Source organism: Toxotes jaculatrix, chromosome 7, assembly GCF_017976425.1.
Source record: "Toxotes jaculatrix isolate fToxJac2 chromosome 7, fToxJac2.pri, whole genome shotgun sequence".
Classification (NCBI taxonomy): domain Eukaryota; kingdom Metazoa; phylum Chordata; class Actinopteri; family Toxotidae; genus Toxotes; species Toxotes jaculatrix.
The window spans coordinates 7,911,793-8,017,337 of record NC_054400.1 but is presented as its reverse complement, the minus strand read 5'-3'; the positions used below and the strand labels follow the sequence as shown (position 1 = coordinate 8,017,337).

The following is a 105,545-nucleotide window of genomic DNA, read 5'->3' as shown; positions in this document are numbered from 1 at the left end:
GAGTAGAGATGACAGGAAGTGAGGGGAGAGGGAGAGATGGGGGGTGACAAGCAACGAAGATCCCTGGCTGGATTTGAGCAATTCAGTTACATGGTCATTGTCTTAAAACCACCGCCAGGCTGCCAGGATGCCCCAAATCACAGACTTTCATTCAAAAATATAATTAAAAAAACAGAACGTCATGGGATCTGCCTGGTTAGCTCAGTTGGTAGCGCATGAGACTCAATCTCTCAGGGTTGGGGGTTTGAACCCCACTCTGGGCGACACCACCTCCCATGGGGTCACCCCCCGTGGGACTTTGGTGCATTGTGGACTGGGCAGCAGTTGCCCCTGCGACCTGGGCCTGGACCCAGATAAACGGCAGATGATGACATGACATGATATAATATCATGGAGACCCATTATCTTTGTTCTATTACCATATAAACTAAGGGGGTTTATACTGTTATACATTAATGAGTTTGAGCTTTCACTCCTTACATGTTAAAACTTCATCTAGCTCATTCAGAAATGTGTATATGCGGCTTTATTTATTTTCTTTATTTGATCAACACTTGACCAATTATGGGAAGTTAAGACTGTTAAGTTAAGACTTGTGCAAGCCAAATCCTTTGGAACAGTAGCTTTTTGATTATGAATGATGTCTGTGTTGGCCACATCCTGTGTGTAATCCTGACTCACATCAGTAGTGTCAAAGCCTTTGTTAATTAAAAGGAAGTATTTTTCAGACTAACTCCAAACTGACAGATTATGATTTAAATGTTTTTTTTTAATAGACCAGACACTGAATTGCATATGTTTTCCATTTTTATTTCCATAAGCAACAAATATGCCCGCAGAGTTTGGCTCATCATATATACATTTAAGATTATATGTGGCCAGAAAGTTTTTCCTGGTAACATATTGAGTGCAATGCATGACTGAAATAATGTTTGTTTTAAATTTAACTAAATTGTAAAGAGCATTTTTTTTTTCAGTTGTACACAACCTGCTGCTCACCAGGCACAATGAAAACTATGATGGTGGGGATACAGATGAGAATATCAGGCCATATGTGAGATCCTGTTTAAGCCAAAAGGATGCAGCTCCTGAGGAAAAGACTTTGAACCGTCAGCAGTCCTCTCTGGTACAGACCTATGCGTCATCTATACAACAACACACTTTTTTTTTTTTTTGAAAGATGTGTGTGTGTGTGATTCTGTAGAAATCATGCAAAGGTGGGGCGCTTGTCACGAGCCCTGATTTCGAAGTTGGTGGAAAGGAAGGGGGAAGGGGCTGCGGCGGAGGGGTACAAACATCACATCCGACCTCTTTGACAGGTCTGAGGAGGAGAAAAAAAAAAATCCAAGACACGGACTGCTTTTGCGAAGTCATCACTTACAATTACTCAGCACGGATTTTTAGGACAGCCCCGTATCCTTACAAGGCTCGAGGAGGAACCGCATATGAGCACGGGGATCGGTAGTAGTTGAAGTGGACTAGTTTTCTTAGCGGAGGTGCGGAGTTTTTTGATTCAGGACTGGTGTAGGGGGGCTACTGAATGGGAGCAGTCACTGGATTCGTGTGATATCAACGCAAGCCACCCAGACTACCTACTACTGCCCATCATATTTGACTTTTGGGGACGTTTAGGGCACATACAGAACAAGACCACCTCTATTCCTCCTACTGTCCCCTTCCCCTTTCCTTTCTCACGGATTCTTCAGGCAGACAAATCCTCCAGAAATGGCTCAGATACTGCCGATACGATTTCAGGAACATCTGCAGGTAAGCAGACTCGGAAAAGCCCTAAAATTAATTTGAGCACATTTCTTTTTGCGCAGCTCCTCGCCCATGAAAGGTCCGCAAACACACGGCACATGTCGCATTTAAATGGAATCTGAAATAGGGCTGCAGGGTGGTGCTCAATATAGCCACAGGCCTAGTTTTCTCCTGCCGAGCAGATGATGACTTGTAAAAATTGAGATCAGTACACAGCTCCAATGCGGACCGGTGTGTGTGTGTGTGTGTGTGAGAGAGAGAGATACGCCGCAGTTTTCCCCCCCCTTCAAGTGGAAAAACGCCGCTGTCATTTTCAATCCGCGCCGATGCAAACTGCGGTGTTTTGACACTTTTTGTTGCAGACAACTGAGCTCAGCTGTTCCGTGGGTACATGTAACTGAGACCTGAATGGCACTTGCTCTCAAAGCTTTGTGGCTACCATGTTGTTGTCATGTCCTGCAGCAACACATTCTCACTTTGTAACCTTCAACAACAACAACAGCAGCAACAGCAACACCGATCAGTGTGTCTGTGTCCGGTTTCTGCGCTGAACGGGGCGTAACTGGCTGAAAATCATATACTGATAATGCGATGATAACGTTTTTAGACAGTATCCTTCTTAGGGTCGGCGTGTGTGAAGAAGCAGAAGCGTTTATTTTGCGCCCTCTCAATTACAACAGTTAAATAAGTTCAGAAAACTGCATCACTCAACTGTAATGCATCCTGTGAGACCAGAGGGAAAAAAAAACACATTATTTGAGCAAAAGCTAGATACTGCAATAAGCAGAACTTCACATGAAATCTAGTTTCATCTTACAGTATCAATATTATATTGATTTCATGTGTCTCCTAGCTCTGCTTGTTGGTATTTCCATGCCAGGGGAGCATCTGTGCAGGATCAACGTGAAAGAGTAGCATAGGCCCTGTAGTGGTTGGCAGTCTCTTGGTGGGAAAAATACAATACAAAATGCCCTTTTACAGTTTGGGACCAAAAAAAAAAAAAAAAAAAAGAAAACAAGCAGCCACTTATTTGGTTGTCTGTGAAGGAACTATTTCCACTATGCCCCCCTCCCCCCCCCTTTTTTTTCCTTTGGTTTGGACTTTGATAATCGTTGTCCCATAGCAGCCCCAGTGCTTGGTGTCTTGCAGCCAAAAGAGAAACTTTGTGACGCACCCCTCCGCCTCCCCTGGTCTGTAGCCTGTTGTTATGGTAACAGCAGGCAGTGAAATGGCCTTTCACTAGAAAAAAAAAAAAAGCACAGATCCCCCACCCCCCTCTCTCTCTCTCTGCTCCCTTCCTCTGGCCAGTAGCCCCACTTTCCTCAGCCAAAGATCCTTTATCCACCAAAAAAAAAAAAACGTGCTGGGCAGGAGAGCTTGCAGGCCACCAGGCTCCTCTCCTCAGTGCCAGGACTGGTACACTGTTTCTCACTGATGGAGGGCAGTACAGTACCTGGTAATGTCTGGGTTATTAGTTGGGATAGCTCTCAGCAGTGCATGCCTTTTCCCTTATACATCTCCTAAGAAAATCTTGCCTTGAGACAGTGATAAGCAGCAGACTACTTTACGTTCCACCTCTACCGTGAAATCCCAGCTCTGCCCCAGTCGTATCCCCCTGTGAATCTAGGTGGCTCCAGCAGAGTAAAAAATGCTTGGAATTTGCAAACCCAGGACTTTGGGCCTCAAGTTGTTTAGCTTTTTTTTTTTTTTACCTTGGCCTGGTATTTACAGCTCAGTGTCTGCAGTCTGGTCCTGGGTTCAGGAGTGTTACATGGGCCTAGCTTCACAATGAGGTACCAGCCTGTTGAACCAGCTGGTGCATGAGATAAAGAGCAAACCAAATGCTCCAAGTATCTTGGTTAATCAACACGAAACAGTCCTTTAACGCTACTCTGGTGTTTACTGTGGACGTGGAGGTTGAAGCCTGGATCTCAGAGCCAATAATTTAGCTGTGACAGATTCGATAGTATTCATTTTCTCACTCCACACCAGTAGCTATGGATTGCTTGTCATTAACTGTGTGGTAAGGTCTCTCTATATCATTATTCTTTGTCGTCCTTTCTTGTTTGCTGTAGTGTGATTTATGATTCAAGGTCCAGGCTTTTGTGTCATAGCATGTCATTAATTGGCCGAATGGATCATTGCCCCAGTAGGATTTGTGGAGCCGAGTGTTGGCTACATCACTGCGGCCTCCAAACTGTGGTTAAGTTCAGTGGATTGTGTTGGTGGGAAGATGAAGGAAGACAAGCACAGAGAATGGTTTGTTGAATTATGAACGTGCTAAAGTGAGAGTCATTTTCAGCTTATGTGGCTGTGCTGCTGGCTGTCAGTGTGGCGGCCTACGCACTGTAGCAGCTTGTGCAAGTGCAAAAATGTCCTGCAGCTCCGAAGCGCCTGACCATTGTCCTGTCGAGTTGAGTTAAGAGAGTCCGACCTGCTGCTCTGCGGCTGTTTACAGCATCCTGTAATGATGAAATGGTGCCACCACGTCAAACCAACAGATGTGATAGACGGATGAGGTAGGCAGGCCCCATTTAAGTCCAGCAAATCACATCAGGATAGGAAGCAGGATGACAGAACAGTCTAACACAAGTCTCACAGAACACATCTGTGACCTGCAGCAGTGGCTGGTTTGGACGAGCATGAGCGTCTGTGTCCAGTCACAAACACTCAATAATGAATGCATTGACAGAGCAGTCATTCACACATACAGTACGCACATTGTGTCTTTCTGAAACTTTAAATGAGTCACCAACTGTTAAACCTGCTGTAAACAAAGATTATTGTTTGCCAGTAAAAAATGTCAGAAAATAGTGACAAATGTCCGTCAAAATTTCCCAGAGCTCCTGGTGACACCTTGAGTTATTCGTTTTATCTGACCAACGGTCCAAAGGTATTCAGTTTACTGTCATATATGGCAAACAAAGGCATTTTAATGTTTTCATGATCACGCATAAGATATACCTCCTAACGTATAGGCTGTGTATCTGTGTCGTCATTTTTAATTGTGATTGTGCAATTTCATTAAAAAACCCAAAACCCTCAGCCGCTAATGCAACGTGTCAGTGCCACAGCAATGCGTCCACCCAGTCTATGACTCACCAAATACCGTCAACGCTGTATCATCACTGAAGTTCAACTGCCTTTGCCATTGTGATATTAATTCTGTTTTAGTGATCTCAGCCGGTGAAGTCTTTGTGTGTGAAGATACATTACTAGAGGCAGTTTATGGGTCACCAGGGACAGAAGGTTGTAGTTGAAGTGTGATTTTAGTCTGGAATGTTCTACTAAGAAGGAGTGCTGGGGATGGGGGGGGGGGGGGGGGGGTTGTCTTCTGGTGAGTCAGTCACCCCACCCTGAACTGTAAACTGCCAAAGGCCTGTGTTACTGGAACTGCACTCTATAGGCCTCGCTCTCATCCTTCACTCTTCCTTCCTTCCTTATCACTCTGGCTTCTCTGCTTCGCTAACACACCACCATCTCTTCGTTTTTACCAAGATGCTGGACAGTGTCTTGAGCTCCTCCTTTCACTCCCACCCTTATCTTCTCCCTCGCTATCTTTATTGTATTTTCCCTCCCCTCACCTCCCAGAGATACTTTTGGCAGTCTTGAGGAGATGCAACATATGGCTCCAATCCTCCCTCAGGTCTTCTCTGTGTCCTTTTCAAGAGGCCTTTATCTTGTACGTCTCCATAGCTTAACAGAAACCAACGGTACATTGAGTAGTGGCTGAGAGATACGATTGAAATCATGATCACAGTACAGATAAGGATGTTTTCTAATATTCACATCTATCTTGGTATGGATAATTTATGCAAAATCCCATATTAGAGAACTAAAATGGAACTTATTATTTTCATTATTAATTATTCTGCCAGTTATTTTCTTGCTTAATCATTTGGTTTATAAAAAGTCAGAAAGAAGTGAAGAAGGCCCATCACAGTTTCCCAGAGCACGAGGTAAAGTCTTCCACTCATTTATTTTGTTAGATCAATAGTTCAAAACCCAAACGTATTCAGTTTCAGTTATAGTAAAACTGAGAGAAAAGCAGTTCTTCACATTTGAGAAGCTGGAAGCAGAGTGTTTTTGCGATTAGTTAATTATCAAAATAATGGCTGATTAGTTTTCTGTCAAGCGATCAATCATTTCAGTTTTAAACTGATGTTCAAAGAAATTAATTATGTTCCACTGTTATTCAGTACATGAAAATAAAGTCAGTATGTGTTTAACAAACTAATAAAGAACAGATATTTTTTTCATTTAAGCTTGTTTTGATTTAATGTGGGCTGCGGAAGTTGGAGAATAAACTAAAATCACGCCGTTGCGGTATGCTTCAGTTTCAAGTTGAGGGACAAAGATATAAAAGTTTCATCAATTGCTGCTGAAAATAGGTTAACGAGAGTCCATCCATTTCTACCGCTTAATCTGTCAGGGTTGGGGGGAGCTGGAGCCTATCCCAGCTGACTATGGGCCAGAGGCGGGGTACACCCTGGACTGGTCGCAGGGCTGACACACAAGGACAGACAACCACACACACACACACACTCACACCTACGGGCAATTTAGAGTAGCCAATTAAGCTAACCCGTGCATGTTTTTGTGACTGTGGGAGGAAGCCGGAGTACCCAGAGAGAACCCACGCAGGCACAGGGAGAACATGCAAACTCTGCACAGAAGAGGCCAGACCGGGGTTCGAACCTGGAACCTTCTTGCTGTGAGGCGATAGTGCTTAGGTTAACGAGAGTCATAAAAGCAAAATCATGAGCCTAAGCAGGCTGAAAAGCATCTGCAGAGCTTGGAGGAACTGCAGAGGTGGGTGAGTCCTCTGTGGGTTTGTCAGTGACAGTGACTCCTCTCGCTTACTCAGTGATTTGATTTGAAATGCCAAACGTTTGACATTTCCATCCTCTCCAAATGTAAGAATCTGATGCTTTTCTTCAACATATATGATCAGAAACTGAATATTTATGGATTTTGGACTGTCAGCCGAACAAGCAATTTGAATACATTACCTCTGGCTATGGGAAATTATTGCTGGCATTTTCCACCATTTTATAGACACAATGATTAATCGTTAAATCAAGAAAGTAATCAGTCCACTGCCGACTGCTGACTCTTACATCCTTCCTGTTTTGCAGATGACATGATTTAAATGGCTCAGCAGTCGTGATTTGTTGTCCTGCTCTACCAGCCAACTTCGAGATAGTACAGTCCTTGTGATGAGCGTAAGGATTCCTTTCCCCTTGCCTCAGACTGCATAATGCAGTCAGGTCAGTCATCAGAGGGAGACTGCATCAGAGGCAGACTGCGTGTTCGGTCTGCCCTCTTAGTTCACAGTTAGTTTGACAGTGCGCACAGTAATTCCTCTGTTCGGCAGCCGATAACCTGGGTGAAGAGTTTCGTGTTTGTTAGTTCTGCTAAGATTTGACGCAGCAGAAACTGACACCAGCTTGATCTTTGTGTTTTGTTACATCTCGGGACTTCTTCCCATTAGCAAAGTAAATATACCGAATAATGAATAGGATTCGCTGATGGTGCTTCATTAAAAGAATTATAATTTATGTTTGGTTTCTATTGGGGATTTTCTTTAGCGTTTTCTTGGACTGGTTTAGGTTGAAGAATCTCGTGTTAAACTTTTTTTACAGTTGGCTGCTCACACAGATGATTCAATGCAGTGTCAGGGTTTAATCACAAGCTTTGCTGAAGTAAAGTATAATTGAGATGTGATGATGGTTACTAATGGCATTGCAAGTATAACATAGTTCTGAAAATGCTTGAGTGTAAAATAAAGCTCTGTTTTGTTAACATCCTGTTGTCTGCTGTGTGCCCATGCTTGTTCCCTGGCTCCATGTCCCACCAGACCTCCTGTCTGGACGACAACCTTTAAGAACATGCCTGGAAAATTGGAGCAGACCTGCTGCTATTTTAATCGAAATACTCTTTTGGTCAAGTGCTTGCTGCTTTTTTCCCCCTGCAAGGCAAATGCCAGCTGCTTGAATATATGTTTTCCCACTGCATTTTTTTTTGTTGTGATAGAGACATAACTCCTTTAAAAGTATTAAAACTCTGGAAAGTTGGAGTATTCCACTTATAGCTGAGTTTCACTTTAGGTCCAAATGTAGGAAACTGTCGGCACACTGCAATGGAGAAGTCTTCTATGTTTTTATTCCTTTAACATGTTTTGGGTTGAACACCATTAAAACTATGACATAGCTCATCCATTCCAGGAGTTATTAAGCACTCTGCTTATAACATATTTAGAAACAGTTTTAAACCTGACTCTGAATGATGATAATGTGTGTAATCATTTGTCATTTGTCCTTTTTATAGAAGCCTACAGTCATGAGCTGGTTAGCTAACACAAAGACTGGAATCGGGGTAAACAGCTACCCTGGGGGAACATGTAATGCCTGTAGATTATTATTCATTTTCTGTACAAATTAAACTAATTAGATATAATGTATTGCATGGTGAGCTTTAGAAGTGCTGTTGGGTGGATTTTGTTACCTGACAGAACCAGGTTTCCTCCTGCCCCCAGTCTTTTTGTTAAGCTAAGCTAATCACCTGCTGACTGCAGCTTCACATTTACCGTGCACACAGGAGAGTGATATTCATCTTCTCACTTAACTGTAAAAACTGCTTGTTGTCAAAAATGTTTGAATATGATTACAGCTGTCTTAGACTGTGTTGTCAATCATTTATGCATCAGTTACTATGATATTGTTGTAACCACTGACAAATACATTAGTAAACACTGAGAAACTGCACTTATCTGCTTACAGCTAGATTATAGTCTAGATTGTAGTCTAGATTATAGTTATAAACAAGTCATTAAACATTACACTACTTCAAAATGCTAAACAGGGTTAAAGTTACCTGTTTAGGGTAAAGATTCTCATTGTTACTGATTAAAAAAAATTTACTAATATTTCCAGTTGCAGAACATGGGCGTGAACCCAGCCAACATTGGGTTCAGCTATCTGACCATGGAGTCGGACAAGTTCATCTGCATCAGAGAGAAGGTGGGTGAGCAGAACCAGGTGGTGATCGTGGACATGTCCGACCCCACCAATCCAATCAGGAGACCAATCTCCGCTGACAGTGCCATCATGAACCCTGCCAGCAAGGTCATCGCCCTGAAAGGTAAGAATATGTATGGCGAGACATACAGCAACTCATTCAGGCAGCCACACCACTGGCTATTAGAAGAAGAATATTGTGTTGTGATTAAAAAAAAACAAAAAACGTTCTCTGCTATTATTATTGGCTTTATGCCAAGTGCTGAGGTTATTATTGTTGTTTCAATTCCCAGAATAAAGTCTGCATAGCATTCACTCTGTTTATTTGTCTCTAGTTTTAACAGATTTTGCTATATACAAGTATTTCCATGGGAATGCCACGGTCATGCAACATCTAATACCCTGTCAGTGCTTTAAATATGTAGAGAGCACTCAGTTCTATTGCCTGAACGTACTAAATTGGTTGTGCAAATTGATTTTCTTCCACTGAATCTATCCCTTGGAGCGCAAACACAAATGCTGATCAGGATGATTTGCCTATAATGCTTCTCTCTCTCCCTCCTCCCCACCCCTGTGAGGATAATATGCCCCTGTTTGCCCTTTCCCTGTGGTCCATCTTTGTCTTCTCATTCTTACCTGATTGACACTTTGCTTTTTCTCCCTTGCTTTCTGTCATTTCTCAGACGGTGAGTTGCTTTCTGTCTGTCTACCCGTCTGGCACTCTGTTGTGATGATACAGTAGCTATGTCTCTCTCATAAAAGCTTCCCACATACCCCTCTCAAGTATGTGAAGTAATTTTGACCGCTAATCAATCAAAGGACAGACAACTGTTTAGAAATGACTGCTGTTGCTAGTAAATTACATCAGCATCACACCCCTACTCTAACCTAACCTCCAGGTACACACAGTATCCTCTTTTTATGAGAACTATACATGTGTTAGCATGACTTGTTGTATGCTGGTAGAGTGTATGTGTGGTATGCATTATCAGATATTATACAACGAAAAGAGCTTGGGCACTGTGTGTGTCTTTGCACGCCTGTGTGAGCGTGTGCCAGCAGCCACATCAACGTTCCGATCTTTCCCTGCTGCATTTAAGGGATCCCATTAATGTTCCATTATAGCTGTGTGTGCTGGTTTGAACACAGCACACACAGCTCCAGTATTCACCTGAATCATGCATTTCCTCACCTGTTTGTTTCTGTGTAACTTGTTGTAGCTATGTTCAGATTTAGTCAGTAGGTCATTATAACCTTCTTAAAACTGCCATCTGCTTTCTGTAGCCAGAGGTCAGTTGCAACCAGGACGTTTCTCTGTACACGTTTCTGCTGTGTACAGAGTATTGCTTCCTTACCCATATTGAGGTGGTGGGAGAAGTTTCAGGCACACATAACACAAAATAACTATATGGCTTGATGCCACAAGATATAGGAGAGTTTATACAATTTGGGTAAACTGAATGGGCTGGGTGATGAAAATTCACAGGTTTAACGGTGGCCATTGGGAGTGTAGTTTGGCACAGGGGGCACTACAAGAAAAACCATTAGGGCTGTGGATATGTATATTTTTTAAAATGCAAACAACAAACAAAACAGTCTCTCATCTCAAATATCGACAAGTTCATTTACATGTCTGTTGAGATGAAAAAATAGAGAGGTATTCATAAACCAGCGTTAAACAAGATATCATTAGTTTACTATCATTGAGACAAATGTGTGAAATTATCATTATTTTAATTTGAGGTTGTATCACTCACCTCAGCTCTCTCTTCCTTGCATTAACCTCTGGGCTCAGTTATCCACTGTCTGTCTCACTTCTCTCCTGGTGTTTCTTTACCTCCCCTCAGCTGCCAAGACGCTGCAGATCTTCAACATTGAGATGAAGAGTAAGATGAAGGCTCACACCATGACAGAGGAGGTCATGTTCTGGAAGTGGATATCGGTAAACACTGTTGCCTTGGTGACGGATACCGCAGTCTATCACTGGAGCATGGAGGGGGATTCCCAACCAGCCAAAGTATTCGATCGGCACGCCAGTCTGGCAGGATGTCAGATCATTAACTATAGAACTGACGAGCAACAGAAGTGGCTACTGCTGATAGGGATCTCGGCACAGGTATGAACACACACATGAACATGTTTACTTACTAATTTTTACAGAAAATTATCTTTAAGAGGAATTATCATGATTTATCACCCTGTGTATGATCCCTTATCTGCATGCTCATGAGACAAAAAGTCCTTGCACAGTCTCTTTCCATTTTCCCCCTCTCTTCACACTAACCCTGCATTTTCACACCCAAAAATAGAGCACTTTCCAGAGTGGATAAATGCGGAATTGCTAGCCTCACATTATAATGTGTATGTGGAAAACAAAACATTTTGGAAAATGACAAATTAAGGCTGTTCAGAGGCTGTGTGGCAGAAGCCAACTTTCTGTCACATCTAACTTTTTCTGTGAACACACACTGTATATGTCAGTGTAGCCTGTCACACAGGGAAGGTGTATGTATCTTAATTTTGTCCATTTTATTTTGGGCCCATAAAATAGTGATTTCAGCAGCATCTCAGTGCAGCAGGGCAGGACTTACTGTTCACCTGATTAAAGAGTAGCATTTAAGGCAATGATCTAATCAGTTGTATGTCTGTTGAGTTGTTTGAGAGCAGATACAGAAAGAAATATGTGTAATAAAATACCTTGAGTGTTAGTTAGCCTAAATTAAAGCATAGCGTGAGTGATGAAGGTAAGGGAAAGAATAGACTATCAGAGTGGAGCTATATTCATGAACTTATTTGAACCTAGAATCCTCTTTGATCTTTAACCTTTTGATTGATATGGTGGTGTTACTGACCTAATAGATCAATCATTTCTTTTACTCTTGTTTTCTCTCTTTGTCCTGCAGCAAAATCGCGTGGTTGGGGCGATGCAGCTGTATTCTGTTGACAGGAAAGTGTCCCAGCCCATCGAGGGCCATGCTGCTGCCTTTGGGGAGTTCAAAGTGGAGGGAAATGCCAAACCCTCCACCCTTTTCTGCTTTGCTGTGCGCTCACAGGCTGGAGGAAAGGTGAGGGCCCCTGGATTGTACACAAGGATTTCACTCATGATGCTATCACAATGTATTTTGTCTAGTCTCTGAACTAAGACCTTTGAATTGCACAAAAGACAGTGTTTTAGTTAAGATCACAGGAAAAGCAACCTTTATACTCCATTTTTTTGGTCACCACAACAGCCCTTACATGGTGACATCAAGAAAGTCAGAGTTTATTAATGTATATGCACTCATCTCTGCTGCCATTCATGCTCATATTTGATTTATTGTTTTTGTTTGCCTGCTGTGGTCATTTCTTTATGTGGCCTCTTCATCTCCAGCTGCACATCATTGAAGTTGGACAGCCAGCTGCAGGAAACCAGCCATTTGCTAAGAAAGCAGTGGATGTGTTCTTCCCTCCAGAGGCCCAGACAGACTTTCCTGTAGCTATGCAGGTAAGGAAAGACCCCTGCGACTCATGAGCTTTAGATCACCTAAGGGTGCCTGTTGAGCACTTAAATTCTCTCTCTGACATTTCTCCTCAGATTGGTAATAAGCATGGTGTAATATATTTGATCACCAAATACGGTTACATTCACCTGTACGACCTGGAGTCTGGAGTGTGTATCTACATGAACCGAATCAGTGCAGAGACCATCTTTGTCACTGCCCCCCATGAAGCCACCTCGGGAATTATTGGGGTCAACAAGAAGGGACAGGTGAGAAACTGGCTGTAAAGGGGCAATAACTAATTACTTTATTTACAGGCATTTTATTACAACATTAATTACAGGTCTGCATTTGGTGTTAAATGTAAATGTTTAAATGTTATTCTGGCCTCACAGAACATGTTTTGGTGATAATGTATATCGTAATGTACGTGTTTCATTTCATGGCTGCTTTACCTATGCAGTATCTATATGATTATATATTCTTTTCTTTCTAGGTCTTGTCAGTGTGTGTTGAAGAGGAAAACATCGTCAACTATGCCACTAACGTCCTGCAGAACCCTGATCTAGCCTTGAGGATGGCTGTGAGGTCAAACCTTGCTGGGGCTGAGGAGCTTTTTGCCAGGAAGTTCAACACTTTGTTTGCCCAGGGAAGTTATTCAGAGGCTGCAAAGGTTGCTGCATCAGCACCCAAGGTAAGCCTGTATCTGGTGCTACATTGTAGTTTTTGCATATCCTGATACGAACCAGGTGCATTGGCAAAAAGTCAAAAAATAATTCTAGGGAAAGGCACCTGCACACATTTTTACATTTGTATTTACTGTCAGTGATTAATTGTAGAATATTTTTCTGCTGATGATTTAAAAACTATACCAGTTACACCCACTGCACTTCAGTGGTGTAACAAATTAAACACAAAAAGTACAAACGGATGTAGTATATAATCATTGTGTATCATCATGCTGACACACTGCAACTGATATGAAATTTTACTTCAAATGGAATTTGAATGGAATTTAATGGAATTACTCTTTCATTTTTTCTGCTCCTTTGTTTTTATCCTTTACCCATAATTCCTCCATTCTTCACCATCTTTCCTCCCCTCAGGGTATCCTGCGGACGGCAGAGACCATCCGCAAGTTTCAGAGTGTCCCTGCTCAGCCGGGTCAGGCCTCTCCGCTGTTGCAGTACTTTGGTATTCTACTGGACCAGGGCCAACTAAACAAGTTTGAGTCTCTGGAGCTGTGCAGGCCCGTCCTGCAGCAGGGCCGCAAGCAACTACTGGAGAAATGGCTGAAGGAGGACAAGGTAGGGCTGGAGGATTAGAAAAACAAGGCAGCTTTCATAAGCCATATAAAAAAAAGTCATATGCACAATTATTATAACTCACAGTTGGTAATTGTGATTATGTATGTGCTCCAGCTGGAGTGCTCAGAGGAGCTGGGAGACCTGGTGAAGGCCTCTGACCCCACACTCGCTCTTAGTGTGTACCTCAGAGCTAACGTCCCCAACAAGGTCATCCAGTGCTTCGCTGAGACTGGCCAGTTCCAGAAGATAGTGCTGTACGCTAAAAAGGTAATCAGGGAACTTGCCTCCCTTTACCATTCCCTTATTTAATTATGCATGGAAAACTGATACATATTTATTCATTTCATGTATTATGATAATACAATACAGTACTATTTGGTCAGAGGAAGAATATCTTAAAAGTAGTACACACATCAGGAGTCTATGAATTTCTTTGTATAAATTCACTATTACTGAATTGAGAAATTTCTATCCAACTGTACTTTTATAGGTGGGCTACACCCCAGATTGGGTGTTTTTACTGAGAAATGTGATGCGGGTCAATCCAGACCAGGGGCTGCAGTTTGCTCAGATGCTGGTCCAGGATGAGGAGCCTCTGGCCAACATCAACCAGGTAATGCACACACCAACATTACCACCTCTTTCACTAGAGACATGCAATATTGCTTTTACTCATGCCCTCCACACCTTTATCCTCACACATGCACGCAAACACACAAAGAGCCCAGTGTGGGAGCCTCCATCTGTGTTATTCCAGATGTGCCAGCAATGCCAGGAATTCATTGAGTCAGTGAACCCCCCCCCTCCTCCTCGTAAAGCCACATCATCGCTCTGCTCAGGCCAAGTCTCAGATAGAGAATTTGATGACTTGATGCTTCTCTAAGTTAAGACCCTTGCCTCTTTTCAGTTGTGGCCTCCACAGATGTTGTTAAATATGAAAAGCAGAAACATCTGGCTACCGGGCCTGTGATGGTTGATAGTGTGTGACTCTAATCTTACTTTGCATGCTAACTCAAATTATGGCTCACAGATGGTAGGAAATAAAAAAATCAATTTTCCTAACTGCATTCTTTCTTTCTATTTTTCTTTTTTTCTTCTTGCCCTACGGTAGATTGTAGATGTTTTCATGGAGGGCAGCCTGATCCAGCAGTGCACCTCCTTCTTATTGGATGCTTTAAAGAACAACCGCCCAGCCGAAGGACACTTGCAGACACGTCTGCTTGAGATGAACCTCATCCATGCCCCCCAGGTGAAAATCAGACTTACTCTCTGGATTACAAAAAACTTCCCCTTGGATAATATCAAACAAGACCTGTGTGCTCATGTGTGTATGAACTTTTTTAGGTAGCAGATGCAATCCTGGGGAACCAGATGTTCACACACTATGACCGTGCCCACGTTGCTCAGCTGTGTGAGAAGGCAGGTCTGCTGCAGAGAGCTCTTGAACACTACACCGACCTGTATGATATCAAACGAGCCGTGGTGCACACACATCTGCTCAACCCTGAGGTACTGTATGCTTGTAAAAGTGCGGTCAAGCTTGTGAATACCACTCTTTTGGGAGCAGCCACTTTTCAGTCTTTTTTTTTTTTGATGATGTGTGAAAATGCCTGAACCCATTTCTTTTTTTCCTGCTCCTTGCTCAGCTTGTTGTCTCACGTTCTACCCCATCTTTTTTTCTCTTATTCTGACTCTGCTTTTAGTGGCTGGTGAACTTCTTTGGCTCTTTATCGGTAGAAGACTCCTTGGAGTGTTTAAGGGCCATGCTATCGGCTAACATCAGACAGAACCTGCAACTGTGTGTCCAGGTAGCATCTAAGTATCATGAGCAGCTGGGAACTCAGGCATTGGTGGAGCTCTTTGAATCCTTCAAGAGCTATGAGGGTAGGTGTCAAACATGGGCAGGGGTGATATGCAGACCTGGGTCATGTTGGATTAAAGCATTTTCATTCATTTTGTGCAGCTTTTAAGTGGTACTAAATGTAGCTGACTGTTGTTGCTGTGCTGTTTCTCCCTCTGCCTTCTCCATTCAAGGGTTGTTTTACTTCCTTGGGTCGATTGTGAATTTCAGCCAGGAGCCTGATGTCCACTTCAAGTACATCCAGGCTGCCTGTAAGACAGGCCAGATCAAAGAAGTGGAGAGAATCTGTAGAGAGAGCAACTGTTACGACCCAGAGAGGGTTAAAAACTTCCTCAAGGTAAAATGACCTTATGGCAACAATTTTCTAATATACTGTATTATCCATTTCATACAATTTAATCACAAATGAACCTCATGTTTCTTCTCTTTGCAGGAGGCCAAGCTAACAGACCAGCTTCCTCTTATCATTGTGTGTGATCGCTTTGACTTCGTCCATGATCTGGTGCTTTACCTCTACCGCAACAATCTGCAGAAATACATTGAAATCTACGTACAGAAGGTAAGAGCGAGCATACTGCTGAGACTTTAGACATAACCGGCCATTGCCTAATCCAAGCCTCTCTAAGTTACATGTTGCCATTTTTATTAGGAATTTGTTGCACTTGCTTTCAGGTGAACCCCAGTCGTTTACCAGTGGTGATAGGCGGGCTGTTGGATGTAGACTGTGCTGAGGATGTCATTAAGAACCTGATCATGGTGGTCAGAGGGCAGTTTTCCACTGATGAGCTGGTGGAGGAGGTAGAGAAAAGAAACAGGTAAGGCCAGACATCTTGCATCGTTGTTTGTGTGTCTCACTGCACCCAACAGCTGATTAATACTTATCTGGCAAAGTAACTTGCTACATGTTGCAAATCATTTGTGCCTCTTTAGGTACCTGACAGGTGTTTAATTGTACCTCTTGTTTTTGAGATTTTTTGTTGGCCTTTATTAAATAGCTGTCAATGAAGAGGCAGACAGGAAATGAAGGGAGAGAAAGGAGGGTATGATATGCAACAAACATTCCAGGCCAGATTTGACATATGGATAGTGCGGTTATGTGGCATGCCTTGTAGCCATTCGGCTCCGCATCGAACCTTTCTAAAAAATTAACTAGACATACCAGTTATATAGGCTACACTTACACTGCAAGACATGTTTGTGGTCTGCTTGAACCACATCCATAAATCAGAAGCAAACGTGACTGAAATATGCATATAAAAAAATATGAAGAAAAATACAGGCTCCTATGTTTGTTTCTTGCTCTGTGTACGATTGGCAGTTTATGCTTTTTTATGCTTTTGAGACTCTAAAGTAAATATTTTCATTTTAGCATGCAAGGTGCTTCCAATGTTGATTCTCTCTGGGCTTGGCAGGAACACAGTTTTCCCTCTGTACTTTTTGTGGATGCGTCAGTAATCCTAGACAGATTAGCTGTTTCTCAACTAATAAAGTTATTTCTAGGACAAATCCTCTTTGTTTCCATTCTTTATCAAAATATGTGAATGTTATAAAGTGTAAACAAAAGTTTGGATACAGCATGGATGAATAACACATGCACAACAGTGCCATCTAGTGTTTTGAAACGTCAACCTTGAACTACAATTCAGGCTTAAAACCAGATGGTTCATGGCACTGTAATGCATGTAACTTAAAATCCTCTTCTAAATGTTATTTAATGAAGCTGATACTTCAAAACACTGTGTTTTCCAACATCTGTGCAGGTTAAAGCTTCTATTGCCGTGGCTGGAGTCCCGTATCCATGAAGGTTGTGAGGAGCCAGCCACTCACAATGCCCTAGCTAAAATCTACATTGACAGCAACAACACACCTGAGCGCTTCCTGAAGGAGAATCCGTTCTACGACAGTGCTGTGGTCGGAAGATACTGTGAGAAGAGAGACCCTCACCTGGCCTGTGTGGCTTATGAGAGAGGACAGTGTGACCTGGAGCTCATCAAAGTGTGTAGATCCCATTATATAGCATGTAGATGATCATCGGTAAATGGTCTGGTAAATCTTTCTTCTTTAATCACTGTATATCATTTCTTCTCAGGTGTGCAATGAGAACTCATTATTCAAGAGTGAGGCTCGGTATCTGGTGAGACGGAAAGACCCAGAGCTTTGGGCCAACGTGTTAGAAGAAAACAACCCCTTCAGAAGGCAACTCATCGACCAGGTTAGGTTTTCTCGAACTCACCGTCTGAAATGATGCAGGCTGTGAATGAGTGTTATTTTTCTAAGTTTATATTTGTTTTTCTCCTTGTTTCATCTAATTTCAGGTGGTGCAGACAGCACTGTCAGAGACCCAGGACCCGGAGGAGGTGTCCGTCACAGTCAAGGCCTTCATGACTGCAGACTTGCCCAACGAGCTGATTGAACTGCTGGAGAAGATTGTACTTGATAACTCTGTCTTCAGTGAACACAGGTACAGCAGACTTATGGCTTGTTAGGCGTCATAATAATTTAACCACAATAGCTGTCACCTGTTTAATAATCCCTATGTATTTTCCCAGAAACCTCCAGAACCTTCTGATTTTGACAGCCATCAAGGCAGACCGCACTCGTGTGATGGAGTACATCAACAGGCTAGACAACTATGATGCTCCAGACATTGCTAATATCGCCATTAGCAATGAGCTCTTTGAAGAAGCGTTTGCAATTTTTAAGAAGTTTGATGTCAACACCTCGGCCATACAGGTGAAATAAACTGCTTGAGTATATATCTAGTATTACATGAATGTAAAGGGTTATGTTAATAAGTGTATTAGTTATATTTATGTTTTTTTCCAGTCCAGCATGTTTCATTTTGTTTTATTCTTTTTAGCACCTTTGCTAGTGCTGTGTATGAGTATTGAAAATCTGTGCTGGAAATTGCTGCTGCATGTTGTATCAGTGAATCTCTTAATTAGTGTTTAGTGAAATGATTAAACTCCCTTTTAGTAACTTTTATTCCTGATGAGTACCTATATGTCAGATCATATAATGAAACTCTCTCCTCTCCTCATTTCTGTAGGTGTTGATAGAGCACATAGGGAACTTAGATCGTGCCTATGAGTTTGCTGAGCGTTGTAATGAGCCTGCAGTGTGGAGCCAGTTAGCCAGAGCTCAACTGCAGAGAGACCTGGTCAAGGAGGCTATTGACTCATATATTAAAGCCGTTGACCCGTCAGCCTACATGGAGGTGGTCAATGCAGCCAGCAAGAACAGTAAGCCTTTGCTTTGCTCCATAACTCTTCTACACACCAGCAGTGATTGATCTGAGCTGGTCTCTAAGGTGTGGTTTGTATTTTGCAGATAACTGGGAAGACTTGGTTAAATTCCTTCAGATGGCTCGAAAGAAAGCGAGAGAGTCGTACGTGGAGACAGAGCTGATCTTTGCTTTAGCTAAGACGAATCGTCTGGCTGAGTTGGAAGAGTTTGTCAGTGGGCCCAACAATGCTCACATACAGCAGGTAAGGAAAACATCACATCTATATTGTTCTTTGCCTGGATTTTCAGCTGCCCATGCATCTGCTAATTTTCCTTTTCTCTTTCTCCAGGTGGGCGATAGATGTTATGAGGAGGGTATGTACGAAGCAGCCAAGCTCTTGTACAACAATGTGTCCAACTTTGCTCGCCTCGCATCGACACTAGTGCATCTTGGAGAGTACCAGGCAGCTGTGGACAGCGCCAGGAAAGCCAACAGCACACGGACATGGAAAGAGGTAAGAGGGACACAAACAGCCAGCTTTTACCAGACAATGGACAGTTTTATCATCTTTTATCACACTGACTAAAAAGCTGAAATGTGATACTTCATATTGAAATATAAATTAGTGCCAGATAATGTATTATGCAAACACATTTGAGCTAATCAGCATTTAAAAAAGACATTAGCATTCAAAAACAGCATACCACTTGAGTTTTATTATAGGTGCAGGGCATTTGCGGTTTCCTGTTATCACTGGTTTGTCATTTGTAAATGTTATTGATGTCAACATCCAAGTTGTAATTATGACTGGGAAATCCAAAATGGCCTCTCAATTATACCAAAAATGCCTGGAAAAGTAAACAAACATTTACCTAATGTCAGCTAAGATCTGTTGTTTAAGGTAATTAAATACAAATTTTAATCGGTATAGTGTTATATCAACCATGCATTGTCTTTTTAACCCTCACATGGACAAATCTGAGATCATAGAGCGGAGTCTAGGCACTGAAGCGCTGTTAGAGCCTCATGGGAATGACTGGTGAATAGGGACCTTTAAGTGGACCTTTTTTTATTGTTTTCCTTTGCTCTTGGTAACTTTCTTATCTTTCCCTCTGATCATCAGGTGTGTTTTGCATGTGTGGATGGCGAGGAATTTCGGCTGGCACAAATCTGTGGCCTTCACATAGTGATCCATGCGGACGAGCTGGAGGACCTGATCAGCTACTATCAGGATCGCGGGTACTTTGAGGAACTCATTGCTCTGCTGGAGGCTGCTTTGGGCTTGGAGCGGGCTCATATGGGCATGTTCACTGAGCTTGCCATCCTCTACTCTAAGTTCAAACCTCAGAAGATGAGGGAGCACCTGGAGCTGTTCTGGTCCAGAGTCAACATCCCAAAGGTAGAGTATGTCTGTGTGTGAGTGTGTTTCAAAACAATTCTGTCTATTGTAATAATTTAAAGAGTTCATCACAAACAAAGAGGCTGCTTATGCGCCATGAGCTCCTTTGATTTATTACTCAGCAAAGACTTCTGCTTCTCATCAGCACCTTAGAAGGAAAGTAATACTGTGCACAGAAAGTTCCTTGAGCTGTTTTTCTCTTTGGTGGCTGACACTGTGCTGAAATATTACTGTCTTGTGAGAATCACAGCTTCAAATTCTGCTGATTTCCATGTTAAGCTGGTAGTCTGCTATAGTCTGTTCTCCTCCTCAGCTCAAACATATCTCGTCTTGAGAGTTCCTAAAATCCTTGAAAGCTTTGCAGAGAAGTCCTCAAAAATATCTGTTACCCTGAAAATACTTGTTCTTTGCCAGTATTACCTTGCCTTAACACTCCATTCAGGAGTGTTAAAAAATTAATCATACTAACATCATTTATTGACCTAGCAAAGTCATGAGTTAAGAAAAAGAAGGTTTGGCAGCCTCTGATGTCTCCCCAGTCTTTTCTCCTTTTTTTTTTTTTTTTTAATTTTGTTGTTTTTACCCATTGATTAGTTTGAGCTAGGTGGGTCTTTTCCTGTCTCAGGGAAACAAAAGTTTTCTTTTTGTGATTAGGCCACATAACTAAATGACCTTGATAAAGAGGCCTGATGTTACAAGTCATGGTAAAGAGTCCTGTATTTTGTTCACCAGGTTCTTCGTGCAGCAGAGCAGTCTCACTTATGGGCAGAGCTGGTTTTTCTTTACGATAAGTACGAGGAGTACGACAACGCAGTCATCACAATGATGTCTCATCCAACAGATGCATGGAAAGAAGGGCTCTTCAAAGACATCATTGCTAAGGTAAATAGAGGTATTTGTGACCAAGCTGTTTATTTCCTTTTCAAACCTTTTTTTTCTTAACATTTGTTCTTCTTTTATCCTCAGGTTGCCAATGTGGAGTTGTACTATAAATCTCTTTCCTTTTACCTGGAATACAAACCCCTCCTACTGAACGACCTGCTGACTATTCTGTCTCCACGGTTGGACCACAGCCGGGCTGTCACCTTTTTCAGCAAGGTAACCAGCAGTGAGGTCAACTTTTACAAATGATGCCCTCTCTATCTACTTCACAGATTGTACATAGTGCCAAACAGTCATGTGTTAGTGTTTTTTTCTTGGCCAGGTGAACCAGCTGAAGTTGGTGAAGCCTTACCTGAGATCTGTCCAGAATCACAACAACAAGTCTGTCAACGAAGCTCTCAACAACCTGCTGACGGAGGAGGAGGATTACCAGGTCTCTCAGCCGTTCTGTTACTAGTGTTGATCAAAAGTAGAAAAAAAGAATGTAAACACTTGATATAATAGGACTTGAATTTCGCCAGTTCCTTATTGATGGTATAATTAAGTGATTCAGGAATTCCTTTTCTTGCTTCTTGGTCTATGATGTAAGATTTTCTATTGTGTGTGTTATCCACAGGGCCTGAGAGCATCTATCGATGCCTATGACAACTTTGATACCATTGGCCTGGCTCAGAGGTTAGAGAAACATGAACTGATTGAGTTTAGACGTATTGCTGCCTACCTGTACAAGGGCAACAACCGCTGGAGACAGAGTGTAGAGCTCTGCAAGAAGGACAAACTCTACAAGGTAAGAAAATCAACATAATCAAAAAAATTAAAGTATGTGTTCTTTACATTTGCCACTACCTCCAGGCCCCCATAGATGGCACTGTTTGTTTATACTTTAGATACAGTAGCTATATTTGGAGATAGGTACTTGAGCCACCAAGCATCAAGTGAAGATCAATAAAGTCATGTCAGTTGGCCATTTCTTCATAAAAGTGGTCTACTCAAACTTTTCTGTTTCCCATTTAAATATGCTGTACTTCTTTCGTTCTCAGGATGCCATGCTGTATGCTGCAGAGTCTAAGGATGCTGAGCTGGCAGAGACTCTGCTCCAGTGGTTCCTGGAGGAGGGCAGGAAGGAGTGCTTCGCTGCCTGCCTGTTCGCTTCCTATGACCTGCTGCACCCTGACGTGGTGCTGGAGTTGGCCTGGAGGCACAACATCATGGATTTTGCCATGCCGTACTTCATCCAAGTCATGAGAGAGTACCTCACAAAGGTCTGTACTTCACTGAAGAGCAATAAAGAGTTAATGTTTCTGCTGTAAGTCAAAAGTAGGTTTTATTAGGTTTTATTATTTTATATCTTTGAAATTCAAGAGTTTTTATTTGTACTAAAATTGGTTTATTTTTCTTAGATTGTTTAATTTTCTGTAGAAACCTGTCCTGACAAGTGAGGGGTGGACAATAGTCCATAGAGGTATTGAAAAACAGGTCATACTGACAGTTTTAGTAAACACAGATATGATGAGACGAGAAGGCAGAGAGAAAGATTTTCTAAAGACATGGTAGTTATGTATATTTACCTGTGAACTCCCTCTGGTCATCATGATTTCCTAAAATTTTGACCTGCGGACATTTGAGGTCACTTGAGGTCATGTCTTTGGGTTCTTTTCCAGGTTGATGAGTTTGCAGCGAAGGTGACGGTCTCTGGCCCTCTTTTTATTTCTCTTCTGTGTTCTGTCTGTTTGTTTTTGTTGTAACTTATCTCTTAGGTTTCTGATGTAGGAACCTAGCATGGACTTTAGACTGAGTACGGCCTAACTAGCTCTGGTCCTGGAGAACTGTGGTAGTGTGTGCAAGCTTTTGTTCCACTTCAGCACCAACACAACAACACATTTCTAATAAATCTTGAGTTTATCTTCAGGAAGCAGTTTCTAAGTGATTCCCCTTCTTGCCTCATTGCTGTGGGTAATGAATTTCCCTTTTCAAATAAAGGCTTTTGGCAGTCGAGCAGAAAGTATGACAAAAGGAAATGGACAGACAAGCACTGTTGTTTATTGATTTTCAGTGCAAACATAAAAATCAACACGCTAAATGTGGACATAGTGCATGGCACAGTGTAATCTGAGATAACATCTCTTTCAGGTGGCAGTGGAAATTTAAACTTAAAGCCTTGTGGCCTTGTGTTCTTTAAATCTCTGTAAAATTCATGTGCCACTGTAACGGTTTAAGAACCACTATGTTAACTGGAAAATGATGGAACTACAGGTAGCTGCTACTTTTGAGTTAACATGCAGCTGTTAAGAAAAATGTATACTGCTGATGTGAGATTAAAATCATTTAACTTGTACACTCGGTAGGTCATGATGTGTTTTCCATAGAGCCCTAACTTTTTGGCATTTCACAGTGAATGGTAGAACACGTTTTCATTGTTACTGCTTCCAGGAGATATAATGTGGTCTAAAGAAGAAGTCTTGGACCAGTGTAGAGCCCCTAACTGTAAAAGCTGTGTTGGTGGCTGGAGCAAAAGCCTGTACACTATCTTGTTCCTCAGGACCAGGATAAGCCTGTCCTGGCCTAACAGATACCTCTCACCTTCTAACTCCTCTCTCTTGGGGCTGCATCTGGTGTTAAGTGGCATTTTTTAAACTCTTGACAGTTTCAGTTGTTGCTGAGATTGATGTTATATTACAACATAGTACAAGCTTAGTGCTGCACGATTAATCTAATCGCGATGTCACGCTGTGCGATTACGTCCGCACAGCGTTCCTAACATTAGCTGCTCCGGTCCTCTATCTGTATCAGCGGCGACCATAAATCGGCAATTATGTCATAAGCCAGCGGCAATATATACTAATACATGCTAATTAGCGCAAACATACAGGTAAAATAGTAAGAAATTTACTTACCGAAAAAACTACAACACAGACTCCTTCGACGGTCGGTTAGTAAAGTCTACACTACAACGAGCCATATTGTCACAAAAACCTATCTGAACATTGGCAAACAAACACGGACACTGCAGCCCCTGTCAACCGCTGGAGGCCTCTGGATGTAGCCACCTAGCCCAGCGGATGCTTTAGCAAAGAGCTAACTGCCAGTGCCTGTCTATGGGACTGTCACTCAACGTAACCACGCCCTAATTTATGTAAGAATTTTAAGCCTAAATAACACTAAAACAGTTGTGGTACAAAAAAAATTACCCAGGCTGTCACTACCATGCTGTAAATATGTTTTTTAGACTGTAAAGTTGGCTATTTTAACATGGGGATCAATGGAGAATTGCTCACTTCTGGAGCCAGCCCCCAGCGGCAGCCGAGGAACTGCAGCTTTTTGAACGCGAAAGTGATCCTCACTGCTGAAACCTACAACTCCCGCTTGTGTAAAACCTGCAAAGCTAAAGTTGTTACATCCCGAGGTAATACGACCAATCTCTATCAACATTTGAGACAACACAGAGAAAAATTCGACGAGTGCATGCAAATAAAAGCCCAACCAAGTAACGTGAAAGATAAAACTGAAAACTGTCTGAGAGAATCACAACGTACAATCACGGAGTGTCACGCCACACGAAAGGACCTCAAAAAGACAGGGAAATTACAGACTCCATAACAAACTATTGTTTTGATTTATACAGTTAATATGGAGGGGTTTCAAAATATGATCCGCACGCTGGACAGGATATATTTCTAATAAAGCAATCGCAAATCGCAATATTGTCCACAATAATCGCAATCGCACATTTTCATCAAGTCGTGCAGCACTAGTACAAACAGTAATCTAAACAATAATATTTTCACCCGATTTATGCTTTCCAAAGACCATAAATGAATGTGGGTAGAGCAGAGCAAGCCACTCTAGACATGTTAGATGCATCCCCATGTTTCTAACTCCAGGTTAACAAGTTTTAGTTTAAAAATTTGGGGTGTTAGATCAATGCAGGGCTACAAACACTAACTTCAAAAGTGTTGGAGTCTCCTTTCCTTTGTCTCTGGGGAAATTATTTATTTCAGGTAGTTATTTTATTTTATAGATGCCAAATGCTTTGTTCTCTAAATCACTGGTCAAACTGGTAGGGATGGAATTTAGCAGCCTTTCAGGAAGTGGAATATCAACTCCTTTTTACTTCAGGGCAGTCGAACACATACCAAGAGACAGCAATAAGATCATACTGATATTGTTTTATGTACTAAAATCACACATATTTCTGTTATATGCATCTAGTATTTTACATATGCATTTCAGGAAACAATAATTCATTCATGCTCTATATAATATGTTGTAGTCATAGACAGGTGCTGTTTAACCTTTTCACTCTTTTGCCCAAATGTTTTTCCTCATTTCTTTACATTTTTGTTCAACAGAAATCCTAAAGTTTTTTAAACTACATTAACTGAGCTCAACCATTGTTTTAACTGATCTCCACTTACATCAGAAACCTTTTGCATTCAGCTGTCTCAATAATTGCAGCACAATGCCTGATTATTTCTTTGCACTTAGTGTCTAGCAAACACTCCAATCAGCTCACTGCACAAATACTGTATGCTTGGCAAGGATGAGCTTAACGTCTGAGCTTCTAATTTGTAGTTTGATTTTAGTCCAGCAGAATGAAATACACATGAAAATCTGCCAGGAGGGCCCGCTTACAGCCATGAATGGGATGCATGTGGAAGCTGTGATTGTCATTTATTGATATGAGACTGTTAACTTTGAATGGCTGGAATCGTAGCAACAGCATATAGGCATGTATAGCTTTTCCTTTACTTAATACACAGTGCAGTAGTTTTTTTTAACCTTGGATCTTACTATAATTCTACTTTTAAAGAGTCAGTTCACACAAATTGCAAAAAAGAAAACAATTTCCCACAGTGCTATCTAGCCATGATGTAGTTTTGTTGTTGTTAAGTTTTTGACATGTCTGCCACTGCCCTGCCCCATCACTGTCTATCAACTTTTATTTCTGGCACTGAGAACATTCAAAAATGACATTTTAGAAGCTCAGAAGCAGTGCCTTTCCAAACATAATGTCTTTGTTATCTTTTTATTTAAACATCAGACCTTGTTGTCAACCATTTTTCAACAAATGGAAACCGTTTTCTATTAAATGTAAAAAATGGTGACAACTATGGACAGAGAGATCTGTGAATTATTTGATGATGAACAAGGACATTGTATCTGGGACGAGACATTGCTTTTAAGATTTTTAACCTAATTTTTCAGTGCTTTGAGCAGCATCGAAGAAATGTCATGGTTAGATACTACTAATTTTGTTTTTGTGATTTGGGTGAACAAACCCTTTAACTGTTGACGTAACATTTGTACTGGAAGCTGTATTAGAAATTCTCACCAAACCTGCATGGCATCTTCTCTCAGACAACCTTAGCTGCACTGTGAACTACTGTGTGTAGTTTTCTCTTTCAGAAATGGTTATAATAAATCAGCTGAGTTAACTAGTCATTTGTATCAGCATTTATTTGTTTGATATGTAATTTAAAAAAATAGTGTCGTCTCAAAACTTAAAAGTTTTATATTGAGCATAAAATAAGAAACCATAGAAATAAAATTGGCTCATCACTGTTATCATTACATTGTAGGTATCCAGAGAAAATCTTTTATTTAGAGTGTTTTCTTTTTAATTGGCAACTGACAGTTTTATATCCAAATTACCAGGACACATTTGAAAAATCTTTGCCTGGATTTTAAGTTTAAACAGCCTGCAAGTCTGAGTACATGGAGTTACAAGGTTTCTGTAGGATACCTACAATGTATGAAATCATGCTTTCTGTTTCTGTACAGTGCGCGAGTGATCCACGTCTGATCTGTCCTCTTTTCTTTGTTGCCCTCAGGTGGACAAGCTGGAGGAGGCAGAAAGCCAAAGGAAAACTGAGGAGGAGGTGACAGAACCTCAGCCGATGGTGTTTGGTAGGTTTACAGGCAGCATGTGACCCTGCAGGACAGACAGTTGTGGCTCCTGAATAGGAGAAAATTGTCTCCTGCTGTTTGTATCTGCAGTATTTATTTGTCTGTGCCTAACAGTCCATTCTCTGAAACTATTTGTGTGCTAAACCTGGGTGAACAAATAGCTGTTGCTGTTGAAATCCACCATTAGCCAGATGTATACTTACTGGGTGAAGGTAATGTTATAGTTTACTGAAAATGTAACTACACATCTGCAAACAAACACATCTGTTTCCTTGTTCTAGTAATTCACATCACATTTTTAGCATATTGAATTAGTTATTGGGAAAATGCGCTCATATTGGTTTCATCAAATTTTATGATTTATCTTTCACACAAGTTTGAACAAAGTTCTTGTACAACATAAAGTCTTATTCACAGGTTTTTGGGATCAAAAACTGTAAAGAGTGTAAAGGTGCAAGGACATCAAGGTTTTAGTGAAATACAGAAGTGCTGTGCAACAGAAACAACATAGCCATCAGAGCTTAGTTGTAAAAAGTTCATTTTTATATAGCATGTAACCATGTGTTTGTTTGTTTGTATGATCAGGCCAGCAGCTGATGTTGACTGCATCTCCTGCTCCAGTGGCTCCCCAGCCAGCGTACCCAGGCTACGGCTACCCTGCCACCGCAGCGGGCTACCCTGCTCAGGCTGCCGCGGCCGCAGCTGGCTACCCTGCTCAGGCCACCGCCGCAGCTGGCTACCCAGCTGCTCCCGCATATGGCTTCAACATGTAGAGACCTTAACCCGCTTCTTCCACCCCGCTCCCCTCTCTGCCCTACACACACTCACACACCTTACACCTGAAACTCTCTGAACCGTGCTGCTCTGGGTCTGAGCTGGCCAACTGACGGCGCGGAGACCCCCAAAACTTAACTGGGCCTTCATTTCCCAATGAGACTCCACCCGAGTTCACTGAAACTGCAATAGAAACCCTTCATCTCTACTTTCTCCACACACACACTTCAGAAGGACTGCATCAAGGCTGTTGGACCCTCCCCTGCCCCTTCTCTTTTCCACTAGGACCTTACAACTGCATCACTGATCTACACAGCATGAAGTCACCTCTCAGCTCCTAGAGGAAGTAACATACCGAAGATAACATTAGTGACACCAAACCACTCTGTCCTGTTGCTGTTCCATGTAGACTTTACTAACCATAGAGCAGCTTTTTCCTTTGTTTTATTTTATTGTCCTATAGATTCAGCACTGATGAGGAAGAGACTTTATTACTGAGGAGTGGAGGGGGCATGTGTGTGTCTCCCCCTCCCTCCTAAAGCACTGCTACAGCCTTATATACTTAAAGGAGGTGGCAAAAAAAAACAGGCTCATTTGTTCATGTTTGATTTCACAACTGCCTCATGCTCTGATTAGAAGGACAGTTACTGTGCAATAGTTTTGTTCGTCTTTTCACAACAGGTACAAAGTGTTTGCTGTATATGGACTAAGAACACTTGTTTATGAGGTTACGGTACTGTCTGTGTATGTGTGTGTGTATGTGTGTGAGCATGTGGTGTAGCCTCTAAAGCCTTTGAGGGACACATCACCAAACCAAGAGACACTCAGTGAAATTTCCACTCCCTTGCAGCAGCAAACCTTTTGCTGGGTCAGAGCGGGTTGATCTCATCAGTTGACTTTTCAGACTCTGATACCAGACATCTGGCGTTTCAGGATGATTGTGACAAAAAGACAAACGAAAGAAAGTACAGAGGTGAAATAATAATAATAATAATAAAAAAGAAATGCTATATGCTGTAGTCTGTGCATGTGCTGCCAAACTATAATGCTGCAACCAGGAGCACAATTTTCATGTTACACTCAAGTATATCCAGTATTACTAATGTTGTGTCAAAAACTAAGTGATGTTCAATGAAACTCTCTCACCCGGCTAACAGAAAATGGTGATGAAGCTCCAACAGACTTAAGATGAAAACACAGGGGAACATTAGCTCACATCCTGGTGCCAGTTGTTTAAAAAAAATCATTATTGTACTGAAAACAGTGTATAATTTAAGATATATTGAAATACCTAACTAATCAAAGAAGTCAAATATTATGGAATACCGTATGTATTGTCTATAGTGTGTTGTTGTAGTCTTAAAAAGCATAATGATTTTTGTAAGAAAAGGACAAAATGCAAAAACAGCAGGTTAATAAATGGCAAAGTCTTGAGGTAAGGCTGCTAAAACAAACAAACAAAAAAGTGACAGTTTGGTTGATTGTGTACTTCCTGTGCTGTCCGACAGTCCCTGTATGATACACCGAGCTCTGTTCCACCGCGGTGTCGACTTTGGATTTGTCAAAGCGGAAAGCAAAAAACCTGAGCTGCACACGAAGCACTCCCTTTATCTGCACAAGTCATGCATTCAGAAAGAGGAATAAAGTTTACACACGGTGTTGTTTGTGCATTTTTATTCACAAAAGTAGGACGGTTTAAAAGCTCACTGGGTGTGTTCAGCCTCTGTTCACTGTGTCATTTGAGGAGTTTCACAGGTGTGAACATGGTTTATGTTCGAGAATTTCTCCTGCACCTTTATTTCCATCCTTTGCAGGACCCACGCTGACATTTTGGTAACCGAGCTGCCAAGACCTGATTGATGGTTTCGGCCCCTGTGAGGGCTGCAGGCTCTTTGTTTGGAAAGGGTGTGGTTTGGACCTTTTATTGCCTGCTGCTCGGGAAATGCTTAAGGCTCTTGTAGCAATAGATATAATGACGGGGCAATCGGTTTTTATTCCGTCCTCGCTGGGAAGCATTTACATGTTAATACAGACAGCGAGAGGGAGCGAGAGAGAGAGAGATTGCGCCCCGCCCTTCTTCTGTTGTGGAACAAAGTGGCCAGCCCTCCGCTCATATAAGCACCCAGTGTGACAGCCACTGACCGCTGCCACGCATCCGGCTCGGCGGTTGTTGTCTAAGTTCACTCGCTTTACGGAGAAACTGCCACAAAGTTCCACGCGGCAGCAGGATACGGACACAACTCTTCGTCCGCCCCTCCGTGCTTCCGGTTTGCTTTGCTCTCTTACGTACTACTGTCGCGATACGGCGTTACCATAGTTACAGAAAACAGCTATCGGATCATATAGAAAATCCCAGTTTCCCTGACAGTCCCAGTATCCGCCCACTGTCAACAGAGAGAGAGAGAGAGATCGGCCAGAGTCTCCGGACGCGTCAGCGATCACCTGCATCCAGGAAAGCGCATCAGACAGCAGCCGTCCATGTGTTGCGCGCTCCAGTCTGCTTGACAACAAAAAAAACAACCCCAAAACATTGCAGGCCACCTACCAGAAGATAAACCTCATTAGACTAGAGGGTTTTAATTTGTAGATTTCACTGTGAATTTTTAGGCAATTATGCAGGATAAAGGCACATTTATCAGCCCTTTTCCCAGACCGCGGTGTCTGGCGGCAGCGGCGCCGGCGGGGAAAGCGAAATTAACTCACCCTGGGAAGGCGATTCTGGCAGGTAAGTTCACCAATTTACCTTACGGAAAAGTCAGAGTTGAACAAAATGTCACAGGTTATATAGTGAGTTAAAGTGAAGCCAAAGTTTGATAAATAGTGTTTACAGATACTTTGTGTGAGCTTGTTTTTGGTGAGCAGCTGAGCGAAGTAGGCGTAGGGAATAGCTGAAATGGCTTGTTGGGAAGATTGTAGCTGTAAAGACAAAACAGAAAACCATTAAGTCAGCGTGGAGTTAAGAGAAAGTAAAATAAAAATATGGGAATGTAACAGATATTTATATATAGACACAGATATCTCAGGGCTGTGTTGTAGTTTGCAGTCCATATCGTTGAAACAAAGAAATAAGGTCTACTACAAACAGGATTATCACGCCATGCGATGATATTCATTAATATATTTTATTTCTATTAATTTATTTATTGCACAACAAAGAATCAGACGTTTCACTTTATGCTTTGCGAGCTGAAAGCTTGAATTTAGTGAAGCTGCACGGAGACAGTGAGCTGGTAAAACGAAGTATTTTAACAGAGTTACTACATTCTCCACCAACTTCTACCACTTGAACTCAAACCGTATTGACCCTATGACCCTTGTAGCTGCTGTCAGATCTTACTTGCCGCATTGATCTGATTTTATCCCCCCAATCTAAAGATGCACTTTAAATAATGCCATTAGGGCAGAGTGATGCATCCAGCCCTGTAGGGGACTCTCACTCCTGAGACAATAACCGGACCTAGAACTGCTTTCTGCATGTTGAGCTTTTATGGAGCTGTTTATCATATCACAATCTTAAACCAAACTCTCCACAAAATTATTATTATTATTACTATATATTTATATGATAGAACAGAATAAAAACATCTTTGCACTGAAGCTGTAACCATCAAGGGTTTGGTATTTTTACTTTAAAAAAATCAGATTAATTGATTGGCTGATGAGTTCAGCACTGCTTCAGTCATGCTTGCTGTTGCCATTTCTGTGATTCATCGGTTTATCCCTGCTGTGGTTCAGAAGCCCTGTCCATCTTTCCTGCTGTTGCTCCCACCCCACAAACCCCTCGACCCCCTCATGTGATGATGATCAGGATGCAGCAGCTCCTGTTGATGAAGAGGCTCCTCTCCTGCCTCACGTCAGCCTATTAGCTACCAAGAAATGGAAATGTGGCCGTGGTGAGACCTTTCCCTTCCCCCATCAGTCCCGTGCAGCCTGATTGACTGGATATGGCCCAGTATTGCTTCCTGTTCCCCTCGCTGTGGCGTTCAGCTTGTCTCAAGCCTGTCTGTCCTGTTTTGCAACGGCAGCATGATTACACTCTCTCTGTCTCAGCTCTGCGCACCCTCTGACACCTCTTGGCCTCACTGTCAAGAAACCATTGATTTATCACTGTCTTTTAAAGGTTTGGAAATGAAATGTGCCAGAGCATCACTTGGATGACTCAGTGATAGATAAGCTGCCTCTTTGAGTCTGACCTGAGATATTGTCCATTAAAAAACCACACCTGATCGTTTACATCGCCTGGATACAAACTCTTCTCACTCAGCCGTGGCAGTTCATAAACACAGTTGACACATCTGGTGTTCTGACACGCTAATGCTACTTCAGATTTATCTGTTATGGTTAGCAGGATGTCTGCGTGGAGCGAGCAAGGCACTTCTACATGCCTGAAGGCAGTGAGTAGACAAAGCAAGAAGTAGAAGGTCAGAGCTTAATGGATCAGAGACCCCATGTAGACAGTGGTTGGGAAGGAGGGGTGCACACTACACATTTCCAAAGCTGTAAGAAGCCTGTGAGCTCCTTCTGCTGCCATTGGTTAGTTCAAGTCTTTTCTCAACAGCCACTGGCGATGACTGAGGTTGAGACACAGAAGGAGGGAGAGTTTTATCTGTGTGAGGCCCGAGGGTGGGCGAGTGGTCTAAATGGATCTGTGGTCTTGATTTGCTGGTTGTTGTGCATTCATACAGTGCTGAGCTTTCATTTGTAAGCAGCAGAGGGCTGGAAAGTAAGACATTTCTTTTTTCTTTTAATCTTGATTTCATGATGGATTTTCCACTGAGACATCATAGTTTTTTTGTCACTTTTCCTGCTCTCTTTTCCTTTTTTTTCTCCTGTCTCTCCGGCCTCGGGGCAGCCAGTTAGGTTTTGTGAGTAGCTGTCTCCTCTCTGGCTCAGAGGGCTCGTCAAACTATGGCTTGCTTCCCGTTCCCACACGTCACAGGCGACGCGCTCAGTCCACTCCCATACACTGTCTCTGCTGCTTGAAAACCCAGAGTACCAGGAGACGAGATAATAAATCACAGTGTGCTTCTCTGTTCTAACCCACAGCCACCTCCGCTGTAAAAGCTTTTCAGCTAGTTGTTGGTATAATGCAGCCATGCACACAGAAACAAACAGCTATGTAGAAATTAGTGTAGCAATTTAAAATACAGGCCTATATGATAACAATACATAATAATACATTTTTGGTCGGTTGATTTTTAGGTTGATTTTTTTTGCCTGTCAACTACTGAGTTTAATTCATTTCACTGTGTGGAAAATGACTTGCAAAGGCTTGTTTGAGAAAATCAATCAGTGAACAGTTCGTTAGTTGTTATCAATCTTTGCCCAGTTATCTAATAACAGCAGGCAAATTAATTTCAAGTAATTACTTTATCTTAGACTTTAAAGATGGTTACCCAACATCAATCTATTAAAGACCTTGAAAACATTTTTCTCAAGCAGCTTCTTCCTGTGAGCGATGAGGCTGTGTTGTCCTGAGGGAAATACCCAGTTCTTTAGCTGCTAAATGTTCCATTACAGCTAGTAGGTACTTTCGACTGACTGCTGTCTGGTCCTGAGGAGGTAGTATGTAGAGGGTTTTTAGAGCTTTGTCACTGAAAAAAGCTGTTTTCTGCATCTGAAAGAGGCTAAAATAATCTGTAGAGCTGAGAGGAGACACAGACACAAAGTTGTGTGATCCATTGTTGTACTCTATATACAATCTGTAGTGTACGCTGTTGTAAAATTAATATAAAATTAATAAAATTAATTTGAACTGGTCATCAACCGAGATAGGTAATCAATTAAGAAATTGTGTAAGTAATGTAAATTTAAAACATGGAACCCTACTGGTTTTATCCATTAACTCTAAAAAGCCTTTCAGCTGCATCTAGATCTGTGCACACTGGCTAAATAACCAGTGTGTAGTTGTTCTGTTTATGTAAATCAGTGTACTGATCTGCATGCTGTAGGGTTCTAAGCAGTTAAAACAGTTTCCATGTAAAATTAATCAACATCCCTCCTGTAATTAACCATCTTTGTAACATTAGGGAGTGTTGTTCAGGACAGAGGAAGCCTAAAAGGCCAGGCGTCAGATGAATAATTCTTTTCATGTTTTGCGCTAGGCAAACAGAAATATTATGGCTCTATTAATAGGACACCTCATGTTTGAAGTACACCCGTCCTCTGGCTATGTTCTCCATTTGGACTGGAGATATGGACATAATAACATCTTTCCCTCAGACTACAGAGAGTTTAAATTGAGAGATGATAATCTAAATAAGGAACATCTGGATAAATAATAGATAGATTCTGTTGCAAAACTGCTTAATTTACTGGCACAGGGGCATATTCGCACAAGCACAAGCACATACAGTATGTATATACACATTCTTGAGTGTTTTGTGTGTTTTATTGTTTGAATTTGTTTAGTCATAGATGGAATCACTGAAACAGAATCTTAATTTTAGGTTTTTCTGTAACAACGCTTTAGAAAATTTACAGCTACTCGACAAAGCAGCAAGCTAAAGTGTCTGGCTATGCTGCTGGTCAGAAATGTTTGGAACTTGTCACATACTGAAGTGTTTGGAGGCTGTGTTAGATTGTCAGTTTTTCCTTAGAAAAATGAAGTTTCTTAGTAGACCAGATGTGTTGGGTGCTCATTAGAGTCAGCCAAGCAGGCAGGACAGGATTTCAGAAACTGTCCCTCCCTGTCAGCTGGCTGTCTGCCTGCTCACCTGGCTTCCTCTGTGCCTTGGTGCACTGCAAAAAAATGACTATGGATTTGTTTGTGTGCGTCTTGCATTCATGAATATGTGTGTGAATGTGTACTTATATACTGTGTGTTCTATATGTTCAGTCTCACCTCCACACAGCTGAACAATCATGGCATGAAATGGCATGATTGGACAGAAATTGTCCAACACAGGACTAAGGGGTCCTGAATTAGGATTTTGGGGTTTACCCCACTGACAGCAACCTTGGCATAACAGTTTGGAAAAGGACTTTCCCTGTTTGAATATAATAGGGTGCTTGTGCACAAAGTGTGGTCCATAAAGAAACAGTTTTTCCTGCCCTGACTAGGCCCCTGAGCTAAACCCAAGCGAACACCTTTGGAATGAATTTAAGCGCATAGTGCAAACCAAGCCTTGTCGCCCAGTATCGGTTTCCAACCTCACTAATACTCTTGTGGCTGAATTGGAGCAAATCCCTGCAGTCAGGGTCCATGATGTTGTGGGAAGCCCTTCCAGAAGAGTGGAGGCTGTTACAGCTGTTATGGCTTTGGAAAGAGATGTTCTACAATCACATGTTGGAACCCAGCTGTGGAGTCTGAGGGGTGTTGATTAAGTTATAAATTTACCTCATCTGGTCAGAGATTGAGTGTTACGTTTACGCAGTACATCAGCTTAGTCAGCATGTGTCTGATTTATTAAACTGCTCCTTCTTAGCTTGTCAAAGTTTTTAAGAGTCTGTAGAAGCAGGCATTACACTGTTTTTCCCTGCCTCTGGGTTCTAATATCATTCCAGTGCCATCTCCATTTCTTTTCGTGTAATATTAAGTGTCAGAGATCTATGTGGATGCATTGATTTTGTGACACTCTGTGGAGAAGGGTTGAAGGAAGGCGCTGCTGAGAGAAAAATTAAGAACAGGAGAGGAGAGCGAGCCTGTGAAGATAAAGACTAATGGCAATTTTTTGCTCATGTAACCCACGTTTGGCATCTACACAGGAGTCATTTCGGGTGTCTTCTGTAAATGTGTGTGTGTGTATTGGATGTAGGCTGCAAAATGGACTAGAAGACAAACAAGCTGCTCCACAGGAGCTGTGTGTCGGATGAGGATTGATCATCTGTTTATATCTGTTGCTGAGTCGCTGCCTGTGACTGACTGTGGCTCTGTCTTGGCTGAAAACAGATGAATGAGGTTTATTGTTTCTTCTTCTCCAGGACACACTGACCCACTGATTCTTGACCAGGGCGGCTGAAACGGAGCATGTGACTTTTGTCACGTCTAAGCTTTCCTGCATTTACTTACTATTCTGCCAGGATTAGAAGAATTATAGCTCACTGGTCTGGTGATCAAAGTTTGTGTGCGTTCCAGGGAGTGTGTGTGTGTGAGGTCACATGAATGTCATGATTCAGCTGAGTGGTGCTCACAGTTTTCATGAATAGTGGTGATTAGGTGAATCCAAGTATTGTCAGTGATGGGTTAGTAAGCATTAAATTCTAACTGTGCCAATCATCACAGAATTATCCCACGATTGCTGATGCAGATATTAACTGAAATACTCCAAATCACACGTTACAAGGTGAAGTTGTGTTCATCACACTGACTAAAATGGCTATAATGCTATACTGTTCAGGTAGACCAAAATCTGAAATATTTTTCAGAAAATATTCATTCTCATGTCTAATTCTGTGATGCAGTTCAAGTCAAAGAATTTCAGAATTATAATTTTGTCACAATCATATGGAGACAATTGAGTATATTAAAAAGTTGTGCAGAAACAGAGAAAATCAAAACCACTTCCTGTTGAAACCGCTCCTCTCATTCATTAGTTTGTTGTAGTCTCTTTGGAAAAAAAAAATTCTGGCCTCCTGACTTGGCACATTGTCTACAGCAAAATGTTTCTCTTTAATAAGCAGAAGAATTCTTATTGAAATTTCTGTGTGAACATGTGACATGATGCGTATGTGTGTCTCCTTTGCACAGTTTGCTTGTGTGCGTGTATGTGCCTGTGTCATTGAGTTAATGGAGGGTCTTGTCCTGGGTAATGGAGCCCCTCCCTGCAGGCTGAGCGGATAATTTAATTAATGTCAGTAACCCCCCCGCCACCCCCACCCCCTCCCTACCGTCGTGACTCATCTGTGTTTTGCATCAGCTTCGCTTTTGGACACTTGTCCTCATCTACTCAACTCATCAACTATGGTGGGTTTTAAGTTGAACCCTTTCGCAGTCACTCACATGTTCATTCATTGACTTTATTTCTTGTTTCCTTTCTGCATTTTTGCAAACACTTACTAAATGCGTGGTACAGATATTAACCCAGCATTTACGGGGCAGCAGAATTTTATCTCACAACCCTTTCTTGCGTTTACTTTCTGCTCAGTCCTCAGACAGTCGCTGTGTAGTTTAGTTTAGTTTGGCAGGAACATTTGATTCATCTTTGCCCAGCTCGTTACTCTTCCTCCCACAGCAGCAGTGCTTTTAATGTTTATGGAGGGAACGTCATTTATGGAGTCATTGTAATGATCCATGACGTAATGGCACTTCCTTGTAATTCATAAGGGCGATGGTGCATTGGCTTTGTAAGGCTGCAGCCAGGCAGACATGGTATACTAAGTTTAGGAAATATGTCAGCAAAGCAGCGAGAACAGTGAGAGAGCTGTTTATTTTTCATCCTCAGTGCTTTTTAACGGGTTCCAGTTTCATTTTATGTCCATTCTTTATGTTGTTCATATCAATGACCATCTGCTCTGGTTTTCTGTGTGTTTTTCAGGTGGAATTGCAGGTGGTATAGAGATCTGCATCACCTTCCCCACAGAGTATGTCAAGACCCAGTTACAGCTGGATGAGAAGGCCAATCCACCTAAATACAGAGGAATAGGTGAGTATGACGTGTTTTTTTTTTACGTTTTTAATGGTGTTACTTCAGTTTGCCAATGCATCAAACTGAATGTGGGATTTAATTTGATATTAAATATTTGCCAGCTCAGACACCCACCACTGATATAAAACAATATCATCATCATCATTTTCATTTTTTAAATTCAGCAAAAACGCAACACCAAATAAAACGGTTGTTTGAACAACCAGTTTAGATCTTTTTAGAGGATGAAATTCTTTTTGCAGAAAAACAACATAAAAAACACACAATTAAAACACAATAATAAGACATCTGAAGGCATTAAAGGAATAGTTTTGAAAATATGCTGACTATATTTGCTTTCCTGACGAAAATTAGATAAGAAGTTCTCTATCTGTCTGTCTGTCTATCTGTCTGTCTGTCTCTCTCAGGAGCTCATTATCTCATTACCCATCATCTCCAGGTACATTAGGGATTCTGGCAGGCTGTCACTGTGCTTGTTTATATGACTTAGAACAGACCAATGCACACATACACATTCACCATCCATGTATACTAACACACACACACACACACACACACAGTATCTTGTTAATGTTGGCTGGAGCTCTGAGGATCGAGACCACGGTAATGAGCACTCGAGACAGCTGTTGCTTTTCTTGCGTTTGGTTAGCTAGCACAACATGGATTACTGGACTGACAGAAGCAAGTTTGAAGAAAAACATCCAGTTTTGGGGAAATGAGCCAGTTGGTCACTTTGTCCATGACGTAAATGATTAGAGTCATAAAATATGGTGTTGTCTTTTCCCTTTTGTGATGCTGATGAACCAAAAGTGAAGGACAGATGCCTCGGATGTATTCATGGGTGTATTATTTATAACCTCCTGAGACCCCGCAATTCATTTTTGTCCTGTGTGGGGGACACGAGTCTGAGACCCCTAGGTCAAAATATCATTTATAGAATCTATCTCAATTGTACTGTCCTTTTAAGTGAACATCCTGGGCTTTCTTGTGATGCCTCAGTTGTGGGGTTGTGGCCAACACAGCAAATGCACTGTCTTTTCAAAGTGGCAGGAATTCCCACTTCCACATTTAATGGCAACAAGAGAGATAAGTAATTGATTTTTTGTTTCTGTTCATCATGTTTCTGTTGCTAAAAAACTATTTTTTTCTTGAATATCAAAATCTTGACTTCAATTTAGTATTTTTTTTAAAGGCACAAGAATTTTAACCTGTTCAAAACACACATCTTTTGTAGTGGATATCCTCATCAGCTCACGTGGCCCCTAAAAGCCCGCCACCCTCCTCTGTCGTGGGTGGCGGGTGAAAAGGTCTGACCGAAATGTGCTGATTTCAAGTGTTCAAATATGTATTGTTCATGTAACAGTTTTTTATCAACTTTAATGTTCATAAAATGAACATAATTTTTAAAGGAAATCCATACAAAAATGATTTCAGACCCGATGTCCACTATAAGAGACAGCTGAGGGTGGCCGAGGAAAACCAGAGAGCGTGGGCTCTCTCTGGAACGTGAGCGAGGGCGTGGCCAGAAAACCGCGAGCGAAAGGGATGTTCCTTGTAAATGGTGGCGATGCAGAGAGCACCGGCCTCAGCTGGGGACGTGGCTGGAAAACCACGAGCGAAAGGGATGTTCCAATGGTGGCACATGAACGTCATTTTAAAAGGAAATCCATACAAAAGTGATTTCAGTATCATAACATTACATCATTACATTATATATCAAGCAAGACCCCATGTCCACTACAAGGGACAGTTGAAAAAAAATAAACAATGTGTTTTTTTTCCTCTGGGTCTTGGAAGGATATGGATGATTCAATATTGACTGACACAGGGCAAAATAGACCAATTATAATAGACAATAAAAAACACTGCTGTTGAGAGGATGTACCAGGGTATTTTTTTTAATTCGTTGAATGTGAAAATTTTAGTGCTGTGCATCTGCTATTCAGTCATTTTAGACATTCTGCAATATGAGTGTGTGTGTGTATGTTTGTGTTCCTCCAGGTGACTGTGTGAAACAGACGGTTCAGAGTCACGGTGTCAAAGGACTGTACAGAGGACTCAGCTCACTGCTGTATGGCTCCATACCAAAATCTGCAGTCAGGCAAGTAAAATAACTGAGAGAATTCAGAAATATTTAGACTGTGTTACACTGTTACATGTGATTTCTAAGCAGTTCTTAAACGATGGAATGAGCTCAGTCTTGATTCCTCCCAATTAGTAAAATTAGAGATGACAATGGTCTCCACTTTCCAGTGGTCCAGTTTCTGATGCTTGTGGTTAGCTTTTCAGTATTTCTCTCTAACCGATTACTTTTTAGGTGATATGCAGTGTTATATCTATCTATAATATTTGACCTTTAAAACAAATAGTAGTAGCAGAGCTGACGCACATTGTGCACACACACACGCACACACACACACATATAAAATCCTTCTCTTCATCATTTAACCTGTGAATTATGCAACCACCCCAACTAAGCATGTGTGTTATTGGCACTTCATTGCTTTTAATCTTTTCTGACTTTACTTTTTCTAATATTTTTTATACCTTAATAATTGTGTCTGAGCATGTGTATGTGTGCAGTAAAAGCTGGAATAAAATTAACACTTTTAGCTAAGCCATTGTGATCTTCTACCTGGAACCACTAACTCACAAACTCCAATTATTCTGGTCCATTACCCACAATACAAGGCATAAATGCCACACTAGCTTTCAGTATAATTACGTTATTCTTTCCCAGCATTGACATTTATTTCTAGACAAGTGTGCACATTGCACACACACATCACATTAAATGAAGTCAGATGCTTTTATTGTCACTGTTTTTGTTCTCCTTCTCATTTTTTTCATTCCTTCCCTCCCTTTCTTTCTGTCTGTGTGTGTGCGTGTGTGCGCATGTGTGTGTTATGCTAGAGGGTAGAGTCTGTCTGTACGATGGAGAGACAGGCCCAGCCAGACGGAGCAAAGATGCCACTCAGACTCAGGCAGGGTCTCAATAGGGGCACTGACAGGGAGACTTGTGTTGATACTGGGTGTGTAGATATTTATGTACAGTGTTTTGTGTGTGTTTGTGTGTGTGCAAGTATGAATATGTCACTCAGCCTTTAGTGCTCTTTCCAGGGGGAGTCTGAATGGTTTTATTTCTGCTCTAAGGAGAATTCTTTCTTAGGAAATATGACATGGAGGAGTACCGAGGTTTAAACCATGTCCCCTCTCTGCTCATTTTGTGACTATATGGTATATTAGATTTTTTTATATATATACATATATATGTATCATAGATTGTTTTAATTTAATGCTTTCTAGAGACATAAAGAGGTAAAACTACTCAGTAATTCAACTGGGAGAAAAGCAGAGCTTTGAAAAAAAGATGATTTTGCAGAGTAAAATGTTTTTTTTTTTCTGCTTTTCTTTCATGGTATCATCTCCTGAATCCTCACATTCATCTTGTGATCCTATGACGGGGTCCTTAAAACCCCTTAAGATTGGAACAGTTTTGAATTATGGAGAATACCTTGGCACACTTCCATGGACTACCGCTCCCTCTGAGTCATTTGTTCGATCTGTTCTTTTCTTACTTCCTCTACCTTCTTTCCCCTTCCCCCCTTCCTATTGCTCTTTTGCCTCCTCAACACTCCCCCCCATCCCATTAACTGATTGCCTGTGCACTATCATGTGCCATACAGTCTGCTGGAAGGTTGTTGGTGAGGTATGAGAGGGACAGAACAAGACAGCCTTTAACCTTTTTTTCCCCTTAACCCTTCATCCATATCTACATCCCTCTCTCCCGTCTGCTCAGCCTTCTTTGTTTCTTTCTTCTTTCTTGTCCAGCCCTCTCTCTTGGTCTCTCCTTCACCTCCTCTTCACATCAGCACAACTGACCTTGTAGAAAGACCCTCTAATGAAGATTGGGCAGCACTCTTCTGTCCAGAATGACTCATCTCTGACTGTGAATGTCAGCCAAAACATGATGTATCAGATTCTAACTGTAAAGTTTAGTTCACTTGTTAAATGGATATGGGGGATTTGGAGAGTAAATTGGCAAAGGAGCAGGCCTGACAGTGGCATTTTTCTCTCTAGGAGCTTTTAATGAATAGCGTTTGCTTCAGAAGGTTAGTTATTAAGTGCACTGCCATCTCCGAGCAGTTTAAGCATGCTGTAGGGAAGAACACTTTTTTTTTCTTTTCTGTAACCAAAGCTAAAAATCTGTTTGTAGTCAGCGAGTGGTGTGCATGAAGACGAAGACGAATGGATTTATTTTTATGTGGTGTTTGTTCCTGCCTGACAGTGGGAGTCAGTTAATTGTATGGAGCCTGTCTTTCAAAACAAACAAAATCTGTGTGAGGAGGGAGACAGAGGAACAGATGTGGAAGGTTAATGAGGGAGGGAAAATCATTCAATGGAAAGGCAGATGGAGAAGAAAACCAAATTCACATGAGCCACGTATAAGATGAATTCTGTTCTGTCAAGACCTGTGACAATGGCAGGTAAACGGTTCAGGCAGACTATGAAAAGACAAAGCATTCATCAAGAGCAAGTGTTTGTCCTCCCCCGCCCCTTTTCTAAATGTACCAGGCGGCGTCCTGCCTTCACCACAATTCAATTCCATCTATAAATAACCTTTCTTGTAAAGGACTCGCTGGCACAACATTTTCTGATTGCAGAGATACATAAACCGCACCCCTCTCTCTCTGGGCTGGCTTCCATGGCAGCTGTTGCTGGTCACTCGTTGGTCACTGAGACACTGCACTTTTATTGGTGCATCTTTAATAACAACAGGACAATAAAGTAAAAGCCTTAAGCCCATTCTGCACTTTCAGCAGCTTCTCTCCACTAAAAATCTGAGGTAGAAAGAAGTGTTTTTGCCTTGAGGTCCATCCGTTGTTCTGCTTTTATTCGTACTCAGTGAGACATGGAAAGGAAACTCGTTTTATGTCTGCTCAAATGTCCTCCTCTGCTTCCTGATTTCTGCTGACAGGGGCAGCGGAGTTATATTGCGATTTGTGGCCTTTTTTCACACACAATAGGTGTAGTGATAATGTCTTAATAAAGGGAACCTTATTTATGTCCCTGCAATATCACCATCCATCTGTTTTTACTTTATTTGTTTACCTCAGCCTTTTTTTTAAACACACATTAAACAGAATATTGTTGTGGATGATTAAAACTGCATAAATCCAGTTGCAGAGTGGTTTAATATCTCTGCCTTATAGAAAAGAAATGAATCTCTTAAAATGTTTCTTCTCGCTTGCAGTGTTGAAGACCGATGATTATCTTAGCAAGAATATGTGCCTTAAAATGTCACATAGATCTGTTTCACAGAAATGTACTTGCAGTGCATCCAAGAGTCATTGTTAATCACTTGATTTGCTGCAGCTGTGATGGCTTTCCCCCATAGTTCCATGCTAACTCGATTCTCCTCAGGTTCGGGGTGTTTGAGTTCCTCAGTAACCGTGCAAAGGACGAGTCTGGTCGACTGGACAGCACCAGAGGCCTGGTGTGTGGACTTGGAGCTGGGGTGATGGAGGCTGTTTTGGTAGTCTGTCCCATGGAAACCGTCAAGGTATGTTACTCACTGATCTGTGGTCAGAATTCTGATCTGTGTATCTTGTCATTTTTGGACGATCAAGTATCATGCACAAAAGAAGTACATTGTTGGTCCTCCAATCTTGAGTTGTAACATATACATTTTACACTAAAAGCAAATATTTAGCCAAAGTAGATGTTTATTTAAGTGCTGGTGCTGTCTATCATGCTACCTCCTCTCGGGAAATGTCAGTGAACAAATCAGTAGTGGAACCTGCATAATCCCTTGAATCAGTTTCATTGAAAAGTCTCTGTGAAGAGATCCAGACTACACATTTGTGCCATTCTCACCAGCCTGTGTGCCTCCCTTCTCTGTATTTGCATCATTTTCTGTTTTGGTTGATGATCATTCTGTTCTTTTTTTTTTTATCTTTCAAGGTTAAATTCATTCATGACCAGACTTCTGCAAACCCCAAATACAAGGGTTTTTTCCACGGAGTCAGAGAGATCGTCAGAGAGCAAGGTAAAGAACAGCTTCACTGCATGTAATTCACCTGACATCTACTGGTCAGACAGGGTAATGCAGCTGAAAACGTCGTGTGAAGTGCAGTGTACATGGGGTTTGTTCTGTTTAATTGAAAAAAAGCCTGATGAATTCATCTCTTTTGCCTGAACAGGACTAAGAGGGACATACCAGGGTCTCACTGCCACGGTCCTCAAACAAGGCTCCAACCAGGCTATTCGGTTCTATGTGATGACCTCTCTCAAAAACTGGTATAAAGGTCAGTGTACATGAAGATGTGAATGTATTTGTTTACTACAAGAAGACAAATTTAATCAAAAGAGACCAACTCTGCCAGAGGATCGAGAAAATCAGTAAAGGTTTTAGCGGGTACCCACCTTGTTCAGTAGTTCAAAACTAGCACTGATTTTGCACGTTCACACTCGCTGACTCTTCTGTTGTGTGCTTTCACCAGGTGATAACCCCAACAAACCTATGAATCCCTTGGTAACTGGACTCTTTGGTGCCATAGCCGGAGCAGCCAGTGTATTTGGAAACACCCCACTAGATGTCATCAAGACTCGGATGCAGGTACATAATGTGAAGACTGTTAGAAATCACAGGTTTGCTGGTGACTTAAATTTATCTCAACTTATTGTCAACTGCTGACAATGTCTTTCCTTTTCTTTCTAAAGGGTTTGGAAGCACATAAATATAAAAGCACACTAGACTGTGCTGTGAAGATCCTGAGATATGAGGGCTTGGCAGCGTGAGTACTCATCCACTTTCTTTAGTTTGGTGGTTTCTTTAGTTTCATAGAAGACCTTTCCCTTTAATTCATTAATCACAACACGCCTTCACTGCTGTCTCAGCTTACAAGTTACATTGAGAGACACTTGATGGTCATCCTTTGTATCAAACATATGTATTAACTTAACAAAAAACAGTGAAGATAAATAAAATCTGTACATTTTTACCTCCTGAATCCTCATGGAAAGTTTGTCCATTTTAGGTAGTCATCTAAAATATTTGTATAATTGTAATATTCTTAACGATGTACTAAAACCTATATAAAGATATGTGTCAGCTATTAATAAATGTGCCTTTTTTTCCTGAACACTGATATCTTATATTCACCCTTCTCTGTCTCTGTCCATCTGTAGTTTCTACAAAGGGACAGTTCCTCGCCTGGGCCGTGTTTGTCTGGATGTAGCCATAGTTTTCATCATCTATGAGGAGGTGGTGAAGGTCCTGAATGCAGTCTGGAAGACGGACTGAGCTGTTGCAGTGCATAGAAAGGGTGGCAGCTTCCTGTTTCCCAGGCATCAGACACAGATCTGAGTTTAGCAGACTTCTTTATAAAATCAGCTGCTGAGGGGGTGAGACAGAGAGCTGAACTTAGATCAGTGTCTTATGCTAACCAGGAGGTTAAACAGCTCAGGGGCTGCAGAGAAGAAAAAAAGCCTGATAAGAGGCTTAGTGTCGCTAACATCTGGACAGCTGGAGTGTATGCAGAGCTTTGATGCTCAGCATCAAGACACCTGATAAAACCAAGGGTCAGCTTCACAAAGTGGGATTATAAAGTTAGCCAAATAACTGTGAAAAAAAGATGCTTTATCCTTGAGATTTATCATATGTTTTTAAATGTGAAACAAAACCTGAAAATTAGGATCATTAACATGAGTCCTTCATGACTGCTTATAAACAACATTTTTCAAGTTATCTTGTTCACTTTCTTTGTAAACCTGCTTTGTAGAATAACCTCCCTGAGTGAAGAACATTATTTCTTGGTCACAGCTGTTTTACTGATGTTTACTGCAAGTATGCAGGTGTCATACTGGATTTTCTTGAGTTTGTGTTGCTCTCTGTCTCCTCTTGTGCCTAATATGGTTTTAAACCCAGAGGACCCAGACTGCAGCTGGTTGCAGTTTACAGTCACATAAACTGCAGTAACTTCCATAACTAAGCCTTTAATAGAATGATTTTACATTTATGATATGCCAATTATTTTTATACAGTGTAGATTCTAATTTTGTTTATTACCAGCATCATAGTTTTATTGTAAAGTATTATATATTTTATTCCTGTGCCAAATGCCAAAACGGTAATACTATGAAAGTGTGTTCAGAGTAAGAACATATCTATAAGTCTGGTGATCTTATGAGCAAATACTAGTATGATTCATATTGTGAAATGCTTTATAGACGTATTTATTGGAAGTTGAGTGATGAATGTTCAGATGATTGAGAGACTATTTGTTGTTAACTTGTGCCATGTTAAATTTTTTTTTCAGTAATCAGGTCTGGGTCATAAAATGTGTTTTTAGGTGTTAGGAAAATATTTTATTGCTGTATTTCACTGTGAGTTTAAATGACCTAACAACACTGAGTCATACAAGAAGTAACCTCAGACCTCCTTTTCCCTTTCAGTGGAAGTTTCAAGTTCATCAGGTTATATCCTAATGCCAGTTCTTGGTTGTTTGGTTGTTTGTCCTCTGTTTACATTAGACGCAGTTTTAATTCTCTGTGATTCTTTGACATATATCAGGTTGGGAACCACACCAGAAGCACACCAGAGCTTCCCAACCTGGGGGCTGAGACCCCTGCAATTGGTACAAGGTAAATTTGAGGGGTCACAAGATCATTCACTTGAAAGAACAGAATAAAAGTATTCTTCTTCTATACATATTTATGTTCATTTGTTCAGGAAATCACTCTTGGGTGGAACAATTCATAGACATCATATATAACCCGTGATACAGGGTTGAGGGTAGGTAATGCTTTATTTACTGTAAAGGGGTCACCCACAAAAAAGTTTGATAACCAGAGTCTCTTCAAATCCATTTCCAGTGCTGTTCTCTTCTGGTGCCGTGTTTTATTCAGGGTTTGTTTTTATTTCTCACTCATGTGCCTTTCACTCTGCTGTTGTGTTTGTTGGTAAATGCTACTTGAGAAATATCTTTATCTATCATCTGTCTATTAAACTCTTTTATCATCTTACCAGAAATGTGATATTTCTGTGGTTCAGTCACATTGTTTTTATAATGACAAATATTTTTCCTTGTTGTGTCATCACAAGTGATGTGAAAGCAGTCTTAATCTTTACATCGTGCCGTAATGATTGTAGTAAAAAAAAAAGAAAAAAAAAGGCTTGTATTCCCAACTGCCAAATAGCCAAGAGAAATTTTTATTGGTACAAAAAAAAAAAAATCATTGTATTCCAAGGCTGTGTGTATGTGTGTGATTCTTGAATCTTGTGCAATTAACAGCGCCCCCTTCTTTTGTCTGTGCTTAATGTAAAGTCCTTTGTTGTGGGAAGGAATTCCAAAACTCATTAAAACAAGAGTCTGAAAACTTGAAAGCATGGGCCACATGGGGGACTGTATAAAGGGCAGCACCGCGACAGAGGAGGGGGGGCGGGCTTTTACAGGGCCCCACGTGGCCACATGGGGGACTGTATAAAGGGCAGCACCGCGACAGAGGAGGGGGGGCGGGCTTTTACAGGGCCCCACGTGGCCACATGGGGGACTGTATAAAGGGCAGCACCGCGACAGAGGAGGGGGGGGCGGGCTTTTACAGGGCCCCACGTGGCCACATGGGGGACTGTATAAAGGGCAGCACCGCGACAGAGGAGGGGGGGCGGGCTTTTACAGGGCCCCACGTGGCCACATGGGGGACTGTATAAAGGGCAGCACCGCGACAGAGGAGGGGGGGCGGGCTTTTACAGGGCCCCACGTGGCCACATGGGGGACTGTATAAAGGGCAGCACCGCGACAGAGGAGGGGGGGCGGGCTTTTACAGGGCCCCACGTGGCCACATGGGGGACTGTATAAAGGGCAGCACCGCGACAGAGGAGGGGGGGCGGGCTTTTACAGGGCCCCACGTGGCCACATGGGGGACTGTATAAAGGGCAGCACCGCGACAGAGGAGGGGGGGCGGGCTTTTACAGGGCCCCACGTGGCCACATGGGGGACTGTATAAAGGGCAGCACCGCGACAGAGGAGGGGGGGCGGGCTTTTACAGGGCCCCACGTGGCCACATGGGGGACTGTATAAAGGGCAGCACCGCGACAGAGGAGGGGGGGCGGGCTTTTACAGGGCCCCACGTGGCCACATGGGGGACTGTATAAAGGGCAGCACCGCGACAGAGGAGGGGGGGCGGGCTTTTACAGGGCCCCACGTGGCCACATGGGGGACTGTATAAAGGGCAGCACCGCGACAGAGGAGGGGGGGCGGGCTTTTACAGGGCCCCACGTGGCCACATGGGGGACTGTATAAAGGGCAGCACCGCGACAGAGGAGGGGGGGCGGGCTTTTACAGGGCCCCACGTGGCCACATGGGGGACTGTATAAAGGGCAGCACCGCGACAGAGGAGGGGGGGCGGGCTTTTACAGGGCCCCACGTGGCCACATGGGGGACTGTATAAAGGGCAGCACCGCGACAGAGGAGGGGGGGCGGGCTTTTACAGGGCCCCACGTGGCCACATGGGGGACTGTATAAAGGGCAGCACCGCGACAGAGGAGGGGGGGCGGGCTTTTACAGGGCCCCACGTGGCCACATGGGGGACTGTATAAAGGGCAGCACCGCGACAGAGGAGGGGGGGCGGGCTTTTACAGGGCCCCACGTGGCCACATGGGGGACTGTATAAAGGGCAGCACCGCGACAGAGGAGGGGGGGCGGGCTTTTACAGGGCCCCACGTGGCCACATGGGGGACTGTATAAAGGGCAGCACCGCGACAGAGGAGGGGGGGCGGGCTTTTACAGGGCCCCACGTGGCCACATGGGGGACTGTATAAAGGGCAGCACCGCGACAGAGGAGGGGGGGCGGGCTTTTACAGGGCCCCACGTGGCCACATGGGGGACTGTATAAAGGGCAGCACCGCGACAGAGGAGGGGGGGCGGGCTTTTACAGGGCCCCACGTGGCCACATGGGGGACTGTATAAAGGGCAGCACCGCGACAGAGGAGGGGGGGCGGGCTTTTACAGGGCCCCACGTGGCCACATGGGGGACTGTATAAAGGGCAGCACCGCGACAGAGGAGGGGGGGCGGGCTTTTACAGGGCCCCACGTGGCCACATGGGGGACTGTATAAAGGGCAGCACCGCGACAGAGGAGGGGGGGCGGGCTTTTACAGGGCCCCACGTGGCCACATGGGGGACTGTATAAAGGGCAGCACCGCGACAGAGGAGGGGGGGCGGGCTTTTACAGGGCCCCACGTGGCCACATGGGGGACTGTATAAAGGGCAGCACCGCGACAGAGGAGGGGGGGCGGGCTTTTACAGGGCCCCACGTGGCCACATGGGGGACTGTATAAAGGGCAGCACCGCGACAGAGGAGGGGGGGCGGGCTTTTACAGGGCCCCACGTGGCCACATGGGGGACTGTATAAAGGGCAGCACCGCGACAGAGGAGGGGGGGCGGGCTTTTACAGGGCCCCACGTGGCCACATGGGGGACTGTATAAAGGGCAGCACCGCGACAGAGGAGGGGGGGCGGGCTTTTACAGGGCCCCACGTGGCCACATGGGGGACTGTATAAAGGGCAGCACCGCGACAGAGGAGGGGGGGCGGGCTTTTACAGGGCCCCACGTGGCCACATGGGGGACTGTATAAAGGGCAGCACCGCGACAGAGGAGGGGGGGCGGGCTTTTACAGGGCCCCACGTGGCCACATGGGGGACTGTATAAAGGGCAGCACCGCGACAGAGGAGGGGGGGCGGGCTTTTACAGGGCCCCACGTGGCCACATGGGGGACTGTATAAAGGGCAGCACCGCGACAGAGGAGGGGGGGGCGGGCTTTTACAGGGCCCCACGTGGCCACATGGGGGACTGTATAAAGGGCAGCACCGCGACAGAGGAGGGGGGGCGGGCTTTTACAGGGCCCCACGTGGCCACATGGGGGACTGTATAAAGGGCAGCACCGCGACAGAGGAGGGGGGGCGGGCTTTTACAGGGCCCCACGTGGCCACATGGGGGACTGTATAAAGGGCAGCACCGCGACAGAGGAGGGGGGGCGGGCTTTTACAGGGCCCCACGTGGCCACATGGGGGACTGTATAAAGGGCAGCACCGCGACAGAGGAGGGGGGGCGGGCTTTTACAGGGCCCCACGTGGCCACATGGGGGACTGTATAAAGGGCAGCACCGCGACAGAGGAGGGGGGGCGGGCTTTTACAGGGCCCCACGTGGCCACATGGGGGACTGTATAAAGGGCAGCACCGCGACAGAGGAGGGGGGGGCGGGCTTTTACAGGGCCCCACGTGGCCACATGGGGGACTGTATAAAGGGCAGCACCGCGACAGAGGAGGGGGGGCGGGCTTTTACAGGGCCCCACGTGGCCACATGGGGGACTGTATAAAGGGCAGCACCGCGACAGAGGAGGGGGGGCGGGCTTTTACAGGGCCCCACGTGGCCACATGGGGGACTGTATAAAGGGCAGCACCGCGACAGAGGAGGGGGGGGCGGGCTTTTACAGGGCCCCACGTGGCCACATGGGGGACTGTATAAAGGGCAGCACCGCGACAGAGGAGGGGGGGCGGGCTTTTACAGGGCCCCACGTGGCCACATGGGGGACTGTATAAAGGGCAGCACCGCGACAGAGGAGGGGGGGCGGGCTTTTACAGGGCCCCACGTGGCCACATGGGGGACTGTATAAAGGGCAGCACCGCGACAGAGGAGGGGGGGCGGGCTTTTACAGGGCCCCACGTGGCCACATGGGGGACTGTATAAAGGGCAGCACCGCGACAGAGGAGGGGGGGCGGGCTTTTACAGGGCCCCACGTGGCCACATGGGGGACTGTATAAAGGGCAGCACCGCGACAGAGGAGGGGGGGCGGGCTTTTACAGGGCCCCACGTGGCCACATGGGGGACTGTATAAAGGGCAGCACCGCGACAGAGGAGGGGGGGCGGGCTTTTACAGGGCCCCACGTGGCCACATGGGGGACTGTATAAAGGGCAGCACCGCGACAGAGGAGGGGGGGCGGGCTTTTACAGGGCCCCACGTGGCCACATGGGGGACTGTATAAAGGGCAGCACCGCGACAGAGGAGGGGGGGCGGGCTTTTACAGGGCCCCACGTGGCCACATGGGGGACTGTATAAAGGGCAGCACCGCGACAGAGGAGGGGGGGCGGGCTTTTACAGGGCCCCACGTGGCCACATGGGGGACTGTATAAAGGGCAGCACCGCGACAGAGGAGGGGGGGGCGGGCTTTTACAGGGCCCCACGTGGCCACATGGGGGACTGTATAAAGGGCAGCACCGCGACAGAGGAGGGGGGGCGGGCTTTTACAGGGCCCCACGTGGCCACATGGGGGACTGTATAAAGGGCAGCACCGCGACAGAGGAGGGGGGGCGGGCTTTTACAGGGCCCCACGTGGCCACATGGGGGACTGTATAAAGGGCAGCACCGCGACAGAGGAGGGGGGGCGGGCTTTTACAGGGCCCCACGTGGCCACATGGGGGACTGTATAAAGGGCAGCACCGCGACAGAGGAGGGGGGGGCGGGCTTTTACAGGGCCCCACGTGGCCACATGGGGGACTGTATAAAGGGCAGCACCGCGACAGAGGAGGGGGGGCGGGCTTTTACAGGGCCCCACGTGGCCACATGGGGGACTGTATAAAGGGCAGCACCGCGACAGAGGAGGGGGGGCGGGCTTTTACAGGGCCCCACGTGGCCACATGGGGGACTGTATAAAGGGCAGCACCGCGACAGAGGAGGGGGGGCGGGCTTTTACAGGGCCCCACGTGGCCACATGGGGGACTGTATAAAGGGCAGCACCGCGACAGAGGAGGGGGGGCGGGCTTTTACAGGGCCCCACGTGGCCACATGGGGGACTGTATAAAGGGCAGCACCGCGACAGAGGAGGGGGGGCGGGCTTTTACAGGGCCCCACGTGGCCACATGGGGGACTGTATAAAGGGCAGCACCGCGACAGAGGAGGGGGGGCGGGCTTTTACAGGGCCCCACGTGGCCACATGGGGGACTGTATAAAGGGCAGCACCGCGACAGAGGAGGGGGGGCGGGCTTTTACAGGGCCCCACGTGGCCACATGGGGGACTGTATAAAGGGCAGCACCGCGACAGAGGAGGGGGGGCGGGCTTTTACAGGGCCCCACGTGGCCACATGGGGGACTGTATAAAGGGCAGCACCGCGACAGAGGAGGGGGGGCGGGCTTTTACAGGGCCCCACGTGGCCACATGGGGGACTGTATAAAGGGCAGCACCGCGACAGAGGAGGGGGGGCGGGCTTTTACAGGGCCCCACGTGGCCACATGGGGGACTGTATAAAGGGCAGCACCGCGACAGAGGAGGGGGGGCGGGCTTTTACAGGGCCCCACGTGGCCACATGGGGGACTGTATAAAGGGCAGCACCGCGACAGAGGAGGGGGGGCGGGCTTTTACAGGGCCCCACGTGGCCACATGGGGGACTGTATAAAGGGCAGCACCGCGACAGAGGAGGGGGGGCGGGCTTTTACAGGGCCCCACGTGGCCACATGGGGGACTGTATAAAGGGCAGCACCGCGACAGAGGAGGGGGGGCGGGCTTTTACAGGGCCCCACGTGGCCACATGGGGGACTGTATAAAGGGCAGCACCGCGACAGAGGAGGGGGGGCGGGCTTTTACAGGGCCCCACGTGGCCACATGGGGGACTGTATAAAGGGCAGCACCGCGACAGAGGAGGGGGGGCGGGCTTTTACAGGGCCCCACGTGGCCACATGGGGGACTGTATAAAGGGCAGCACCGCGACAGAGGAGGGGGGGCGGGCTTTTACAGGGCCCCACGTGGCCACATGGGGGACTGTATAAAGGGCAGCACGGCAAGGCCTAAAAAAAATATCTGACATGAGCACTAGGGGGAGCTGTTGCCAGATCTTCAAGCACATCTGTGATGCGTAAATGAGAGAGGCCTCTCCTCTCTTCATCTTTTCATACACAATAGGGCTTTATGAGGAGGGTCAAAGCACCCGCTAACCTCCCTTCATCCTAACATCATCACTTCCTCCTCCTCCTCCTCCTCTCCTCTCTGCTGCTCCAAAATTGCCAAAACATCCCTCATCATCTTAAGCCTCACAGGCATCAACCATGCAGCAGCTCAGACCCTGAGATCATCTTTGAACTTCAGAGATCAAAAGTTAAGTTTCCCAGTTTTTCTGATAGCATACCACAAATACTTGAAAGTACATTTAGTGCAGTGCAGGTTAGAGGTACTCGTGTTTACCTTACTGCATTTTACAGATGGAAAAACTGATATCTGTGGTTCCCAGCCATTTTTGGCTTGTGGTCCCTTATGATGAAGCACTATCTCCTTCTGATGTTACATCACAGGTCATGGCCTTAATATGGATCGGAATTAAAAAAAAAAAAAAAAGCATATTTTTCCTTTTATCTGAGGGATTTTTAGAGTTGTGAAGTTAAAATGTCCAGTATTTCATAAGTAAAAAGCTAAATTTAGAGAAAAGCCATGTGACCACAGTGGAGGCTCAGACCTCTGGGTTGGCCACCACTGCCCTACATTATATCCCAAAATCTCATAACTGTATAATATTTGCGTATCATTATGTAATGTGAAACAGTACATTTAATTTTGATCTAATATTTTCCCACCAACCTGCCATGTTTCTATTTTAACAGAAGTAGGAGATTTTGAGATTTTCTCTGCCACAGACAGTGAAAGAGATTGTCTTGTGTCTCTCTCGTCCTGTTGCTCTTTTACAGTATATCCTGTTTCCCGGTTTCTCCACCAGAGCCTCCATTCACACAGAACCAGTGAAGGGTAAGTAACGTTATTGTTCTCCAGTATTTCTCTCGATAGGGTGGATGTGCTTAGTTCTTCGGTATCAGCGGGGATAATTTTTGCTCCTGTAACTCGAAAAGGAGCACTTCGCTTTCCGCAGTGGCTGCAGACTGAATCTCGTTTTCACCTAAACGCCTATTTTATTTACTGATTAACGTTTTATAAAGTGGCTGCGCCGCTGTCCCTGGTGCTGAATGAGATTTTCTGATTGAGAGCTAAAGGTGATCTGAACGGTTTTAAATACTTACCGTATGCTATTTTCAGATATTGCAATGGAAAAAGGCAAGTTACATTATCCTTTCTCTTTCACTTGTGTGTAGCAGTTTTGGATTCCTTGAAATGTTTTCGGTCCCAGCTTTAGTGCAACAGTGCAAGTCACTGCAAATGCCTTCGTTTTGTATGTTTTGGCAGGCTTTCCCAATAACGAACATCCTCCCGACTTGCATCTCGCCTGTATCTTGACAGGAGTAATGGTCCAACACATTTTGAGAGAACAGATTCCGTAATACCATGATGTTTTTTTTATTGCGCAACCAATCGAGCAAGAGAGAGAGAGAGACAGAGAGAGAGAGAGAGAGAGAGAGAGAGAGAGAGAGAGAGAGAGAGAGAGAGAGAGAGAGACAGACAGACAGACAGAGAGACAGAGAGAGAGAGAGAGAGAGAGAGAGAGAGAGAGAGAGAGACAGACAGAGAGAGAGAGAGAGAAAGAGAGAGAGAGAGAGAGAGAGAGAGAGAGAGAGAGAGGCTGGTACTGTACCTCTTTCCTAATAACCAACAGTAGCTCCAAGGGGCGGTGTCCGGCAGACGGATAGAGGAGAGCTGGTGCGCACACAGGCTCCACTTTTACGCATCAGTTGTTCGTGTAGGTGTCAATGCAGAAGTTACCTCGTTTTCTTAGTAAATAGGACCATGTTGCACTCGGATTTTAAATAGAAAGTACAATCTGTGTCTTAATAACATAATTAAATTTTACGCACCATCCAAGTGAAGCATACACCAGCGGAGTGTGGAACAAGTGGACCCAGAACAGTTTCCGTCATGGGAGCGCATGGATGGAGCTCAGCGCGTCTTGGGTTCGTCGTTTGTGGATATTTGGCGTTTTTCTGCGGGGAAATTGTTCCACAGGCTGAAGCGGGCTGCAGGGAGAGGGAGAGCCCCAACTGTTGCACCGGCCGGAATAACGAATGTTTTGAGTACACCAAGAGAAAAACAGTGTGCTACTGTGATACCTACTGTCAGAAAACCAGAGACTGCTGCGAAGATTATCAACGCGTGTGCCAGATATCCGGTGAGTTCCTTGTTCACTGAAATCTGACATCAAATAACTTCAGAAATTGTTGATGCGTTTGCCAGTTGGACGGTCAGAGTTTCTGGGGAAATTAATACCTGTACTGTACAGATTTCGTGTCCTGTCCAGAGACGCCTGCTGTTCTTTGTTGTCCAGCCTGGGTCAGAGATGGCTGGCATTGAGGTGACACGGAGACAGTGAGACATACTACACATAGCTGTCTGCAGTGGACCCATTATGGCTGTTTGCTTTAAGTGACCAGCCAAAGTTGACCATTTATAGGGGGGGACTAGGAAGGGTCTTCATGGTTTGTTTTTCAACAGCAGGTTGAATGTATGTGTCTTCAAGTTTGTAGGGTTGACCCTTGGCCCTCACATCAAAGCTTCAAATTGCACAACCTGGGCCATGAAGTGTTTGGAAAGTGGAGTCAGTGACCATAACAAAGAACAAAGACATAAAAACTCTACTCATGAAATTAAAGTTTAGTTGGTCACAGTTTCAGTAACCTCTTCCCTCATCATCCCAGCTGCTGCTATATATGGACAAATGAGGGAACGGGCACCATGGAAACAGACTGCCAAAGATGGTCAGGATCACAGTAGAGCCGAGTCTGAGATGTGACACACAAGCGACGCTCCAACCTGTGACTGAAGCTGCTCTTACAGCATGTTGAAACATCTGAACAAAGTTCACGAGGAATGATTATCTGTGTGTAGGTACACTCAGAGTGTGACCCTCATCTTAAGTGCGCACTAACAAGCACCCGCAGGGGTAATTCTACAAGTCCAAGAGCACTTAAAATGCTGCAGGAGTCCTTCTATTTGGGCACATGTAGTGTATACATAGTGAACCTTTGTTTGAGTGCTGTATCTGTGTAGTGATGTGAACAGGCTGCCCCATCCAGACTTGAGTCAGTCACTTAAAAGTGTGTCCAAAAGTACTGGGATGGAAGCAGTAATGCACTTTATTAGACCTCACTGCAAAAACAGCTAAACCACCTGTTAATCACTGTTTAACTGAGCCATTTTAATCAATTCACTTCAGTACTTGTTTACTTCATATTATAACTAGCCTTATGTAACATATAGCTTTATTTAATCAACTTCCCTTAATTTCAGCTAGAACCCAGTAGAGTCATTAAAAACAAATCTGTATGTCAAACAGATTGTAAAGCCCTTTGATTCAAATTTGAGATTTTGTTTTATATAAATAAAATTAACTTGAATTACATTTGCAGAGTCTTAAAACTGAATTGAGACAGGTAATATGGATTACAACCAAACATTTCCACCACGACCCACTTCAGCGAACTCACCAGAGCTGTTATTTACAGCTTGACTTTGAACGCACCTCGGCTGCCGTTTTACGATTTAGTGTTGAGAAGTTTAGTTCAGTGTCTTCGTGTGTGCGACTGATTAGAAGTTGATAATGTTCACCTGTCCCACTAACCTCCACTACTTTTTATAAGTGCTGTGCGAGAATTCTCAAAGGTGGGTGTGGTTGAAATATCAAATTAGATGTTATCTTGATTATTTGGTAGCAGATATGCTAGTAATTTCTGCAGTTTATAAGCCTTGTGGGAGGCTGCATGTTCTCTGTAAATGGGTCGCTAACACATTTGATTAGCAGTTACAGTCCTTATCTGCATAGGTGCAGTTTCCTTGTTTGTATCATTGTTGCAGACCACATACACAAAGGAAATCAGCTTAATTGGAGAAGTCCTTTTCCGTGTCCTTACATCGGGACACACATCAGTACCTTGAACCAACTTTAAACACCAAACCGCTTGAGCCTTACCTCCTGTTTAACTTTAAAAAAAAAAAAAAGAAAACACCAGCATGGCACCTCAGATGTGCAGAAATTCTAATGTAGTGCAATGAAATAATCGTTTCATATAAAATTGGTAAGAATATTGTTCCCATACTTTGGTTTGTGCTTTTGAACTCTACTGCCAGGCTGACGGAGAGTACATGGAAAAAGAGGTTTCTTATTGTGAGACCTTTTCAGTACAAATGAATACACTCTGCAATCTAATGAACTTATTACACTTGGTAAGAAATATTGCAGACTCATATCTCAATTTGTATTTTTTTTTAATCCACCAGTCAGTCGAAGAGGCATGTAGAGATCATCCAGCAGCCAGCTGAGTGGATTCCAGGTATCACTCTATCCCATGTGTCTGCCAAGCTGAAACTTAACAGAATAAGCACAGGAAAGCACCTCGGGTCAGTGATGAGTCATCACTGTACCGTTCAACAGCAGCTGGTCCCTCAGAGGTCAGCTAACAGCTGCCATGTGCATCGGTTCACTCACGTGTCAGACAAGGATTTTTTAGCATTGTGGACCTCATGTGTCGCTCTTATGTGACACAGTACAGAGGAAAAGACCAGAATCACATGATGGAGCAATGCAGATGTTACAGGTTGGACCGTGTTTTCCAGTTGTTGTTACTGTGCAGAGTAACTGTGAATCAAGACATGTCTGCTGAATATTCATGTGAGAAGGTTTAGAGTTATGTACACTTCTGAAGTTAGCATTTGTCAGTTGTGGAAAAACACTTTAAGGATGTGATTTTGTATCATAACGTAGTCTTTGATGGTGAGAAATTAGTCTGTACATGAGAGTGACATCATGTTAACCTTTGAACCCTGTATGGACCAGTGAGCACAGAGTGACGCTGAGTAAAACACCTTGACTAACACCTCATGCATCCTGTGGCTTGGCTCAGTTCCATCAAAGTGGCCTGATATTTTCTCACCCACATTATAACTTTATCTAATCCTGCAGGTCTGTAACGCATCAAGGAGTCTGTCTGTGTACTGTCTGTCACAGTCTGTAATTAAGTCATGTCAGCTGTAGCCAAGCAAAGAGCTTGAAGTGGGAGACTTGAGTGGGTGACATCAGAGGAGAGACAGAAAGCGTGTCAGACTGTTTGCACCACTTGGACCCAAACACTTAAAACTCTTCAGAAGTAGATATTGTTCTCTCCAGGGATGTTGTTCAAATGAAATATTTGGCAGGATTGTGTACTGTGTGTAAATGGCGTGGAGAATGTTCCTGTGCACAGCCAAAGACACGAGTCAGATTTTATTGCTCCGTTAAGAGCTGTGAGGTAGCAACTTGAAACAAGTGGAGTTTATGGTGGAATGTTTAAAGGAGGGAAAAAGAAATCCTCCCTGATTGATTCTCAGTGAATTTTCTCCAATGCAATATACATACATAGACAGATGCATTGTTGAAGAGGCAGAGAAGATGGCTATTTCTGTACTGACAGAAGCCTCACTACATCAAAATGCAATGCAATGCAAAGACGTGAGACACTTTTTTGGCTCTTTCTTTCTCTTCCTTGCTATGTTTAGGCTGCAGGGTCACACTCAGGGTTTTTAAAAGGCATTCTGAGGAATAAAGGAAATGACTGTCGGAAGTAGAAGAGGAGGAGGAGGCAGGTTAAGAGGATACACCAGTGCCTCCTAGAACGCACTAAATGTCATGAATGATGCTAAATGTACAGTGTTAGGAATCCCAGTGGGGAGTTGTTTGCTGCTGTAGGAGTAGTTTTTGTATCACATCATTTTCATCTCTGCTTTACACTGAGTCTCTAATTGCTCCTTCCTCTTCATAAATTCACAGGAGGATGGAGGGGGCAGCTCCTCTCCTCTCCTCTCCTCTCCTACTGTGGAGTCTGGTAATTCTCATTTCAGCAGGAAGACATATTGTAACCTCTGCCTCAGATACACCCGGGGATTGCTCATCATTCATTCGTCTCTCCTGCAGGCACTTCTGCTTCTCTTCCTGTCCTCTAGGGCACTGTATGTTGTCATGCCATGATGTTTGTACCTTCACTCCCTCTTTTTCTTCCTTGCTTCCCACACGTTCTTTAACTTTAACCTCTATGAGCAGTGAATATTTTTGCCAAGCCTGACTGAAATGAGCCAGCTGTTGAAGACAGCTTACTATTAAGTTTCTCTGGGTACTCACGTACTACACGAACCACAATGAATGCTCCTGCTTGTAAGAAAGTAATCTTTATCATTCCCTCAAGTCATTCATGTAACTTATGATGCCAATGATGTATTCTCTGTCGAAAAGAGGGGACAGTATGAATATTTTGCTGCCAACAAGTTATTCATTAGATAAAATTCAAACACTGAAAGGAGCATATTTTTTGTTTATTGTCGTTAAGAAGTGGAGTCAGTATTCAGAATAGATATATTGAGATTGTGTATCATGTCTGTAGTCATAATTCTTAAGATGTAACCAAGTGCGGGGAGGCCATGCAATGCAAACGCTTCTTAGGCTCTGCTGTTTCAACAGAAAATCTGTCTCAGCTGTGTTTGTAATGAACCCTTTTAATTAGTCGGTTTGTTTGGCTCCTCTTTTCAAGGTGTCTACAGGAAACATTTATGTGCTAACCTGTTATTAGGGCTCAGTCCCGTGTCCTTCACCGCTGTTAACAGGCTTGTGGTTCTCCCTTGTGTTGCCAGACATTATAAGGCTTGTCTGATGGGACCAGAGCCCAACTCTGTGGAGGTTTTGAGGTGCAGTGGTCCTCCAGAGCAACTGGACATCTGGGTCCCATCAGAGGGACCCAGATGGGGGGTAGACAGAGGGGGAGGAGTGAAAAGGAGGTCCGAAAAAAGGAGACAGATGGAGGTGAAAGAACAAGGGAGAGTGTGGGACGAAGTGATAAAGGGAGAAGAAGATAAAGCAAATTGGGCGGGCAGGTCTGATTCCTCTTTTGTTATGAACCCCTAAAATGGAAGCAGCATTCAGGGAGAGTGAAAGAAAAAGCAAAGGAATGCCAATCTGAAAAGCTAGATAGTGCACTATTATCTCACTGTAACAAGTGTGACTGGAAATTGGCTGACAAGTCGGGGGATAAAAGTGCTGATGTTGGATACACATTCAGTGCTGTGATTCAGTTAGTGGTGTTTGTCTGAAGTTTTGCCAGCTGCTTCGAAAATTAGCCACACTCCCACAAACTCTGTCCAAACAAACTCCTGTTACTTTCAACTATTTGATTTAACTGTAGCTACATTTTTAAACATTTCAAACACAGTGTGAAGCCTCTTCTCTCGCAGTCATCATGCTTTAAACCCAATGCAAACTCGTGAAAAGAACACAGAGGAAAACAGAAATATGGAAATCTCTATTAAAACTGTTTTGGCATAAAAGTGTGTCTTCATGTTAGATCTCCTCATTCATAGTGAGAAACTGAAAATACATCTTCACAGCTTTTAAGTCTATCGGATCCTGTAGCTGTTATCAGTTTTTTCTCACTTTTACTTTCACTGTTTCAAAGTAATCTTGTGCTCCCAAAGGTTAGAGAGTACTGATAATAAAAATTCAGATGCAGCTAAAACACTCTCTTTTAAGATAAACTTTTTTTAAATACTTGAAAACGCGTTGTAAAAATATCAGCTCATTGAACAAAGCTTAACGTGCTGACAACGAGTACCATTTGTTTCGAGTATTGGGGTCAGAGGTCAGAGGTGGTGGCGTACTTTCCAACTGGGGACTTTCTCGTCAACAATGGAAGCAGGGGGACAACAGTGGCTGTAAGCTGTGTGGGTCAGGCTGTGTCACACTGTCAGCGGGGTTATCATGTGAGTGGTGGGACTGTCGCACTGGTGGCACCAGAAACAGAGCTGTGGACCACCACAGTTTGGTAATTACCTTCTGACCTCTGGTGGTTTGGGGGCCAACAGGCTGAGACTTTCAGAGAAGGCCTTAGACTTGTTTGTGTGTATGTCGGTGTCGATCAGATGTTTCCCCTTGGGTGCGAGAACTCACCGACCCTATTAGTTTCTTTGCACATCCTGAACAGTGACGAGACCTTCTGCTGTGCTTGGTTGTGTCTTTTCCCACTATGAGAAAGAAAAACAGCAGTGTAGAAATTGCTCCTGTGAACGTCAGAGGATGTAGAAGAGGGAAGGAAAGGCGAGGAGACAGGAGGATGGATAAGAAGAGGAGGAGGAGGCAAGAGGAGGAAGCTGATATGGTTGTGGTGTCTGATTCGATTTCGCTCTTTAGTAGTCTTTCAAGAAACTTCATGTCACTCTTCACAGAGAAATGTGTACGTCTGTGTGTTTTAGGGTGATGACTGAGGATGGAGCTCTAGTGGGTGGGTTTATCTGGCAGAAATTGTTTTCGATGTGTGTGTGTGTTTGTGTGTGTGTGTGTGTGTATGTGGTGATCTGGGAAAGGCGACTGTCAGGTGGGCAGCACTAATGTGCAGGAATGCAGAGATTCCACAGTGGCTTTGTGGGTTGGCTGTGTCACTGAGACAGCCACCCCCCCTCCAAAACCCCAACAGGACCATGGGAATGAACCGAACAGGCGGCACCTTGAAAGCGCTCTCTCTCTTTTTCGCCTGTTCACACACTTATTCACTTGCAGCATTGTACTGTGCGGTGAGTGTGTGTTATAAAGACAGAGAGAGGTAGATTAGATGGCGAGGGAGGATTAGATTCAGTTATGGTATATTTATCCTCTCCCTCCCTATAATTTCACCAAGAACATCTGAGAGCTTCAAGCTGTGTGCACCTGCTCTCATTGTATTAAACTTTTCTTGTCTACAGTGAAAGAAATATACAAAGTTCCACACTACTAACATCAGATTTCATACAAAACAGTCTTATGGTGGACACGTATATGTTTACATTTATTAATTTGTGTGTTAGGATTTGAGTGCCTCCTGTTTATGTGTTTATGAAGGTTGAACTTCCTCCCTGCCGCTATTAAAGCTCTGTGTTGGACATGGCTTGATTACTGCTGGAGACACTTGGTTTTGATCAGAGCAGCCATCTAACTAATACAGCTTCCTCTTAGCCTGATGTAATTGCCTACTGAATGGGAAGCCTGATTGCTGCTGCTGTGTTTATGTGTTGTATTTGTGTGTGTGTTTAAATGTGGGGTAGAGGGAGACCAGAGAGAACAGGATGCAAAATTAGACTTATTTAAATAGCCCCCACACATATGACCTTGGGTCGCAGACTTCCTGAGTCTGGGTTTTGGCTGATCTGACATTAGTAGATGGTAATGACCCAGTCACTCTTTTGCCACCCAGCTACCCAAGTAAATGCTCGGTAAAATACCATTTCTGGGTGTGTTCTGCAGCTCACACTTTCAGTCATGCAGTTAGCCATGACAGAACCGATTAAGGGAAATTTTATCTGGGGTAAAGGTGTGCCCATTCTTCAGAATTAGACCTCTTGTCTTTATAGCACAGCTGAAAAGGGCTTGTCTCATAAAAATATTTTTCTTTCTCTTCTACCCTGTCTCTTGCACAACAAAAACTCATTTTAACTTCCCAAAATATACTTGAGCTTCATTGAGATAACCCAAAGCAACCTCAAACAACTAGAGGAGGGTTCAGATGATCTGTCTTTGTATTTTTCACTCTTTATGTGTTTCTGCTGCTGTTTATCAAAAACCCACAGCTGATCTCTGTATTTTCCTGCTTCCCTAGCAGCCATTGACTGTGTGGTGGGATCATGGGGTCCCTGGTCATCATGCACATCTCCATGTGGAGTTGGCAGCACAGAAAGGAGTCGCCAAGTATCTGTTCCCCCTAGAAACGGAGGCACGCCCTGTCCAGACCTCAAACAGCGTCGAGGATGCTTTGGAAACAATGCCATATGCAGCACTGCCAAAGGCGAGAATGTGATCTTTTCTATGTGTCCCTATATGCATGCATGTCCTTATGCCTGCATGGGCTCTTGCCTTGAATTCTGTTACATATTAATTTGGCTTTTCAGTATTCTCTGGGGTATGTTTTGTTAACAGTTTTACGCAACACACCTGTTCTTCAGCCTCATCTCCAGCTGCACTATTTCAAACGTCTCAGTTATGTTCTTTACTGTTAAAGCAATTTACCAGTAATAAAAACACCAGAACACAGATAAACACTCTTCCAAGAAAAGATTTCCAAGGAAAACTGAGTACCCCCCCACTTCACATCACTTTGAGTCATCCCATTCATTGAGTAATTTTGAGTCATATACATGGAATGAGTTGCTACTTACACTGACTTAGAAAATATGCTTTTCAGTAGACACAGTAGACTTACCTGATATTACTGTAACCTTTTTTTTTCCATTTCACATTTCCATCCCCGACTCCAACTTTCAGAGGTGGCAAAGATCCTGCCTGATTCTTTCAAGAGGAACTTCAAGGACCCGTGGAGACGACCACACATGCTGATGAAGGAGGAGAAGGCCAGGTAAGGCCCCTATTATCAGACTGAAAATGAACACACAGGGACTGCTCACCACTGACCCAACCAGCCCACGATGATTTCCTTTGTAGAACTGGCTTTCATGTGCAATCAATGAAGAGAGTGAGTAATTATGCTGAAGTGAAGTGTTGAATGATCAAATATCCTGCTGAGATTTTGTGGACACAAAAATGCTATCCATACATTTTGTGTGAAATTTACAAGCTCTGTATTTTAAAAGCATATTTGATTGATTTAAATCTTTAAAAACATAACTTTTACTCATGGCTTTAATTATGACTGAAAAATGCTCTGTTTTCTTGCCAGCAATTGTTAGAAAATGATTCTGGCGTGAACCTCTTCAATTCAGCTGCAAGCTCCAAGGCTGCATTTCATCTTCTCTGATAAAGTTGGATTTTCCTCCAGGTTCATACCAGTTTTCCCTTAGTTTATCCTCAGTTTCAAAGGTCACTTTAAGATCAGCTCTGTGCTCCAGAAGATTAGAGAATAATCTAAAGTTGCCACAGCATGCAGAGTGTTAAAGTTGCTTTGACTGTGTAACATGAACACTGTCACTGAATATTTGCATCATGAGCTGACCTTTACCGATAAGGCACCCATAATCCATGTAAGAGGTGAACCCCTCCTGCATAGATGCCATCTTTGATCTGAGCTGATTACAGATGTTCTCAGAGATGGAAAAATTAGAGACCAGGGAATAAAATCATGGCTGGTTTCCTGAGAGCTCACAGCCTTTCACAGTGATTAAAATTGACACTGGATACCTTTGTTTTGACTGAAACACAAAGCATCAGGGGATTGGAAGGACATTACTCATGAATGTGAGAAATTCAGCATGGATGATACACAGTTAGGGTTTCACAGAGACATCTGGTGCACTGAGAGATCCCCGGTGTTGTCATGGAAGTTGACCCAGGAAACGAGGGGTTAAAATGACATGAAATGATGATCATAGTTGTCTTTGGATCTCTTGTGAAATTATCTGAAAGAGTAATATTTTACAGACATGTAGAAGGTTATCCTGCAGTTCTTATTTTGCTTGGCTTGACACAGACTTGTCTTAATTCCTGAAAGACATAAGATGTTTCAGGAATTAAAACATAAATATATTTGTTATTACAGGACAGCATGTCAGTTTGGGTTTTACAGCATGAACGAGTTCAAGCTTATTCAAGGCTAATCAAGGGAAAAATAAGTAAATAAAAAAATAACACCCCCTTCAACAACTGTGCGTGTGCATATATGTATAACTTTGTTGCACTTGTTATTTTAGCATGATTTAAAAATGATCTCAAATGCCTGTGCTAATGAAAGGTTCTGACAGAATCCATTAGGTGTAAGTGCGGACAGTGTCAGAGAACATGGAGCTTCATGTTTTCTTTGACAAACCACCCTACTGGGGCTGGCGTTTTGTGACAGCTGACTGAATCACAGACAAAATAAATAGTGCAGGAGGTTGTGTGTGAGGTTGAGTGCCTGCCAGAGAACACAGCCATCAGGAAAACAAGACTTTATTATTGTTTCCAGTGCACAGACTGAGCTGTTTTGATATTAGGATACTGCAGGTGACCATGACACTGCTGGATCACCTTCAAATGAAACAAATATCTTATCAGCAAATTTTTATTTTGTCTGGTTATAAACTTGGGCAAGCCCAGCTCGCTGGGTTAGATACACACTTGGCTTTCATCAATCAAACCAAGTTGGATTGCTTCAGGGGAATAGAGGGGAGGCCCTTGTTGGAGTGCTTGAACCTGGCCTGTGTCTCTGTCTTTGTGTCTTCATCTGGACATTTTGTTATTGATGTTGTAGAGGCATATGTGAATGAAGAATTAAAGAGTCCAAAGAGCAAAATACTTTCGGTTATAGAGCTGCAGCTGTGTGAGCAGCACCCAGTTTAATTTTCATAGGATTTTATTTGTAGGTTTTTGAGCCAAGAAATGCATCATTTGACTTTTTTACCTCTGTATTTTTCGGCAGAATCAAATGTAAGTAAAATCAGGTCAGTCATTTTTGACACTTTTCCTTTCTCTCCTTGTCTTTCGTCTCTGTGATTTCAGTTATTGTGTGTACCTGCGAGTGAAACAGGCCAGCGCAGCGTGTAAACTCAAACTGTGGAGTGCTCACCTGGTGAGAGAGAGACTGGTCTGTGCAGAGTGTCAGAGTGATGCCATGTCAAAGTCAAACCGCTGTGGAGGTGACGGCCTAGAAAGCACCAGGTAAACCAAACAACCAAAAGAGACAGCTGTGTAAACCCCTGTTCGCAGCTACTAAGTGATGGAGCCCATGAGCAAGACACTTAAAGGAAACAATATATGTTTTATATGTTTTTCCCTCTGCATGCAGTTAAAGGTACAGTGTGCTGAATTAGCTTAGCTCAATTAGTAGTAACTTTACAAATATGTAAATTAGAGCATAAGTCTAGGTTTGACAGGGCATCAATCTGTGAAGAATTTCCCCAGCGTTAAAATAGAGCTGCTAATTGACCCCATAGACAATAAGCATGCCAAAATGGATTTTTATGCCTCAAATGAAAAGTACTTTTGAAATACATTTCCTGATACCGACGTTTTTATTCCTAGAACGTTCTGGGCAGCAGCTTCAGTCCCAGGCTGTCATGGTTCCTGGATACGAGAGTCGTCTTCTGAGGGCTGCCGCTGTCCTCCCTACTCTGTGCTCTTTGTGTGATCTCACATACAAACCCCTGACATCCATATGCAGGGACAAGATATCCCTCAGCACCAACTGTGGAGAGCCCTGCCAGCCAAGCCAGACCCCTCCAATCCAGATTACTGGATGGGTAACTCAAGGAGATCAGCAGCATCCTGCCACTTTTTCCTTTCACCTCATAATCTGTATTGTATACACTTATTACTAAGCACACAGAAATTCTTGCATTTAACTTCAGATTTTACAGTTATGTACTTTTCCTCTTCCAAAGCACAGCAACATCTATGTACCTTTTTACCTCTGAATCTTTGCTATCTACCTCCATCAATGCAAGTGCATTTGTTAATGCATAATGTATAAATATATAAATATATTATTTTGCTTAATACATTTTCTACTTTTGATTGTTTATGTGTAATGTACACGTGTCTATATAGCTACACTTATTTGTATCCAACAGTTGAAACACCAAACAGCAGTTGCTGCACTCAGTTTAAGCCCCAATCCAAAGGGTCTAAAATCACCTGCAGGCTAGAGATGATGAAAACCGGTTCATCCAAATTGTATCCATTGCTAGAATCCGTGAGTCAGTATATCTGTATTTTACAGTTTTTTTCCCTGATGTTATTTCTTTTAAAAAAAAACAAAAACATTTATACCAGCAAGACAAGGTGAATATCAGGTATCGATTCTCAGGTGCTTAGATTTGTGTCTTTGTCTCCCATCAAGCTTCCTCTTTCATGTCTGCCTCTTCTTATGGTAAGTCACTGATGTTTTTAGTAGTTTAAAGTGACTCATAGTTTAAATCAGTCCCATCTGTTTAGACCTAATATTGCTGGAGAGGAAAAAGAGCCATTTAAGAGAATTTCACTGTGGTTCTCTCTGTCCTCTGTGTCCAAGACTGAAAGGAACTGCTTCATAACTATGTTTTCTCTGACTCCCTGCCTTGCTCAGAAATCCTATTAAATTCTCAAGGGAGTTTATTCCATCATCCAGTATAACTATCACATACAGCCTCCCATTTTTATTAAGCAATAGAATCTCCTCCCAGCACACCCCACAGCTCTTTGACCTGCACTTCTTTTTCTTCTCTGCTCTTGTTGTCTCTACTGACTTGGTGTTTTCTTTCAAAGAAACTACACAGATACACAGAGTTACCTTCTTGACTTAAAAAAACAGGAGTCAGTCAAGTAGCTTTGTACGCCTTCCCACATCTCTTTTACTGCTGGTTTAAGACGAGGACACGTGTAGTGCCAGTAAATGGCTTTTCTTGCTGGAAAGCTGTGACTTTCTCTTTCATGTCTGTGTCTGTGTTTGTGTGTTTATTTATTATAAAACAAGTAATGATTTTATTAGTGCAGCACAGCATACTCTGTACACGGTCCATTAGTGGAAATAAACAACTATACTGTCATTTCTCAACCTCTTGTCATATTTTTCTGATGTGGATATTTTATAACATCACTCAATTCAGATTAAGCAATAACATATTTTTTTCTTACACAGAGGAAAGATTTGACTTCTGCTTTCTGCAATTACTACCATGAGCACAGCATTGTAAGTATATCCCTCAGTTTTACCAGTGTTTACATGCCTCAGCTCACAGTTAAAAGGAGAACATGCGTAACTTAATGCGAACATGTGCCCATCAACATATTTTTGCTGCATTCTTCACATTTTTACCTGTGGTGTAAATGGGATGACGACAAGTAAAATGACAGCTGAAGTGTATAATCATGTTGCTGAGATACATTCTCCTGCAATTTGGAGTTTGTTTTTGTGATGTAACTGTCAGATATGATGTGTGGACACATTAAACAGCCCAAGACACTGGACAGCTTGAATCATGTGTAAGTACATCTTTCACTGGAATGTGTTTTGGGCCTCTGGGCAGAAAACACCAAAATGTCCCATTTGAATCCCAGCTTGCTTATGTGATATATGGACTAGTTAGCTGAACATGGCAGAGTCGAGTTATTAATTCTTGTCCTTGACAGTTTACTACATGTTTGTCAAAATGTTTACACAATTAATACCAGTCAAACCACAATGGCAGAGCCAGGTTCTACTTATACATACTCTGATACAGCCATTTTATATTTTGTCAACATAATGGATGCATTTGAAATTTAAAAAATTACATATGCCGCATAAGTAGGCATTGTCTTCATATACGAAGTGCATTTTTGTTTGATAATGGAAAATTAAAATAGAAAAATTCAAAAAGACTTGCCCACTGTGTTCTCAGTGGTACACTAGTTCTGTCACTGATAACCTATAAGAAATGACTTTTTAAAAACATCTAACAAATCAACACTTCCCAAATTGGTCCTTTGAGAGAGACTCTTGGCTTCTTTCATGTGTTTCATCTCAGGGGCACTTGAACTTCACCTCCTCCATTAATCTCTCCAGCCGTCCTCCACTCTTTCTCTGCCCTCCTCCCTCCCTCTGCCCGGCTCCCTACCAAACTCCCCTCCGTCAGCACAACTCTTTATTTTCTCTTACTACAACAGTGGCAATAGAGTGCTGTCAGCCTGACAGTCCATCCCTTCTGAAGCAGGCTTTACCCCCCTGGCTGCCCTGCCTCTGCTGCTAACCCGCTTTCCAAAGGGCAGGAAGGCCCATCTCTGGCCCAGTGCCTGATGGGCTCCGACAGCAGTGTGTTCTGGGATTATGACCGCTGAAAAGGGGGGCATTCCTGCACCGACGGCCTTTGTCACAGCACGGCCACTGTTTGCTTTTGACAAGACAGCTGTTCAAAGCCCTCCCCGCCCCAGTGGATGGCGTGAAGGGAGAGAACCCAGAGGTGACTTCCGTTTATTGGTGGTGTCGGTGGATGTGCAGTGCCACCTCAATCTGAGGTCCCTTCTTCAGCATATTTATCTGTAGGCTCAGTTTGACCATCTTATATAATCACATTGTTTTCACATTTGATACTACTCTGATCGCTCCACTGGAGTTACAGAATTAAGTGACTGCTTTTGGCAAAAAGGGAGTCAAACCTTTGAGAAACTTTAAGAAACCTAAGACTTTTCTGCCTTGTAGTTATTAAAGTTTTCCCTCAAAGTATGATTTTTAATGGTGCTTCTCCTTTCCTTGGAAATAGGAAGGAGCCCAAACCAGATTGTCTCTAAAAAAAGACAAATTTGTTTGAGCTACCACAGGAAATACCTTAAATTTGTGTTCCTGCATATTTTGTTTAATTTCACACTAGTTTCTCTATTTCTGACTTTTGTTGCTTCTGAAGTATTCAACTAGGCAAAGCATACAGTATTTACATGTACATGCTTGAGCTACCACAAAAACACCTTTTAGTCCAGACATGTTGGGGCCTTCATCAGCATGGGGCACTGAGTAGCTGTTACCCCGTTTTCCCCTCTGCATCGCCCCAGTGGTTTGTATATGTGTTTTTGGGAAGTGTGTACTGTAATTAGCAAGTCATCCTAATGAAGGCTTGTTGGCTATGTAGGAGCAGCTGGTCCAACTCAGTGGAATGATAATGAATAGATGCTTCAACATGAGGACCTGAACTACACACAGCAACACAGCTGGTATACAATAGAGCCAGTGTAGTAAACACTCACACATCCTAAGATTATCATTTTGAAAGAAATTTATCATTAACGTCTCATTTTCAGCATAATGTGTCACCAGAGAATAAGGGTACACCCTTATGCCAAAACGGTGATTTATGACCCTAATTTATGACCCCCCCAGTCCCCATCATGTGGCGTAAACCCCGCCCCTCTATGACGTCACTTCCCAACCCCCCCCCCCCCCCCCCCTCTATGACATCACTTCATTCATCCTACCCCCTTCATTGTTTTTTCATTCCCTTCAAGACTACATGAAACATATATCAACAAATATGAATAAATTAGGGGTGTTTGATGTGAACATTTGTGTGTGCTTGATGTAAACATTTAGGTGTGCTTGATGTAAACATTTGGATGTGCTTGATGTAAACATCGGCTGTAGGTCCGTTCTCCTTGTGCTGTGGTCACATGGAAAAGAGTGCCAAGTGACAGAGTTTCAGATCAAACATATGCAATGTTGTAGACTCTAAGGCGTGTCATGACAAAGCATTTGTTGTTTAGGGTGCATCAAAGAAAAATAAAAACAGAGAAAGGTATGTGCAAGCGAGAAAGTAACATCGGTACATAGGGATCGGACTACGCCGGCAAGATGACTCGTGGTAGGAATACGAATTTATCAGATTTATCCTACGGCTTTAAAAAAATAAAATAAAATAAAATAAAATAAAACATTTAGTTTTTTCTTAGAGGTTACAGTTTGTGCCGAAATACACTCTCCTCCGCGAGAAAACTTGTTTACCAGTCTCCTCAGAACAGCTATTCATTTAAACGTCTTATTTTTTAAATTATTTAATGAGGGTTTCTCTTGTTAAAAGTGACTCCAGGGGAGCTGGAAGGCCTCAACTTAACGCAGTCAGACTACAGTAATTGAGTATCTGAATCATAAAAAAACAGCTGTTGACAACAAAGAGTTGTATGCAGGTCACTCACACATTTAGTAGAAAGCGCTGAGCGGTGTTTTGGGAGATCGGATACGTCTGTGGGAGTGTGCGGACGAGACAGCGGGGACGAGGATTTTGTGCCGACCGTCCGTCGGTCTAAAAACCGTCTGAGACTCCACCATGTTAAGCGTCAACATCAGTGGCGGTTTTTGGCATGGGCGAACCGGACAGACGCCCGGGCGGCATCACATGGGGGGCACAACCACGTGAAAAGAAAATCATCTGCGCCGCTAAGCTGTTTTCTATTATCTATCATATTACTGTCTGGGAAATTGGCCAATTCGCGCCGCCCCCATCTCCCAGCATGCACCACCAGCATATGCATGTAGAAACGGCACCCTGACTCAAGGTGGTGGTTTGGTTGGAAGAGTGTGGGAGTGATGGTGCGCTGACACTCTAAGCTCCCACACATGCGCGGCACCGCATGAGGCAGTTGTATTGAACCACTGTAACAACGTGTGGTTTGGTCACTGACGTTTGAAGCACTTGAGTGACGTTCGAAGCAGGGGAGTGCTTCCGACGTCATACGAATCTCCTGATTGGTTCGGTTTGTCATGTGAATCACGTGGCGGGATCGAGTGTGTTCAGGGATAGGATAGCTCTGTATAGTGGCGCTCATTAGAATTTTTCTTTGCAGAGTAGGTTGGTTTGTTGCGGTTGTTAGGTGTTTTGAGAGTTAGTAGTGTTGATAACGTATTTTTGGAGAATCAGTGTAGATAGAGCAATAGATATATAATATATAAGTTATATAGATATATAGTCCGTTTGAGCCCCAAAACTGTAGAAAAACTGTTATTTCTTAATAAAAACTCATAAACAGTTACACAAGCACACCCACTGCCCCGTTCTTTGAGCAAACTGCCCTGTTACAAGCACACCCTCTTTACCTACGTACACGTACTATGTATCTAGCTTCACCATAGTCAGACTTGGAGTCAGACGTGTGTGTTTTGGTTAGGAAAAATCACGTGATTTATGACGTATGAACCACTTTACTGCTTCATTCGGTATCGAAACCCTGTCATTGGTTTAGTTGTCTTGCAACAATGTAGCGTGGGTTCGATTCCCGTCAGAGCTGCGTGTCATTTAGCTCATGAATTAGACATTTGGAATGAGATCACATCTCCAGCCATCTGGGGACTGAACACCCAGTATTCAACATCTTTTAAGACTATTTAGACTTGTATTAGGATAGCTCACGATTCATAACACAAATTATCAGGCCAAGTATATCGCTGTTTCCTACAACAATCAGACGTGTCAAATAATATAGCCTATGTATTTAATATATATATTTAATATTTGTATTTTATTGTGTCAGCTTGAAACCATACAAACATGTTGTGTAGTCAAACAAGAACGTGCATGCCGAATCAAATCCCAAACAATTCATGAACCAATAAATGACACATCTTGATTGCACTTCATTTTATTGACCACTAGATGTCCTACTCGAGTACTGTGTCATTGAAGCCTCGGGTAATGAACCATTCTTTTAAAATCGGTTGTCAAAACTTCAACAAAGCCTCAATCAGCTATCACTAGCAAAGGGAGCGACCTAGCCAGGTCCCCTATTTTTCAATTGTACAGTTAGATAAAAAAAGAGGCTCGATCGCACCCTGTAGCTGGCCTATCTGACAGGCCGGCCACTGTCAGACAAGCCAGCCGTACAGGTAGGCTTGATCTCGCCCATCGGCTGGCCTGTCAGACAGGCCAACCGTGCAAGCAGTCCCTCCGGCCAACGATTTAGTTTTAACAAGGGCTCGATCGCACCCGGTAGCTGGTCTGTCTGACAGTCCGGCCACTGTCAAACAAACCAGCTGTGCAAGCAGGTTTGATCACACCCATTGGCTGGCGGAGCTGTTAGACAGACTCAACGTCGCAGCCATACCTCGTACAATCCCGAAGGACAGACGGGCTCAAAATTACCCCTCGGCCGGCCTGCCATATAAGCCAGCCAGCCAGGCCCCCTGGCTGACGGTTTCAATTTCTACACTTAGACAGGAGCTCACGCCAATCGGCCAGCCCAGCATGCACCACCAGCATATGCATGTAGAAACGGCACCCTGACTCAAGGTGGTGGTTTGGTTGGAAGAGTGTGGGAGTCCTCTCTAGTGATGGTGCGCTGATACTCTAAGCTCCCACACATGCGCGGCAGCGCCTTTTCAAGGCTTGGGAAAGCTCATGAATTAGACATTTGGAATGAGATCACATTTGTCATCTGGGGACTGAACACCCAGTATTTAACATCTTTTAAGACTATTTAGACTTATATTAGGATAGCTCACGATTCATAACACAAATTATCAGGCCAAGTATATCGCTGTTTCCTACAACTGGGGTGTGTGTGTGTGTATATATGTAATGAATCTATATGTCTTATCTATATCTAATGTTTTTAGGATTATATATCTATATACCTATCTATATAAGTCTTTATGTATATCTAATTTATATATTATATATCTATTGCTCTATATACTCTGATTCTCCAAAAATACACTATCAACACAACTAACTCTCAAAACACCTAACAAACGCAACAAACCGACATACTCTGCAAAGAAAAATTCAAATGACCGCCGAAATGACAGAGCTATTCTGTCTCTGAACACACTCGATCCCGCCACGTGATTTTATATATATATATATATAGGGGCACTAAAATCCGTTATATGTTGTTTTGTTTTTTTTAATTGAACGGATGTCATCAACAGTTACATAAATATTTCAACAGCTCACAATGTAACGAATATATACAATCACAAACAGGCCACTTGGTTTCCTCTGTGGCAGTGTCCATAGCAACCACATAACAATGGTTTGGTTTGTTATCGTAATAACAAACAAAGATAATTTACAAGAACTGAATGAATATTGTGAAATTTTAATGTGTATTTCTCACTAGAACTATCATCAAAAGGCTTTTTTATGTCCAAACAATCTTGAAATAATGCATTTTACACTGAGAATGAAAGGAATGGCCGCCATGCTTTTATTTTGAGAAGACTTGCAATCAGTCATATGACCCGTCGGCAGGCCAATAGAAAAGAATGGGGCAAAAAAAAGTGACAATTTCACACTTTTCAGGCCCTAATTGTGAGACTGATACGTTTTGTACTGCGGACAAACGTAGCTATTTCACATTTTGATGGCTTGTCTGACAGGCTGGCCAATTGGCGTGAGCTCCTGTCTAAGTGTAGAAATTGAAACCGTCAGCCAGGGGGCCTGGCTGGCTGGCTTATATGGCAGGCCGGCCGAGGGGTAATTTTGAGCCCGTCTGTCCTTCGGGATTGTACGAGGTATGGCTGCGACGTTGAGTCTGTCTAACAGCTCCGCCAGCCAATGGGTGTGATCAAACCTGCTTGCACAGCTGGTTTGTTTGACAGTGGCCGGCCTGTCAGACAGACCAGCTACTGGGTGCGATCGAGCCCTTGTTAAAACTAAATTGTTGGCCGGAGGAACTGCTTGCACGGTTGGCCTGTCTGACAGGCCAGCCGATGGGCGAGATCAAGCCTACCTGTACGTCTGACTTGTCTGACAGTGGCCGGCCTGTCAGATAGGCCAGCTACAGGGTGCGATCAAGCCTCTTTTTTTATCTAACTGTACAATTGAAAAATAGGGGACCTGGCTAGGTCGCTCCCTTTGCTAGTGATAGCTGATTGAGGCTTTGTTGAAGCTTCGACAACCGATTTTAAAAGAATGGTTCATTACCCGAGGCTTCAATGACACAGTACTCGAGTAGGACATCTAGTGGTCAATAAAATGAAGTGCAATCAAGATGTGTCATTTATTGGTTCATGAATTACTTGGGATTTGATTCGGCATGCACGTTCTTGTTTGACTACACAACATGTTTGTATGGTTTCAAGCTGACACAATAAAATACAAATATTAAATATATATATTAAATACATAGGCTATATTATTTGACACGTCTGATTGTTGTAGGAAACAGCGATATACTTGGCCTGATAATTTGTGTTATGAATCGTGAGCTATCCTAATACAAGTCTAAATAGTCTTAAAAGATGTTGAATACTGGGTGTTCAGTCCCCAGATGGCTGGAGATGTGATCTCATTCCAAATGTCTAATTCATGAGCTAAATGACACGCAGCTCTGACGGGAATCGAACCCACGCTACATTGTTGCAAGACAACTAAACCAATGACAGGGTTTCGATACCGAATGAAGCAGTAAAGTGGTTCATACGTCATAAATCACGTGATTTTTCCTAACCAAAACACACACGTCTGACTCCAAGTCTGACTATGGTGAAGCTAGATACATAGTACGTGTACGTAGGTAAAGAGGGTGTGCTTGTAACAGGGCAGTTTGCTCAAAGAACGGGGCAGTGGGTGTGCTTGTGTAACTGTTTATGAGTTTTTATTAAGAAATAACAGTTTTTCTACAGTTTTGGGGCTCAAACGGTTTCTTCTTTTACGAACTATTTCCCCAGCCTTGGAAAAAACCCATAGGACTATATATCTATATAATTTATATATTATATATCTATTGCTCTAGCTACACTGATTCTCCAAAAATACGTTATCAACACTACTAACTCTCAAAACACCTAACAACCGCAACAAACCAACCTACTCTGCAAAGAAAAATTCTAATGAGCGCCACTATACAGAGCTATCCTATCCCTGAACACACTCGATCCCGCCACGTGATTCACATGACAAACCGAACCAATCAGGAGATTCGTATGACGTCGGAAGCACTCACCTGCCTCGAACGTCACTCGAGTGCTTCAAACGTCAGTGACCAAACCACACGTTGTTACAGTGGTTCAATACAACTGCCTCATGCGCTGCCGCACATATGTGGGAACCTGGAGTGTTAGCGCACCATCACTAAGGGCGACTCCCACACTCTTCCAACCTAACAAAAACCTTGAGTCAGGGTGTCGTTTCTACATGCATATGCTGGTGGTGCATGCTGGGAGATGGGGACGGCGCGAATTGGCCAATTTCCCAGACAGTAATATGATAGATAATAGAAAACAGCTTAGCGGCGCAGATGATTTTCTTTTCACGTGGTTGTGCTGCCCCCCATGTGATGCCGCCCCGGGCGTCTGTCCGGTTCGCCCATGTCAAAAACCGCCACTGATGTTGACGCTTAACATGGCGGAGTCTCAGACGGTTTTTAGACCGACGGACGGTCGGCACAAAATCCTCGTCCCCGCTGTCTCGTCCGCACACTCCGACAGACGTATCCGATCTCCCAAAACACCGCTCAGCGCTTTCTACTAAATCTGTAAGTATTTATAGTGAGTGACCTGCATGCAACTCTTTGTTGTCAACAGCTGTTTTTTATGATTCAGATACTCTCTTACTGTAGTCTGACTGCGTTAAGTTGAGGCCTTCCAGCTCCCCTGGAGTCACTTTTAACAAGAGAAACCCTCATGAAATAATTTTAAAGATAAGACGTTTAAATGAATAGCTGTTCTGAGGAGACTGGTAAACAAGTTTTCACGCGGAGGAGAGTGTATTTCGGCGCAAACGGTAACCTCTAAGCAAGCTGATAAATTCGTATTCCTACCACGAGTCATCTTGCCGGTTCTTTGATGCACCCTAAACAACAAATGCTTTGTCATGAGACGCCTTAGGGTCTACAACATTGCATATGTTTGATATGAAACTCTGTCACTTAGCACTCTTTTCCATGTGACCACAGCACAAGGAGAAAAGACCTACAGCCGATGTTTACATCAAGCACACACCAATGTTCACATCAAACACCCCTAATTTATTAATATTTGTTTATATATGTTTCATGTTGTCTTGAAGGGAATGAAAAAACAATGAAGGGGGTAGATTGAATGAAGTGATGTCATAGAGGCGGAGTTTAAAAGTGACGTCATAAAGGGGCGGGGTTTATGCCACGTGGTGGGGGTTGGGGGTCATAAATCACCGTTTTGGCATAAGGGTGTACCCTTATTCTCTGTCACCATAAGATTAAATTGTTTTTTTTTTTTTAAACGATTTTAATGTCTAAAGTAGGCTACATTCAACAAATTTAAATATTCAACATTATTCTAAATGTAATTCAGTTGATGTATTTCAATGCTTTGATCACAGTGCAAAACTAAGCCAATCTGATCCTCTAGTAATGTATGTGACCCAATAAACAATTAACTATATTGCTACAGAAGTTCATGCAAATTTCATCCTAGAACTGTGGCGTCACCTTGTGGTGCTTTAGACATCCTGCTCCACTCTTAACAGACACAATTATTAAAACACCTGAGACTCCCCTTATAATGTTTTTATTGGGTATGTGGTTTTGATTAGAATACATATTATGCATAACAAAAACAAAACACTGTGACCAGGCGTCCTCATTTATTTTCTTATTTTTTCTATCAGAATAACCTTGTGTTTTGATTTCTGAAAAGCAAACATGTAGTTCAACTATTATCCTGTATCCTGGGGAAGGTTTATGATTACAATTATAATAGTGGGGATATTTTTTCCGTTTTTAGAGTTTTTCTATTCACAGCCGGCTTGTTCACATTATTTATGCTGTACAATAATTCAGTCCATCACATTCTGCATCATTCACTATGATATATATCAATATAAACAATTTATATAAAGCTATGGAAAGCACTGAAGAACATGAACATCAAACTAAAATGAATTTCAAAAAGTGAAGCATTATGATGAGATGCACCAGTGAAGATAGAACCATGGCACAAAGCCAAAAGCTATTCTTCTGTATATACATATTACATGTAAGGCAAAAGTGACTTGAGTAAGACTTGCAATGTGTTTTTGTACAAATGCTGAGGCAGGTCCAGGATTTGAATCACACACACGTAACACGCTAGTTTTAAGTATATGTAATCTTCTTGCCTGTTTACTGAATCAGTTAGTTTAGAATGCTCTTCTTCATTTCTCAAACCATTCATCTGCTCTGCCTGAATGATGAGCAAACTAGCAGCCAACTGTATGTCTTTGGCGACTGAAAAAAAAAAACCGATCAAACTGATACTCCAGTCACCCAAACAACGCTAATTCAGCTGCCTACATTCAGCCAGATGTACAGTGGAGCCTGATGGAGAAAACAAACATTTGATTTTTACCTGGACACAGACAGTCCCTTACATCAAACACAAACATGGAATAGGGTCTTCCCTTCAAAGCACATAAGTAAATTAATCACAGTTTAAGGTGGGGTATCTCCAAGAGGCATATGCAATAGTGGGCAGGACAAAATTCAATTCAACATGTCAGACAATAATGTGGATGAAAATGTGTTCACTTACTTGTCTGGTATAGCTACAACTTCTGATACATAAAAAAAGACTCAATCAAATAACAAGTATACTTGACAAAGATCAGGATGGAAATCAAGTGAGCAGATGTTGAGACAAACTTGTCTTTTTCTCTGTAAAGTCTGTCCAAGTGTTTTTATTTAAGGTTTTTAATCTGTTGGTTTGTGTTGTGGATCTTGACATCCATCTTGTCCACTTTATTCAGCAGCGAACCAATGGAGTCGTCCTGGTCCTCAATCTCAGACTGTAGACCAAGTCCCAGGTTCTTTAGTCTGCTCAAGCCATCACACATCTCATCTAGGTAATTCACAAAAGGATATCTGATGTTAGTTAAACTGTAGATTGGCAGACAGTATTTGAAGAGAAACATTTTTTACCTGAATGAGAATATTCAGAACTGTATTGTTATTTTAGATTCCCAATGAATGTTTTATGTATATACATTTGTAAGATTAAACCATTTCATTTAAACTTTGCCAAAAGCTTCCTCATAAGCCTTTCTCATATCAGCATTTTATCGAGCTTTGTATTACAGTCATTTAGTAATACTAGAGATTTGAAACAGAAATAGTTCTTACCTAAATTTTTGTCAAGGGTCTGGTGAGCCTCCCTAAGGTGTCTATTCTGAGGGTATCCGTTCTGTTTAGATGAGCTGTCATCTACTGATGCAGCAGCTCCAAATCCTGCAATACAGAAATCAAAAATTGTGGTAATCCAGTTTGTGGTGTGGTTATGCCGTGAGGTTCTTGTGCAAACCCTTACCTCCTGTATCCATCTTTCTTAGGTTGGGGTGGCTGGCTTGATACTTGTGTTCATTTTCTCTGCTGCTGGACAAGGCATTCTGTAATCTGGGAATGAAAGAGTCAGATAAGCACTGTTTAAATATTTAGTGAAGGTCAGCTAATGACAAGGTGCTGGAAATGGCAAAAAAACAAAACAATTAAAACGTAGACGCTAAGAATGTAGTAGCGACTGATGATGTAAAGATATAATAATAAATTTGACCTAAACCAGTTTTCTCTGAGATGGTTGTTATTCATACTGACCAACTGAATCTTACCTTTCATTGGTCTGGTAGGCCTTAGGCTGCTCGGGTGGAGGCTTCGTCTCTGGCTTGCCCTTGAAGTAATTAACAAGGCCGCCCCACACACTCCTTATACTGTTAATGTGCCTCTGGCTGGTCTTCAGGTCCTGATCCATGTTGTCCAACATCTTGTCTGTCCTCTTCAGAACCTCACTCTGTCGCATCAGCTCCTACAGAGACAAAGACAAGGAAAGGGAGAGAGAGCAAGAGAAAGAATGAGATAAAGAGAAAGAGAGTGACAGAAACTACAAGAATTCTTTGTTGATTATTACAGTATAATTCTTTGTATACCAGGGAAAAGCTGATTAGTGTGAAATACCTCTGCAGTTTCCACACCCATCTTCTCTGATTCATATATGAGGCTGAGGGAGCGGTAACTGCTGTCCACAGCAGACTGAGCTGTACGCATCACTTCCTGCTGTAGATACCGTTGCCTCCTCTCAGCTTCACTCATCCCACTGTCACTGGGGTCGTCATCGAAACCCCTACTTTTAGGCTTAAAGTCTTCATCATCGTCATCATCTGCAAACGGGTTGTGGGATTTAGGGTAGGCCATCTGTGGAGCAGACATACAATGTTTATTGTTTTCAACTCAAGCACAATTTTTATTTTGTACTTATAAACCACTACATTTCAGGGGGAATATTGTAGTTTTTACTGTACTACATTGATATCTATAGTTACTTCTGAAAAATGACTTTCACTTTCAATACTTTTACTTTAGATACTATACGTCTTGATAGTAAGTACTTTTACTAAAGCAGAATTTTGAATGCAGAACTTTAACTTGTTACATGGTATTACGGTATTGCTACATTTCAGCTAAATACAAGATCTGAAAACTTCTTCCTGCTAATTTAATTAGACAGATAGTATCCCAACTTCGAGAGAAATTAAGTAACGCTAGGTTTGGATTTTTGGCTTCGGCTAGCTACAAGGAAACTAATTTTGAGCAATGGAGACAGTCTGTCACAAAGTTACACACTAATAATTTGCTAAAACACTTACATTAATGGGAAATTAATTGTTGCTGTATAATAGATGACGTTATGTTTCAGGAGTTAAAGCTTTTTTAAAGGGTGTTGGCTTGCTAGATAATTAAGGCGGTTTGAAAGCTATCCAAATAACCACACCCAGAAGCCAAGACAAGACGGCGCTGTGCCGACACCGTCTTTGTCTTCTCGTAGAATATGTTATATCCGAAGCTGAAGTATAAAAAAACCCCACTGGTTTAATAAACTGAGAAGACAAACCTTTGACCGTCCGAGCTGCCGACGTTGTTGTTGCTCAGATGACTGTAAACGACTTCCGGTCACGTTCGGTGACGTAGCCGCGTGTTGTCCCAAACGCTACTCCTGCGCAACAGAAACGCATAAGGCTCACGGCCGTGCTGAAAAGTGATTTAATGTCACACTTTCACATTGTTCCCTTATGTCTTATCACAGATCAATCATGGATCTCTCTAAGTATTTGAATCAGGTTGTATGTATTAAAAAAAAAACTCTGATTCCACTTATGTCTTATAAACAACAAAGAGATACAACAATAATCAAACATACATATGTGGAAACTTTGTACAAGTAAGAGCAGTTCATTAAGTCAATTCACTGAATTAATTTTAAAGGTAAACTATATGTATTTGAATTATAGAAAATCTCAGCTTTTTGTCCTTCCCATCATTAATTAATTATTCCATTTAGAATTTACCAAAAATCATCTGCAACTGAGGTGTAGGAAATATTCACTTACATCCCATGGGTCATAAAATACAACATCATTTCAAATACATCAGTCTACTCTTTAATTTCTATTTTTCTGTTGATAAAACTCTGTATATGTATCTGAAAGAATTAAGAGTGAATACAGTGAAAAACAAATAAAAATTCATTTACAAGATTAATCCAGATGTAACTCAATCAATCTTGAAGCACGTCTCTTTAAGTTTATTACCACTGGACTAGTCATGTTGCATATCACCCAGAATATAAGACCAGAACAGTACTTGTGTGGTCAAATACAGACCCAATAATACAACTGCTGGCGCTCGTCAGGTTTGTCCCTGCCGAGTTGCCGTACTGCGGCTGTGTCAGCTCCAGCTGCTCGACTGTTTCCTCGCAGCCGTATTTCGCTCGTTTGATGTCGGGGTAAACATGTCCGTAATGGGAGGTGGTACGAGGGGGTTTTATTTCAACACAGTGCTGTCGCTGGCCCGCTCTTTAGCCGCCCACCGTCCCGCACCGGTCGAAAAGGTGAGGAAGGAGTAAAACGACTGAGCTCTTAAAGGCACATTTTTGTTAAATAGCTAACTTGAAGCAACAGTTAACGTTTGTTTAGGGTGTAGCTCCGCTTCCGCACCAGCGGTGGCTTATTTTGACCACTAGCATGACAGTAGAGCTAACATTTGACCGTTGTGTATGTGCGTCTGTGGTTATGAATCGCAGGAGCAAGGGTCCTGTCGCCACTGTTTTCCCACTAATAGAAGAAGAGAGCTATGCAGGACAAAGTGGCGTCGCTGCTTGTGTGGTGCCAGTTACTGCATCAAACAGGCAGAGCAGTCAGGCTTGATCAGCACTGCAGCCAAACAGGTTTACAAAGTGGAGAGCGAGAGAGATGAGGGGTTCAAAACATGCTCTGCTTAGCATGACAGACAGTTACTAACCTGTTGCAAGGATTATCAGGTGTAAATTAAACCAGTGTTTTTGTGGCCAATGCAGGGAGGTCAGTGAGTTTGGAGCCCAGAGCTGTGTTTGCCAACGCAGTATCTAAATTGCGCGGAATCAAATAAAATATACTGGATCATATGGAGGCAGTCATTAAGATACTCTCACAGAGTATTCTGTTTTATGGAGCATCCTGTATTGGATATGCAATGTACAATTTCATTGTAGTTTTGTTGGAATTACCAATTTTGAGCTGCAATGAGGAGGGCAAGCCAGATGCCATTATTATGGTGGGCAGCAGCATCTCAGTGTATGGTTACTACCTTGATAGCAACATCCGGTAAACTCATCCAGTATACTCCTATGTATATGTGTGTGTGTGTGTGTGTGTGTACATGTATATGTGTGTATGTACATATGTATGTATATATATATTTTTTTCTAGAAATATTTTTTTTGTGCTCTCTCAGGTCCAGAAGCTACAATGTATGTGTCCAGTGGAAGTCCGTGGTGTGTTCACTCTAGATGTTCGTCGCAGAGATGCTGTTATTGCACTGGCAGTGTTTCTGGTGGAATCTGGCTTACAGGTGGGTGGTGGTCAGTAAAAAGTTGAGCTGTTAAGCCTTTTTATCTTAGAGGGTGGATTTTATCATCACTTATAAACATTAGAGATTTAGGCTCTCCTAGCAGTTAATGGATAATATAGTAGATGGAAGGTCCAAACATTGCACAACTGACAGAGATTGTAACATAGGGATGCTGTTGGATGGTATGTTTATCATTTATTAGTATTATTATATTAGTATTAAGAGTCTGCTTTTGTTATCAGCCTCTCCTAGGACTCTAGATATATCACCATGAAAAATATTCTCTTTATGACCATAATATGATTAAATTGGTTAAGTTGACCCAAGTTTGACTCTGTGTTGGAATTAACAATACCTCATCTTTTTGATTTATTATTGCTTGTTAGGCAAACAGAAGTGCTGTTCTTTGCCACAAGCTGCTGTTGTTTGTGATGTGTAATGATTTGCTTTACTCTGGCAGCACAAAGACATACTTGTTTCCTACTTGTTAAGCCTATTGAGAGGGCTACCACGGGTCCAGTGGATCGAAGAGAGCTCGGGAAAGAAAGGAAAGGGTAAGAACAATCCTCTTATAGTTGGGTCTTTTGTTTTACAATGGCCTCTGTTTACTTCCCGCAACAGTACAATAAGTAATATATGTAGTTATTCCTTTTCATTTTCAATATGACCTCAAGACATATTGAGAGACTATTGATCCATATGTAAATTGCCATTAGAGTAGTTTCCTCTTGTGAAAGTGGAACAACATGCTGTGAGTTAGAGGTTGCCCATTCCTCTTGTTAATCCTCTTTAGTTTAGTATTTATTGTTTGTTTGCCTTCTGGTTTTTTGAATCTGTTCTTTGTTAGATTTCTTGCTGCACATTTTGTGGCTTTTAACTGTACTTGTTTGTGTCATTTTCTGCTCTTCAGAATTTCTCCCAGTTGCAGAAAACTTCAGCTTCTGTCTAGTGACTCTTTTGGCAGATGTGGCTCAGAGGGACCCGGACTCCCGGCAAGAGGTCAGTTTAGAAAGTGGTGATAATTTGTGATACTTTGGTTTGGTTTCAGGTGAGTTAAGTGCTAAGTTGTTTCTGATGTTTCCCTTCCAGATCCTGAACACTATAATGGAGGTCATGCAGTCATTGCAGGAGATGTGCCAAACACCTGATAATCATGACAAAGGTATACAAACACACCCACACAAAAAATTCAACATGGTTAAAAAAACATTAGCCCTTCAGAATGAAAAAGCTTCACTGATGCTCTCTCATCTCTAGTCTACCTGTGCAGATATATTGTCCCCGGCCTGCTTGGCATGACTCGAGCATTTGGCCGCTACAGTAACACAGACGAAGCCCTGTTGTCCAAGTTGTTCCCGAAAGATTCACCCCAGGCCCGCTGCGTCACAGAGGAAACAGAGGGAGTGCGGCGCAGATCCTTCAATGACTTTCGTTCTATCCTGCCATCCTCACTGCTTACAGTGTGCCAGAGTGACACTCTTCGCAGACGCACTGGGACCAACCTGGATTCCTCTGCACAGGTGTGTGTGTGTTGTGATAGAGTTGTTGGATTCATGACATGTTTTGTGTGTTCAGGACAATTAGAGGTGACTGCAGAGTTATAATATTTTCACATGCTTTGTGAATTTATTTTACTAAAAAGTCAGAGAGAGAAAGAGAGAGTAATTTTCAGTGCCTCTGTTATGTTTGGTTAGTACTTGAAAATGTTCTGTAATGTGCTGTTGTCTCATAGGTGTGTACAGACCCAGGTGGCCACTCACCCTGCTCTCCCACAACCCCTGGCCCGCAATACTTTGAAGGTAAAACTCAAGAACCAGGCTTTAATTAAATTTGTGTTTGCCAGTGTAAATCTGGAGTCTGTCAACACATCCCAGCTTTTTGTCATCCTCTGTCTCATGCCAACAGTGATTTTAGTGATAGTTCATCCATCAGTTTCCCTGCTGCTAACATTGGGTCATGCTGTTAAAAGACTTAGCAGAGCAACCATGTTGTTAGTGGCCAAACTTAGATTTATGTGACATCAGGTTGAGATATTTCCAGTTCACCTTCAGTTGACTTTGATTCCCTAAAACAAATTTTAAGGAATCCGTCCCCATTCTGTACAGATGATCAACAGTCATAGAGGAAGGCATTCACAATAGAGGCAGATAATAATTTCACCACTGACAGTAATCACACCCCTAGTAATCTGAAGGAACCAGTCATATGTTGTTCAAACTGTTGCATGTTTTTTTTATATATCATCTGGTCCCTTTCATTTCAGGTGCCTACCTCCCAGACAGCAGTGCAGTAGATCCTGACTACTATTTCTCCACAGTCAGCACCAGTTTTTCAGTTTCTCCTCTCTTCATGGGGGCAGGAGAAAACGAGGCAGAGGTGCCTGTTGATCTGCTCCGCCAGCTCCTCAGCATGGTACAGTAACAGTAGATATTGCTTCGGTTGTTTCCCATCCTATAAATGTATTTGGCATCTTTAACAGTGGTTGTGCATATTGTTGATTTACAGGTGAAGAAGTTTGTTTCGGACTCTTTTTTGAAAGCACTGGACGCCACTATAACGGAGGTTATAGAGGTAACTGCACTGTGTAATCGATGTCTGTACAAAAACATTTAGTGATTAAATGTATGCCATTATTGATTAAATAATCTTCTCTATATTGTTTGTTTGTTGTTAAGTCTAATCCTGGAATCAACCTCTATTACAAAACCTTCAGTGACACTCTCTATGTGTGTGTGTTCAAAATGCTGCGGGACACACTATACTACATGAAAGGTAAGGCATCACAAATAGCTTATTTATCATGTATTAAAGCTACACAGCAACTTCTATTGTTTTATTCTGTGCTTTGTCAAATTTTCATACTCTCCTCATGTTTCTCAGCCTTGCAGCCGGCTTTTGTGCGGGAAGTGCACGACTTTGTACTGGAGCAGTTTAGCAGCAGTCAGTCAGAGCTGCAGCGGGTACTTCATGATACGGGGGGGTTGCCGGGGGAACAGAGCCCCCTCAAGCTTCGTTGCCAAGCCAACGCTGCGTGTGTCGACCTCATGGTGTGGGCCGTCAAAGATGAGCAAGGTAATCAATTGTATCGGAGATTGATTGGAGCCTTGTTTTCAGTTGTTGTTGTCAGAGGGATATTGGATGTGTTTATTTGTACTGGTTGTCTCACTTTTCCTTCCTGGTGTCTTTTTTCAGGTGCAGAGAATTTGTGCACCAAACTGTCAGAGAAGCTGCAGTCAAAAACCTCTAGTAAAGTCATCATTGCTCACATGCCCCTGCTCATCTGTTGCCTACAGGTATAATAAAATAAGGCTACTAAAAGAGCACTGAGATATTTGCTCAAATAGAAGTGAAATGTTGCACAAGGTACTAGATCACTCGATGAAAGTATGTTAGGTGTCTGGGTTTTGAAGCTGACAGGTGTTGCAAGTATTTTATATTATTTATTGGGTATTTTAATTTTCTCTAATTGTCCTCTCCTCTGTCTTAGGGCCTGGGTCGTCTGTGTGAGAGGTTTCCAGTTGTTGCTCACTCTGCCACAACCTCTCTCAGGGATTTTCTGGTGGTTCCTTCCCCTGTTCTTATAAAACTCTACAAGTACCACAGCCAGTACAGCACAGGTACAGTGATACTGCACTTCAAATCCACCACTGGACTTAGTTTCAAAACTCCTATATTTATCAGCATACCTAATTTTTTCATATTAAGGATTTTGTTAGTGAAGGTATTTTGCAAATAACTGTAGCTTGAGTTTTATTTGAAGAGCTTAACTTGTTCTCACAGCAAGAGTGTTCATGGTGTTGGACCCTTATTGTAGCACCAGTTCCTGTAATTCAGTTGAAGTTTTGAAATCTAACATTTAACCTATTAAAACCAATATTTTTTTACTTAAATAAAGACATTTTCTTAAAAATTAGAATTCATTTATAATACATCCAGCAGGAACCCTCTTAGGAACAGCACGAATGATCAGAGCCAACAGTAAACAGGACAAGAGTCCTGTGGCTGTGATGATTCAGTGACAAATATACATCAATAACATTGTCATTATCACATCCAGCACTCATCTATTATTGATCCTAACTGAGTGTTCATTGACGAACAGCTGCAGATACAGACACTTGGACATGTAATTCAGGTTACTGATTTTTCTGTGCTGTCCTTCACAGTGTACTGCCTTTCCATAGATCAGCTGCTGATCCGTTAAATTATAAAAGATACACTCAGCCCTTTTCTGTCCAGGATTATGTTTTGTTCAATGCTTTGAAATGTAAAAGATTGTCATCACTCTTTTTTAAGGCACCGGAGAAATTAGGATAAACGTGACCAATGAGTATTCTCAGTCCACCTTCAACGTCCTGTCAAACAGGAAAGACCAACCATCTATGTACGAGCAGCTCAGAGACATTTCAATTGACAACATCTGCAGGTCAGAAACAAACACCTGGCACAGCTGTGATTAGATTTTTATTTATTTTTATTTAAATATTCAGTTTTCATCTTTGTGTGTTTCCTGTCTCTTTCAGATGTCTGAAAGCTGGTCTGACCATGGACCATGTGATAGTGGAGGCCTTTCTGGCCAGTCTGTCCAACCGTCTTTACATTTCACAAGAGAATGACAAGTGAGCAACATTTCTAGTTGAAATAAAGCAGCTGTTGTGCTTTGAAGTCACCCAGAGTATTTCCAGGTCCTTGAAACTGATGAGCAGCTACTCTAAAAATAAAACTTGTCTTTCTGCCAGGGATGCCCACCTGATCCCAGATCACACCATCCGAGCACTGGGCCACATTGCAGTGGCTCTGAGAGACACTCCTAAAGTCATGGAGCACATCCTACAAATCCTTCAACAGAAGTTCTGCCAGCCTCCATCACAGCTGGATGTACTCATCATCGACCAGCTTGGCTGCATGGTCATTACAGGAAATGTGAGTACAAAGTCATTATGATGGCACATTATTAATGCATTTTGCCTCTATTTTTTCATGTATTGATAGTTGAAAAGGGACATGAGGGAAGTGAATAACTATCGGCATAGTTGGAGAAGGGTTAGCCCTGGTATTATTTTTGCTTAAATAGAGGCAAAGTAACCCTCTTTCGTAATCCAGAGGGGCTGACATGCTGTAATTACTGTAAACCCGCTGCCTGCTGTTTACTTGCTCAGTACATTGTGCATTAAGAATAGGTTCCAGTGTTCCAGTGAAGTGTAATGGGCTGTTTTTGACAGCCAGTGTACCCCGAGTCTGAAAGGCTACAATTAACAAAGAGCTAGAAACGGTGGCAGAGACAGATCGTTTACAAAGTGCTTTGCTCAGTCCTGATAGAGATCTTGCATACTTCCTCATGTTACCCCTGAGCAATTTTAGATTTTGATAAAAAAGTAAATGTTGTAAGACGTTTGTAATAGAAGATTGACTGACAGAAGAAAAAGTATTTTGCATTTTATCTTGAGTTTAAGATATTGATGCCTGCATGGTCTTACTCCCTGTTACTTCCTGTCTTCCTGTAGCAATACATCTATCAGGAGGTGTGGAACCTGTTCCAGCAGATCAGCGTGAAGGCCAGTTCAGTGGTCTACTCAGCTACCAAAGACTACAGAGATCATGGCTACAGGTCAGCATCTGCTCTTACCCTCGTCATAGAGTTACCACTTGCAGGGGTTTGCTGTGGCTTAAAAAGAAAAAATGTAGTTGGGAGAACACTAATAATTGTTGCTCACTTCTACCAAGTGGTCAGTAGTAGACTATAATACTAATGCACAATCCATTGGTTTGTGTTACTCTGGTGTGTTCTGTTATATTTAAAAAATAAACATCTCTGATAAATACTACTTCTTGGTCTTGTCTACATTTATGTCTACGTGTAGTATAACTGTTTAACCTTCCTCTCCCTATATGCTATCTTTCTCCTTCAAGGCACTGTTCTTTGGCAGTGATAAACGCTCTGGCCAACATCGCAGCCAACCTGCAGGGGGAGCAGCTGGTGGACGAACTGATGGTGAACCTTTTAGAACTGTTTGTCCAACTGGGCCTGGAAGGAAAAAGAGCCAGTGAACGGGCCTCAGACAAGGGACCAGCTCTGAAGGTATGTGCTTACATGTACAAACAACTAAACACAACAGGAAACTGATAACAGCTATGTTTCTAAATTGGTAATGGCCTTTTATCTCACGTAGGCATCAAGTAGTGCTGGAAATCTTGGAGTCCTCATCCCAGTAATTGCTGTGGTGAGTACTATATGTGATGTCTGTGCAAAATGTCCCTTTAAGACACAATTCCTATTTATTTGCTGAAAGAATGTGTGTTAAAATATCCACACAGGCCACAGTTAGATGATCTACATGAGTTTTTGAGTTCTTACAGAGGAGTCCAAGCTGTTAGTTAGCGTTTAACTCTATGAACAAATATTTACCCGGTCAGCTGCAGCTGCAGTACAAACGTCTGTGTTACCAGTTCACTGCTGTTTTTTTTTCTTTTCATTTTTAGTCTATTTTCTTCTAAAAGACAGATTGATTTTTTTATTGAGATAGTAATAGTTTTAAGTAGGTTTTTAGGTAGGACAATAAAGAAGTCCCCTTGTAAAAATAATAATGTAACGTAACCAGTTTAAGTTTTATTCACAGACATTCTCGTCTATTATACAGTAGTGAGATGTTTTATCATCCCCTTTCTTGTATCGTTCATCCACGGTCTTCTTCTGTACTGCAGTTATTACATTACATGAGAGTAATGACAGTTATGTAATTTTTGAGCACACTCCTCCACAATCCTCGTTGCGAAAGATAAAACATTGACAGATAACAAGCATTCATTGAGTCATTCAGACAAACTCAGCACTTTGGGCAAGATGAAGGAGAAGTTTAAATGTTCAGTAAGAGACTAAATACACATAAAGACTCATTACTTGTCACATTTTACATACTGTACCAATGGGAATAATTGACTAGCACCTCAGGTATTAAAATCAGTAATATTTCTGAGGTTCATTAAAACTTAGTTTCTAACCAAAGATGGAATTTGTAGTGAATAGTTTAGCTGTTTGTTGAAGTTTAGCTCCGTGAGGGATTGACCACACGGCCCATGAACACAAGGCAGTCTGTGCGGTGCTCATAGATCAGGAAGAGGAAGGGATGATCCACGGTGAAGCGGATCTGAGAGGAGAGAGGCATGAAGCCCACCTGGGTCAGAGCAGCAGCTTCTGTCCCCTCTTCATTCACAGTGATGGTTCCTTGGTGCTTCAGCTGCAGAGGCAGATCAGAGGGCATTTTGAAATAGGAGGGATTAATGATTGCAGTTGATAAGGTAACTGAGTGACCCACAGACTTTTGTTTTGTTTTGATGTTTGGCTTAAGAATCAGTTTGGTTGTCTTAGTGAAATCCTGACTGATTTTTTTCTTACTCACCCAGTTCATGGCAACCTTTTCAGAGGTCATGCCAGTGAAATCTCCACTCTCCTGGAACAAGTCAGTCAGGCCCATCTCCTTCATATTTTCAATTAAGTCATAATTCTGCTCCAGTTTAAACCGAGGCAGCACAACCTCACGAGTCCTAGAGGGAGGCATAGAAAGGTTTCCTTACTGTATAGTTCTTAAATCTCTACTAGGTCTAAAAATTTTCAGTGTTTTCAAACAAGCCATAAACTGTAAATGAGTTGCTGTTGAAAAAGTCCATTGCTTGTTATTATTTACTGTGTGCTTCCTCAGCCAGTCATTAGTTTGTTGAAAGAACACTGCAGACCTGTTTGTCATGTTTTTGAGCCACTTGTTGACAACAGTGGGGGAGATCTCCTGCTCCAAAGTCCTCATGCCGGTGATCTTCCTTGGCAAGGCAATGAGCATGCTGATGTTTCCTGTGTATGGGAGCTGAAAATATCCCATTATTTGTATGCAGCTCAGTTAGTTGACTTTTTTATGGATCAGATTAAAAATTCGAATCAATCTGAGGGCACCCACCTGTAGAATGTCACATTCGAGTTCGTGGTCAGCAGCAGCCAGATAGTTCCCCTTGTTGGTCATCATTGGCACACGTACACTTGTCTTTTCGTTGACTCTGAAGTTGCGATAGTGAGTCATTTCTTTGGGGAATTTCTGTTCCCATGTACCTGTTTACACAAATAAATAAGGTCAAAAGGTAAAAAGTCATTTATTTTCTTTGCGATTCAAATAACCAAACAAAGCAGAGAGGTGTGCTGTAATATTTACTTTTCTCAAAGTTCTGCAACACTTAAATTATACACATCAAAAAATAGATGAGAACAGTGTCTTTATTTTCACCCACCTTTGAAATACAGGTAGTTGAGCAGCATCAGCACCATATTTGGGTCCACACTCTTGAGTGGTTCCCTGATCAGCCCTTTCGTCAGCTTTTGGATGCGACGGTTAGCCTTTTCCAGAAAGGCAGGGTCCCTGAAGTCCACTGACTGGGGTTCTGCAAAATAATAAGCCTTTGTCTCTGCACGGAAGGCATCTTTGACTGCGACATCCTTCTTTATGTAGACATCGTTTACAGAGCGTAGTGTGTAACCAAAGTTCCTCCTGAAGAGCCTGTGTGTTAGCTTCCTGAAGAGCTTGTGCACTGTTGTATTGTCATAGTGGTGGCTGGCATTGACAAAATCAGCAAATCCCAGAGCTTGGTAGATCTGATCATGGGTTCCAGGTCCTGCCCCTAACGACATCATCCCCATAGCGATGGAGATTCCCGCAGGTGCTAGCAGGATATTGTCACTCTGGTTGACGTCGTTACGAAGGCTTCGATAGAGATTAAAGCCAAAACGGGCATTGACGTTGTTGAGGCGTTGAAGGCGAGAGCGACCGTGGAAGAGCCGTAGGAGTCTGGCACGACGAATCTTTGGGTCGGAGGGTTCGGCAAAGATATCGATGTCTGGGGCTGGTGTGGCAATCTCATCTATCTCGTCCCCTTCACTGAAAAACATATCATCATTGCTTCATTACTTTAGATCTAAAGTTATTTTCTTGACATTAAATTTAAGTAAAAAGCATTAAGACGTACATGTAGTCATCACTGCCTGCTGCCAGGATCTTATCGAAATCAATGTAATCTTCATCCTCAAAACCATCAAAAACTAGGTCATTAGTGACAGTGTTTTCTTTGTGGAACTCCAGTGGAATGGCGTCTATGCTCACTTCCCCATCTGGCTCAAAGCTTCTGGGTTCCGGTTTAGGGTCAGTGAAGTGAGAACTGAGGTCTTTGATTCCAGCCAGGGATGGACTGACTAACAGACAGGCCACAGAGATGACAGTGATGACCCACATCCTGAAGGCTGAACCAGAGGGAAATGACATTTAGTATCGCTTAGTTAATGGTCAGATCAACACGACTAAAGTACGTTTTGAATTAAATAATGTACGTTTTATTAAATAATGTCTTCACTGGGTAAGAATACAAAAGATTTTAGATGCAGTTCCCTTAATATGAGTCTTAGCCTGTAAAATGTCTTACCGTCACTGTGTGCTGTCTTGCTTCTGTTTGTAGGACTAAGAGCAAAGAATTGAATACAAAACTGAACTTTGATGTGGGCTCCTCCTGAACAAATAGTCCAGATCAAACAGACCAAAAAGTGCTGTGACTGACTGAAATCTTTAACTCTTCACAATTCAGCTGTTAAGAATGTTTAATATTAATTAACTATTAAAGGACTATTAGTCTGGTAAGATATGTTTTGCAGTAGTTCATATTATTTGTTTGTCTTTATTTCATTAGAATGCTGAATGTCCAAAAGGATTTAATTGATTTGTGTGTAAAGGAATTTTAGGGTAGTTAGTTAGAAGAATTATTTGAACTGAATGTGGTCATTTGTTTAATACAACATAAATGTCTACATTTTTCACCCTTATCCTCTGTCCCTTTTTTAAACTCACAGTTGACCAGGCGACTTCCGCCAATCAAAGAGGCCAAGCCCCGCCTCCAGAAGCTGTTCAGGGACTTCTGGTTGTACTCTGTGGTCATGGGTTTTGCTGTAGAAGGATCAGGTGAGTAAGGGATGAACTGTTTTCAGTATACTGCGTGTTAGGTGGAAAGTTGGGGCTATATCTCATTAGAAGAATGGGAGCTGATATTTAAAGATACGCTCTCTAATTTTGGTTTACTGGTTAGTAGCTTCACCACATGTCAAGATCTCTTCCCCAGTCAGTGGTGATGTTCTGAAGCTCACCTGTGACCTGTGTGGGGTTTCAAAACACCAATGTGCCCACTGCCTTCATTGGCAGGTCACAAGAAAACTTACAAGAAGGTCTTCATTAAATAAGATAGATGTTTTGTCCTTGCAGGGCTTTGGCCAGAGGAGTGGTATGAAGGTGTGTGTGAGATTGCCACCAAGTCTCCTCTTCTCACCTTCCCAAGTGGAGAGCCCCTTCGCTCTGAACTGCAGTACAACTCGGCTCTGAAAAATGACACAGTAACAGCGGTACAGTGTTCAAAATCTGGATATTTTTTTCTGGCATTAAATCAGTGAAAAGACTTCTTAAAACAGCAATACCAGGACTAATATTTAGGTCAATTTCTGTCCTCCAGGCTGAGTTGAGCGAGCTGCGGGCAACCATCAGCAATCTCCTCGACCCACCTCCCGAGGGATCTGCCCTCATTAACAAGCTAGACTTTGCCATGTCCACATACCTGCTCTCAGTCTACAGACTGGAATACATGAGGTCAGCTCCATTGCACTGACAAATCCAGCTTATATTTCACTCATCTTTTATCAGTACTGGCATTATTCCTTAAAGGATAGGTTCACAGTTTTTCAAGTCTGTCTTAAAACACTTGTCAGTTTCCCATATGGACATTGAAACTGTTGGCTTTGCTGTAATCATTCCTTCTGTTCATCCTAATGCCATTTCATTTTAAGTGAGGGGGGCCAAAATCCACTAGGCCTCATTCTATAGAAAAGTATATTCCAAGGTTTCAATGTATTCATAGCCCTGTCTGTTATTTTAAGATAGACTTGGAAAAACCTATCCGTGTCACAGATTTTTGTATTATATACAAGTCTTTCTCTTCTCAACTAGGTCTTTTCTTTTCTTCTCAACTACTGAGATATGTTTATACTGTCTTTAATTATTTATCTTACTACTTTACTGTAACACTGTGGGCCTAGGGAGCACTGCAATTTCAAAACCTGTGTATGACCTGTACATATGGTTTTGACAATAAAGTTTACTTTGACTTTGACTTTAATATAGTGACTTCTTGAGCATCTTTCATTTTGCACACCTTCAGGATGCTGCGATCCAATGATCCTGACAGGTTCCAGGTCATGTTTCGATACTTTGAAGACAAAGCCATCCAGAAAGACAAATCTGGTGAGAACTGTATGCCTCTATGCAGACACTTCTGGCTGTCCCTTTCTTCAAGCTGTGCAATTAATTTTCTCAAATTCCTGTTTTATTTTCACAGGCATGATGCAGTGCATTATTTGTGTTGGCGATAAGGTGTTTGATGTCTTCCTCCAGATGATGGCTGAGAAGGTAGGTAGCATGATTTCTCTTAAAATTTTGAAAAATAGAAACTGTTATCTAAAGCTCTGGCCATTTTGCTGATCACAGACTTTGTCCTTCATTACCTTCAAATAAAAAAGTGGATTTCTCATGTTTGTAGCCAAAGACCAAAGAGCATGAGGAGGAATTAGAGCGACATGCCCAGTTCTTGTTGATCAACTTCAACCACACTCACAAGAGGATCCGCAGAGTGGCAGACAAATACCTCTCTGGCTTGGCTGAGACGTGAGTAGTAATTATTCATTTACCTTGTCTGCTTCCATTTTTTATCTCTTTACACATGTAATTTTTTATGTCTCTCCACCTCAACCAGATTCCCCCATCTCCTTTGGAGTGGTCGCGTGTTAAAGACCATGTTGGATATTTTGCAGACACTCTCTCTGTCACTAAGTGCTGTAAGTGCTTGTTGGTTTGAATTCGTATTATGAACAAGAACATCTAACGATTGCAAATTAAATAATGTGGAATATTGTTTTCTGGTGCAGCTTTTAATCAACATCAACGATCAAAAACTTCACATATGTGTTTTGTGGTAGAAGAAAAGCAGAGTTTTAATTATTTTTAAATAGGTGCAACTATAAGCTTCAGTAGCCACAAATTTATTCTCTTTTTCTTTAGGACATTCACAAGGATCAGCCATACTATGACATTCCAGACACCCCCTACAGGATCACTGTTCCTGACACATATGAAGCCCGAGAGGTGAGTGTGGAGCGTTATTACACTTATGACCACTAGAGAACAGCACAGTATTGGTTTTAAACAGTAGTGATCTCTGTCTTACTTAGTCTGTGTGGAATTGATTTGTTACCTAAAATAAACTGTACAATTAAACTTAAATTAACTTGACTAAATTTGATATTTTTAATATTATGTTTTTTATGTTATTAATAGTTGAAATCACTAAGAGCTGGCTTAATTTTGCATTTTGCACAATGACGTATTTCATTGAAATTTAATGTCCACCATCACCCCTGTTCTTCTTTCGCTAGTATTGTGTCCTTATTTCCTTATCTTCTCTTAGAGTATAGTAAAGGACTTTGCTGCTCGCTGTGGTGAGATCCTGAAAGAGGCAATGAAATGGGCCCCTTCAGTCACAAAGTCCCACCTACAGGTCAGGTTCTTTACCTTTATGTTTAAATGATGCTTTAACTGAAGCAGTACATTTGAGTGTAGCTACTGTTTTTTGATCATTTAAAAAAAAAAATCTAACAAAAATATATATATATATTGAAGGGAAATCATTCTATATTTTGACTTCATAGAGATTATTTGCCATCTATGTTGTTCTCACTGTTCTTACATAAATGTGTAAAATGCAGGAGTACCTGAACAAGCATCAGAACTGGGTGTCGGGACTGTCCCAGCACACTGGCCTCGCCATGGCCACAGAGAGCATACTGCACTTCGCAGGCTACAACAGACAGAGTACTACACTAGGCGTGAGTCTCACACACACATGTGGACATCCATGTTTGCACACAAACCCTTTAAGGTCACCGCCATTATTGTGAACTTACTGTACTTGGAGCATAAATCCAACTTTAAAACTGTATTTCTTACCAACCAATGGCCTCACAGGGCCGTTGATTTGATGCTTATTAACATTTGTCCAACATTAATGGCTTTTTAACGTAACAAATGTGCTGTTTAGCTGCTTTGTCAAAGCCTTTGTGGTTTTGTGAGCACTGACCAGATGTGTCTCGTATACTTTGTGCAAATATATTTGTTTTATGATGTGTTTTATTCTGTATTTATTCTATGGCACTGTAAACTCCGGGGCTCATTTTGCCTAGTTGTTTACAGTACTGTATGTCCATGTGTGCATGCTTACTAGTCTGTGTGACATTATTTTGCTTGCTCTGCATTTCTTATGTGTTCCTGGGCTTGCATTCTGCTATATCTGTCTTTTCATTTGCTTCATTTGTTGTATTTTGTCTTTATTAAACTGCACCGAACTACCTACCTGGTTGCTTGGCTGGTTTACGGATTTGCTGGTTACCTGGTTACTTACCTGCAATGGACGGGTGGGTTGGTTGGCTGGTTGTCCATTTGGCTAACTGGTTATGCTGGTGCTGTCCTCCACCATATGGCCAACGGTAGGCTGCTTTTCCTCAGGTTGGTCTGATAAAATACAGAGCTACATACAGAGGCAGAGCTCAGGCATGATTAAGTATTACAGTACAGCTACGTATCTTACTTTCCGAGCTTGTGACTGTTTTTCATTAGACCACCCAGCTGACGGAGAGACCAGCATGTGTGAAGAAGGACTACTCCAACTTCATGGCATCGCTCAACCTACGCAACCGCTACACAGGAGAGGTATCTTAATATTATAAATACTAAGATTATATGACTTTCCTAGACTTTCTGCATATAGTATGATTCATACTGGTCTGTTTTTGTGCTGCCTAGGTGGCTGGTATGATCCAGTTCTCAGAAGCAACTCACAGCCAGTCAGACCTCAACAAACTTATGATCCATCAGATGACCAGTGCTCTGGACAGAAAAGACCCAGAGGCATTCACTCAGATCATGTTCAAGATGGCTGCCCTGCTTATAACTACCAAAAGTGAGCACATCTGTCTCGTTTTATTTTAGATATTGAATGTCTTTCAGCAGTAATGCCAGTTGTTGTTTGTTACAATTCATTTCAATTCATGGTAATTTTCTTTATTTTGTCTTTCAGACTGCGATCCTCAGCTCCTGCACCATCTGTGTTGGTCTCCTCTGAAGATGTTTACAGAGCATGGGATGGAAACTGCTATCGCTTGCTGGGAATGGCTTCTGGCTGCGCACAATGGGGTGGAAGTGCCAGTATGTCTATTTTACCACTTTCCATAAAATCATATGAACAGTTTGTTGAATTAATGTGTATCTTGGTTTGGCATATATTGTAGAGTTGGCTAATTCTTATCTTCTCTTTTCCATTTGCCCAGTTCATGCGTGAGATGGCAGGAGCTTGGCAGATGACAGTAGAGCTGAAGATGGGTTTGTTTTCAGAGGCTAAAGTTGAGGCCGGCCCTCTGGCTGTCTCAGAAGAAAGTCAGCCTGCACCCTGTGCACCCGATGTTATCCCTCACTTTCTCTGGATCGAGGTCAGCGACTCTGAGAAATGAACTGCTGTTTTGATTTCTTGTCCTCTCTTCAACTTTTTGTTACGGTTTTGAATTTCAGTATCGCATAACTTCATGTCACTAAAATACAAAAAACACAGCATGCACATATTGTCTAACCCACTGAGCTCTGGTTCTGTGATACTACACTAAAGGGGCTTTATACTGTAGAATAATTTGCAAATCTCGCAGATGTGACCAAATTATTTTAAGGGTTGGAAAGCATCATCTTTTTTATTTCTTCTCTCTGTTCTCCCTCCAGTTTCTGGTGCAGAGGTTTGAGATAGCCAAGTACAGCAGTGCTGACCAAGTGGAGATTTTCACCACCATTTTGCAGAGATCTCTGTCTCTGAGTGTCGGAGGACCCAAAAGCAGCCTGAACAGACATGTTGCTGCCATTGGACCAAGATTCAGGTATCAGGTCTCAAAATTACAACAGAAAAGTGGTTTAATTGTAAATGCTGTAATTATCAGCTGTGAGAAATGCCGAATCCTAAACGTGAAAAGACTATTGTGTCAACATTTTGTTTTATTTCAGACTGCTGACTCTGGGTCTGACTCTTCTGCATGCTGATGTTGTGACCAATGCCACCATCAGAAATGTACTTCGTGAGAAGATCTATTCCACTGCTTTTGACTATTTCAGGTATTAAAAAATTATAAAAGAAATTAATCTGTTTTGTTGGCAAAACTCTGGCCACTAAGTTCTCTGCCATCTCTGTCTTTGTCTAGTGCCAATCCCAAATTTCCCACTCAGACGGATAAGAGGCTGAGAGAAGACATCAGTATAATGATCAAGTTCTATGCCTGCCTTCAGTCTGACAAAAAGTATCTGGCTGCCAACCAGCTGGTTCCACCAGGTACAGTGAGAAAACGGTGGCCTTGTCTCTCATTAATGATAAATAAATTAGCAACTTCACATAGCCCCAAAATTCACACTTTATATGTGGATTTAATTTTTTAAAAGTTAATTTCTAAAGATTGAATTTCCATCCCACTTTTATTTACCTAAGGGCATCATACTAATGCGTTAATTTGAGCTGGAAATGAAAATTTTTAAGTCAGAATTTATAAATTCAGTCCTCAGTGTCCTCAGAGCTTCTTTGTCAAGAAAGGAAGCAAATTGTCTCTGTATGACCCACTTAAATCCCTAATCATGATCATTTCCAAAATGAAATTGGTATCTGGGTCTTTGCATTTTAATTTTTTGGTAGGTGGATAATGGATTTGTTAGATAAATTAATAACCTTTTCCTTTGTATAGATCCCCAAGACATGTCTGTGAACAGCCTGTCTGTAGTGGCAGTGACAGATAGCCGGAGTAGTCTTGATGCAGCGGTGGGCCAGAGGCAGCAGGTTCAGGCTCAGGGATGGATCAACACCTACCCTCTGTCCTCTGGGATGTCCACCATATCCAAGAAATCAGGTAGAAAAACACACACAGCATTTTAAACTTTCTGTGCTGGAACCCATCATATGCTGAAGAGACAAGTCGCTGTAAAACTGAACCTTAATCTGCTTCTTATTAATTTAGCAAAAGGCTTTCAGTAAGAGAGATTTCCTCTGCCATGATGTGTTGCTGATATACATATTGCTCCTTTACTGTTGTAGGACTGTCTAAAAAAAGCAACAGAGGCTCTCAGCTGCACAAATACTACATGAAACGCAGGACTCTACTACTGGCTTTACTGGTATTTACTTTTTCTCAGTAACTATTTATGTTCACAAAAATGTGAAGAAATAATTGCTGTACTAGTGCTGGTGTTGTTTAAGGTTTTTGGACTTTTGTTTTGATAAAAATGCTAACAAGGCTGGGGGTTTGGATACCGGCCTGCATTGCTTACATACAGTGGCTTTAAGTGAAATATGGCTTGACCATCCAGACTACCAACAGCTCCATGTATCACTACTTTTAGAGCCCAGGACTGAAACTGAAATGTGTCTTTGTTAATCCGCTGCCTGTATGTCTCTCTCTAGGCCAGTGAGATTGAGCGGCTGACAACATGGTACAACCCGTTATCCACTCAGGAGCTTGCTATTACTACTGAACAGTCGGTGGAGACCAGCATTGCAAACTGGAGGTCCAAATACATCAGTCTGACGGAAAAACAGTGGAAGGACAACGTAAACCTGGCCTGGAGCATAGCACCTTACCTGGCGCTACAACTGCCTGCCAGGTATACAGAGGAACATTTTACCAGTGTCAGACCAACAGTGTAATAGATTTTGCCTGACAGTTAGACTAACTAGACTAACTATAATAGTATCCCAAACAAGCCAGTAAGTGAATAGTAAATATTACCCTTTCACTTAATGTGCACATAATATATTCATCAATGAAAGGCTTATCAAACACACTTTAGGTTTAGTAGCTTAAAAGTGATTTTGTTGTTGAGTTAAGATAAATGGCATGTGGACCTGCGAAACATTTTACCCATACACAATGTGCTTTATGCACACAAACATGCAAATTTATGACACGACAAGGGCAGTTTATCTGAAGTTATTCCTTTCGATTTTTTAAAAATTGTTTTTCAGATTTAAAAACACAGAGGCTATTGTCTCTGAGGTGACCCGTCTGGTGCGAATGGATCCAGCTGCTGTGTGTGATGTTCCTGAAGCTGTCAAGGTGAGGTCCTCTGCCTGCTTCTGCAATACAACAGCCCGGCAGGTTTGATTGCTGTCACTGTACAGTGACAAGTTGCTAACCTGTCTTGCACTCCATTCAAAAAAAATTATTTTTTTCCTTTCAGGACCTCATTTCCATCTGAATATACAGAATATTGAGCCATTGCAACCTTCTATAACAGTAACTATAGATTCAATCACACATTTGAATCTTAATAGGTAGGATATTACAGCCCTTTACATTTAATACTGTAGTTTCATGAGTGCTGTTATCTCTGTTTGACTTTAAGCATTAAAAAATTCTCCTGTGACTTTTTAAGCAATTTGTTCTTTGGCTTCATTTCTGCTAAGTTGTAACAAAAGTTAAACAAGTTAAACAAAAGAAAAAGCTTTTATCGCTTAACGCTTTGTTTTTAAGTAGCCATGGAACTGTCACTTGAGAAATTACGTTGTTATTGAAGTAATCGTTCTCCCTCCAGCTTCCTTTAGTCCTGTTCATTTAGTTCTACCTGACTGAACACTTAATGAGCCTTGTTCCTGCCTAAATAGGAAGCAGGGGAGGGAGAGCATGGCCTTCCCCAAAGGCCACCATAAATTAGCAGATAATCCTCCTTGACATCTTAAAGTTGTTTATTCCAGTCACTTTAGTAACTAATAAACACAGCTTCCTCTGGAGGCTAGTTAACACACCATCAGGCTTGGGGTCATAACCTTGAATCAGATTTCTGTCATATTTGATGCAGAAATTGATTCTCTGACACATGCTGCACATAGAGTGGAACCTATCTGAGCTCTAGTCTAAATGTTGGTTAAGTAGAATATTTTTTTTTACATATTTCTTTTTCTCTCATTTTTGTTTTTATTCAGTTCCTGGTGACATGGCACACAATTGACGCTGACTCTCCAGAGCTGAGTCACATCCTGTGCTGGGCCCCAGCAGATCCCCCGACTGGCCTCTCCTACTTCTCCTCCATGTACCCTCCTCACCCACTCACAGCCCAGTATGGGGTCAAAGTGCTCCGCTCCTTTCCCCCTGTACGAACACATATGTTGGATGTTGTTTTTTGTTTTTGTTTTTTTTACCAAATTACCATTGTTTCTCAAGTAGCATGCTGTATTGAACACCATAAGATCAGATTTTTCTAAAAGTTTGACAAATAGATTATCTTAGTGCTGCGTTCTGGGTTCTGTGATTCACATTCGTATGTCTAATGGTGTAGTCTTATTCATGTTTTCTTTTTGCTATTGGTAAAATATTTTTCTCTGCTGTTTTTAGGATGCCATTTTGTTTTACATTCCTCAAATCGTCCAAGCACTTCGTTACGACAAGGTGAAATACCAGATTTTCTCATTCTGCAAATGCATATAAACTTCACATAAAGATTATTAAATTATTACAATGTCCCTCATCTTTCTTTCCCCTTACGTCCTGGTGTAGATGGGTTATGTGAGAGAGTACATCCTGTGGGCCGCTCAGAAGTCTCAGCTGCTGGCTCACCAGTTCATCTGGAACATGAAGACCAACATATACCTGGATGAGGAAGGAAACCAAAAAGACCGTAAGTTAGCTTTATTTCAGTATGTTTCTCTTATTCAATTCATGCACATCAATGCAGAGACATGAGCATACAAAGGTACAAAACTCTGATGTTTTCTTCCCCTGCAGCTGACATAGGTGAGCTGTTGGAACAGATGGTGGAGGAGATCACTGGCTCGCTGTCTGGCCCGGCCAAAGACTTCTACCAGCGAGAGTTTGACTTCTTCAACAAGATCACGAACGTGTCGGCCATTATCAAGTATGAACAAGCTTTTTACTTTTTAAGGAACCATACTGCTGAGCCTGTTTTAGGCCATTAATTGCAGTAGATATATACTACACATGCACACCACACATATATCTTTTCCAAAGACATCATGCATTTCATATCTTCCAAGTAGTACTGGCTTCAGTTTAGTGCATCAGTATGAAGAGACTTGAAACTGAGCATTCAAACATTTACTCAACTTTAGGTTAATTTTTGTTTTCTAGAAGTTTGGGAGACTGAGAAGTGTTTTGGGTGCCCAGGACTGTGACAAGGACGCTTACTGATATTTTTAGTAATACGCTAAAAAATCTAAAACCAGCTACATTCTTCTGTAATCTCGTCAGCATGTAGCAGCATTTTAATTGATTTATCTTCTTCTCTTTTTTATTTCTTAATATTCACTCATTACTGTCCATCTTTCTCATCAGTTTGCGCTTTCCCTTTAACTTGAGGAGCACACTGAAAGACACTAAACTTTGCCGAAAGGCCTCAGAGTAACACCACAGTTTAACTTTTCTCTTATTTTATCCTCACTGAATAACACTACTCTCTAGGTAATCTTTAAGGTGTTTATAAAGTGGTAAGTTTTCCCCTGAGCCTTAATGTTTTGTTCTCTCCCTTCCTTGCACCACCTTGATCTGCTCCCAAAATCCCCTTGATGTTCATTTATTTGGCCACTGGTTACTTTACTGTCTCTCTGATTATCCACTAGTCTGGAAGATATTGTATGCTGTGCTCCCACTGCCCCTGTCTACTTGTCCACCAGTGTGTACACTCCTCAGCTGAGGAGTACTTTTCTGACAGGTTCCATTATTGCTAGCTGGTACAGAGAGTGTTTTGTCAGCCCACTAGTGGCCGACAAAATTCCCCTCTGCCCTCATTACAGCTCTAATTGTAACATGTCAGGGGACAAACTTCTGCTGTCCCTGGCTTCCACTCTCAATTACTTTCTACCCCGATGAGTTACCTCTGCGAATAACAGCAAAGCCTGACTGTCACTTGAGATCTGGAGTCATTCAGTGAGATACCCATGCATGTTATTCTCAGTAAAGTCAGTCATAGAGGCGTAGACACTGTTCAAGTTGTTTTTGTTTGTCTTCATCAGACCTTTTCCCAAAGGGGAGGAGAGGAAGAGGGCCTGCCTGGAAGCCATGTCACAGATCAAAGTCCAGCCTGGCTGTTATCTTCCCAGTAACCCTGAGGCCATAGTTTTGGATATAGACTACAAGTCTGGCACCCCGATGCAGAGGTGGGCCTCAAAAAAAAAAAAAAACTACTGTAATGCTCTAAACAGTTATCAGAATTTGCGATGACATGACCACTTCTATCTCCTTGTGTCACTGTTTAGTGCTGCCAAAGCTCCCTACCTGGCCAAATTCAAAGTTAGGAGGTGTGGAGTCAGTGAACTGGAAAAAGAAGGTACAGTCACTGTATAAAGAAGCTACAGTAGATTTCATACCTCTCAAATTGTGCACAAACAAGCAGCGTATCATGACATCTTCCTCTCCTCAGGTCTGCGGTGTCGGTCAGATTCCGTGGACGAAGTTAAGAGTGAAGAAGAAGCCAAGAGAATCTGCTGGCAGGCAGCCATCTTTAAAGTGGGAGACGACTGCCGACAGGTCTCAGTTTCACACACCTCACCTTTTACTTACCACGCTGCTATCTCACATTAATTTCACGAACTCTTTTTTCAGCTTAAGTGTTTTAGCTAGAATTTCCGTTTTTTTACCATTTAGTAATTTGTGTTCCCAGGACATGCTGGCTCTTCAGATCATCAGCCTGTTTAAGAACATCTTCCAGCTGGTGGGGCTGGACCTCTATGTGTTTCCTTACAGGGTGGTGGCCACAGCCCCTGGAGTGAGTTCATATAAAACTTTTCCTATCTTTCTCTATGTAACTTCCTGACAGGAACTGCTGAATGTTCTTCATGAACTTTCCTCCAAGGTGATGAAACAACAAGTCTAACTTTCCCTGGTTATCAAACCACTTTTCATTCTTCCTGTTTCTGATGATTCACTGTAGTGTGGGGTGATCGAGTGCATCCCGGACTGCAAGTCTCGTGACCAGCTGGGCCGACAGACAGACTTCGGCATGTACGACTATTTCAGGAACCAGTATGGAGATGAATCCACCCTGGCTTTCCAGAAGGTGCACGCCAAATTTCACAACCTTGTTCATACATTTCCAGTCATTTATTTAAATTCAGTTTAAATTATACCATATTGCTCAGTGCTCATATACTGTATTTACTGAAAGTTTGATCTGATATTCCTTTCAACACTTCTCTTTTCAGGCACGGTACAACTTCATCCGCAGCATGGCAGCTTACAGCTTGCTGCTCTTCCTGTTGCAGATAAAAGACAGACACAATGGCAACATCATGCTGGATAGCCAGGGCCACCTCATCCACATTGGTGTGTATCGTGTGCATGTGCATTTATTGAATTTGATGTGAGTGTGTGGCCCTGGTCTGAGTTTAGGGCCGCATCAGACAGGACGGTTCAACAAGCGGTTCACCTTCACAAAGATTCCACTCACACAATTGCATCTCCACATGAAGATAATATTAGTGTCAGACATTACCTTCATGCTGCAGCATGATGCTGGGTAATTAAAAAAAAAATCTAAGCTGTTGTATTTATGTGTGTGCATGTTTCCAGACTTTGGGTTCATGTTTGAAAGCTCTCCTGGTGGGAACCTCGGCTGGGAACCGGATATTAAGCTAACAGATGAGATGGTAATGATCATGGGTGGCAAGATGGAAGCGACACCATTCAAGTGGTTCATGGAGATGTGTGTGAGGGGGTATCTGGCCGTCAGGTGAGTATGTAGAGGTGTTAAAGAAATTGTTCACTCAACATTAACATGTAACGTTAAGAAAAGTTCCTCTGGTGAATCAGGCCCTACATGGATGGAGTGGTCTCCTTAGTTAACCTCATGCTGGACACTGGCCTTCCCTGCTTCAGAGGACAGACCATCAAATTGCTCAAGTGAGTCAGGCGTGTGGAAGTGTCTACATGTGTATGGGAATGCAAATGAGAATAAGCAGTTTGAATGTCATTTGCTGTTGTTGCTCATCATATCTAGGCAGCGATTCAACCCTGGCTTGAGTGAGAAAGATGCAGCTTCCTTCATCATCAAAGTCATCCAGAACTGCTTCCTCAGCAACAGGTCAGTATGGTTCTGTTTGTCTTATACTCTTGTTAATATTGGTTTCTAGAAAGCAATATTCATGTTGGTCCAATTGCTCTTTTCTGTCTTACAGGAGCCGAACCTACGACATGATCCAGTATTACCAAAATCAGATCCCATACTAAACGTTTGTGCCTAAGCATGTGCATTTATTGGTGGGTACATAGTGTGCGTGCGTTTGTTTGCGTGTGTGCCTTTGTTAATGTTCATCATTTAAGACTGTGGCTCATTGTTTCTGCTAATTGTTGGATGTTGGCTTTTGTGTTTGCTTTAGCTTCTTGTTTCCTCTCTTGCCATATTTTCTTTATGTTAGTAGTCTATTCTGTTATTTATTTTTATGTTGAAATCAATGCTCTTATTATTATTATGCTATTGCACTAGCATCTTGACTTCTGTGCACTTCTCAAAAACTCTCGGTAATCTGCACGTTCATTATATACTTTATCAGAGTTTGTGCCAGTTTTAAATAATTTGTAATATTTGTGAATGTGGATTCTTAAAGCTGTTGATTTTAGATGGGGCTTGAAATGTAATTGGATACTTGAAGTAGCTTAAGTAGACTGGTTTCAGTTCTGACCAATGTGGCCTATTCTGTCATCTCGTACTTGACTGTACTACTGTGCTTCTCTTTTTAATGGACCAGTCAGAGTTCTTTGATCTGTGGCATGGTACTTGTCTTGTATTTAACAGTGAGACTGTATGGACATGGGTTATACTGTCTGCATTTCTGGGTTTCCATATTTGCAGTTACCACGGGTGAAATGATGCACACAAGTTCTGATGAACACGGGGGTTGTATTTGTATATTTAGCATTGCCAAAGGGTGGGGTGGGGGGGTGCAAGATAGTGCACATAAATCAAACTTTTCTATTGTTTGTCGATAAAGGTAAGGTACAGCCTAATGTTGGGCATTTGCATGGGGTTAAGTGTTAACAACCAAGTAGCCTGTGTCCACTGTGGCTTTTGATGAAAGTTATTTTAGTAATCCAAAGTGCTGTGCCCCATGTCCATATAGTTAGCTTAAGCCTTTATGTAATGTTACTGATTGTAAAGATTCTGCCTCTCTTTGTATATTTATATCCATGACCCATTTTCTGTCTTCATGCCTTTTGAATGAAAATGCATAAGATATGAAATCAAATAAAGATCTATTAACTTAAAAGTCTTAGTCTTGATGCTGATGGTTCATTATAAATATATTTTCTCTCCAGAGCAATGAAAGAAAAGAGAAAGAAGAAAAAGATAAGGACACCAAATTATAAAAATGAAGTGTTTAATGTAGTTGTAATAAGTAGTAATGGAGGTGGGTAGAATAGCCAAAAATTGTACTCAAAGTAAAAGCACTGTTACTTCAGAATAATATTACTCAAGTAAAAGTAAAAAGTAGTCATGCACAACATCTGATTTATTTATTAAGCATTCAATCAGACAAAATTACAGAGAATAGTGAGAGTTTATCTCATCAATAAAATAATAAAATAAAATAAATTAATCAAATTAATAAATAAATAATAAAATAATACCTTAAAATAATCTTTAGGTAAATTCAAGTACCTCAATAAAAATAAAAGCAATGAAATAATAAGAGTACATAAAAAAATAAATATTCACAAAATAAATTACAGGACAAGTAACACAAATTTCCAAACCTCTCTTTTTCACCAGGCAGAACTAGAACACAACAGCCCATAAACTCTGTGCATGTGGCTCAGAATAAGGCAGAACAAGGCCATAAAGTCTCATAAACTTTGCGTTTCTGACAAAACATGCAGAAACAAACATTTTCACCAAAGAATCCTGCATGACTGAAGTCTCTCACAGGCTGCAGATGCAGGAAGACCCGTGTTGACAGGTCTACAAGCAGTGCAGCAGAGTGCCTCTCCAGAGAGGTGTTGTCTATCCAGTGACAGGTGACACCTAAGTAGCTATGTTGT

The 105,545-nt window shown here is 42.5% G+C and overlaps 6 protein-coding genes across 12 annotated transcripts; 4 read left to right on the top strand and 2 right to left on the bottom strand.

Moving 5' to 3' along the window:
* The first annotated feature begins 1,387 nt into the window (after positions 1-1,387).
* Positions 1,388-29,266, top strand: cltcl1 (clathrin, heavy chain-like 1). Of its 4 annotated transcripts, XM_041042194.1 has the most exons (33): positions 1,388-1,767; positions 8,697-8,904; positions 10,628-10,896; positions 11,684-11,845; positions 12,151-12,264; positions 12,355-12,528; positions 12,756-12,953; positions 13,366-13,566; positions 13,681-13,833; positions 14,057-14,179; positions 14,678-14,815; positions 14,911-15,075; positions 15,270-15,450; positions 15,601-15,764; positions 15,861-15,986; positions 16,100-16,242; positions 17,188-17,422; positions 17,517-17,639; positions 17,743-17,888; positions 17,977-18,160; positions 18,477-18,669; positions 18,758-18,915; positions 19,003-19,167; positions 19,777-20,052; positions 20,785-20,934; positions 21,019-21,150; positions 21,257-21,367; positions 21,551-21,721; positions 21,975-22,196; positions 22,596-22,622; positions 26,766-26,841; positions 27,427-27,527; positions 27,561-29,266. In XM_041042194.1, exons 1-33 carry the CDS (start codon positions 1,726-1,728, stop codon positions 27,612-27,614), a joined length of 5,085 nt encoding a protein of 1,694 aa, XP_040898128.1. In that variant the 5' UTR covers positions 1,388-1,725; the 3' UTR covers positions 27,615-29,266. The 4 variants fall into 4 exon arrangements, with proteins under 4 accessions (XP_040898128.1, XP_040898126.1, XP_040898125.1 ...); XM_041042192.1 differs by having other exon boundaries at positions 22,596-22,616; positions 27,427-29,266; XM_041042191.1 differs by having other exon boundaries at positions 1,389-1,767; positions 27,427-29,266.
* A 527-nt stretch (positions 29,267-29,793) lies between these two features.
* Positions 29,794-46,229, top strand: si:dkey-178e17.1 (tricarboxylate transport protein B, mitochondrial). The gene is made up of 9 exons (XM_041043225.1): positions 29,794-30,340; positions 37,092-37,199; positions 39,204-39,303; positions 42,627-42,765; positions 43,167-43,251; positions 43,406-43,510; positions 43,706-43,821; positions 43,926-43,999; positions 44,394-46,229. The coding sequence occupies exons 1-9, from the start codon at positions 30,229-30,231 to the stop codon at positions 44,506-44,508; spliced, it is 954 nt and encodes a 317-aa protein (XP_040899159.1). The 5' UTR covers positions 29,794-30,228; the 3' UTR covers positions 44,509-46,229.
* Positions 46,230-53,755: 7,526 nt separating this feature from the next.
* si:dkey-178e17.3 (somatomedin-B and thrombospondin type-1 domain-containing protein) lies at positions 53,756-65,868 on the top strand. 2 transcript variants are annotated; one of them, XM_041041455.1, is made up of 5 exons: positions 53,756-54,301; positions 61,776-61,958; positions 62,435-62,525; positions 64,601-64,759; positions 65,123-65,868. In XM_041041455.1, exons 1-5 carry the CDS (start codon positions 54,052-54,054, stop codon positions 65,226-65,228), a joined length of 789 nt encoding a protein of 262 aa, XP_040897389.1. In that variant the 5' UTR covers positions 53,756-54,051; the 3' UTR covers positions 65,229-65,868. The 2 variants fall into 2 exon arrangements, with proteins under 2 accessions (XP_040897389.1, XP_040897388.1); XM_041041454.1 differs by having other exon boundaries at positions 61,773-61,958.
* A 10,143-nt stretch (positions 65,869-76,011) lies between these two features.
* snap29 (synaptosome associated protein 29) lies at positions 76,012-79,463 on the bottom strand. The gene is made up of 6 exons (XM_041043320.1): positions 79,374-79,463; positions 78,440-78,676; positions 78,097-78,290; positions 77,799-77,884; positions 77,615-77,719; positions 76,012-77,333 (listed from the first exon to the last, which is right to left on the bottom strand). Exons 2-6 carry the CDS (start codon positions 78,674-78,676, stop codon positions 77,173-77,175), a joined length of 783 nt encoding a protein of 260 aa, XP_040899254.1. The 5' UTR covers positions 79,374-79,463; the 3' UTR covers positions 76,012-77,172.
* A 776-nt stretch (positions 79,464-80,239) lies between these two features.
* Positions 80,240-104,808, top strand: pi4kab (phosphatidylinositol 4-kinase, catalytic, alpha b). 3 transcript variants are annotated; one of them, XM_041041821.1, is made up of 55 exons: positions 80,240-80,369; positions 81,251-81,367; positions 81,828-81,921; positions 82,278-82,366; positions 82,457-82,529; positions 82,625-82,887; positions 83,100-83,166; positions 83,631-83,779; positions 83,873-83,938; positions 84,043-84,139; positions 84,248-84,439; positions 84,560-84,660; positions 84,855-84,984; positions 85,664-85,793; positions 85,891-85,986; positions 86,107-86,290; positions 86,872-86,975; positions 87,278-87,446; positions 87,538-87,588; positions 91,242-91,350; positions 91,648-91,784; positions 91,892-92,025; positions 92,594-92,676; positions 92,771-92,841; positions 92,972-93,096; positions 93,185-93,266; positions 93,490-93,573; positions 93,896-93,985; positions 94,194-94,313; positions 94,975-94,989; positions 95,101-95,193; positions 95,287-95,443; positions 95,561-95,688; positions 95,811-95,969; positions 96,250-96,401; positions 96,526-96,633; positions 96,720-96,847; positions 97,251-97,412; positions 97,598-97,677; positions 97,964-98,163; positions 98,525-98,615; positions 99,482-99,649; positions 99,891-99,944; positions 100,053-100,173; positions 100,281-100,410; positions 101,525-101,668; positions 101,768-101,838; positions 101,932-102,038; positions 102,172-102,276; positions 102,442-102,567; positions 102,713-102,833; positions 103,080-103,239; positions 103,320-103,409; positions 103,507-103,590; positions 103,685-104,808. In XM_041041821.1, the coding sequence occupies exons 1-55, from the start codon at positions 80,271-80,273 to the stop codon at positions 103,734-103,736; spliced, it is 6,312 nt and encodes a 2,103-aa protein (XP_040897755.1). In that variant the 5' UTR covers positions 80,240-80,270; the 3' UTR covers positions 103,737-104,808. The 3 variants fall into 3 exon arrangements, with proteins under 3 accessions (XP_040897755.1, XP_040897757.1, XP_040897756.1); XM_041041823.1 differs by lacking the exon at positions 94,975-94,989 and having other exon boundaries at positions 95,110-95,193; XM_041041822.1 differs by lacking the exon at positions 94,975-94,989 and having other exon boundaries at positions 103,685-104,807.
* Positions 88,151-90,887, bottom strand: serpind1 (serpin peptidase inhibitor, clade D (heparin cofactor), member 1). The gene is made up of 7 exons (XM_041041824.1): positions 90,821-90,887; positions 90,371-90,641; positions 89,639-90,282; positions 89,314-89,462; positions 89,099-89,223; positions 88,765-88,909; positions 88,151-88,602 (listed from the first exon to the last, which is right to left on the bottom strand). The coding sequence occupies exons 2-7, from the start codon at positions 90,631-90,633 to the stop codon at positions 88,411-88,413; spliced, it is 1,518 nt and encodes a 505-aa protein (XP_040897758.1). The 5' UTR covers positions 90,634-90,641; positions 90,821-90,887; the 3' UTR covers positions 88,151-88,410.
* Positions 104,809-105,545: the final 737 nt, after the last annotated feature.

Excerpts from the sequence above, each read along its gene's own strand:
- si:dkey-178e17.3 (XM_041041454.1), top strand. The coding sequence starts at position 54,052 with ATGGGAGCGCATGGATGGAGCTCAGCGCGTCTTGGGTTCGTCGTTTGT. Across the intron at positions 54,302-61,772 it reads ACGCGTGTGCCAGATATCCG|CAGCCATTGACTGTGTGGTG; the intron begins GTGAGTTCCTTG and ends CTGCTTCCCTAG. Across the intron at positions 64,760-65,122 it reads GACGGCCTAGAAAGCACCAG|AACGTTCTGGGCAGCAGCTT; the intron begins GTAAACCAAACA and ends TTTTATTCCTAG.
- snap29 (XM_041043320.1), bottom strand. The coding sequence starts at position 78,676 with ATGGCCTACCCTAAATCCCACAACCCGTTTGCAGATGATGACGATGAT. Across the intron at positions 78,291-78,439 it reads TGGGTGTGGAAACTGCAGAG|GAGCTGATGCGACAGAGTGA; the intron begins GTATTTCACACT and ends TTGTCTCTGTAG. Across the intron at positions 77,720-77,798 it reads AAGAAAGATGGATACAGGAG|GATTTGGAGCTGCTGCATCA; the intron begins GTAAGGGTTTGC and ends TCTGTATTGCAG.
- serpind1 (XM_041041824.1), bottom strand. The coding sequence starts at position 90,633 with ATGTGGGTCATCACTGTCATCTCTGTGGCCTGTCTGTTAGTCAGTCCA. Across the intron at positions 88,910-89,098 it reads CTCAAAAACATGACAAACAG|GACTCGTGAGGTTGTGCTGC; the intron begins GTCTGCAGTGTT and ends GCCTCCCTCTAG. Across the intron at positions 88,603-88,764 it reads AAAAGGTTGCCATGAACTGG|CTGAAGCACCAAGGAACCAT; the intron begins GTGAGTAAGAAA and ends CTGCCTCTGCAG.
- pi4kab (XM_041041821.1), top strand. The coding sequence starts at position 80,271 with ATGTCCGTAATGGGAGGTGGTACGAGGGGGTTTTATTTCAACACAGTG. Across the intron at positions 82,367-82,456 it reads ACCCGGACTCCCGGCAAGAG|ATCCTGAACACTATAATGGA; the intron begins GTCAGTTTAGAA and ends TTTCCCTTCCAG. Across the intron at positions 84,140-84,247 it reads CACACTATACTACATGAAAG|CCTTGCAGCCGGCTTTTGTG; the intron begins GTAAGGCATCAC and ends CATGTTTCTCAG.
- cltcl1 (XM_041042191.1), top strand. The coding sequence starts at position 1,726 with ATGGCTCAGATACTGCCGATACGATTTCAGGAACATCTGCAG. Across the intron at positions 10,897-11,683 it reads TGATAGGGATCTCGGCACAG|CAAAATCGCGTGGTTGGGGC; the intron begins GTATGAACACAC and ends TTTGTCCTGCAG. Across the intron at positions 17,423-17,516 it reads GTGACCTGGAGCTCATCAAA|GTGTGCAATGAGAACTCATT; the intron begins GTGTGTAGATCC and ends ATTTCTTCTCAG.
- si:dkey-178e17.1 (XM_041043225.1), top strand. The coding sequence starts at position 30,229 with ATGCAGGATAAAGGCACATTTATCAGCCCTTTTCCCAGACCGCGGTGT. Across the intron at positions 43,822-43,925 it reads TCATCAAGACTCGGATGCAG|GGTTTGGAAGCACATAAATA; the intron begins GTACATAATGTG and ends TTCTTTCTAAAG. Across the intron at positions 44,000-44,393 it reads AGATATGAGGGCTTGGCAGC|TTTCTACAAAGGGACAGTTC; the intron begins GTGAGTACTCAT and ends GTCCATCTGTAG.